The sequence below is a fragment of the Anas platyrhynchos genome, chromosome 12, assembly GCF_047663525.1.
Source record: "Anas platyrhynchos isolate ZD024472 breed Pekin duck chromosome 12, IASCAAS_PekinDuck_T2T, whole genome shotgun sequence".
Lineage (NCBI taxonomy): Eukaryota > Metazoa > Chordata > Aves > Anseriformes > Anatidae > Anas > Anas platyrhynchos.
Window position 1 is genome coordinate 23186914 of NC_092598.1, and position 144179 is coordinate 23331092.

Below are 144179 nucleotides of genomic sequence, written 5' to 3' on the forward strand. Positions count from 1 at the left end.
GTACTTCAGAACATTTCACAAGGGATAGTTTGTAAAATGAGAGAGAAAGAGAGAATAAAGTGTTTTGGCCAGGTTTAAAAAGTGCATCCATAGTCAAGTCTGATATGGGGGGGGGGGAGGGAAATCACATTCCATATACTTGCAGGAAAACATCTTATGTTTTAAGATTGCAATATTTGATATTTTGCAGTACTACAGTCAAGAAAGGTAATTTATAGGACAAACTAACCACAGAAAGAGAGTTGGCATAAAGTTTTCCAAAATTGTCAAGCAGTAAAGTTTTTACCATGTTATTAGAATGTAATTAAATATCCTAGGTAAAAGTTGTGAATCAGTTTTCTGAAATGCAAACTTAAAAAATAAGCAGCAACACTGCCTTCAAATAGGCAAGATAAAATAATGATAGTTTGTGGTATGCACACGAATACATGTACAAGCATGTTAATTACTTCTCTCTCTTAATTTGTTGGGTACAACAGACATTTGAATTAAATACACTCACTATCAGGGAAATAAAATCATTATCTTTGGTACTTACAGTCTTTAAAAACCAGGGCAGGGTCTCGATGAGGCAGAACTTGGGCAATTACAAGTTGCAGAGACTCCAAGGTTCTGTCCATCTCTGCTCTGCTTTTCCAGAAAGCAGCCACAAGCTGCCCTCATGCCTGAGTCAGGCAAGTCCTGTACCAACTCTGGATTCCTGAGGAATCTCCCCACATCTCCCAGTCAGGCATTGCCTCAAACCCCACGATCCTCCGCAGGGTCCACCTCCCCGGACTGCTTATCTTTGCTGTATGCTGAGCTAATTAGCTGCAAAGGCAGGCTGACAGGCGCATTCCTACTCCTTCCTTCTGTTAAACACACCCACCTACAGGCCAGGGAGAGAAGCTAATCACCAGAAAGAAGTTTGTTTCATCGGTTTATTGGCGATGTGCTGAGGCAAAGACCTCTGGTTCATACCAAATGAATAAAGAGACTCTCTTGCTCACCCAAACCCTCAAATTATGGAAAAGATTGCAAATATAAGGAAATACTTATGTAAAGCTATACTAAACGTGATAGCCTGAAAGCAGCATGCAGGCTCTTGTTTAAAAACAACAAATTCGATAAAAAGTATGGTGTTTTTTTTTTTTTCTTCCTGTAACTATGTAACTGGAGAAGAAGGATATTAATGGCAAATAGAAAATTAATCCAATTAGCAAAATTAAACTTGTGATATATTAGGTTAACCCAATTTGAATCTGGTTTCCTGAAAAGCAGTTTCCTTACTCCCTATACAATAAATGTATTAAAATACCAGTGAATTAAACTGTTTACATCTAAAAGGACCTGTGGGATATGCAGAGGTCTGAAGAGGCACTCCAATCAAGGCAAACACAGATGCAGTGGCAAAAGCTTGAAGCACGAATGTAAATACATTGCTGTCACACACATTTGTGTAAGAGTCATAAACTGTACAAAATAGTTGCTTTGCTCAGCTTACTTTTATTTCAATTCCAGTAAAGTCTTCTTTTTGATTTGGAAAAAATCCCAAAGTAAGGATGTGTGTTCTTTAATTACTGTACAGTCTTTCCCAAAGAAAAATTATTTTTTTCTTTTTTTCTTTTTAAAGATGCAGCAGTGGAAAACTGCTGGGCAACCTTTTATCTCCATCACTTGCAAGTTTCAGTACATACTGTTTCATTTATAGAGTGTGCATTGCACAAGGTGTATCTACTCTTTATCTTCATGTTTTGTTTACAAATTAATGAACTAACATTGTGTTTGTTTACTAAAACATTTAAAACCCATTTTGTTATTACCCGCACATTCCTTGCTAGGTGAATTCGCTAAGATAATCAATAATGCTATTGTCTTAACCTCTGCATTTTCCCAAGTTCACTCTAAGAGAACTCTAAACTTCATCCCATGTGTAAACTTTGTGGCGACCTTTGATGACTTCAGATATTTCAGGAATTCTGCTGCTTTGAAAAAAAAAAAAAAAAAAAAAAAAAAAAAAAAAAAAGGCTTAATAAAGATATATTAAGCTGTAACTCCCTCACTTACTCTACTCTCTGAAAAGTCTCGTCTGGCAGAGTAAATGAAAATGATAACTTACAGCCATCCATTAGAATACCTTTAAAAGAGTTAATGGATGCTTTAAAGGAACATTTTGAAAATAAACAGCATGGATTTCCATCATTCCATCCTTTCTATTCTCATGGAGCACAATCAAACGGGACAGGCTTTGTATATTTTTGGAACCCATTACCAAGACAGACTTCAGGTCATGCACCAGAAAGAACTCACCCACTGTGAAAAGCTCTAAATTAGAAGCCAAAAAGTGTGTGCACATCTTATGCAAAGAGCTTCAACTGAAATCTCATTAAGCAGTCACTGAAACAACCCCTTAACAGATAAGAGTGTAGAAACATAAAAATATGTTTTTTCCCTTTACATTTAAAATGGAAATAAAATTAAATTCAATTAGGCTGCTTTTCTGCCCGTGCTAAAAAGAGCTATTTGCATCAGGAAACAGCCCTACATACCTTGATAACAATCACATTTAAGATTTAATTGGACTTCCTTACTTCTGTCACCAGACCTTCCTGCAGCTTTGATGCTAAAAGAAACACTTATCTATTACATCTCTGCTCCGGCCTGCCATGCTTTTAAGAATGTATACCGCTGCTAGCTAAGACTAGTTTTTTTATTGTAAAAGCAAAAAGACAGAAGTTGAAAACTTTCAAAGCAGAGCATGCTGCAAGACAGGACAGAGGCTGTAATTCTCAATAGACTAAAAGCTGATTTTCAGTTAGGGTAAAGTAGAATATAGATAGTATCAGGTGTGAGTAAAAAATCAACCTCAAATCCAAACTTCCTCATTTCCCCAGCCAAGTAAAAGATTTAAAACGTTGCAAACTATGGGTTGATGACAAACTTTACCATGTCATACGTCTCTAGGAAGGCTCTTCACCTAAATCACAGATACATCAAGATACTTGTTTTTCTAGGTCTTCAGAGACCCAAAATAACATAAAAAAAAACATGGTAATATTTTTTAAAAAGAGAAGTTCAGAATGCTCACCACTTTATGTAAATTGTTAAATGAATTAGATTTATTGGTAACTGCACAGCCAAATTCAAAACCTGAGTGACTGCCAGATCTCTACAGCACTGATTTATTCCTTTTCTCTTATCTATAGATCTTTTCAAGATCTATACAAGATCCTGGAGTGAAAGGAAAAACAAGTAAGAATTGCTTGGTTCAAAGAATGTACATTATCATGTTGTTTGATGATCCTTGTACAGGTTCAAAAGAAATTTTAGAGTGTTAAAAGCTATCAGTTTTTATTTCCTTTTGATTTTTAATTAAATCAAACAAATATCTGTTTGTAACCTGAGGGCAGAATTTCACATTTAAATTTTATGTTGTAGGAACAAAGGAAAATTTTTAAAGAGGAATCCTCTGCACATCAGAAGATTCTTAATCTATACAAAAACAGTAAAATTGACCTAAAACAAGATACTGTTGGAAATACTGTACTTAAATGATCGTACCGAGTACTACTAATTTATTTTAAATCACAGTCGATATTTTTAACTAGGAACACAAAATAAAATCATGCAAACAAAACCAGAGGAACCAGCGTGATGTTTATTAGTTTCCAAAAATACACGGTATTGTTAAGAACTTTTTCCTCCACTGTATAAAAGGATGCTTGGTTATTAGGTAACTGTTTTAGCTGTATGTACTGTGAGTTTTCTCATGTTCAGTGGCAGCTATGATAAATTATCCCCAGAAACTAGCTGCATCCAAGCTTGACTTAATGTTGTGCATATTTTCTCGACGTTGTTTGGTATAAACGTTTGCCTCTCCTTTCTGTAGTCGTCGCCTCAGAGCAGACTTCTGCTGTTTTGTCAGCTGACATTTTATCTTCCTTTTCACCAGTTCCTACAAATAAATAAACAATTCAGTATCAGAAGTTTTTGAACATCATTTAGTACTAACATTACCATAATGATACTGTATTCTCAGTACTAACATGAACATGTGGTAGTGAACCTGTCGAGAAGACCACCATGCGCTGAGCAGCTGGTGATCCACACCAGGGTTAACTCGAGTTTGCCCAGGCCTGCCCTGTGCTGTGCTGCCCATACTGTGTGGCCCCAGAACCCCCTGTGGGGCTGCACAAATCCCTTGGCCTGGGGCAAACTCAGCCAGCTTCTTGGGACAGAGGAGCCTGCAGGCAGCTTCCGCCTGGTTCCAGTGATTACCACTGCTCTGTGGTCTTGCCTTTATCTAACAGAGCAGAAAGAAGTTATAATAAGAACTTCACCTCTTCTCAACAGCAGAAATTGAGCAAGCAGAGTTGTTTCTTTGTAAGAAAATCATGTAATTATCTCAACTGAGTGAAAGGGGAGAACCTCTGCTACAGACAAGGTCTACAGTATAGCTATGTGGTTTGGAGTCATTTGGAGTCAGGGTCAGGGCTCTAGCATTTGAAGGGGTGTACGATCACCTGTGCTATTTTTTTTTTCTTTTAGCGTTAGCTCTAATAAAAAGCATCTTAGGTGATATCTTGCAGAGTTTAGGTGCCTTTCATTCAGGAATCATAATGAACCAGTACTTTTCAGTGCAAAACATATGCCTTCAGCACAAATGATAATGTCCTGTGCTTGGAGATTTGACAAACATCTTGTAAGTAGAAAAAGGACCAAGAGAGTTTGCTCCAGCACAAGGAGAGATCTCCTTGTCCTTATCACAACCCATGAATATTTTTTACATCATCATGTTTTCTCCCCCTTTTTCCACCTGAGGACAGGGCTAAGAGAAGCATGGAGGAGCTGAGGTACCTGCTGGTGCAAAATTACCCCACAATCTAGTAACATTTCTTTTGCATTTACCCCAATTTCTCTTGCCTTGTTTTTTGTTTATGATACTGTCAGCACATTAAGTAGTAAGTTGGTAGTTAAGTCAGGAACCAGAAAGAATTCTTTTGGCACTGTTTAAAAACTGCTGTGACTAATACAACTAAATTATGCAAATACAAGGTAGTAAATAAATCCAGGTACCCAATGCTGATTTCAGTAAGAATGCTGTAGTAATTACATAGTATTCACCTGAATAGTAGTTTCCTAAGCTTTACCACATGCAGGTTGACTATCAAAAATGTGAATAAAAAGAGTAGTATAAGATCTGTCTTTCTTTCCTCGGAAGCTTAGCAGAACTCAGTATTTAAACAAGAGCATTTTGGAAATTAAATCTGTGAATGCTCTTTAAAAATATTCCAGAAGAAATTCCTGAGGAAAGCTGGTAAGAACTAGTTTAAACTGGGCCACTGATGTTTTTCTTCTGTCAGGAAGACAATTGTCATCCTCTGCTTTTTATAGGCAGAGCTCTGAAAGAAGGCTTCTCTACTTCTCCCACTTCAGTGGACAGATGACTTCCTTCACAGTTCATACAAGGCTCGCTAGAAGAAACTTTGCAATACAAATACCAGATATTTTCACTATGCAAAAATGTAAATTCACAAAATACTACTGCTCAACCACAGCATGCAAGTCTCACTAGTCTCTCCATCATCCTAAGCCTGACTGTAAGCAAAATGAATAAACAAATCCATCATTTATTATTTAAATTTTTGCATAGTTTGCATTATTTCCTATAATTAAATTGCAGCAGTCCCTACAAAGATTTGTACAAGCACAACAAGACATTTTATTTTGTCTGGAATAGCTTATTGTCTGTAACTCATAAGGCTTTCTTTTTGGCACAGTCACCCAGCTATGACTGCACCTACTGCTATTACTGCTATTGTTTATACATGCCCATATGAATTCCTTCTGTGTGTTTAATCTGGAAACCTGCTTATGTTTTAATGTGTTTCTTCATTGAGAAAGCTATATAAACAACAGAGAAGTGCTAGAAGCAGTAACAGGCATTGGCTCTAAGCAGCTCAGTGGGTCTTACTGCAGTGCCTTTTGTGTTTTTCGTTTTGCAATCACGTTCTGATGTTACAAATAGCTCATCATGCATATCCTTTCTTTAGTTCTAGTATTCAAAAGTTCAAATAAGATTTAACAATGGGCAGAAACATTTTACTTAGCGTAAGAGCATATAAATGGAAAGATTACACAAAGTAAATTGACACAGGATGTTTATGTGGCTGAATCTCTTGAAAGCTGCTTCTGCTTTTATCTTTCTTTTAGAACAGAATATTAGGTACTTAAATGCCATTTGAATATTTTAACAAGTTCGATGTGTCTGCCTACAGAAAAAACATGTGTTCGCTAAACAATCAGGAAGGTTTCTACAGTGAGTGACCACTGCTACCACCTACTGGTGTACAGAAATATAATTTCAAATAGGGATCTATAGGCGATTCCAAAAGAAATCCTACACATTTAGGTTAGCAAACTGAAAGGGAAAAAATATGTATCGCATGGATCAGAAGCCAGGCGATTCCTAGCATTTATCCTAGCATTTATCCTAGCTCTTCTTTACTTCATTTCATAATTCAAGGCTAATTCTTTTTCTCCTTAATAAGGCACAAGGCCATGTCCTACAGTAAGAACAGGGATGACTAACAAAAGTCTCTCTTTCCTTCACACGAAGTCCTGTAAAAGTCTTACACAACTTGCAAACATGCTGTTCCCTAACACATTTATTTATGCATAAAACTGGCCTTTCTTCCATTTAAAATTTAGACACACTCTTTAAAATGTGATAGAGGTAGCCATACTGGATAGTATACTGAGTAGGGATGAAGAAAGATGTAAAATTCTGCCACAAAGTATTGATTTATGTAATGCTGAAAGTCAAATTCATATTGCCAAAGACACCATGACTACAATGAATTCATATCTATGTTTCAGAAATGTGGTAAGAGATGTGTTAAAAAGACAGATGAAAAAAGGCCAAGTTAAATCTTTACTCACGCATGCAAATTTAAAATACAAAAACATTAATTATGGGCAACAGAATTGATTTCTAGCAACAGAAATGAAATTAAAGTTGCTAATGCCGGAGTAGAGCTTTTGTGAAAGAGCAAAGAACAACACATGAAGTACAGCACTGGATATAATTCACTTGTAAACATGTAGAAAGCATCAGACCTATTTTCTGTGAACATGGAACTACAAACCAAAGATGTACATAGTAGTAATCAATTAAAGACAGTTACTGCTAACTACGTATTTGTAAAAATATCTTCAACAGCTACGTCCTAAGATGGTATCAGAGTAAACTAGACAGTAGCAGTAATAATTACCGGTGGAATGGTTGAACAGCTCCCAACACTGCTGGCTGACGTACTTTTAGTTCTTGTTCTGTGCTCCGCAATATGAACCATACTGTCTTCATTTCTAAAATATGTAAATTAATGTTTTATTCCATTCAGTGAGCATCATGTTTCAGTCATTTTTTTGATATACAATCAAAAGTGCTAGCAGAACATTTGAGTACTACAGAAAGAACATTTACATTTGAAATATTAACACTAGTTCAAAAAACACATTTTATGACAGGAAGGATTATAGTGCAATAGCCACATACATACTACACAAAGTAGTGTAAGAAAAAGAAGCTTCAGAACACTAAAAAGATTAATTCAGATTCTGTACATTGCCTAGGCGTAGAATTTCATGAAAAAGGAAAAATTCAAAAAGAAAACAGGGTATATGAACTTTATATATGCATTCAGGTACATGGGGAGCTTGCAAACTAATAGTTTGAATTTTATATAAGAAGGGGTTAGCTTAAAGGTAAGAAGGAATTTCCAAGTGTGTCAGTAAAGGCATTAAAAGCCACATGGTATGACGTTCAGTAAAATATATTTGAATAATATATTCCAAAGAGCTTGTTCTTGCTAATTTCAGCCGAATGAGGGGCAGAGGCTGAAAAGAGCACTCTAATTATAAACTCACTTGTCAAAGCTACTTAGCAGCAGCAGCGTTTTAATATAAAAAAAAACTTTTACTCACATTATTACTAGAAATAAAGAAAAAAGAAGAAAATTTCACCACACCACTAGACAGTAAATATAAGTATTTACCTGTAAGGTCTCAATTCCTTATTTAAAGTTGACAAGTCAACCAGATCAGGGCATTCATCGTTGTCCTTATCACTGCTGCCCTCTGTCTGATTTTCAGCAGCATTGTCAGGTATTCTTTTGTGCTCAGAAAAACCAAGTGCACAACTCTCTGCATCTTCACTGGACTTCGAAAGCACAGACTGCCCTTCAACCTTTTCTAAGGCTGAACTCAACTCTGACATACTCAGTCCTTGTGAATTTTCACTACTTTCTGTGGCTTCAGCATCTTCACTGTGATAACAAGTCTTCAGAGGTTCTGCTTTCAGAAACCACTTCATATATGAAGTCTGCATTGTTTTCTTTATCTTGGCTGAGGAAGTTGGCGTTACTTTCAGCATCTTCTACAAATTCCCTCTCCTCTGTTGTATGATCATCCTCATCAGAGCACTCTGGGAAAAGCAGCTCATCATCTTCCTGCATTTCCTTTGTATAACCACTGGCAGCAATCTCTATGTCAAGAGAACTCTCTCTCCTGAAAGAAATAGAAGTGAGCTTTCTTTTAATATATCAAATCATTATGCTGTATTTTGGATTAAAAATACTATCCAGTTAGACTATAATTACCATGCTATTAACAAAAAGAGTATACTCCATTGGAACATAGGTAACATATTACAGTGCAGGGCTTTGGGTAGTTAGCAGAATGTAGCCTGACAGAACCAGACTTTCATACAAGATGATTCCATCTTCATAATCAGCACTTACTGAAAGCAAACAATTTGATTTTAACAAATATAATACTTAAATTATGCTTGTGCAAACAGAACGATGAAGGACATGTTGACACACACACAGACAATTCCCCTTTGAGAAAGGGCTCAGAGTGATATAAAACCCTTTTAACTGAATCAGCTTTGCTCTTAAAATATGTGAGAAAATTGTTTGCTTTTCAAAAGGGACAAGCTACAGTAGGAAAATTTTGAAGATAATATTTGAAGAGGCGGTCACCACATGTACTAGCATTTTGAAAATTAAATTTAAAATTAAAAACTAAGTTAATACTTGATCCCCCAGGACTGTTAAATATGTTTTTAAGAGTCAGAGAAACTAATTCTGCGTCACCGTAACATTTACGGCATTTGGATGTATCTCCTTCCCCTAGCTGCAAGAGGTAAGACAAAGGAGACAGCAGATTTTAAGACGTGCTTCAGTTTTTGGAAACCACTTTTAGTAACTGCCAGTGAAGAAAGTATGTATCCTTTTTACTGTAAGAATGACAAAAATATTTCAAATTGGCTCTTTTTCCCCCTGTTCACTTCTAAAATCATCTCTGAGGCATCCATTTTTCTCAGAAAACCAACGTAACTACCATAACATGGGGGAATTACGAGTCAGCTGGCATTTTTTACCTGATATCTTGGAATGATGGGAAGAGCTCACTCTCATAGTTGAAGCATTTCTTAAAAAACTCCTTAATGCAGTTAACATCCCTGTCAAAATACCTGTTTAAAAAATACAGAATTGTAAAAATGCAATAATCAAGGAAATTAAGTCTACTGGTATGACAAACTTTTACTCTACTTTCTTGCCTTTTATTTGAATATTAATAACCATCAGTGACTCGAAGTGAGAAAGTACACGTGTAGGTATACATACATAAATGCAGATTATTTCTATTCATTTCTTAATTGAAAGAAATAATATTAACTGAGAAGCAATTAATTACACATTTATCCTAAGGAGATTTCTACTCATTCATGAAACAAATTGCATTTGTAATGTATGGTGAAAACAGTAGAAAAAGAATTTGAAGCAGGCTTATGAAAACAAATCATGGTTGACTATTTGTTGTTATCAGCACTTAACTGGTTTATTTTGCATACATCATTTGTACGTACCATTCAGCATTTGGATGTGATGTTGATATCATCTGAGGGAAATCAATCATAGTGACATGATCATCATTATCCAGTATGAGATTAAATTCATCGAAATCCCCATGAATCAAACCATGATTGCCAAGTTTTACAATTAGATCCATTAATTCACTGTAGACAGCAGCAGGGTCTTCGATGTGGTGTACTTGGCATCTGGAAAGTTAAATAAAAAAGAAAATATCCTGAACCCTGAAGGAATTAATTTAAAAATATAGACAAGGCATATGAGTTACATCTGAGAGAACGACAGGGTCACAATTTGAGTCATAAGGGATCTCCAGAGGTTACTAGTCCAATACTCTGCTCATAGCTATGTCAATTCTGAGATTAGATGAGACTAATCAGAGCTCTACCAATGCGGGCTTGAAAGTTTCCAGGGATGGAAACATACTGTGCAATCTCCACCACACTGCCCTCATGGGGAGAAAGCTTCTCCTATCTCCAGGTTAAATCCCTCGTTTTAACTAAAGCCCTTTGTCTCTTGTACTCCTATCAAACACGATGGTTATGCTGCCTAATTTAAACAATGGATCAGCGAATTTTTATGTCTGGATTGTTTTAGGTAACTTAGGTCTTCTTGTATTCAAATGCCATTCAAATGTCTCACAAAAAAGTGTTTTCAAGACTAAGCTGGGGATAAGGCAAAGCCAAAAAAAACAAAAAAAAAAAGCTTAAAGCACTCCAGAATATACTCCAGCATAAACTCCAGAATAAAAGCAAAGTATATGTTTTGCCCCAAAAGTGCGCAGAATAGACATCACCTTATTTTTACAAGCAGAATAAATAGGCAGCTATCTTATTATACCAGGAGCTGTCAAGAAGCCGTCATTTACAGCTAATTTGTGATATATTTTGGCCTGAATGCAACACTGTAGTGTTATGAGAACATATCAGTTGCACATACAAACAAAACACAATGGAATTCAAGCAGCTCTGTAATAGGCTGCTGTTGAATATTTTCATATTAACAGCAAAATTAATTGGTGACATTTCTTATAGCCAGAGGTCTGTATCATAAAATATATCATTTGTTCTTTGAATTTGGAAGTCATCTAAACTGGTATCTTCTGAGATGCTGATCACCTGAAATAATTTCTCATCTAGTACAGCATCTCCTTCAGGAAATGCTTAGTTAAAATTGCAGAACTGGGATAGCATGGTAAGCCTCACCTGCAATGCCCACATGTAACTTTAAAGCTTTCTGTCTACAGGACAGATGTGGAACTATTTAACAAAGGCGGGGAAACGGGATAGAATAAAGTCTTCAAAGGCACTTCTTCAATGTAACTCTTCAACTGTATACTTTGGGATTAATTACACTGAACCTTTGTTACTGTACATTATACAGAGTATCAAATAGCTATTTTGCATTCTGCTATGGAAACAAAACAAGCCATTCATTCACATACAAAATTCAACATTTTTTCATGTTTCTGGATGTTGAAAAACTGAAGAAAAGTAATCTTCCTTGAGCAAAAAACAGCGTTCAATGCACACAAATACATAAAATAAAAAATAAAACAAACAAAAAACAAACACCCCCAAAAAAAATCAACACAGAAGTTCTACAATGGCAACTGTACAAGTTGTAATCCTACCTGAATCTTTACCACAACATGGATCATGAACTGGAGCTCAGAACGTGGAGGATACACAACTCAATACTGAATATTTGATATACTGAATATATCAATATTGAATATCATTGAATAGATAACATATAGAACATAAAATTTCTGTGTAGAAAATGGTTGTAGCACTAACCTCTGTATCACATTGCTCCTCTGATGTATTCCGTACTTAAAAAAAAAAAAAGTCTATTTCCACCAGTCTTTTTGGACAAAGAGAGTATGTTTTTAGTTTTCCTTCTCTCACCAATTTCTCCAAATATAATGAAGCAGAACCCTAGCTGTTCTGGGCCTGACTTTATTCATGCTTTATTCAGCATGATCAGAACTAACTCACACGATAAGGAAAAACGTCATCCCTGCTGTCTTACTGAACCTATCGTTGTTAGGGTTTCTGTAAAACAGACTTCAAGCTTCCAAACTTATTAAGGGTAGCCATCAAGGAGTTCCATAATAACTGCATGCCTGTTGTAGTCTACAGGTTTTGGAACAGGAAATCCTCTGTCATACAAAGCCTGGAAAGAGACAACATATTGAAAAAATAAAAGATAACCATTAAGAAAACATTACATACCTGACAAACTACAAATATAAGATAAGCAGTTAAGCACCATTGCGGAAGCAGCATCCTACACATTATTCAACTGCTAACTGTAAAAGTCAAATCATGTGCTTAAGGAGGAAGAGCAATCTGAACTTTCACTACTAACTATGCTTCTGTATTTTCCAGAGTTTAGTTATCCTGCAGGTGGCAGGAAAACACAACGGGATAGAAAAACAGCAGAATCGTATCTGGTCTGTTAGCTTAAGAAACCACCAGCAGATAATTGGGAATAGGGTGTTAGAAAAAGGTTCAACAGTTCTTGTAAATACAGTTTGGCCTGGTCAGGTAATCCACACTCAGTCTCAGTAAGGCAAAAGTTTCTTCTTAAATATTAATATCCAGTATTACACTACATTAAAGATTAACTAAAGGTAGGTCATAGTATTTTGTAGCTCTGTTAGCTTGCTCTAACCATATTTACCAAATCATTCACTTGATTCACAGAATGGCTCAGGTTGGAAGGAACCTTAAAGACCACCTGGTTCCACCCCTTCTGCCATGGGCAGGGACACCTCCACTAGACCAGGCTGCTGAAAGCCCCATCCATCCTGGCCTTGAACACCTCCAGGGATGGGGCATCCACAGCTTCTCTGGGCAGCCTATGCCAGTGCCTCACCATCTTGAGCACAGAATTTCCTCCTAGTATCTAATCTCAATCTACCATTATTTTAATTTAAAACTGTTGCTCCTTGTCCTATCACAACACTCCCTGAAAGAGTCCCTCCCCAGCTTACCAGTAGGCCCCCTTAAGTACTGCAGGCTGCTATTAGCATTCCCTTAAGCCTTCTCTTCTCCAAGCTAAATAACCCTGACTCTCAGCTTTTCTTCACAGGAGAGGTGCTTCACCCCTCTGATCACCTTTGTGGTCCTCCTCTGGGCCCACTCTAACAGCTCCACATACTTCTTGTGCTGGGGGCCCCAAACCTGGATGCAGCACTCCAAGTGGGGCCTCACAAGGGCAGAGCAGAGGGAGACATTCACCTCTCTCCACCTGCTGGCCACTCCTCTGTTGACGCAGCTCAGGAGGCTGCTGGCCTTCAGGTATGCAAACAAATACTTCTGGCTTATGTCAAGCTTTTCATCCACCAGAACATCCAAGTCCTTCTCTGCAGGGCTGCTCTCAGTGTGCTCTCCTCCCAGTTTGAAACTCATTGCTTACAGACCTAACAAATACTCTGTAATTATGTTTGTGGAAGTGATCCAAATTGACAAGACTAAAATACTAGTAGATACTTCACGAATTTTCCCTAGCATATAGTCTTTCCTAAGACAAGGTTAAGTGAAATGGCAATAGTTTATTCACTGCCTTTATTAAGACTCAGATGACTGGACAGCTTCACCTGAAATTTTATGGAAATTGCTTCAGTTCCATACGACTTCCATGGCAAAGTTTGATTTTGTCACTTGAAAGTATACAAAATGCATCAGCACTGTCATTCTCTGAAATGTATACTTTAAGTCCACTAAAAAAAAAACAAATAAAAAGCATACATCCTAACATATACTGCAAATATGAAGTGATAAGAAGATAATCTGAGAAGTACATTCCAGACTATTACATCGTTGTTAATATGGTGCAAACAACCACCTACCTTCATGTAGGCAAACTCTTTCATTGCTGCTAGCCGGGATAAATACAGCCATGACATTTTGTGCCTGTGCTTATGGTAGTCACGCTTATTTTTCAGGCTGCGAAAGGAAGTTCTTCCAAGCCTGTGCAATTTCATTGCAAACTGCTGCTCGTCTTCATTTGCAACAATATAAATATCTAGGAGAAAAAACAGCAGCACAGATCTGAGAAATAAATGGTATCTGACAGGTATATAATGCAACAGTGCAGTGAGAAATCGGTTACTTGACTTCTTGTAACTGCTATTTCTGGAATAGCAAAGTCTACTACACTTCTTTTAACAGAAAAGACAACCAAATTTGTATATTATGTATTACAAATCTGAACAAGAAGTCATTGGTGAAGAGATTATGCTGCTCCACTAGTAGAATATCATAGAATCATTACGGTTGGAAAAGACCTCCAAGATCATCTGGTTGAACCATCCATCTGATCTGAAACATATTTCAGACTAGGGGATAAGAAGTAACTTAATGGCACACTAGAAAAGACTTCTCTTGACTGGACAGAAAACTCAAGGTACCTCTTACTTTAAAACAGTGTTAGCAATTGGCTATGTTTCATTTTTACCATTTGTCCCCAATAATCCTCTTTTTTTTTTTTCGTCATTTTTTAATGACAAAAGACATGCTGTGCCAAATTACAATCAACATATGAGCATGAGAAACCAAGATAACACTCCAATAGTTTGGACTGTATATTACTTTTTTTTTTTTTTAGGTGGGATGAAACATTTGATGTTAACCTTTTTGACAGAAGGCTTCAAAATTCTTTGCAAGTCACAAGACAACTGTCACCTGTTTGCAAAATACCTTTTAAGGAACCATCCAAGAATTGTACAAAATGGTCAAAGTGGAACAACACTTGTGAAAAAAATCAGATGTAGTCAAGACTCACACAGAACTTGAAGTGACCATAAATTTTGGTGTTTGACAGATTAACTGATATGACTATCCAAAGGTAAATTCACCAAGTTTCCAACAAATTAACAAAAATACAGACCCATTTCTTCTAAAAAAAAAAATTATATACTGAAAACACTTTTTTAAATTACCTGATTCTTTGCCAACACCCATCTGGTTTCCAACAGAACTGATGACTTGCCGGGAAGACAGAGTTCTCAAGGCAAGGTAATCATATCCTGCATTAGTTAACCGATAGCCCTGGACAGCTAGGAAAAAATAAATTACACAACATTTCATTCCATATTATGCATGTGTTTCTTTTAAAAGAAGTTTCATTTTGGTCTCTCTTTTTTTTTTTTCCTGCTTATGGTACACAACACTCAAATAGTATTTTCACTGTTGGCTAGTATCAACCCAACTTGACAGTAAGTTTAAATTCGTGCAAGCCTTTTGAAAACTAACTGGATGAAAAGTAGACATTTTGTTAGCCCCTTGGTAACGCAGGCAGTGACAATGGTTCAAATTGGATAGGATTACTTTGAAAGATGATTACTTAGGAGACACGGCAAGGATTCAGGATTGTTTCAAAGACCTAAACCAAACCTTAATGGTCTGAAAAACGGAGACAAAAAGGAGATGAATTTCATGAAGACTCCCACATTGTGCTTGCAAAGCCAGATGCAAGTGCAAGACTAAAGGAAATCCAACGCTACTAACAGAATGGGACAGAATAAATACTACTTTAGTGATCGTTCCTGACCGGCTGAAGGTATAAGGCTTTTGCAGTCCGCTCCAGTTTGTCTGCTGTAAGACTGTAACACATTTGGGCTGATCCCTATGTGAACTTAAATACTACCTTAGCTAACAATTATTTATTTTATCCACGAATTTGGACGAACGAATCCATGAATTTCAGAAATCACCAACACCATTTGTTGCTGAAGGAGTTCACATTCCCTAGCTAGCCCCAAGGCGAGACGGGGCTCACAAACGCCCCGGATACCCGAATGACCAAGCTACCGCACTTCTGTGGCGCTGAAGAACCGGGAGGGCCGGGAGGAGGCTCCCAGCGCAGGCCCCACACTCACTTTTGGTCCGCTCGTAGGCCAGGAGCTTGTGCTTGGCCAGCTCCCGCAGCACCTTGTTGCAGCCGCCGTGCTTCAGGCTGGCGATGGGCGCAAACGGGCTGCCAGGCACGATCTCGTGGTTCTTCATGCCCATCTCCACCTGCCGGGGGGCGAGAGGGAACGGTCGGCGGCATCAGCGGGGAGGGGACGGGAGGGGAGGGGGGAGCTGCGCCTTCCCTTCCCTTCCCTTCCCTTCCCTTCCCTTCCCATCCCTTCCCTTCCCTTCCCTTCCCTTTTCCCTTCCCCTGTCCCCGTCCCGTCCCGTCTCACCGCGGTGAGCACCCTGAACTGCTGCCCGCTGAGGTACCGCAGCACGGCCACGTTCAGCTTCCCCATGGCGGCCGCGCCCGCACCCCCCTCACAAGGCTGGCCGGCCTCACGCGGACGCACCGCGCATGCGCACGCCCCCCTCTCCCCTACCTCGCCCTACCGGCGGAGCCTGTTTTGGGTCCTGGCAGCTACATAGAGACGCGTGTCCTCCGATGTATCTTCGCATACCGAGCCGGTAGCAAAGTCACTTACAACTCAAAATAGAGACAAAACAAGCCTCTACGAATCGAGACAGAATAAGCCTTAAGGTGATGGCTTAACCCCTCGCTCTACTCTAAAAGAGTTAATGGGGTTGCGTGTGTATCTGCCCAGACCGATCCAGTGGGAACACCACCCAGGGCACCAGACACCCAGAGCGCTGCCCCCGGCTGCAACTGCGCATGCGCGGCCACCGCCCATGGCCATGAGGGGGGGGGTGGGTGTGTGTGGGTGTGTGTGGGTGGGGGGGGGGGGAGGCTCCCAGTGCGCATGCGCCTGGCAGCCCCGCTCGGTGCGCACGCAGAGGGCAGTGGGGCGGGACGGGGCGGTTCCAGACCCGGGGGTTGCGGGTTCGAGTCCCGGGGCGGACACGTTTCTTCGCCGTGACACCCCGTTATTGCCATAACTAATACCGGGGCCCAAAGAGGCAGAAATACAGCTGCAGCCATCCCATCCGTGTGTGGTTAGGTAGCAATACCTGGGAACAAATCATGTCTAACCTGCGGTGTGATGTTGCTCACGGAGGCTGGTTTTCCATTATATGTTATCACGGTTACCTCTGTCTGCACCGGTTAACGCGAAAACGCCCAGCAATGTTTCTCAGGCGCTCAAATTTTGCTCGAATTTTGCAAATTTTAGCTGACAGAGCTGCAGCTCGCGAAACGCTGCCTCTGGGGGGCGGCAGTGTTTTAGAGATGAAACTGAAGTGTTTTTTGGTGGTGGTTCCTTCCCCCTCCGTCCTGCAAGATGGCATGGCAGAGAAATTATTTTCTGGTTTCTCATGTAGGTCCTCGTGTAGTCCTTCTTATAAGCTGCCTATATGGACTAGTCTATAAAGTATTTCTGCTAGAAACATGAGGAATATGTGACTGCAACGTGAGTATCCAAATGAGGTAACTCCATGCAAAAAAAGGGGATGTTAACTCCCTGTATAATCAGCTAATTAAGAGGCTGGCTGTTTCAATATATGCATAATATAGTGGACAGTAAGGCTATCCAGAATTTAATTCTTGGCTCTTAAGGCATCTGGAAAGTTGAATTTGTGAAATCAGATCTTAAATTTCAGCATGAACAGACGAACAGTTCAAACAAACAAAAAAGCAAAAAACAAAATGTGATCTTAAAGTCAGAAGTTTAACCATGAAACTTCTCTAGAAGTCTGTACTGATGTAACTGTTAATAAGCACTGTAAAAAATACTGTTATTTTTGACTGGTCAGTATACTTCTAAGGACCTGGCTGACATCATGAAGAATACACATAAGTACATTCAATTTTTTGTATTTTTAAGCATTATAGGTTTCACCTATTTTATATGCATGCATGTATATGTGTATGTACATGAATGATCATTGTGGTGTCAGAAAAAACTCAGCGTTTATAAAGTTTTTCTAATGAATAGCAGAATCCATGCCAAGTGTACAAATGCTGCACATTTGTTGCAGGAAGCACGGCCGAAAGCACGACAGACACACAGTAGAGTCAGATCATGCTCCATTTTATTGCCCGAATAGCCTAACTTTTATAGAGAACTTAACAGGGGTGGACAGTGTTTCACACAAGATTATTGGTCAAAAGCACTCAGACAAACAACTGCAAGAAAACAACCCCACCTGCAAGAAAACAACCCCCTTGTGATTAGCAGTCACATAGACCTTGTCCTTGAAGCCAGCTACTGGTAACAATATTTTTCTGAATCCCTCAATTGGGCGATGTGGGAACACTGTCATGGGAACTTCTCATAGTTGCCCTGGTAGCTTGGTTTGCTCAGCTACAGCAAGCCATGGGATTTTTGCTGTTTCAAGAAATCCCTCAACAATTCCCCCTTCTTCTTTTGAGCAAACCAAGCCCGACACAGCAGTTTTACAAGTGACTCTATAGCTGTACTTACAACACACAACAATGATTACCACCACCATAAACCAAATCCTTAATCCCCTTGTGACTAAACCCAGCAACCATCTACACCTTGTTTCAAACAAGTCAGTGAACCATTGATTGAAAGGATTGATACCATACTGAATCTTTCTCATATGCTCTTTCAGGAAAGTAATGGATTTGTGAATTGGCTCATTATGATCAGAAAGGTTTAAACAGTACATTCCCTTAAAGTCCTCACACCCATTCCTTTGAGCCAAAAGCAAGATGTCAATAGCAGCTTGATCCTGTAAAAGCAGATGTCGCAGACTATTTTGATCTGGTAACATCTCCTCAAGTATCTCTGTCGTGGCATAGGCTTGCCTCTCGGCCCAGCATTCCAATTTTTCTAAGTTGTTATGTGCGGCCGCAGATGCCACTCCAGGCACTGAAATTGCTAATGCCGCTCTAGCTGCAACCCCACACAATTCAACATTATCATTGCAATCCGATGCAAGCAATGCCCATTTATGTCTGGTGATCTCACGCAACTGTAACAAGCTAGGAGCAAATACAATGAGTTTATCTAAGTAACATGGACATCTGATAGCATTTGCAGGGATACCTTGCCAGGCCCCATCCCCACAAATCAGAAGCACATCAGGAGGTAAGGCCAAAGCTGTACAATTGTTCCAAACACTGTAGTTGTTACCCCTTGTCTCCATGCTACAAACCCCTAAACCCTGCTTAGCAGCGTCATTGTAATCACAGGTGTTATTTGTGTTTTTGTACCAGTATGGCCCTTTCCCGGTTCCTGTAGCAGGATTCACCTGATACCCACGGCTACGTTCACATTTGTAGCCACCTTTCAGGTTGATACAGATTTGACTACAGATACCAGGGTTTTGACATTCATCAATATCTCCACAGTTTCTCTTGTCTACAAACTCAAACCCAGCTGGACAGTCACATTCATGTATGTTGCATTCCTTCAGGGGCTCAGCACCCCAGTCCTTGCAGTCTCTCTGCTGGTTACACACTTTGTTGATATCTATGCATTCTCCACTTCTGCACTTGAATTTGCCAGGTCCTGAGCACTGAATAACATCGTTACAGTTTGCTTCATCAGTGCCATCCAGACAGTCTCTCACACCACTGCACTGCCTTCTTCCGTGGACACAGTTCCCATCTTCACATCTGAACTGGTCTGGCCTGCAGGTCTGAGAAGGGCAGTTAATTTCATCACTTCCATCCTTGCAATCAGGATCTCTGTTACAGTCTTTTTCACCATCACATTTCCAGGACACCAGGATACACTGGGTTGACTGAGGACCACAGCTGATTTCATTTACCTGGCATGTTCTCATATAACACAGATCAGCAATCTCATCAGACCCATTTTCACAGTCCGGATCCCCATCACACTGCCATCTGTTTGGCACACACTGACCACTGTTGCACACAAAGTCAGATTCAACACACATCTTCTTCACACAAGCACTCTCATCACTGCCGTCTGAGCAGTCTTCACATTTTGCTCTAGCACTGTCGGCAGCAGTGCACAGGCAGGTGAGGGCGAGCAGCAGGCAGAATGCCCCACAGCGCGGCAGTGCCTGCCGCCGCCCTGCACCTATGTCACTTATACTACTCCTATTACCCGTGCTAGTAGTGTCAGTGGCATCCTCCTGGTACCGTTTCTGTCTTTGCTGCCCCTTACTCTCCCCCTTTTCTTTTTGCCACTGACCATTCACCACAAATGGATGAGACACATGATTACTAGTTAGGAAAGAGAGTGTAACGTCTGCTATATGGCTGCAGGCAGTGCCAGCTGCAATCCTAGAAGCTGTTTGTGAACGAGCCTGCCGGTGGTCATTTGGCAGTGTAATCTGCGTCTCTGCACTCCTGCCCTGCAATAGAGCTAAATCGTCATTAATAGTCCGTAGAATGAGGCAACCCCACGGAATGTTATCCAGAAACATAGTTATAACACCGATCTGGGGACGAATAGTCTTTTTTGCATTGCAAGATAAACCTCTTATAAAAAGAATGCCAAAGAGAAGCAGCACAGCCGCCGCTGCCTCCATGGTTACGTCAGACAGGCTGCAGGGTCCTGATGTCCGCCCCTCTGCTCTGTGCCGACTCGCCACACGGTGAGAGTCGGCTGCCGTTGTCCACTGATGCCTCTGGTCTCCCGTAGCAACTCGATCTCGGATGTCCCGCATCACACCGTGATCACGTCAATTTCCCGCGGCCCTCCGCAATTCCACGTCCCGCCGCAACTCCGTTTCCCGCGGCCCTCCGCAACTCCACGTCCCGCCGCGACTCCGTTTCCCGCGGCCCTCCGCAACTCCACGTCCCGCCGCAACTCTGTTTCCCGCAGCCCTCCGCAACTCCACGTCCCGCCGCAACTCTATTTCCCGCGGCCCTCCGCAATTCCACGTCCCGCCGCAAAACCCCGTTTCCCACCGTTTTCCGCGTCTCTCAGCGGGAGTACCGCGTCTCACCGTGAGGCCTGTGTACCGTGTGTCCGGGCCGGTGTCCGGTCTGCTGAAGCGCCGGTCGGATGGGCGCTCCGAAGTCCCGACGGCGCGGCGAGATCGCGGCGCCGCTGGTCCCGGCGCCGCCGGTCCCGGCGCCGCTGGTCTCCTGGTCTACCTGCGTTCGGATGTGCCGGTGCTGCTGGTGTCCCGCTGCGCTGCGATGTTTGCCCCGGCGCCGCTGCGATGTCCGTGCTCGGCTGCGATGTCTGCTCCGGTGCTGCGATGTCCTGCTCCGGTGCGATGTCTGTTCAGGTCCTGTTCAGGTCTCAGCCTGTTCGGGCGCCATATGTTGCAGGAAGCACGGCCGAAAGCACGACAGACACACAGTAGAGTCAGATCATGCTCCATTTTATTGCCCGAATAGCCTAACTTTTATAGAGAACTTAACAGGGGTGGACAGTGTTTCACACAAGATTATTGGTCAAAAGCACTCAGACAAACAACTGCAAGAAAACAACCCCACCTGCAAGAAAACAACCCCCTTGTGATTAGCAGTCACATAGACCTTGTCCTTGAAGCCAGCTACTGGTAACAATATTTTTCTGAATCCCTCAATTGGGCGATGTGGGAACACTGTCATGGGAACTTCTCATAGTTGCCCTGGTAGCTTGGTTTGCTCAGCTACAGCAAGCCATGGGATTTTTGCTGTTTCAAGAAATCCCTCAACACACATTCTCTTCTGCAAGGAGTTTTATAAATCCCCAAAAGCTGTAGGTTAGTGTAAGGTTTGAACAGTGCAGTTCATATAGTGGGCTCTTTCATAGTAGTTTTAGGAAACTACTGTTCTCAAGATAGATATGAATGCTTAACAGTTTTATTGCTTCAGGTGTTCCGTTTCAAATGAAAATTAGTAATAAACCTAAAGGGAATAGATTGTGGGAGCGTTAAATTTTTATAGTTTAGGTAATTGCTAAGGTGTGTGAATTAGTAAAAAAAAAAAAAAAAAAAAAAAAAAAAAAGTAATTGCTGTATGTATAAAGAGCCCACAGTGGTGGCTCTATGTTACCTACATGTTTATATCTGGAATTTTAGATCAGCATTTGGCACTTGTCAAGTGTTTAGTCACTTCATGAGCCTTAGTTGGTGGTCAGACAGCTCCGTTTGCATTGGAGTTGAGGCTTGTCTGATACGTGTGAGGTCTAGCTGGGGTCTATTCCCCCATCGTAGCTGAAAACAGCCTCCAAAAGGCTGTAAAGCAGGGTAGTGGATATTTTTAGAGTGGATAACATGGGAACCTTTCAGCTTTAATTCAGTGATACAGAATATTTAACACTTAAGTCTTTCCTAAAATACTTACTAATTCAGCTTTTCAGATTCTTTTATTTGTTAAAAACTATAGGGCTTGCAAAGCACACCATTATTTTAATGCTCATGTTGAGCAGTATGTAAAGCTTAGTGCTTGTGCAGTACATTAGTGAGGTTTCTTTCCACACATGCAGGCTTCTCAGCTCTGCCTCATCGTGGTGGTACTGCTCTCAGTAGTAGGGATAAACATAAAGTCTGAAAGGTTGGCTCGTTTGCTAAGCTAGTTAAGTTTCTTATGTTTGGTGAGAGACTTCCAACAAGTTCTATACACGGTAGTGTGTTTTTTAGACATTAAACATTTAACATTAAAGGCAGGTAACAGCCCCTTCCTGCAGACTGAGTGGTGCTAACTTAAGGTGTGTGGCAGTCAGAGGTGGGTACAAGTTGATGCCATGTGGTAAAATTGTATACATGTATATGCCATTGGCAGTTCTTCTGACTGGTTACTAAGGTTCTGTAAGCCAAATTCTATAATCATCAATCATCTGTTGTTTGCATATGTCTTAAGGAGGGCAGTCATTTTTCTTTGTCATTGTGATAACTGCTTAGTTTTCAAAAAAGGAAGGAAAGACAGAGAGCTTTATTATTATTATTATTATTATTATTATTTGAATTTGAATTGCTGTCCAGCCAGAGACATGGGTGCAGAGGGAGTTTGTCTGTCAGATGCCATTTAGAGAGCTCTGGTACATAAATTAGAGTGGAGAGATCAGAATGAGCCTCGATACTACTTCATTTATTTGATCACAGTGTGGGGAGAATTGAGACTTTGAAGCCAGTTTCTATGTGTTCAGATGGAGAATAAAACCATGAGAAGAAAAAGAGTAGAGCTCTCTCCTGGGCATAGAAAACTGGCAGGCTGTGACAAAGCGAGAGCTCTCAAAACCTTCCTATCAAACCTCAAACTTGGACCTGTCATTTTCTGGATGGCCAGTTTCCTGCCAGCCCACCTATTAGGTCATTAGAGGTTGGAGGTATGTCCCTTCTAGGCCCTGGGTAGACTACCAGAGGGGCAGTGTCTAGCATCAAATGAACCTAGCTGCTCATTTTTGAAGTAGTAAGGACCTAGTGTCAGAAACTGGTTTTGTTATTTGAGCCAGGTTCTACTGACTGCATATGATTGACTCCAAGCCTGGACAGATATTTTCTCCACTTGAATACGTCTTTTACCAGAGCATAACAATCAATTAACAATCAATTAACAATCGACCTCATCGCAGTCTACAACTTCCTAGTAAGGGGGTGTCAAGAGGAAGGAGACCTTTTCTCCATTAACACCAGTGACAGGACCCGCGGGAACGGGGTTAAGCTGAGGCAGGGGAAGTTTAGGCTTGACATCAGGAGGGGGTTCTTCACAGAGAGGGTGGTTGCACACTGGAACAGGCTCCCCAGGGAAGTGGTCACTGCACCGAGCCTGATTGAATTTAAGAAGAGATTGGACTGTGCACTTAGTCACATGGTCTGAACTTTTGGGTAGACCTGTGCGGTGTCAAGAGTTGGACTTGATGATCCTTAAGGGTCCCTTCCAACTCAGGATATTCTATGATTCTATGATTCTATGAATTTACGCTGACATACTTCTCAATTTTTATGTTTTTCCACCTGTAGATTGCATCTCACTGTAGGTTGCATTTTAGTCTCCTAATTTATTCCCTGATTTTTATTTTTATTTTTGTACCACCTCATTAGTGAACGTAGAAGAAAATGCATACTAGCTGGGCTGCATCCGGAAGTGCAAACCAAAGTGCTATAGAGAGCATGAATGTAGGAAAAACACACTTTATTGTCTTAATGAAGAAAAATAAGCTTTAAACTGACTTTAAATATGTCATAAGACTTCATGGTATTAGAAAACATGCTAAAACAGGCTGAAAAAACTATTATGAATCTCTCGTTTTCCAATACATTCTTAGACCAAATCCTTTGAGATTCAGAGCTATTGTCCTCACTTTAATGTGACCTTCTTTAATGCAACCTTATAATACCTTGAATATACATCTCTATGAGCCTGTGATAATATTAAACAATCATAAAGTCAATTGTTTTATAACTATTACATTATGAATTCTTCGTGGTACACTGAAAATTTGTTCATTGATCTTTTGCTTAATTCTACAGATACTTTTCTTACTACAGCCTGCATACAGAATGTTCTTTAAATGAGCACAGAATGTGCTTCAGGTAATTTAAAGGCTTCCTGGCTATCTTAAAAATTATATTGATTTTCACCTTGAATATTCACCTGTCCTTTATTTTTAGAGATATACAGGGAATGTGGGAGGGGAAGTGCGCCTTTTCCCCTTTTTTTTTTGTCACTCAGCACAAGGACAGTTATTGCCCAGCAATAACAGTATGTTCCATTTAGAGTCCAAAGCACTAATATCATTACTTTTTCTCTAGCTTTGATGTAAAAAAGATCCTGATTGTGGTTACAGAATCATAATCCTTCAGTATTTATTTTGAGGAGCTGTGAAGCCAACTTTTAACTGCCTTTGTATTCTACAGCTTTTTGTTTACAGCCTTTCTTCCTCTCTTTTTTCAATCTTATTTTTAGAAAAAATAGAATAATGTTGCTGATAAGAGAAATGTAGCAGTCTTTCAGGCAAGTAAGAATAACCAGTAGTAAACAAAAGGTAGAAAATCAGAAAACTATTGGCTAAAAGCTGCTATCTTGAAATGAGACTTGTTTGTTTTCAATAAGTAATTTTCTTATTTCTCTTCAAGAATGAAAGATTCTCAGTGAAAGCTAGTAGTTAAAATTAATATCCACTTGATGTGAAAATGGAACAAACATCAGAAGGACCAAGCATTTTGCTTGGCTAAAGAAACTGCAGTTCTCAAGGTAGGATAATAATTCTAAGTGAAAAATTTTCGTTTTTAAATACTTTTAATATTTCACTTTTAGAATTTGCATTTGCTTTCAAAAAGCAAATGTGGTTGGATTAGAAGGGTGTAAACTTGTACGTTCTCGTTTATTTTTAAAAGTGTTAACTTATGATTTTTTTATTTTTATTTTTGAACAGAGGAGGAATTTATCTACATTGGGAATTTGTTAATAGATAATTGATGTATACAATGGATATGCATATACCATTTGGATTTTTTTTCTACTGTAGCTTCACGCAATTTTTGGCATTGTAATCTTTCAAGATGTCAATGCTTCTTTATACATTTCATGCGCTTATATGTAAAGTATGTTTAAATAAGCCACTGTTTTCAGTAGATCCTGCTTTTTCAGTGAAACTCGCGTTTTGAATATTGTGGTTGTCAGAATTCTGAAGCAGCAATGCAATAAAAGAAGTTGTATAAGATCTTTTATATACAGAAACCTAGATGTACACTTTGCATATATGTACAAGTGCTTTTATCTGGTTACAGTGTTTGCAGTCTAGTGCTAGTAATCTTTACTATGAAAGGACTTTCTATTTTTAATCCTTTAGATAATTTTTCTTTATAAAGAAATATAATTAAAAGTGACTTTATTGCGAACAGTTTTGAAGTGCTGAAATTACACATGCTGCCTATTTTTCAAAGCCTGTTACTGCTAATGAGTTTTTATCATTATTCTGCAAAGAATGGTGATGTTATGAATTGGTATGTTATATTGTCAACAAGCATTGTTTTTGAAGAAAAGGTTTGAAGATATTCAAAACTATCACTGTTGCAACAAATCTATTGCTTTCTTTTAAATAGTTGCGCCATCCATTACAGTCCTTGGAATTCTGACAGTAATTCAGGCAAACAGGAGGAACCAAAGACCAGATGATGCTTGTGTAGCAGGCATTTTTCTGTTCATTGCCAAGTGCACAGTTCACTGTTCGGTCACCTGTGTCGGCTGGTTTAGTGCCTTTAATGCAGTTCTCTGCATGCTCCCTATTCTATAAAGCTTACTTGGGAACTTCAGACATGGCCTGTCTTATTATTCCCTAAGGAAGGGTAAGGCCTTTACTGTCCAGCTGGAAGGATCACTAATTAGAGCCCTTGCTTTGGCACAGAGTGTGTCAAGCCTGCAAGCCTTCCTGCTGGGATCAATGGCATTCATGTTTGCTTTCATGAATGCACAATGGACAGGGATCTTGGCAAAGAACTGCCTATTTAGCTTGTGCTGAGAAGCTGAGTCTTCACAACATTTTAAAGTAATTGTAGAGGTAGAAAGGGAGCTATAAGAATACACCCTTATTATTCTGCTCAAAAAAAAAAAAAAAAAAGGAAGAAAAGTATTCTCTCTAATGAGAATCCAATCCGCAGTCAAAACCCAGCATATATTTTTGCCCACGTAATGCTCGTAAAGAAATTTAGAGTCATTACTCCTCTATGCTTGCAACTTTCTGAGAATTTAGGATACATTTATATTTTAACCATCTATAAAAATTTAAAACTTACCTTGCAGTAAATGCAAACTCTGTAAGCAATATGATTAATTCAGACTATGTGTGAGGTGTTGCCATTAATAAATAATGGTTATTGGCAGGGCAAATGCTTCATTTAATTCTTTCTTTTTTTCCTCTTTCCCTTTAGAGACAGGTATGTTTCTGCAAAGGGGGTAAGATTTTTAAAATGAGCTTGTTTTGGCATGTATTTTTCATGGAAATACAGACCTGGGTCTGTATTCTGGAGTGTCTCTTCAGGGGTCACCCAAATACACCATGAATATTATTTACCAGTAAAACAGCTTGACCGTGGCAACTGCCAGGTGCCCACCTAGCCTCCTCCAGCCTCCCACACCCTGTCCTTGACAGGGCAGGGTGGAAAAGCTCCTAACCTGTGATAAGAACATGGAAATCACCAATTACCATCATGGCCAAAAAACCCTTGACTAGGGGAAATTTATTATAGTTTATTGTCAAGTAAAAATAGAGAAGCGTGGTGAGAAACAAAACAAAAACAGCTGCCCCTCACCTGCTCCTTCTTCCCAGGCTCAACTTCACTCCCAACTCTTCCACCTCAGCACCCTGAGCCCTGAATGGTGTGAGAGGCTGGCAGTGGAGGTTGTGGTCTCTTCGTAACAGGTAGCCTCTGTCACTCCTTCCTCCTAACAAGTTCCCCTTTCTCCCTGGCTGCCATTCTTCAAGAACGCTCCAGTGGGGTGCAGTCCTCCAGCAGCAGACTGCTCAGGCATGGGCCCAACTTGGGCCACAGTTCTGCCAAAAAAACACCTGTGTGGGCTCTCCATGGGCAGCAGCATTTTTCAGAGCACAACCAACTGCTGCAGGGGCCTCCGTGGTCTGCAGGAGGACTGCTTCACTGTGGTCTTCTCCACAGTCTGGAGGGCAATCTCTGCCAAAACCTTGCCTCATAAACCCAACACAGTGTGGTAGATACTGGATGCCTTCACTTTATGTTCTTTTATCATTAGAAATAATGGATTTTTTAAAATAAACTTTAGAATAAAAATTTGAGCATGATGTTAATATAATAAAGGATGCTAGCCCCAGTAAATGAAATGTTATCTAATTGTATTTCACAGAATCACAGAATTTCTAGGTTGGAAGAGACCTCAAGATCATCGAGTCCAACCTCTAACCTAACACTAACAGTCCCCACTAAACCATATCCCTAAGCTCTACATCTAAACGTCTTTTGAAGACTTCCAGGGATGGTGACTCCACCACCTTCCTGGGCAGCCCGTTCCAGTGCCTAACAACCCTTTCAGTAAAGAAATTCTTCCTAACATCTAACCTAAAACTCCCCTGGCGTAACTTTAGCCCATTCCCCCTCGTCCTGTCACCAGGCACATGGGAGAACAGGCCAACCCCCACATTGCTACAGCCTCCTTTAATGTACTTATACAGAGCAATAAGGTCACCCCTGAGCCTCCTCTTCTCTAGGCTGAACAAGCCCAGCTCCTTCAGCCGCTCCTCATAGGACTTGCTCTCCAGGCCCCTCACCAGCTTCGTCGCCCTTCTTTGGACCCGCTCAAGCACCTCGATGTCCTTCTTGTAGCGAGGGGCCCAAAACTGAACACAGTACTCGAGGTGCGGCCTCACCAGAGCCGAGTACAGGGGGACGATCACCTCCCTAGCCCTGCTGGTCACAGTGTTTCTGATACAAGCCCGGATGCCGTTGGCCTTCTTGGCCACCTGAGCACACTGCTGGCTCATATTCAGCCGACTGTCCACCATCACTCCCAGGTCCTTCTCTGCCTGGCAGCTCTCCAACCATTCCTCTCCCAGCCTGTAGTTCTGCTTGGGGTTATTGCGCCCCAGGTGCAGGACCCGGCACTTGGCCTTGTTGAACTTCATACAGTTGACCTCAGCCCATCGGTGCAGCCTATCCAGATCCTCCTGCAGAGCCTTCCTACCCTCGAGCAGATCAACACACGCACCTAGCTTGGTGTCATCTGCAAACTTACTGAGGGTGCACTCAGTGCCGTCATCCAGATCATTGATGAAGATGTTAAAGAGGACCGGCCCCAGCACCGAGCCCTGGGGGACGCCACTAGTGACTGGCCTCCAACTGGACTTGGCTCCATTTACCACAACTCTTTGGGCCCGGCTATCCAGCCAGTTTCTAACCCAACGAAGCGTGCGCCAGTCCAAGCCAAGAGCAGCCAGTTTCTTGAGGAGAATGCTGTGGGAGACGGTGTCAAAAGCCTTGCTGAAGTCAAGGTAGACCACATCCACAGCCTTTCCCTCATCCACCCAGCGCGTCACTTTGTCGTAGAAGGAGATCAGGTTCGTCAAGCAGGATCTGCCTTCCATAAACCCATGCTGACTGGGCCTGATCGCCTGCTTGCCCTTCAAGTGCCGCATGATGACTCCCAAGAGGATCTGCTCCATGAGCTTCCCTGGTACTGAGGTCAAACTGACCGGCCTGTAGTTCCCCGGGTCTGCCCTCCGGCCCTTCTTGTAGATGGGCGTCACATTTGCTAGTCGCCAGTCAGCTGGGACCTCCCCGGATAGCCAGGACTGCTGATAAATGATGGATAGGGGCTTGGCCAGCTCCTCTGCCAGTTCTCTCAGTACCCTTGGGTGGATCCCATCCGGCCCCATCGATTTGTGGACATCCAAGTGCCGTAGCAGGTCACCAACCAGTTCTTCGTGGATGGTGAGGGCCACATCCTGCTCCCCGTCCCCTTCCACCAGTTCTGGGTACTGGGTATCCAGAGAGCAACCGGTTTTGCCGCTAAAGACTGAGGCAAAGAAGGCATTGAGCACCTCCGCCTTTTCCTCATCTCTTGTAACTAAGTTTCCCCCCGCATCCAGTAAAGGATGGAGATTCTCCCTAGTCCTCCTTTTGGTGTTGATGTATTTATAAAAGCGTTTTTTGTTATCTTTAACAGCAGTAGCCAGATTGAGCTCCAGATGAGCTTTGGCCTTCCTAATCTTGTCCCTGCACAGCCTCGCTACATCCTTATAGTCCTCCTTAGTGGCCTGCCCAATTTTCCAAAGATTATAAACCCTCTTTTTTTTCCTAAGCTCAAGCCACAATTCTCTGTTGAGCCAGGCTGGTCTTCTTCCCCGCTGGCTCATCTTTGGGCGCATGGGAATAGACCGCTCCTGCGCCATTAGGATTTGCCTCTTAAAGAGCGCCCAGCCTTTCTGGACCCCTCTGCCCTTCAGAACCGCCTCCCATGGGACTCCACCAACTAGTGTCAACTTTTTTTTGAGCAGCCCAAAGTCAGCCCTCCGAAAGTCCAATACAGTGGTTTTACTGGTTCCCTTCCTGGCCCCGCCAAGAATAGTGAACTCCACCATTTCATGGTCTCTCTGCCCAAGACTGTTCCCGACAATCACATCCTCCACCAGTCCTTCTCTGTTTGTGAAGAGAAGGTCTAGCAGGGCACCACCCCTGGTAGGTTCACTAATCAGCTGCGTCAGGAAGCTATCTTCCACTTTCTCCAGAAACCTCCTAGACTGCTTCCTCTGGGCTGTGTTGTGCTTCCAGGATATGTCAGGGAAGTTGAAGTCCCCCACGAGTACAAGCGCCGACGATTTCGCAACTTCTGTCAGCTGCCTGTAGAACTCCTCATCCGTCTCCTCATCCTGGTTCGGCGGTCTATAGCAGACCCCGACCAGGACACTAGTCTTGTTGTCCCTGCCGATCCTAACCCAAAGGGACTCGATCTTGTCATTCCTAGCCTCGAGTTCTACAACATCGAAAGACTCTCTAATACAGAGAGCCACACCGCCACCCCTTCTGTGCTGCCTGTCCCTTCTGAAGAGCCTATAGCCAGGCATCGCAGCACTCCAGTCATGAGACTGGTCCCACCACGTTTCCGTGATGGCAACCAAGTCGTAGCCTGCCCGCTGCACGATGGCTTCCAGCTCCTCCTGTTTGTTACCCATGCTGCGTGCATTGGTGTAGATGCACTTCAGCTGGGCCTTTACCTTATCCTCCGGCCTTGCCATTGCTCACCCTGGCACAGCCCCAACAGTCCTTGCTTCAGCCCCATCCCCCTTCTTACCTAGTTTAAAGCCCTATCAATGAGCCCCACCAGCTCCTGGCCCAGGATCCTTTTTCCCCTAAAGGATAGGGACCCGTCTACGGCCATCAGACCAGGTGCTGAGTAAACTGCCCCATGGTCGAAAAACCCAAGATTTCTGCGTAGGCACCAGCCCCGGAGCCACGTGTTTAACAGGTGGGCTTTCCTTGTCCTCTCCGTACCCCTCCCTGTCAACGTAGGGATGGACGAAAATACTACCTGCACTCCTGCTCCGTCCACTAACCGTCCCAGCCCCCTAAAGTCTCTTTTGACAGCCTTCAGGCTTCTGTCATCAATGTCATCACTGCCCGCCTGGACTATCAGGAGAGGATAATAATCAGAGGGGCGTACCAGGTTGGGGAGCTTCCTGGCAACGTCCCTGACCCTGGCCCCAGGGAGGCAGCAGACTTCCCTACGGGTAGGGTCAGGCCGACAAATAGGGCCCTCTGTCCCCCTAAGGATAGAGTCTCCCACGACAATCACCCTTCTTTCTTTCTTGGTGGAGGCAGTCCTGATGCGTGGAGTCGACCTCCTCGCCCTAGGCATCCTCCTGGGAACACTTTCTATCTCTTCCTCAGTTGCTAGTCTCTCAAGCTCCAGGGCCTCAAACCTGTTTTGTAAGGGCACCTGGGAAGGTGGGGCCGGAAGGGGAGGGCATCGCCTGCCATGTCGCGCAGGGACCTGTCTCCACTCCTCCTCAACTCCCAGATCCCCTCCCTCTGTCCGACGGCGACAGGGCAGGGAGTCCACCCCCATTTGGGGTGTCTCACCCCGGTACGTTTCCTTGAGGCCCTGCAGGGAGTTGCTCCAGAAGTCTATCTCTCGCTCACATTCCCTGATGGCCCTCAGCCTCTCCACCTCCTCCTTGAGCTCCGCCACCATGCGGATCAGGTCATCCACTTGCTCACATCTCACGCACGCAGTGTCTCTGCCTCCCGCCGACGGCAGCAGCAGGCTCTGACACTCCCTGCATCCGGTGACCTGAACCGCTGCATTCTTTAACGGGCAGTCGGTCTGGGTGTGTACCGACCTCCTGCAGAGCGCTCCGTGCCTTGTGGAGACCATTATCGCCTAGCTAAAGACCGTCGTTAAGAGGCGTTCGTGTGGGCGGGGGTTGCCCTTCCTGCTCGCCCTGCCTGCGCGACCTGTTTGATTTCACAGTGGAGAAGATTTTAAAAATGACTAATCTAAAGATTAAGAAGAACAAAAGGCAGGCTGCAGCAGGGAAAAGGTAAAGTTGCTTTTGTACTTTGCAAGATGTGATAAAGTATCAGCCTTTTAAGGCCAATAATAATTCAATTCTCTGATTAAAAAATGAAAGAGGTGAGAGGAAATATGTGAATGAAAGGATTATGGATAATGTTGAGTTCTGCTGTGCTTCTGTTTTTAAAAGGCAACCAAAGTGCAATATCTTGTTACATTTCATGTGTGCTGGAAATGAAACAATACATTCTGGGATAGCTCAAGTTTCATACGAGAGAGAGATTTTTAATTTTAATTTTTATTATTATTATATATTTTTTGAGATAAAGGGGCTACATGAAACATGGTCAGGTTGTCAGGACTTGCATTTTAAAACAGAAGTGCATCAAGATTCTGTTCTGGGTCTTCTATGTTTTCTCTGAACTGTGAAGCGATAGACTAAGCAGTTCTCTTAATGCAGTAAAATTTAGTTTTGCATTGCATTTTGTGGATGCAAATGTAGTACTTTAGCACTGGCAGGTAATTGGTGAAAGAGACAGCTGCTGTCTTTCTCCTAACTTTGCTCTCCAATTTAAAATGCACTAGGTGAGTGGGTGAGTCATTTTTTTTTAAATAATTACTAACTTTTGACTCTGTTTTTAAAACCTTAAATATTCTCTCCTGTCTTTGGTAAGATTGTGGTTTTATTGTTGATATTGCTGATCATAGGACACCTGTGCTATTGCTACTATATGTTTTTGCTCCACTGTGATGAAATTCTTGTTTGTACACGAAAGTAGCGTGTGAAGAGTTCCTCTTTCACTTGTGTGTGTGTTAGCTCCCTGTCAGATTTAACCCCCCCACCTTCCAAACCAGTAATTTGCCTTTCATGCCAAATGCTATGTGAAGTTACAGTGTTTGAGTGGTGATCACTCATGTGGGTAACATTGCCTGATTTTTCCTAATATGAGAAAATATCTGGATGCTATAATGTGCTGATTTTTAAAAGAGATACCAGAGAAGAGACCTTGTGCTCTGTATCTCTGTTGTGCTCTCATGCCATCTTTGGGTGTGCACCCCTTCCCCCGTGTGCCCTCTGTTACGCACTCTCTTCATTTTACCTCTGGCTCACTTACTGTCTCTCATTGTCTTGGCTCTTGCCTTTTCACTTGCTGTTCATCAGTCTTCTGTATGCTCCTTTGTGTTCAGTCATGGGCACGTGCTCTCTTGCTCTGTCTTTCTCACACGTGCTTCTTCATGCTTAGTCTTGTGTGCTTGCCCAAGTCTTTTTCTTACACAGTCACATTGTCCCTCTTCATCTCTCATACCGTCTTGTGCTCTGGCTCACTCTACTTTATTGCTTCTTCCAAATTTCTCATTCACTTATACACTACGTACATCAGGTACGGAGGCATACACTACATCAGTTGTTTATTCTAAATAGTGGATATGTTGAACCCTTCTTTGTAACATGTTGCATGTTTTATGGCTAATCTGATGATCCATCAGTGAATGACAAACTGCTCCATTAATTGGATCATTAATATTAATCCAATATTAATGCTTGGTTTTGTTTACTTCCACTACTTTATTAATATTATTCTCATTTTGTTTCAGAAACTCCAAGTGGAAAATAAAAAATCAAGTATTAGAGAATTTAAGGTCTTTGGGATTTGCTAAATTCAGTTAAGAACTGATTTCATTATTAATTCCAATGTCCAATAAAAATTGAATCTCACTGGGCAGGGTTTAAAATTCTGGCAAGGGTATTATCCATACAACAGCCTAGTCTGTCAGTGGCTAAGCATGTTGCAGTGGAAAAACTGAAGTCATAGCTTCAGGTAGTACTGTAGTCCAGCAGAAGGAATTTAAAAAAAAATAAAAATTAGGACTGTAGGCCTACTGCTAGCTAATATTTATCGACCCTAGCCTTGGTTAAATGATGCAAACACTAAGCAAATGTTTTCAGTAATATGGTCTATCAGAATTCATTGGAACTTAGAACTGAAACGTAATTAAAGTCAAATATAAATTATTGAGAGCAAATAGTTTCAGGTTAAGGAGTTGAACAAAGATAAGCTAGTAACTACTTTCCTCCATGAGAAGGGATGATGTATGAAGAAATTACATATTTCCATTAACTTTTTGTGTGTTGCCTGCAGTCTGCTTTGGAGAACATACCAGTTCCTCAACCTGAACTTATATATCAAATTCCAGGTGTCAAACCAACAAGTAGATGTGTCAAAATGTTTGATTCCTGGGTTCTCAGTTAGAGGTTCTGAACCCTCTACAAAGAAAAATGGGCAGAAATAAATGGGTCATCTTGAAGTTGGGGACTAATAATGATGGAGAAGAAAAAGAAATTTAAGTAAGCAGAAAATGTGACAAAAAGAAGTGGCTATCTCTGAGAGAAAAACAAAACAAAACAAACAAAAAAAAACAGGAATCTGTAGGTGCTGCTAAAAGACTTAATGTAGACCTTCACTCAGCTTGATGCAGAAAGTGGGCTTGTCCTACACATGGATGGAAGACTGGTGACACTGACTGTGTAGCTTTGTGTCAAGGAAGCTGCAGCATAGTCCTGACTGTACGTGATCGTCTCTAGCACAGAACACAATTATCAGATTCAGTTCAAAGAGAAATTCCAGACTTTGGTCAAACATACATTGAAGGTCAGCTTATGATTTTTTAATTATGTATTTTGTTTCCTAGAGATCATTATCATTATAGATGAAATGGCAAAAATTTTTATCAGTTTACTGAAAGCACAAGTAATACAGTTGTAGAGGCTAGTAATAACGTGAAAGAATGCAAAATTATTACACAAGTTTATATTTCAAAGAATCATTCCTGATTCTGTTTCTTATACAGGAATATCAAAGAATGGCATTCATTCAATTGAAATGAGAGTGCACTATAGCAGTTTCCAAATATTAAGATTGCTGGAGGGAACTCCTGTAACAAGAAGTATATATCTTCCAACATACTTAGGTATGCACAGCAGAAACCGATGCCATTTACAACAAAGTGTATTGGTTCTTTTCTTTGTAATCGTCTGTCACTTCTTGTCTGGTAGTAACATGCATTATTCATTGATAATAATTTATATTTGTTATAGTTTTTGAATTTTATAGAGGTTTTCCTCATTATTGAAACATTATGTACACAGATTTTGTTAAACTTGGAACTTAGAAAATGGAAAGAAGTGGTTTCAAGTAGAGTATTTGGAAGATCATAAGAATGTGGATGAAGAACTTCATGCTTCTTGTCATCTTAAATGAATTTTATTATTTAAGTTCCTCTTTGGCTGTATATAATTGCTTTATAAATATTAAAGTGTCTAATAATCACTAATATTGAAACTGTGAAGGTTTACGGATATCTTCAAGGCAAAAATGGCAGGGAGAGTAACATTTTTAGCTAGACCAATACAGTTAAAAAAAAAACAGGCAAGCTTTTGGATATGAAGCCATTTTCTGGCACCTACGCAAAAAGACACTTAAATAAGGCATGAAATAAATTCTCTTATGTTCCTGCAAGATTGAGAACTGTTGCAAAACTTTCATAACGAGTTATAATGTAGTTCAGAAACATCTGTCAGTGCTGTTGGTCTAAATTTCTTGATACTTTTAACATCCATTAATAACTTTTTTTCCATTTAATAACTTTTTTTTTTCTCTCTAGATTTATAGTTTAAAGAAAAAAAATAGCCTATCACACAGAAATATTTTCCTATTAAAACTTTATTAACAATATATCTTCTTATTAACAGTCTCTTATTTAAAGAAAAGCAAACAGACACTATATATATATATATGTTTATATATATATATATATATATATATATATATATATATATATATAAACAGTAATGACAAAAGAGCCTCACAACATTTACATCCATATCTTTGTTTTTTTCTTCTTCCTCTTCTTCTGAATGTTTGTGTAGAGTCTGCTTCCAAAGAAAAAATGTTGATGGCTTTATTTCCTCTTTCACATAAAAGGAATATTTAATGCAAGAGGCTATCACTGAAAATTACAGGTTCTGACCATCTCCTAAATTCCTGGTTTTATGCGTGTCTGAGTATTAAAAAGAGTAGCCACTGGGTGGCTGCTGTGGTTGAGAGAATAATGAAATTCTTTGTAATGGTTATAGCATGACATTCTCTTTCAGAGTAAAGAGTGCTGTAGTGGATGAAGATCTTCATTTTCTTCTGTTATGGATTGTCCTATCATATAAAAGAATGCGTTTTATGTGATATAAAAGTATCTTTAAAAATGTATTGGAACTCTGAGAACCCACTTGCAAGAATCTAAATGATTTTCACTTCATTCTTGAACACGGCTAAGTGCTTTAGTTGTTATTACTGAATATGATTTCATCCTGTAATTAAGTAATTCAGTGTGAGGCTAATAAAAGTTGTGTTTTGCAATTTGTGCATAAGAACAACAGAAAATATCATGAGAATCACCTTGACTAATTTTAAATTAATGAAATAACATTATCTTTAATGCTTTCCTGAAAGCAATTTGCAAATTATGTTAAAAAAACAAACAAACAAACAAAAACATAATGGGAAAGAGTAGTTTGGGGGTTAAATAGTAATTAGTAAGATTAGAATAGTAAGACGGAAATAAAGGATCAGTGCCTTAAAAGATGTCAGGGTAAAAACTTCCATTCTCTAGAAGGACATTCTTTCACTTAAAAAGAAAATTTTGGGTGTCTAGTATGGAGGGGGACGGTAAGCTGGTAACAATGTCACTACTAGCAAAGACTGGTACTTGGAACAAATGACAATTATTTGCTCTAACGAGTAATTGCCCAAGATTAGGAAAGGTGCTGGGGCTATATGGGTGAAATTATTTTAATCCCCTTAATAAATAAATAAATAAATAAAAGTTAAAAAAAGAAACAAAAATCACTTCAAGATTCATTTAGAATACCTGACTACAAGGTAACATTCAACGAAATCAAGCTCTTCATGATGGATAGATTCCACTGCAATAGTGTAATCTTCAAATTGAGAGTGGAAAAATAGTAAAAGAAAGTGTCAAAAATGAGACTTCGGAAGAAGTAATGAATTCTTTTAAACTAACTTAGTACTTAAGAAGAATTAAAAAAAGAAAATGGCAAATGTAGTAAAAATAGCAAAAGAGTAATAGGAGAAGTGGCAAGGGAAAAAGGAAGATATAAATACTGATAATAGGGATAACCAGATATGTAACTCCATTGAAGAATGGATTTGATTATTAATTAGTTGTGGTCAGCATGCCACTATAGAGGTGTTCGTGTGGAATGGGGGAAGTCTCATAGACATAGGAACATATGTCTAGACATAGGAACTTGATCTGCTTGAACCCCAGCTCTATAGGTTAACTAACGAAAGTAATTACAAAAATTAAGATGATGTTCAGAGAAAATAGAAAGGAAGCTAAGATGTGTGGTCAATAACATTGTTTCTTGAGTCAGTGAAGTCTGGAAGAGATACTAAGGAATTTCTGATGAGGTAGTTTTTGGAAACTGTAGATCTCTCTAACAGTATTAAAGGGAAAAAAGTAGATAGGAGTGTTCACTCTAGTCATATATGACATTTTAGCTTTCTAAATATGGATTATGGGGAAAAAAATGGTAGTAATAATCCAAGAGCCTAGGTACTGACATTCAACCAGTATCTTCATTGATTTCTTTGCCATGACAAATCTGATATTGAGGATTAAGAAAAAATTTAGGAAAAAACAAAAGAACTTTAGATCCTATGATTCTTCATTGATTTGCTTTAACTTAAATGGGTAAACAGGAAGAGATCTTTAATGCCCTTGGTTTTTAAAGGGCAAACTCAGAGAAATGAAATATTTACAAATACAACACTGAGGAGCCCAAATACTCAAAAGTGAGACATAAATTCAACATGAAAATTTGTTTTTGTTCCCAGAAATGTAAGTTGAAAGAGGGCCTGCAGCTGTCTGAAGAGTACTGACTTCCAAAAGGGTAGTAAGGAAAGAGGATGTGAGAATCCCAGAATCATAGAATGGTTTGGTTTGGAAGGTACCTTAAAGATAATTGAGTTCCAAGCCCCCTGACAAGGGCAGGGACACCTCCCTGGTGCCCAAGGACCAGGTTGCCCAAGGACCCATCCAGCCTGGCCTTGAATACTTCCAGGGGTGGGGAAGTGTTCCACATCTTCTCTGTGGGTAAGTGCATCCACAGCTTCTCTGGGCAACCTGTTGCTGTACCTCTCCACCCTCAGAGCAAATAATTTCTTCTTTATATCTAAACTAAGCCTCCCCTCTTTAGGTTACTCCTTGCCTGTAAAGCAATTCCGTGTTTCTCTTAGATAAACATTATTTTACCTAAAGTTACTTAGTAATGCACCAGGAATTTATTCAAAATAGTATATTGCTTTTTGTGTGTACTAATATTTCTAACTAATTTAAAATTTATGTACTTCCTTGCAGTAAACTTAGGTTTTGTCTTCTAATCTTTTCTAAATGAAACATATTTGGTAAGGTGTCACTCTCAGCTCTGTTTCCAAGCAAGTGTTGGAAATAGGTGGAGAATTCATTCAAAATTTTAGTAAACTGCACCAATTTTGTGATTCTGGAGATGAATGAGGTTAACATTATTTAAGAGAGAACATGGTGAAAGCAGTATTGGACCATTTGCATGGAATTGCTGAAGTGCCTAAATTCTCCATACAGATAAGAATGTTTGAAATTGAATGGTTTTCACACATGCCAAATAGTGTATGCATGACTTCCCTGCTTAAATGCTTTATGCTTCCTGAAATTTGGTGACTTGTTGCCTCTTCAGGTGTAGGTAGAATATGTGTTGTTCTAAGACATTAGAAAACAAGAAGAGAAATTATTTTTGTGCCCTTATTTCCTTTGTTGGGGAAAGGGGCATAGGCCAGTAAGATTCTGAACAACTGAAATGTTAAAGCTTGTGGGCGTTGCAAAAAAATGACTACATATATAAGTCTTTGCAACTGTTTGGAGCTGCTTTTATGAAAATGGTAATATACAATGAGAAGTAGTCCATGGAAACTAGTGCCTAGAACAAAAAGCCAATGTATTTTTTCTTTATTATATAATGTTCAATTATATGTGCCCGATAGCCATCCTGTGCAAAGAACATATCAAGAGCTTTAAACAAAATCTGATTATAGTTATATTCAAAGCTATTAGAATTGATTTCAGAAAAGCTCTCCATAACATTTACAGAGCCATTTGCAATTCTGGCTATAGCGGTGGGGGGGGGAGGGGACAAAGAGATTGTGGTCTCCTAGAGTACACAAACCTTTACAAAATCTTTTCTTACTCTTTGCTCCTATGAATCTCTGTGGTCAGTAATTCTGAGAAATTCCTTTGTTACCATTAAGATGGCCAATCCTTTCAGTTCTCTGAAGTACACTTGTCTAAAGCTAAACCCGTAAGTATAGACTATGTTAGAGGGAGGACTGCCATTTGTCTGGAAAATAGGAATTAAACCTGTGTTATCCTCATTGCGTTCTGTTAGGGTTTCTAGAAAAGATAGAAACTGCAAACAATTCAGCTTGATTTCCATATCTGTGTGGACATACAACAGGTCAGGTGCTTGGTAATTCCTTATTTTGTAGCTCAACCGTGCATACGAGAGAAACTGACTTCTTACCAAGAGACACAAATGCATGATGTATCTAACTTCAAAACTGCTCACTCAGAATTAATTTGCTGTTTGCTAAGAAATGTGCAGATGCATATGGAGTTCTTTGTCTTTCTTTTTTCCTTTCAGTGCCATGAGCACTAGGTTAATTGAGGTGCTGGGTACTATCATTTAAATGTTAAAATTGCATTGTGGTTATCTTCTTCAACAAAGATATGTGCCTTGATGTAATAAACTTGGCATGATATTTAATTGTTTGTAATAAGTGTGGTAAAATCACGGTCATTCATATTTTACAAAATCACAGAATCATCTAGGTTGGAAGAGGACTCCAGTATCACCTATTCCAACCTCTGACCTAACACTAACAAGTCCTCCACTAAACCATATCACTAAGCTCTACATCTAAACGTCATTTAAAGATTTGTTACAGAAAATGTCCAGTGCCGATCCATTAAAAAAAAAAAAGTAATAAAAAGGTGTGCTTGTATATATATGTATTTAATAGTGGAATTTTAATTTGCAAGTGTAATTATGCAAATACCCAAAATATATTTGAAGGCTTTAAACTTATGCTGGCTTCGTATTTTTATAGCAAACTTTAATCTGAAAATAGACACAGCTCACAGCCTGTTAATAAAAATATATCTTCATCAGTATTAATTTATCTTCAATCCATCCATGATTCTTTTTAATTTTATTGTCCACTTCCCATCCCACAGTTAGAAAGACATAGTCTAGAAATGAAAAATTGAAAACAAGTGGTCTGGAAATTAAAAGTTGTGCTTAGATTGATCATAGCAACTATTAAAGAAGTTTCCTATTATTGTTTTTAAGACGTTCATGAAAATTTTAACTTCCATGTTTAAGGTTTCCATGATTTGTCTACTGTAGCATGCAGTAGGCAAGCAAGCATATTGTCCTTATCATTCTGCTTTCTCCTGAATAGGCAGAAGGCACAGTACAAAAACATACCTGGTACAAAAGGCTTGACAAGCAGAGATAAAACAAGGCACTTACAAAGTTATAAGTTGAGAAAAGTGGTATTGCAGTAAACTGACTGCGCCACCTGATCCTCCTGTGCACATCGGATTACTTGCAAACTAGCTGGATGCAGACGTTCTGTGTCTGAAGAAACAGATTGTTCTACCATTTTCTGAATTTGTATTGACCATGTCTTTCATCTTCATTTTATGACGAGATTAGTTGACTGGACTTAAAAAGGTCTAGGAGCTAATGATTTACCTTGAAGGCTTTCCATCATAGCTGTTTTTTTCCTGGTGGCTACAGCCTGTTGCCTTTTTTTTTTTTTTTTTTTTTACTGCTCATAGTGAATTGAGCGTCCTGCCCTAGAAGTGAAGAATGGGAGATAGTTAGAGAAAGAATGAAGTGATAAACTGTTCCCTCCTTGTCACATTCATCCTGGTTTCCTAATAAGGGACTTTTTAAAATTGAGCCTTGCGCTACTGTGCATCAGGAAGAGATCTAAGCAACCAACAGGTGACATACATAGAAGTTTGCTGTGGTAAGTGGAAAGTTTAAATTCGTGATTTAAACTTTCTGGCTCAGCTCTGGCCAGCAGCTAGAACCTTTTGGAGCCGGCCGGAGCTAGCTCTGCTCTGACATGAGGCAGCTGCTGGGCTCTGCTCACCCCTGCAGCCAAACCTTTACCATGTGTACCCAGTACACAAAGCTTGGCTGGAATGCTACAGTACAGTTCCAACAATTCATAGAATCACAGAATGGTTTGGATTGGAAGGGCCCTTAAAACCACCTGGTTCCACCCCTTCTGCCATGGGCAGGGACACCTCCCACCAGACCAGGTTGCTCAAAGTCCCATCCAGCCTGGCCTTGGGCACTGCCAGGGATGGGGCACCCACAGCTCCTCTGGGCAGCCTGTGCCACTGCCTCACCACCCTCATAGTGGGTGAAATTTGTTTAATGCACTTCTTCACAGATTTAGTCTTAATTTCTGACTCTGGGATTAAAGCTACAGCTGCCTAGAGGAGCCTGCTAAAAATTGATCAAGGGAACTGTCATCATCTTTCTTTTTCTCTTATGAAGTATGTATTTCTGTATGGACACCATTGGCACACAGAGATGAGGTAGTGTGTGAAACACTCCGTAGCCAATAACTTAGGCTCAGGCGAGGATCTCAGTGAAGTAGTAATTTATTCGCGATTGCAATGGCGGGCACCCCACAAGCAGGAGAGAGCGCATCTACTAGTTCCAAAACACAGTTTATATACCTTTTGATGGCAGGACCCTCCCCTGTTTCCCCACTGAGTGGGTAATCCAGGTTCACAATCTATCTGATGCTTCACAAACAATGCATGGCCTTCAGTTGCCGGCCTGTTAAATTTCAAATTTCTTTTGACATTTTTACTGCTTGAAGTGGTAATGTTTCTTCACTTATCTGACTTGACACCGTGATTTTCACCTAATTGTCCTAAGGAGTCTGGTTGTCTGCATTTCACTAGGTCGCCTGCTAAACTTTCTTATCACTGTAAGCATATCTCAGTACCACATTCCCTCCTTCTAAACAATGTAACTCTGCAAAAACAACATTTCTATTCCCACAATTCCCCCCTTTTCTTTTTTTTATAAACTGTTGATTTTTGCAAAACCTTTCTCTAAGGTGTAATTTGATAGACTTCTTCTTCTTTGCTTTCTTTGCTTTCCATCTCCTCATTATCTCCTTATCTGAGTAAGGTGGTAGCTCCATGGTCATTTGTTTCAATAGTGCGGTTTCAGTTAACCACTGTACTAGTCCTCTTACACAGAGGATAATGCAGCAACCAATGGCTGTCAAAACTCCTACAACTACGATCAATGTTGCAAATATGCCTACCTTTTTTTTTTTCCAATTCACTGGCAAGGGTGGTAAGCCCTTGCAATGCTCTTGTTACTGAGCCATCTGGGACACTATTGTTGGGTATAAGAGTGCAACAATGGTTGCTCAGTATTACACACACAAACACACCTCCTTCCTCTGCGAGCATCATATCTAATGCTATCCTGTTTTCCCAAGCCATTTTGCTGATGGCATCTAGTTGTTCAGCGATTCCTCTCATCGCATCCTTGGTATAATTGATGAATCTCTGCTGATTATAATAGAAATAATTAATCCAATCCGCATTTTTATTGATTGTTACCCACCAGAACAGTGACTCAAACCCTGCAGCAATTTGATTTCTGGCTTTATGTTCATCTGGAACTCCTCTAGGAACACCAATAGAATCTATGTATACTCTATCATCAAATGATATTCCTAAGCCTCTTTTACTTCTTCTGGGTATTTGTGATGTTTCTCTTTCAAATGCCAGGGTGAAGGGTATAGCTAATTGAACAAGTGCACAAGTGCCTTCCCAATTAGATGGTAGGGTGGACCATAAGATCTTCCCTCCACCGTACCACCAGAGATCTGCCCTGGGGATCTCTAGTCTTGAGCAGTTTCCCATCAAGTCCTTGATAGCACAAGGCAAATTCTCCCAGATGCCAGGTAGCACTCACACCCTGCCGTGAGAGGCAAGCTGTATGGTTACCTATAGCTGTAGAGAATGCAGGGGGAACCGCGATATTGTTATCATGCAAGGAACAGCAAAGAGAGACTTAAAGGCCTCATTTCCCCAGGCAGTCTTTTCTTGGTACAATGCAATCATATATCGCATCCCTTGGGAGTCTTTGGTCCACCCCCATGGGAAGGGCATTATCTGGGCAATCAGTCATCCCGAGGCACAAGCATAGCAATAGCTACGGTTGAGACTCTGGACGGTATATTTGACCCATTCTATCCAGGCATTCACATCCCCATACCTTGTTTGAACTGCCACATTTCAGAGGGCTTCCTGTTTTCTCTCCTGTTTTCTCCTTGAGTTTCTCCCTTTCTCTGATGGCAGTAGAGGATTGTTTCCATACAGCTATTCTCAATCTGGCTGTTGGGTCTCTCCCAGTTATTTGTTCTCTCTGCTCAATTGTCGTTGGGCATTTAAATCTCCACAAGCTAACACCTCACAAACATCAAACGTGACAGAATGTGGTACATAACCCTCCGTCACAGTCACCCATATTTTGACGGGGTATCCCGTTTTTGCTATTATCTGGTCATGCCTTTTCCAAGTTGCCAATTGACCGAGGCCTTCTCTGAGGCCTAGAATCACTAAAAACAAAATTAGTAATCGATTTTTCCCTGTCATTATTTTTAAACCTTAGGTTTCCAAATAATTATCGATACAAAAAAAAAATAAGATGTACACTACTACTATAACAACCCCCCCTTGGGAGCACTGCAATTCGCTATAGGTCTGTTCTTTCTTTCAATCACAAGTCACAGTCTTTAGTTACCTGTGAAAATAAAGGTTAGTTTACAATTGTAAGCTCTTATCCTGCTCAGAGTCCACTATGAGATTTTTCTCTTCAATTTCAACTTCCAACAAGTCTTTTGTAGGAACAGCATCCCAGGTACTAGCGTCGACGGATGCCTTCACTCGAGTATAGTGAGTCCAACCTTTTTCCGCAGTTCTTACGGCTGTTTCAGTGGTTAGTAATTGTCCTTCCCATTCAGGCCGGAGTTGACTCTTTCCAGGTCCAAATCAGGACCCGGTTTCCTGGGTGATGGTGGTGAATGGGAAATTCCAAAGGTGGGGTTTGAGCCCACAACCCACAGGTCCTGAGAAATGACAAAGAACAGAACAACCCCAGAATACAGTTCTTAAGAAAACTCTCTTGTTTTGAATTGTGGTATCTCATCCCTTCTGCCCAGATAGGGCAATCTGAACAGCATCTCATATGGTAAAATTCCTGTATCCTTTCCTGGTGCTGTTTAAACCTGTAGGAGTAAGCATTTTACCCAAGGAAGCTGGGTTTCTAACACTAGTTTAGTTAATTGCTTCTTTAATGTCTGATTCATTCGCTCCACCTTCCCAGAAGAGGAGGGGTGCCAGGGGCTGTGAAAATCCCACTCAATCGCTAAGGCCTGCTTTAACCCTTGCAGTAAAGCTTTACACCCATCCAGTCACATGGTCAATTAGAACAAACAAGTAACTCAGTAAAGTCTACCTGTATACTTTGGAAAGGTCAAAGCCCTGGCTCCCGTCCCCCTCTAGATGGGTTACAGAAGACCTTTTTATTTACCTTTTGACATATGGTACATCCTCTACATATGTGCTTCCCTAAAGTGTATATTCCTACACAGACATACTTTCTTAGCACAACATCACACATTGCTTGCACTTCCCAATGACTCTTTTGATGTAAAACAGTTAATATTTGCCTCATTATCACTTTATTCAGCATTTCTCTCCCATTAGGGAGTATCCATTTTCCTTCAGACTTCATGGCTCCTGATTCCTTAGAAAAAATCTTTCTTTTAAAACTTTTTAGTTCTTTCTTAATTTTCAACAATTCCCTGAATCCTCTCTGCATTTATTCTTTGTTTTCCTTCAGACGTTAGATGCCTTAAATACCTGACTTCTCTTTCTCCATATTGTAATTTATTTATTTTTTTTTTTTTTTAATACTCCCAAGCCCTGCTTTCCCAGAAAGTTGAATAGCTTGTTAGTAGCTTTCTTCACAACTCTTTTCTCCTGTCCTGACAATAGAAAACGGTCCACATATTTGTTAACATTAATACCTCCTCGGGAGGTTGTAATTGCTCCAAAGTCTTTTTTTTTTTTTTTTTTTTTTTAAGAACTTACCCAAATAGATAGGTGGCCCTGTATAGCCCTGAGGTAAAATTGTCCACCTATATTGTTGCTTCCGCCCCCATTTCAGGGTCTTTCCAGTCAGAGGTGAATATCCATGTATGTTTACTCTCAGGGCCAGAGAGCACTCCATTAATAACACTGTTATTCCAGTCTAACAATTTACTATTTGAATGCCCAATTTAATCATCAAATCCCTTTTCAACAAGTTAGTCCCTGCCTTGGGTACATACAATAATTACCCAGTGATCATTTTATCCTCTGGTCTCAGCTTGGTATCCCCCAAAAGTGGCACTGTTATCCCAGTCCCTTCTGCCCCCATCGCTTTTTAGGGTTTCATTAGTTAATTTAATCCCTGATACTTTACAAGTCAGTAATGACCTAGCTGTTCCCCAGTGTATTGGTTTTGATGGCAAGGTTCGGGGGCTGTGAGTGGGGGGCGTGGGAAACTGCAGTGGCAGCCCCCGTGAGAAAAACCCAGAAGCCTCCCCGTGGCAGGTAAGGGACAATTTCATCCGGCCCCTAAGGGGCTCACTGCTGCCCAGAGCCAAGCCATGAGCAACACAGTCCGTGCCTCTGTGAGAGCACATCCACGAAAACAAACAAACAAAGAAACAAACAAAAGCCTGCTGCTCAACAGCAGTTGGGAGAGCGAGAAACCCCCCCCGCAGACACCAAAGTCAGTGCAGAAGGAGGGGGAGGAGGCGCTCCAGGCGCTGGAGCCGAAGCCCCCCTGCGGCCGCTGGAGAGGCCCCTGGTGGAGCAGGCTGTTCCCCCCCACCGTCCCCCTCCCCGATGTTTGGGAAACTGACCAAACACCACGGCAAATATACCAAAACTTCTAGACTGTTACTTAGATAATGCCTACATCACCTTTCCCTGCTCATTCAATTTCAAACAGCTCTGTTAAATGCTACATGCCACACCTTTAACACCTTCAGCAACCCTTTTAACACTTCCTTTATCTTTCTCCAGCCTGTACTTTTCTAATACCAGTACCAAAGGCTCAGTCAGGGTCCAACTTAATTCCATACCTTTTCCCTCCAAGATACTGAAACAACATATCAATATAGTATATTTCATGCCATTTTCCTTCTTTCTTCCTTCTTCCACTCCAGATATTCCTATTCGAAGTGGCCAGCCTGGCCACACTCAAAACATCTTATCAAAGCCTGTCTCTGCTAGGACTCAGGCCACAACACAGGCAGCCTTCTTTGCCTGCCATTCCTTCATCTCTCTTCCTCTCCTTTCCATCCTGGCCCTGACTCCCCCTGAAGATTTTCTTCCTCTTTCTCCAACCCTCTGCCTCACTACCCGCTGCACTGTCAATACCATTAGTTTCACTCTTTTTTTTTTTTTTTTCCTTCTTATCTCCCCTCCGGACACACACCTCCAGGGCCTCCCGCAGGAGGGTCCCCCAGTGACTGTTCACTACATCCCCCCACCTTCTGAAGCATTTTCTGTGTATTTTGCCAGGCTTTAATCACACAATGAACTTTCAAGAGCCCTTGGGATACTGGGTCCTCAGGTCTCATCCCCAAGTACTTTCTCATTCTGACCCCAAGTCTCTCATATGATTTCTGTGTTGCACACTATTATTATTCCAGCCAGGATTGGCAAGTGGGTATTTCTGCCCTGCCGGTATTACCCCTGGTCCTGGAGGATGAGCTCTTTCCCATTCTTGTATAGCAGCTCTCCTCCTGATCATTCCCGTTTCTTTCCCTGTAAACAACATACTTACAGACATAATTCCCTCCCCCAAGAGTATAAATCAGGTCGTAGGAACTGGTCTAATTGTTCAACTAGGCTGTTGGGGTCCTCGAATAAAGACTTCCTCTCCTTCTTAAAAGTCCTAACCTCTCTGCTGGTAAGGAGGGGGGGGTAGTTCACCTAAGAGGATACACAGTTATTGTTAGTACTGTTAGTAGTAGAAGGCAAAATTCTCAATATCTCTTCTACCTTGTTCTAATTCTTGCCAGAGCCTAGAGTACGATCCTTCTTTAGGGACAGTGTTAATTACAGTCCCTGTCTCCCTTCCCGGAGTGACTGCTGCTGCCACCAGTTCAATATTAAGATTATAGGGAGCATAACTTGGCTCCTTCTCTAAAAAAAAGGAATCTTCTTGTTTACACATAAATTTAAAGCCTGAATTTTCATCAGACCCGTATTTTGGCCAAAATACTGCTGTTTCCTTAATTGGTTCTTTTGTCCAGACTGATACACAATATTTAACCTTTTTAAAATTATTTTTCTTTTACAATCCCTCTAATTTTGGGATTATGTTTCCAATTTCTTATCATTCTTCAGGAAGAACTATTAGTAGGCACTCCCCCAGGGATATCTCCCTGTCCCCTGGAACTCATATTTTCCCATTTTTCCTAACCCTCGCCAGTATGTGCTACAGAAATTTCCCTTCTGCAGTGTACCACACACCAACGTACTGAAAAATGGGGGTGTACCGCCAAGCACTTCCCCGTGCCAGCATTACCGCACATCTATGAGTTTACCAGATTCCCTGGAACTCGTACTTCCCATCTTTCCTAACCCTCGCCAGTATGTGCTACAGAAATTTCCCTTCTGCAGTTTACCACACACTAACGTACTGAAAGATGGGGGTGTACCGCCAAGCACTTCCCCGTGCCAGCGTTACCGCACACCTGAGTTGACCAGATTCCCTGGTGTACTTCCAAGCACTTCCCCGTGCAAGGATTACCGTACACCAGATTCCCCTGGTGTAGTGCCAGCACTTCCCCGTGCAAGGGCTTACCATACACCAGATACCCGACCCCCAAGGCAATACTTAATATTTCTTACCTTGGTCTGTGCACAGAGTTACCGGATCGATTCTTAAAAACCCGGAGTGCCTACCTTCTTCCTTTCCCCACTACTTCACGGATCCTGCCTCTTTAACCAGTCTCGGGCCCTCTGTCAGCTTTCCGCAGAACCGCCACCGTCGATGCACAGGACCGCTGAAATCAGCGGGGCATGCCTTCCTGCTGCTGTGGCGGTGGGGCTCCCCAGTAGGTGACTGGATCCCGGACGAGCCCCCAAATTGTGAGAAACACTCCGTAGCCAATAACTTAGGCTCAGGCGAGGATCTCAGTGAAGTAGTAATTTATTCGCGATTGCAATGGCGGGCGCCCCACAAGCAGGAGAGAGCGCATCTACTAGTTCCAAAACACAGTTTATATACCTTTTGATGGCAGGACCCTCCCCTGTTTCCCCACTGAGTGGGTAATCCAGGTTCACAATCTATCTGATGCTTCACAAACAATGCATGGCCTTCAGTTGCCGGCCTGTTAAATTTCAAATTTCTTTTGACATTTTTACTGCTTGAAGTGGTAATGTTTCTTCACTTATCTGACTTGACACCGTGATTTTCACCTAATTGTCCTAAGGAGTCTGGTTGTCTGCATTTCACTAGGTCGCCTGCTAAACTTTCTCATCACTGTAAGCATATCTCAGTACCACATTCCCTCCTTCTAAACAATGTAACTCTGCAAAAACAACATTTCTATTCCCACAGTAGGAATGGAACACAGATGTGTTAAAACTTCAATTAAAAGCAAATTTCAAGCCTTAGGAGAGGTGATACTTTGGGATAGGGTGCATGTGTTTTTCTTTCTTTGTTTTTCATGAAAAGCAGATAAAAACACTCATATCCTTATGGACAGTACTTAATAAGTTTATCTTTTTATTTGACGTGAGGGTATGGAACTGGATTTAATTTTTTTTTTGACCCATACAAGTGACTGGAAATTTTGGTACAGTTGCCAGAGACAACATCTGATTTTTTCACTGGTCTCTATTGCAAATTATATTTCCATCAGAGTACTTTTCATGACGAATTGTTCATGAAAATGATTTCAGGAGGTAGAGCACCTGCTGAAGTCCTGCATTGCATATTAATGTAAAGGCGACAGGTCTTGCAATTCTTGTGTGATGTTCAACTCTGGCAACATGCAAACTGCTTTTTGTTAATGAATTGTGCTAAGTAATGCTTTACTCTTTTATGTATGTAATTATTAATATGTAAATTACCAATGCAGGTTGGCAGTTTGGCAGAGCAAGACCTTTTTATAGTTTGTCTTGTTTAGACTGAAGAAAATCAGAGGCAGTTATGGAAAAAAAAGGAAAATGGCCGAAATATATAGTTGCAATAGTTGTAAGCTGTGAGTAGGCATGAAACATTAGTTAAAATACATTAAATGTTTACTTAGTCAAATAGTGACTTCAGTCATGCAACAGAATGGTTCCCTGCTAGTTCAATAAATCTAATGAGGCAAAGCAGTACCTTTCCTGATGTTACTGGTTTACAGCCATTCAAAGGATACTACAGTGAGCAAATGGCTACTTCATTTCTTGATGCCAAGGACATTTAGCATAGCTAATGAGGGACCAAGACAAAAAAGGCTGTAAATTATTTTTGACGATTGAAGCTCCTGGATTAGTGAAAAACTAAGAGTTAAATCTCGGTGTCTGTTGCAGGAAATCTGTGCTTTTGGGTCTGTTCTTGTTTTAAATATTTATTGCCATATGAAATCAGGCTATGTCTAGCAAAAACATTGGAAGACTTGCAGAGAAGCAGGATCCAGAAAGATTAAAAATTTGGGCAAGTGCTTGGGTTATTGAAAGACCAAAGCAAATTTTGTCTGTAGACTTTCAGACTTTGGAAAGAGTTCAGTTACTTTTTGTTTGTGATTGCTATTTTCTGTCTCTTAATGAAATAAAATAGAAATCCATGTGTTCATATGAGATGTTAATTTGCATGTAATTATGAGAAATAATGATTCAGAACACTTCGAATCAAAAACAGTGATAGGATTCAAGTTTCCATAAAAATATCATCTTTAAGTGGTAGTTTTAATTCCAGGTTCTTTGCATTTCAATATGAAATATAAGACTTTACATCAGAGATTTTACATTACTTTACAAGCTATGTAATAAGTTGTAATAAAAACTTCCCATTTAAAAAAAAAAAAAGAAAGAAAAAAAAGAAAAAATAAAGATAACCAGCTGATGCATTGCCTGAGTACATATTTTCTCAGCCATTTGCCTCATTTTATGTACAGCTTAATATGTATTTTCTCTCTACTTTGTCTATAAATATATATTTTCATATCCGTAAGAATATACTCATGTTCTTAGTAAATGAAGGCATGCTTTCAATAAATTGAATGTCCAGCTGGCTGAAGATTTAAACAGAAAAAGGATACAAGAAGATATTTGGTAGATAAACATGTTCTTGTTTAGTCTTTTTTGATACTGATTGTTTAGAACTCTGAGTGCTTGCTTATGCTAGCTTTGGGCTGTTCTTCAAAAAGTCAATCAGCACAGTCTAGATGGTGGCTTTGATCTTTGTTTTTATATTTGTTTTAAGAGACTAAAAGACACGAAATTTGTGATTACATGGTTTGTGAGATCATCCCCCCCTCCACACATTATCCACAGATGGTTTAAGGGGACTAAAGAAAGGCTGCCCGCCTGAGGTTTTGACATCTTCATTATAGTCCCAGCAGGCTACTTTATAAACATCAGCATTTTTGCAGTTGTTCTTGCAGGTGCTTAAAGGAGATTGTGGCCTTTCACCTAGCATAATCAGCTTCCTTTTATTTCACATTTACTATTCCTTTGCATAGCCTTATTGTTTTTACACAGTGCTCTTAAAGGAAAACTTAACGAATTATTCCAACACCTGCTTGCCACAAGGCAAACACTGATCTTCATGTTAGTCCTATGAGAGCTTACCACAGCCTCCCTAAGGCACATTTATCATGCAACTAGACGTCATCAGTCTCTGAAGGAATGTGATAGTGACTTGCTTACTTTCACATCGTGTGTCATCTGCACTGTGCAAAATTTACATTTCTAAACTTTGTATTTTATAGTTCAGTAAATAATAAAACCAAATTTTACAGACTTTTGGCAGAATATTTCTTAGGTCCAAATCCTTACATTTTAAATCACCTAAATTATGCTTGCTGCATTTGTCTGTTGCTTTTATGCATATCATTTTCCCATGTTTCTAGTTATGCTTCTCTATGCTTTGGATAAGTGGATAAGTATGATAATCAAAGTTTGTTTATAATTTAAAATATTTATCAGCATGAAGAGTGATGCAATCCATTTTTTCCAGATGTGCCAACCTATGCAAAATAATTCTGTTGATCAGTGAGGATTCCTGATTATGTTCAGTGAAGGAAGATAAATGAGAAAATGCTGATTCTTGGATCACTTCTGATTCAGAGATAATAAAAGACTTTTGAAACTTTTTTGTCTGTATAGTGACTGATTCATAGGCAGCCCTGTAATAAAACAGCAAGACCTTACCATCTCATGGGTGTTTTTTTTTTAGCTGTATAGATGAAATATGCTTATGTGGTTTCAAATAAATAGGCAATTGTCTCCACTAGAACTTGCAATGACTTGAACCTCTCTGTAGAGTCTCAGTAGGGAAGACAGATTTTGAAATGTAAATAATCAAGCAGGAGATCGGGTTTGATTTCACAAGCCAGTATTGTGGTCTCTGTGTTTGTAAGTAGTGTATTTGTTAAATGGTAAAATTAAATGCTTGGTTAGTTTGTTTTGTTGTATTAGAGAGCATGAACAGAACAACTGAGGCAGGTTTTGCTCTGTTTCTGCGTATGAGACAATTATAGCAATTTGTAAGAAATGTCAAGCTTGAAAGTGTTTGCTTACTTGTTAATAGCAGGTGATGCTCGTAAGTTATGCATCCTAGAAAAGGTGGATAACACTGTTGCACACTGTATTGGGGGGGTGGGGTGAGAGAGCGGTTGTGGTGTTTGGCTGCCTAGCACAGTAGAACCACCACACACACACAGATTTAAGGTTGCATGATAAAGTGGGCTTCTTTATCTAGCTGTCTCTGAGCATACATATTTTAACACATAAACATGCTTTTCCATGAGAGTCATCAGGGGTTACAGGTGATTTCAAGGAACTCAGAAATGTGCTGTATGAGAATAACGCCAGAGGGATCATTCTGTTCAGAGAAAACTTAAGAGCAGGAGGTCTGGAATTTAATCCCTAACTAGAAAGTAGAAAATAAAACATTAGATACTGCAGACTGTAGGTCAACTTTTGTACAGCAAGAACAAGAAAGGTGGATGGCTTGAGAACTTCATTTTTAGCGACAGACTTGTCTAATCAAGAAGTCAACAAAGTGACAAAAATAGGAAAAATAGAACAAATGGAATGTACTTAAAATAACATGATTTTGAGAACAGCAACAACAAAAAAAACACAAAACAAAACACAAAAATGTGAAAGAAATTATTTAATTCCCAGTGCTAGAATAATATACAAGAATTAGATTTGTTTATTTATCTGCTTAATAACAAACTAACTAGAGAAAAAAACTAACTGAGAGAAGGAATGTTTAGCAAATTTGTTTCTCTGATGAATGAACAGGGCTATAGCCCTGGTAATGGAAGTGCTCAGCATTGCTTTTTTTCAAAGTTCAGCTTTGAATTTTAACTGAATTACTCTGGCCAAGCCCCCAGATAGTTGATCCCCAGTGTCTCAAAAGCTACAAATGAACATGATCAGAGATCTAGAAATCTTTATCTGCTAGGTACAAGTGAATGAATTGCAGCTGCTTAGTCCAAGAAGTTTAGAAAAACTCTGAATATTTAGAAACATAGATATTTGACCATAAAAAAGTCTGCTACACAGAGAAAGGTGTCCATTTCAGATTTGGGCAATGTATTTTAAGATATGTAACAGATATAAACTGAAAGAAAGAACTTCAGACAACACTTCAGGAGAAAAAAAATATATATATAAAAATAATGGAATCAGACAGGAATGGGCTACATGTGTCCATGAGTTTTTAGAGTTTTTCCTACCAGAATTCTAGAAATATCATTGTCAGGACTATCTAGAGATACAGCTTTTCCTGTCATAGTGCTGAGAAATGAAGCATGTGAAATGCTGAGGTCCCTTTTAGTGTAATGTGAATAAGTAAGTGGCCTAAACCAGAATGTTTTCTAACTAGAAAAACTTTTTTTTTTCCCTTGAAACAAAATTGTTTCCATCTTTGTGAAGCCATAGGAATAATAATAATAATAAACGAAAAAAAATCAAAAATTCAAAAAATTCAAAAGTTCAAATTGTAGTATACCAATATTGGATGTGTAATTCCCCAAACTCAGTCATATCATTTGAACCCAGGACAGTGTAGCAAACTAAGTGAGTTGATTCTTGTGAATTGTTTGTTCATTGTTTGATTTGTTGGTTATTTTTTAAAATGACTTCAAGCTTTGGAAGTCAAGATTAGAGTCTTGGTTAAGTTATGAAAACAGGTTTCAAAAGTGATTTGAGAGGAAGTGCAAGTGTGGTCATGACAAGTTGCAAATTTTATTTTTATTTTTATTTTTATTTTTATTTTTATTTTTATTTTTATTTTTATTTTTATTTTTATTTTTATTTTTTTTATTCATCTTGCTTTATTAAATGTTTCATTTTCTTGCTTGAATTCATGTCTGTGTGCAATAATATCACAACATAATTCAGTTGTAAATTTAAGTAGTTTCATGTTACTGCTGTCCTTGTATTTTATGTAACAACTCCCTCTTTGCTAAGAAGGTTGTTGAATTAAAAACATTAACAACAGAGAAATGACACACGTCCACATTGCAAAAAGTAAAGAATATCTGTAGAAATCCTGAACTTGAGTTGTTTGTCCTGTACCCATACCATGAGTGACAAAAGAAAATATGCCATTCAATATGCAGAATTCAAGAATGGCTGACCCTTTGTGTAAATAGGACCTCTTTATTCAGGCCTCCAGAAATGTAAATACACTTAACCATGAGCAGAAAATAGATTTGCTATTCTGAAGTTTGAAGTGGCCTTTAGCATATCCCTCACATTGTTGAATTTTAGTTATTAGCTATAAAATTTAAGCTTTGTAGCATGATTAACACAAAAGGTGCCATCTACTGCAAGGCATAAAACTAATTCCTAGTTGCTGCCATGATAGAATAAGGGATGATAGAATAAGGGATTGATCAGTGAGATTCTTGAAGACAAGTACTGTGGGAAGTATTATTTTTTCATGCATATACGTGTTTGTACATGCACACACACACAAATTTATCATGAAAGGATGCTTATATTTTCTGAAGCAAAGGATTGTTTGGAAGTATTTATTTTCTCTTAAAAAAAAAGCTCAATATGAATTTGAAATGGCTGTATAACTGGCATAATTCAGCAGTAGTCTCAGTTTTAAGAGAATATAATTCTTGCCTTTAAGAATATAATTACATTTTCAGTCAAAATAAAACTGAGTGCATGTGTAGAGTTTAGAAACAAACAATTTTGTTTTAAAATCTTTATTATGAAAGCTTTGTTAGCAGCTTCCTGGTTGAAATTGTAGCAATATTTTCAATTAAAACAGGATTCAAATCTTACTGTTTCATGCTTCAATGACATTTGACAGGAAATCCAAAGTTCCAACATGCTAGATCTTCAGAAGTGTAATGTATTTTCCAGTTAAATTTATTTTTAGTAAACTATTTTCTCTATTAGAAGAAAAAAAATTCTTCTGTAGAAGTTCACAGTGAACTCATTTGTGGATTTGTGGAGGTCTGGCATAAAATCTCATGCATATCCGTATTCATGTATTTCAGGTAATCACAAAACAAGCTATAACCACATTAATAAGCCAGTAGCCATTACTTTGCATGTGCAGAACCTTTTAGAAAGGTCTTTGGAGAAAGGTGTTGCTAAGGCCTTCCCTTCTGCCCACTGCCAGGACCACAGCTGCAGAGATGTCTCAGATGGTTTCCAGGAGGCTGGCCCTGGAACAGTGCTCTCCTGCTTTTGCAGGATGCTCTTTTCTAAGCCAATTTAAAATGTGGCTACAACCTTTTCTGCTGAGAGTTCGAGACATCATCCTCTTTTGCTTCTTAGTCTCTTATACCAGGTAGCCTATAATTCCCTGGAAATGGGAGTAATAACTCTCTTCATGGCAGACTAGCTGAGATTTACTCAGACCCTGCTGTTTGAACAGCTACTGAGGCCTCCCACAGTGTGAAAAGTGCATCTCTGCTTGCACAGTGTGTGACTGCCATTTGTGTTTCCATCCATGTTTTATCCTCTTCTTTCTTCACTTATGGCCTCTGTTGCTTTACAGACTTGGGAGAAGATGGCAAGAATAGTTAAAAGAAGGGAATTTCAGGCAAGGTAAGTTGTATTTATTAACTCAGAGGAATGCTGCGTTTCTTAAAAGAAGAGCATTAGTTACTGCTTTCACAAGGGATGGCCTAGCAATTGCACCAGCGTCCTATGCCAGGCAATAAGACCTTCAGAAAGGACAGTTTCTGAGACAAATTGGGAGGTGTAGGAAGACACTAGCTCAGTATTTGTAAATCGTTGTACTCAGACTAGTTGTTCACTGGGGAAAATACTGAGTAGAACCGAAAGACAAGGATTAGATTGCCTTCTGCTTCCAAGACTGCAAGTAATAATGTCATTAAATGGACTTGTGAGGAAAAGTTGATGTTAAGTTACATAACAAGGTTCAGGTAAAGCTTTCCACAAGAAGTTTATAGAAAAGAATATGCTAAGCAGATGCTGTTAGTATGAAGTATTAGTTGTGGTGGTGATGGGTGAAGATTCGTGAAGAATGACTGAGAGAAATGAAGCAGAAACAAAGCTTATTTTTATATTGATGACTACAAATATTTAATGATTGTTATTCCATTCCTTCCCCAAAATGTTTTCAAAAAACTAAAGCAAGCTATGGTTCTCAGTTTCTTCTAGATGATGATGATGATTTGATGAGGAGAGCCAAAACTTTTAAGATTTTGACTTTAAATCAAAGATCAAGAAACTTCCTGGAAATGAAGAAAAAGGAGGAGGAAAACTAAGAGATATTAAGAGACACAAAATGCAACAGGGAAAGATATATTGAATTTTCTGTGCAAGCATAAATTCCTCCTAATTAATGTAAATGTATTAGAAAACGCACTAAGCAACAGTATTTGTATAATAAATACTGCTATTCTTAAGCATTTTTGTTAATAACAGAAGTAAAACAAAATTCTGTGGTAACAGAGTAGAAGAAATGAAGCTACAGAAATAATAAATTTCCCTTTTAATTAGTTATACATGTATTGGTGTGGAGTAAAGAAGAGAGCATTGCAAGTTGGATTTTTTTTTCCCATAACTTTATCATTTCGGTTTATAACTGAAGGCATATGTCCTTTACGCACCGGCTTCCTCTTTTGTGTGTTCTGTGTTACTATGTTGCTGTTTTTAAAATGAAGGTATGTTTATCTGGAAATGCTTGAAAAGTAACAGTACCTTTGAATAAAATTGAGTAGTATATTCCAGGGGAATTTTCTTCAACAGTACAAAGAGACTGTTTCCAGCAAAAAAAGTTGAGAAATGAGATTGAACTATCATGTCAGTTGATGTCTGTGCAGAGTGAATCTGCTTATTCTGTGTAAATGACTGCAGAGGTAAGGTTTTCCAAGTTAGGACAGCATGATAGAATCAAACTCTTTTCAGCTGATGGGGTAATATAAAAACAAAAGCCTACCTCATTCAGATTAGTTTTAAAAGATAAAGCTTGAAGTGCACAATTGTAGAGCAGATTCTCACTGTCTAATTCAGTGGTGAAATCACAAGACTAGCATGTTGGGACTTCCCAATTATCTTTCCACATGCACCTTGTCATGGCCAGCCTAGGTGGCAGTTCCATGAGCAACTCTGCCTTTGGAGCCAGCTGGGGAAGTGTCCTGAGAAGGGACTGTGCAGATAAGATGCTTCATCTTCTGGCATGCTGTGGTACAGAGTTTCCTGTTACACATTCACCATACATGCTCAGTGCATACTGTTAACAAGATTTAGAGATTTCAGTACCTACAAAGTGCCTACACTTTATTTTATGTAATAAATTTATCTAGCAATAGCTCTGATTTGGTAAAGTGTTTATATTTAATTAGTATTAATTAATATAAACTAGATTATTTTTAAAATGTACATTATAATTGAAGTAGATGGGAAAGTATGTAACAGTGAAATCTTGTGACATTCTCTTGACAGAGCAGTGAACTTTTTCATGATTTGCTGAATCATCGTATTTTCAGTTCTGTCCTGACACAGCAATATTCTGAGGCTGATTATCATTACAGCTACTGCTGGTAAGCACAGACTTGGAACTTGTGGTTCTGTGGCATAGATGACTGCGGGAGTGATATGAAGGACCTGTTCCCTTTTTGTTGCTCATTTCTAGTAATTATGGCTCAAAAAAAATTCTGTTCTTTCCAACAGGAAAAAAGACAGATGTACCCTTCATTCCTTTTCATTCCTTTTCAGTGATATCTAAAAAGAAATTCAGTACTCTGCAGTAAAGTGACTGTGGACTGTTACTGTTTTGTCAAGTTCTAGTAATTCTTTGGCTTGACCCTTTCAAATATTCATAATAAGTGTTTTTGTTTGTTTGTTTGGTAGTTATTATTTTGCATATACATGTATGTTGATGTTTTATTTTTTAAATATCAGGAAAGCATATAAGTTTTTGGTCGTATTCCTGTTTCAGCTTTTTGCATTTTACAAGGTGAAGGTGAAATTTTAGTAAGGTAGAACACACTTTGATTTAGAAGATATCTAGGTTCTACAAAATGCATAGTGTCTGTTTATTGAAAGATGGAGTGTAAGCCTTCATTTTGCTTCCAGCTGTCTTATGATGAGACTGTCTTCAAAACAGTGATTTGCTGGCTGAGCTGACAGGAGACATAAACATGCATAATTATTAATGAATAATTAATAGAGATAAATGCACACATAATTATCTGTAATCTGTTCTTTGAACATGGATCCTGCTTATAACTGAAAATAACCACCCACCTTCCCTAGAGTGTCATAATCAGTTATTTATGGTGCTAGTAGAGAAGGACATACAGTGCCTTGGGTTATAGTAACACTTATAGCGGGTGGCTGTGATATAATATTTATTAGTACCTTGTGATTTTCACTGTGACAGAGAGGAAATTCAAATGGGTCTCTTAATACTTTCTGGATTACCCAATATTCCAGAGGTAGTGGGGATGGAGAGGTGTCATAAAATATGATTATTCCTATCCAGGTTACTCTACAAGCTGTATCATATAGCTCTGTTGTTAACATTTTATCAGCTACTGTGGCCTTAAAACTAAAAATTCACATCAAAGCACTGGTTGCATATACTATCTCCTGTGAATTTTTATTTAACTTTTTTTGTTGCTATTGGCTTGATGGCTTATGTTTATACCAAAGTGTTACTGCTATAGGTGTCAAACAGCACACTGCAGTTGGCCCTTTCTAACACAAGAGAGTATGCTGGCTTCTTCTTCAGAAGAAGCGTTTCCATGAAGCAAGTCAGTAAATGTCCAGATCAGAACTTTGCCCTCTTGCTAATTGTGCATACAGACTTATCCATCCAGACCAGTTTACGTAGCAATTTTCAAAGATTTCTGCTGGTTTCTTTTAGTTACAGATTTTATTTTCATTGTAGCTGATTATTCTAATCATAAAAACTTCCTATTGCTTTTTCTCCATACACATATTCAGTCTGAAACATAATGCTTTTTCCATATTAATGCATTAATTTCTATATTAATGCATAAATGTCTCGAACAGCTGAATATATAAATAAAAAAAAAACATTTTTTTTTTCTCCCTAAGAATGACTTTGGAAATGAAAAAGTGACTAATACTCAGATTCAAGATTGCCAGCTAAAGAAAGCTCAATTATCTCTACCTCTCTGACAGAAGCCATTTTAAACTGATCAGTGTGAATGCCGACATCCAAATGTACTCATTTAAAACATCTACTTGTTCATCCTAAAACTATATTTAAACTTTTTGTTTTGTGTATTATACTAGTAGTTCTAGTGATCTTACAGATTTTTGTTTGTTTGTTTATTTACTTTTTTGCTCCTCAGCTGTATGTGTATTAAATATCTGGAATTGTCAGACAAAATTTTCCGATTAAATTCAATGCAAAGACTAAGCAAGTAGGATCACAATTTAGTGTTTTTATCTCTAAAACAAAGAAACTTTCTCCTCTGTAAATATGTAAGTATAATGATTCATATGGGAATGACATCCATTATCTTAGTCAACATTTCATATACGACAGAAGAACAAAATTATTATCAAGGCTAATTGCTTTTTATTTAAAGAGATACACCTAAATATTTATATCAGTACTTACCTCCTGATTCTCTGCTGTTGTTTTATAAATGTATGTAGTTATGAAAACAACAAATAAAGCTGTTTTCTAGAATATATACAATCATAAGTGCGTAATTCCCAGTATACTATAAAGTCTTTTAATTTTGTTTTATTGTTGTCAAATACCACATATGTTTTGAAATCCAATAGTAGAAATGTCAAATTCTAAAGCAACTTTGCAAATTCATGGTTTCACTTTTGGTTTGTTTTACTGGGGTACCCTAATATTTCTTTTAACTAAATGAAGAATCTATTTATCAAAATACATACACTAGCTGAAGGATACCTTACATAAATACTAATGGCATCTGAGAGGGCTTTTTTTTTTTGCCTATGTTATTGTTGCTTTGTTTAAATTAGTCAGAGCTATTTAAATTATTTTGAACTGGTAGTAGCATAAAATAGGCCATAACTTGAACGAGTGTGTGCTATGGCAAAATCACAGCCTTTGAAGACTGTGACACATTTTTTCAGCATATACATCCATCTGGAAAACTGGGGTCAATCCTTTATGAATTATAAATGAAAGCAGCTTTAAGTTTGTACAAGATCTACAGCTGTACTGAACGGAAGTTAAATCACTCTCACTGATCTGAAGGAGCCTTGCAGATGGTTTATGCCATCCTGCTATAAACAAAATCTTGTTTTTCATCCAGGAGGAAAAAAGTCAAGCTGTTTTCTTTGTAAACAGATGGAATCAGTTCAGTAAGGTTGGAAGCAACCAACCGCTTAGTTCCACCTCTGCAACAGAAGATTGGAAAAGAAAAAAATTGTAATCTAGGCTTCTCAACAAATAGGCATGTACTTAAACTTTTTCTTTAAAACAAATCTGCTAAATTTAGGTGTAAATGTAAGGAGAAAATAGTTTCTAATGTGCAATATTCAAAATCTTCTGTGCCTGCCATAGCTGTCGATAATATGTCTTAGAACCTTTTAAGCTTATGTACAGGTCACACACAATTAATTATAACAGTGCAAAATGAATCCTGAGTAAAGGATATTAAACTTTTGAAATGTGCTTCTTTGAAACTGTACCTGAAGCAGGTGCTGCTTGTAAAGCTATGTGTAGTATCACAGGTGAATGATCAGTTGTGGGACTGAAATTTATCAATTTCAGCATTAGTTTGAGCAGCCAGGCCTTTTGTAAATTCTACTTTCCAATGTTTTGGGGTACTTTGTGCCGCTTAAAAATCAGAACCATCTGTCATTTAGTTCCTTTGTCTGTGATCTCTGTAAATTGTTAGTGGTTTCTTTCTTAATGATGAAGATGAAAACCAAAAAAATCCTCTTTCATATAGTCATGCAAATGCTTATTCTGGTCATAGACAGTGACAGGAGAAAGCCACAAAAACATCTACAAAGCCAACACCTACAAGCTATTGTCTGTTGCCTTAGTGCACAGTTGATCACTTATAGTAAACAGTTACTTTGATCTCTCCGACAAATAGAAGATTATCCAAAATTCCTGCCAAATTGGACTTATTTTTTTCTTCTCTACTTTATCTCACATCTCATAGAGTTGCAGACTATTTTAGTTTGGAAGTGACCTCTAGCAGTCATCTTGCCCAACCTGCTGTTCAAGCAGTGCCGGCCACAGCAGGCTGCCCAGGACCATGCCCAGTCAGCTTTTGAAGATCTCCAAGGAAGGAGACCCCACAACCTCTCAGGACAACCTGTGCCAGTGCTCTGTCACCTGTACAGCAGAGGGGGAATATTACTTTTGGCCTGCACCAGCCTTGTCCCTAAGTTTGACTGTTTTCCTCTGAAAATTAGTGTGTCATTCAAAAATATATAACTTGCTTCATTTACAGTGACAGTCAGTAGATAGAGAACACGTGATGCTGAACAGAAAGTAAAGAAGCAACAGCATGTAGGTGTTATGTCAGTGTCACAAGGGAGCAGATAATGCAGGAAACTGGGAGGACAGTGTACAAAGAATTTTCCATGCAGATTTTTTTCTGTATACCTGGGCAGCTGGTTTGAGGACCCTTCCAGAAAATTGGCTAGGTCCATGCAAAATGGAACCTCAAAACAGTAATCAATACACAGGTTGTTCATGTTTTCTAAAATGTGTATGAAGGTTTGAAAGCTTGCAGTAAAATAGCCATCTTGATGGGGTTATTTATGGTTTTAAGCACAGCTTCAGATGTAGCTGAGGGAAGGAGATAAGGTGGTGTGAATTTTATATCCACCCTGAAGCTGAGTGCAAACCTTTGCAGAGAAAATTTTGTAGAAAATAGAGGGAGAACAGCAGCATAAATTTTAAAGCCCTTTTAAAATCAACTGGATAATCCATTATGTTTGTATGGGTACTGAGCCAGGACATGGCCTTTCTGTTTCAGAATAATTGGCTCTATTTTTCCGTAGTGTTTTGAGAGATATATAAATACATTTTTGGAAGTGAATGCAGCTGAGGGGAACCTTCATCTTCTCTACTCAAACTATAGCAGGAACTTGGCAGCGCATGCTCCAGATGCTGTGCATCAGTATCACTTGTAACATCAAGGAATAAGTGAACCCTTGATGCCCATCACTTCTATTTTCTGACAGTGTCTGTTCTTTTTTTTTTTTTTTATGCATGTGTAGCACTTGATTTTATTTTGTTTTACAATTGTTATGGCTGCTCTGCCATGTACTGTAGCTGGCTAGTAATCAATCATATACATGTAATCTTCTGTTTTCTTTCCAGCAGCAGTTCAGCAGGTTTTTGTTGTTGTTGTTGTTTTGATTTATTTATTTTTTTTAACTATTTCCTTTCAACTACGTGTGCAGTTTCTGTTAGCAAAAATAAATCAAAGTAGGCCTCAACACTTCCAACTTCAAAGGCAAGAACTATATTTATTAGACTGGCTTTCTGATCTCTGTCTATGAACCCCTGGAAATGTGTTTGATATGCAAGCTAATAGGGTAGTGTTGGTTGCCGAGTTCAAAGCTCGTGTTTATGATTGTCAAGGGTTGGCTCATATATTTTGTCTTTCCAGCTGAAGGAAGAGTGTATATTTAGTTGTAGTTTGTACCACTGGAAGATCATCTGAGTTGCTTCTCGAACAGATCTGTTTTTATCTTGTCATTGGCTTCTCATTGTGCTGAGCTGAGACAAGTATCAACAGCCAGTGCTTATCAGTTGTGATCAGATAGAATAGACTGGCTTCAAAACGGAGTTTGTGGTAGTAAGAGGAAGAGTTGTGGGCGTGGTAGAGGCTAGAGATGGACATAATAGGAAAGAAGTGATGAAGATGGCTTTGTGAAATATAGTCATAACATTTTTGGTGAGCACAAGCTGAAAGACTCTTTTGTATCCAGTCTCACCTGCTATTCTGTGATTCAAGGATCATTGTTCCATTGAGATTACATGGACATTTTTGAGAACTGAAGATAGATGCTATGATACATCTGAGGCTAAGACCATTGATGACAGAATGATTCCATCTGAAGAAAATTCCTATTGCATCATTTTGAAATATTACATGATGCAGGGCAAAGTCAAGTGCTTTAGGCCAGTGTCATCTCCTTCCTTCTCTACCCATGGAAAAGAATAAATTAATTTTTGTTTGGGATACAGCAGATAAAATATCTTAAAATCCATGTTGTATCAAATTCTGTGCAGGAGTAGAGAAAAATGATGCATTTTGAAAATGAAGAGAGGAAATAATATCTATCCAAACATCATATGTTAGAATACAAAAGCACTGAGAACTGCCTTTATATACTGTTAGAAGTCTTCAACTCTTCAGAGTCTGTCCCTGTGGTCTTGCTGTAACACCAATTCAAGGCACAATACAGGAACTTCTATATTTCCATCACATCAATATGTGTGCTCCTACAGTCCATTTCTATAGTACCAAACCTGTAAGTGGAAAAAATTATGTCTTTGCTGGGAATGTTTGCTTGGACTTGTACAAAACAGAAATCAGAATTATATAATTTGGTCTCTGAAAGACATCTTGTTAACTGTCATATTCAAAGCCAGATCAGTTTAGATTGGCTTGTTAAGTGAATTGTCCAGTCAAGTTTTAATATCTCCAGGGATGGACATATCATGAATATATGTTTCCTCAGAGCGGTTGACTCTTTTTCCAGTTCTTGTTATCTGAGTTGAAAATGATGATTACCAAATATACATATAGCTAGTGGAAGCTGCTATTGTGACTGTCCCAAATTAAAATACTAATTTGTCACATTCCATAGCAGGGCTAGTAGTATAGAAGTATACAGTTGTATTAGCAGAGATTAAGACAGCTAGCAGGCAAGAATCCGTGAAGACTTCAAGTATTTTAACGTAGTTTCCACAATTTGGAAAGGGTTTTCAGTTATCTGAAAGGTTAGTGACTGCAGCATAAGTGCACTGATAATTTTCAATAAAATTTATTTATTTTTTCTGTATTCTGCCCCAAACCAAAGATTGCACTAGCCCCTTTAGAAGGTTAGCTGGGAAGTTCAGATGCAATCATTTGATCATGTTAAATACCATTATTTTGACCACCTTCTGCTGTCAGACTTTTGAGAAGAGGAAAAATTGAAACAGAATATGAGTTTATGACGTTTCATATTCTGCTGTTTAAGTCTAGCCTGGCAAATATCCACACAGTCCATATTGGACATTGAGAGTCAGCAAACAATCTACTTTGGTTGTGAAGGTGAGGCTGAATTCTTATGTGCTTCATCTTTTTTTATTCCTGTTATACAAAGGATGAACTTACACAAGAAATCAGTAGAAGAATCAATCAAGTCATTGGTTCTGTATCCAAAAGAATTCAACAAGTAAAAAGTCTGTAAAATGAAATCTTTGTCAAAGGCTGAGGGTGGAAAAACTTGTTAGATGCTCTAAAATGATATGGGGCTGCTTATTGTTGAATGTAACAAAACTGCACTCCAATCTGTTCTTCTGTACTCTGAAGATTTAGAACAGTAATTTATTTCTGTAGGATAAAATACCTCATAATCTGCATAGACCAATATGAAACCTGGTGCCATAGGCCTGTATCTTAGCCAAGTTTGCTCTTCTACAGTGGAGGTCTAGGGTAGATACTGTCCTCAATCTACTTGCATAGATTATCTATCAGAAAACAATCCAGGTCACTTCATTGCACACATTACATTTTGTTTTGTTTCGTTTTGCTTCTTAATAAAAGTAGTTGGTAACTAATTACTCATGAAATAGACAGGCAGGTAGATTAATTTTTGAAGTCAGAATGACTTCAGTGTGCTGAAGTGCACTAGAAAATCGAGGTACCAGCTTGTTTAAATGAAGCAAACACTGACAAATAGAAAAACCTTTTTAAGTATGGGTAGTGTTATAAGCTCCCTCTTAATTAATTTTTCAGAGAGCATTGCTTTAATAATAGAAAGGAATTTATTGAGTAAGCAACAGCAAGCAAAACAGCGCTGGGCGGCCGGGGAGTCTCGGCTCCGCCAACGGCGCGCACCTCACCCCCCCCAGGGTCCCTTTTTATATCTTGGTGATTTCAGGATTACGCAGCACGTCCGGGTATGTTCTGCGACTGCGCGCACTGTTGCTAGGGGGTCGTCTCTGTCCCTCTGGTGGTCGTGAAGATGAAGGCCGTAGTCTTCCTCGGCGTTGTGGTTCAACTTCTTTCTTTATTTGGTCATGTTGGCCCAGCGTGAGACAGGGAGGCAGGGTGTTGATACACTAGTTTAACAACTTATCAGGAGATGGTTACATGAACTTTGCAGCAGTGTTTTTTGAACAAAAGAGGCTACTGAGATGCAGAAGGAGAGAAGGGGAGAGGGTTCTCTTTTTTGTTACATTAAGCAAAGGAATTTTCATAGTGTCTAGCTAAGCATTATACAGCTCCTTACTTCAGCATGGAGTTTTCACAACTCCCATTCCTCAAACAGAACTCCTTGTTTTTACAAAAGACAATGAACAAACATTTATTGTGTATTACAATCCCTCCTTTTTCTTTTAGTTACTCATTTTGTTCATTGAAGCTCTGCAATGCCTGGCTACTAAGAACTAATGTTTCCTCGATTCCTTCATTGGTACTTATTGGCTCGTATCTGGCATGTATGAGCATTAAATGTGCCGCTTCTAAATGTCCCTTTACAATCGCAATCAATTTATTAAAAATACATGGTCCAAAAGTTAGTGCTATTATTAAGAACAACAAAGGTCCTGTTATTGTTGATAATAAAGTAGTAGGCCAAGGTGAATAATTAAACCAAGATTCGTACCAGCTCTATCGGGCTTCATTCTCCCGTTTCCTTTTTTTTTTCAACCCTTCCCTGGGTCTTGCCATTGTATCTCTTACCTCTCCAGTGTGATCAGCATACACACAGCATTCCTCTTTCGGGTCTGCACACAGCCCGTCCTGTTGTAAAAAAAAAAAACAAATCTAATCCCCTATGATTTTGTAACACTACCTCTGAAAGCAACCTGATAGATTTTCCAGGGCCGAGATGGATTGTTCAATTTGGGTCAGGTCCTCGTCCACAGCAATGCATAAGGAAGTAAATTCTTGATTTTGTTTAACCAATGAGGCTACCCTGGTCCCCACTCTAGCTCCTCCCAGGATTATTAGGGTGGCCAAAGTTAGAGCCATGAATGGTTCCCATCTTTCCAGATGATGACTTTCCACTGTGTCTGGGTGTACATATAATCCTCAGGGTGATATAGAATCCTTGGTATAATTATCACCTGTATACAGAAATCACGAGACACATTAAAGAGTTTTAGTGATAGACAAGGAGTTATGCCCACTCACAAACAAACCCACCTAGCGTTGTTGGCTGGGATTAACCACTTGGCTGATTGTTTTCCATTCTCCATGATATTACATAGGTGACACTTCCCACTAGGAACCGTGCACACACACCTACCACCTCCAGTGACTTGTGTTAGTGTTACCCTTATGTCTTTTCCCCAACTGCAATGTAGAGGGCTGTTCTCGTTTGTGCGGGAGGGCTCCCCAGGATTCCCGATAGCATCATAATATGAAGGCCTTATACTAAAGCATAATCAACAGTGTTTTGTTACATTTGGGTTTGTTTTGTTTAATAATTTGTAGCTGGCATTCATGACCCCCCCATATGTTATTCTCAGCTATGTTATCATTCTCGGCTTTACCTGAGCTCGTAGGGCTGCCGAGGGTTGGAAGTGTAGTATTTTCCGCAGGCTGGATTCCCTGGACATTTTCTGACAATACCTCATTTGGTCCTACTGCCTGGGGCCTATCAGCATCCTCCTTTTCATTAGTATGAGTCCTCCCCTATCTGTTCTGTGTTTGTAAAATCTGACACCTCACATTTTTCCTAGTACCCAGCTAGTATCATCCAAGTTTGTTATATTTATATATAGAACCTTGCAAATTTCTTTATTTCCATGGAAGGTTCCTGTATACCCTATACCATGCCCTCACCACCTGTAACGGGGACCTGCTTGTTGGTTACAACCTTGCGGCCCATATCCCACTTGTAAGAATTTATTCCGACCAGCCCCGAGTGTCCAGTCCATAGCAATGGTTTCACACCCCCAGTATGCACAATAATACATGTTCGGGTAATTACAGTACCCCTTTCCTGGGTTAGAACTTGGGCAGAAATAAAATCCTGATCGGTTAAAGCATGGCTGCACTGACACCAGGTCACATAATGTGATGCGGAAACTGGGAGCACCCGCTGTCGTTGTTTGCTGGATGACGAATTGATCCTTCCATCTGATCAAGCTCCATTTAAAAGGCTGATGGGGGATGCGCAGACCCATAGCTGACCAAAACGATGATACTGACTCCCATGTATCGTAGGAGGTGGTTGGAGCCCATCTAAATTGTCGTTCCCTTAGTCCCCCACCGTTTTCACTTCTCTGCCTCGCTTGTCAGTTCGGTTGCAGCGAACTACAAGGTATCGGTTCTTCTTGGCAGCAGCAGTGTTCTTCAGGGGAACCTACTAGGGAGCCTTTGAAACAGGGCCTCCTCCCCTTCCCACGATACACAGATAATATAAAATACTTATCGAGTCCGTCTTAGTGTCAGCTTCAAGTCGTCAGGGCCTGGAGCTGCCTCCCATTTACCTTCCCGGATTGGTCCTTTCACACGGCTGGCATGCGTCCATCCTTTCTCCGCAGTTCGAATAGCCGTTTCTGTGGTAAGCAAAACAACATAGGGGCCTTCCCCATCGTGGTGTTAAAGCAGTCTCTTTCCAAGTCTTAATTAGAATTGAGGGTGATCAAGTGGCAGTTCCAAGTCATAGGGCATACCATATAGCATTTCAAAAGGAGAAATTCCTACATCAGTTCTGGGCTGTGTCCATATGTTTAACAGTGCAAGGGGTAAGCATTTTACCCAAGAAGCCTTAGTTTCCAGCACAAGTTTTGTTAGTTGTTTCTTAATTTCACCATTCATTCACTCTTCCTTTCCAGAAGAGGAGGGGTGCCAGGGGCTGTGAAAATCCCACTCAATCTCTAAGGCCTGCTTTGATCCTTGCAGTAAAGCTTTACACCCATTCAGTCACGTGGTCAATTAGGACAAACAAGTAACTCAGTAAAGTCTACCTGTATACTTTGGAAAGGTCAAAGCCCTGGCTCCCGTCCCCCTCTAGATAGGTTACAGAAGGCCTTTTTATTTACCTTTTGACATATAGTAGTACATCCTCTACATGTGTGCTTCCCTAAAGTATATATTCCTACACAGACATGCTTTCTTAGAACAACATCACACATTGCTTGCACCTCCCAATGACTCTTCTGATGTAAAACAGTTAATATGTGCCTCATTATCACTTTATTCAGCATTTCTCTCCCATCAGGGAGTATCGATTTTCCTTAAAATGATCCACATATTTGTAACATTAATACCTCCTTGGGAGGTTGTAATTGCTCCAAAATCTTTTTTAGAATTTACCCAAATAGATAGGTGGCCCTGTATAGCTCTGAGGTAAAATTGTCCACCTATATTGTTGCTTCCGCACCCATTTCAGGGTCTTTCCAGTCAGAGGTGAATATACATGTATGTTTGCTCTCAGGGCCAGAGAGCACTCCATTAATAACACTGTTATTCTAGTCTAACAATTTACTAGTTGAATGCCCAATTTAATCATCAAATCCCTTCCCAACAAGTTAGTCTCTGCCTTGGATACATACAATAATTGCCCAGTGATCATTTTATCCCCTAGTCTCAGCTTGGTATCCCCCAAAAGTGGCACTGTTATCCCAGTCCCTTCTACCCCCATCACATTTAGGGTTTCATTAGTTAATTTAATCCCTGATACTTTACAAGTAACAGCAGTTGGGAGAGCAAGAACCCCCCCCGCAGACACCAAAGTCAGTGCAGAAGGAGGGGGAGGAGGCACTCCAGGCGCTGGAGCCAAAGCCCCCCTGCTGCCGCTGGAGAGGCCCCTGGTGGAGCAGGCTGTTCCCCCCTCCCCGATGCTTGGGAAACTGAACAAACACCACAGCAAATATGCAAATATACCAAAACTTCTAGACTGTTACTTAGATAATGCCTACATCACCTTTCCCTGCTCATTCAACTTCGAATACCTTTAACACTTTCAACAAACCTTTTAACACGTACTTTATCTTTCTCTAGCCTTTACTTTTCTAATGCCGACATCAAAGGCTCAGTCAGGGGCCAACTTAATTCCGTACCTTTTCCCTCCAAGATGCTGAAACAACATCAATATACAACATTTCATCCTGTTTTCCTTCTTTCCACAAAAACAACATTGACTGTAATATGGTGTTATAATTAATACTTCCATTTAGGAGCCACTCCGCTCCATCCTCTAGTTTATAAAGTGGCCACCACTGATTACAATATTTAATAAGGGTTCTTTTACTCTCTGTACCCTCTTACCCCACTATATCCCTTCAATGTGTTAGTATACATCCTAGGGGGCTTTTCCTCGGGATTTCTTTGCTTTGAACTTTTCCTATTGTAATCTGCAGTGGTTAATATTCCACCGTTTTCCTAGAAGCTCTTTACTAGTCAATCCCAATCCCTCCAAAATCCACAATATATAGATACACAAGTAAAATCAGACCACTGGAAATTAACTGCCTGTAGACAATTACACTGGGAACATTTAAACCTGATGAACCGATAATATGCCTGGGAAAATTTTGTTCCCTTAAACATACACCTCAATGGCAGTTCTTATATTTTCATATTTACATATTAACATATGTATAAAAGAACACTTTAACAAAAATGCCCGGGCTTTTATATATACAATATACAATGTACAGTTATTATTCCAGTTACAATCATTCCTCAGCAGCTGGAAACATTGTGTCAGTTGCCATTAAAGCTCGCTTACCCTCCTCCTGTCTCTTTCTTAAAATCTCGGACGTCCCCGGAGTTAATGGGGATGGCCACATATTCCTAGTCACTGGTCCCTGAACGCTAGAGTCAGAGTCGCTATCAGAGTCTCCCTGGGGTTGCGGATTAGGAAGCCCGGGAGTCGGAGGGGCTGCAGGTGGTGGTGGTGAAATATAGGGAGACAGTGGGGCTGGGATCTCTAATTCTCGGTTTTTCTTCTGCCTCCCATCCCCTCCTTTTTCTTTTAGAGGATATAAATCGGCTTGAGTTTCCAAGCTGATCCACAAATGTCCATATTCACTTTCTTCCAAACTAAAAGGTTCCTTTGAGTTTACATAAATATTTAGGGCCTGGCAAACCCAATCTTCAAAGGACCCAAATACAGGCCAGTAAAGGTGGTCTCCTCGAATCTGTTTACCACCCCAAACTTCAACACAATAATGTATCATTTTTACTTTATTGCTTCCCCGCCTAAAAGGGGAATCCTGCCAATTTTTAATCATTAATCCCAGGGTAACCTAACATCAGACGTTACCCTGCCCATGGGACCAGAAGGCTTACTCTTCTTCTGTCCCATCTTCTGGAGCGCCTTCACACACACACGCACAAATCGCTTCCCCCTTTTCGTGGCCCAGTCCCTCGCGGGATGTGGGAACCGCACTACCGAGGGGTCCGCACTCGCTTCGTCCGCAATTGGACGTCTCACAAGGCTACGCTCCAGGATACCCAACCCCAACCGAACGGATCACCGGCCTATACTTACTCACTCCTGAGTCTTCGTTCGGTCTTCGTGCACAAAGATTACTAGGGGTTACCGGCTTTATTTGCTTGCTGCCGAATTTAGGGTTCGTCGGTGAAGGATTTGAATGAAAGTAGTCCTAGCGAAGGCCGCTGAAATCAGCGGGGCGCCCCCTCCGAAGGTCTTTCAATCAGATTGCCTTCATCCGAGTCACGGCACCAAATTTGTTATAAGCTCCCTCTTAATTAATTTTTCAGAGAGCATTGCTTTAATAATAGAAAGGAATTTATTGAGTAAGCAACAGCAAGCAAAACAGCGCTGGGCGGCCGGGGAGTCTCGGCTCCGCCAACGGCGCGCACCTCACCCCCCCCAGGGTCCCTTTTTATATCTTGGTGATTTCAGGATTACGCAGCACGTCCGGGTATGTTCTGCGACTGCGCGCACTGTTGCTAGGGGGTCGTCTCTGTCCCTCTGGTGGTCGTGAAGATGAAGGCCGTAGTCTTCCTCGGCGTTGTGGTTCAACTTCTTTCTTTATTTGGTCATGTTGGCCCAGCGTGAGACAGGGAGGCAGGGTGTTGATACACTAGTTTAACAACTTATCAGGAGATGGTTACATGAACTTTGCAGCAGTGTTTTTTGAACAAAAGAGGCTACTGAGATGCAGAAGGAGAGAAGGGGAGAGGGTTCTCTTTTTTGTTACATTAAGCAAAGGAATTTTCATAGTGTCTAGCTAAGCATTATACAGCTCCTTACTTCAGCATGGAGTTTTCACAACTCCCATTCCTCAAACAGAACTCCTTGTTTTTACAAAAGACAATGAACAAACATTTATTGTGTATTACAGGTAGGACTAAGGGAAGATTCTTTCAAGAAACATGCTTAAAAATGATTGCAAAAACAAACAAACAACAACAAAAAAGCAAACAACAAAAAACCCATCCTGTTCACAATTTTATGTTTGACTTTTACACATCATTAAAAATTTTCCACTTGAAAGATGAGAAGTGTCAAATTAAACCATAACAGTCTGCAAGTACATAAATACTGAATCCGTATGTGCAGATACAACAAATACATTAAAAAATACACAACTTCAGAAACTTGTAAAATCTGTGGTTGTTTTTGTTTTTATGGCCCAGGCTTAGTTTGTACGGGAAAGGAGAAGCCATTTTTCTCTGTCCATTATTTACCTCCTAAAAGAAAGAGAAGAGATACATGGTTTGGGGGTACTGTAAATACGGTAAGAAATTACTACATTCTAAACAAATCAAACGGCTTCTGTGCAGAACTAACTCACTAATCTGACTAGTCCTGTGAGGTGCCTCAAAATAGCAAAGCTTTTTCAGCCTGTTTCATTTTCATGACAGATTTTGTGCTTCAAATACCTTCCTATACTTCACACTTCACAGATTTTGCAGAACTTTGCACCTTCTTCAGGCATTGAAGAAGCAGGTACAATTCGTTCCCTTTTAGATATTTCTTGGCTTTAACTAGCTATTGAAGACAGATTCTGTAAACAGTGTGGGCATGAAGAAGGAAAGGGCTTAAAGAAGGCAGGGCAGGGAGGAAGAGAGTAATGGTTCTGGAAATGCTTCCTTGTATGATGACAGCAGCTTCCTTTCTGTAACTGCCATATTAATCATAAGATTTAATTTAATAAAGCCTTGATAGTATATGTGGAAAAATAAGGATTACATCAGAACTTTTATTGCGGCACAAGAAGCAAGAACCTTAGCTTAGCTGGAAGGAGGGAGAGCAAAGTCTTGCTCTTCTTCTTTTGAAAGAAGAAAAAAAAAAGATTCTGGAGGTGAAAAGCCCTACTCTGTTTTAAGATAACACCTAAATTTGGAACTTTTCACATAGTATAATAGTGGTAGATTCAGATCCTGAACAGAGGAAGATTTAGGAACAGCTTAAAAACCAGCTTGTTAGAATGTTCTGATGCACACCACAGACTGCTTTTCTGACAGGGTTGCAGACTGTTACTTCACTACCAGCAGTTTTCTAAAGCTGCAAAAAAAATTTGGCTTTTGAATTGGCCAAATTCCATTTAATGTGAGTAACTCACACAGAAAATGGAATACCAGCCATTTTTATTCATTAATTAAATGAAAGACTTAATCAAAAAAATCTTACGTTATCTGCCTTGAAACATCGGAACTGTAGCAAGACGGTTAATACCAGTACTGGTGACAGTGTGATGTGTCACTGGTTCCTTTTTAGGGTAATTTTGACAAAATAAAGAAATCAGAATTATTAGAAGATTGGAAATTATTTTTTCTCTCCCTTCAGGGGGAATAAATTGAATCACTCTGCCAGCAGTTCTCATTTAATTTCTAAAAAGATTTGATGCCCTAAATTTTGTTGGTGAGCTGTGAATAATTTATGAACCTTATTTATCCTGTGCTTTCTCATGTAAATGGCCATCCGCCCACAGTTTCCTCTGAATTGGATTCTAACCAGATTATCCTTGTTCTTTCTAATTTATTGAGCTAGCATGTAATGTATTTATATAAAATTAGTAATTTAACTACTTCCTTGATGAAAAACATAGCTGCTGTAATTTAATTATGAGTTTTAATCAGGGGAAAAAAGAATGACCTTTCTAAATGCTAAGGAGCTAGTTTTATTCCTTAGTATCTTTGTAAGATTACAAATCAATTTGATTTAATTAAGCCATATGTTGGAAATATGTTGTTGATCACTAAGTATTTATTTTCTAAAACCTTAAAAGAGCATTTAATAAATTAATTTTCAAAACAAAAAGGTTGTTTTCTTTGAGTAAATTTTGTTGGAAAGCTTAGCATCTGTTTCACAGAAAAAAAAAAAAAAAGGTTGGCTTTTTCTTTTGAAACAGCTTCGTTGTTATTGTTGTTTAATATTTTTTAAAACCTCTGCAGGAGTGATATTTACTTTTTTAGCCATGTTAATGAGATAGCACAAAGCTTCTAGTCTTATGGAAATTTGTTGTAATATTCTAACAACCACCTTTTTATGGCACCCAGAAGTCTGTCACGTGAAGGTTGTTCTTTCATAGGATCTGAATTAATTTCAGGGTAAAGTGCTATCTTGTTTATTGCTCCTTTATTTATTCCTTCCCACCTCCTCCTAACTCTTACAGGACTATGCTTAGATTCAGAGTCACTGCAGCTAAAGTGAAATGGCAAGAAAGACTGTTCAAAGGGTTTTTTTGTTTGTTTGGTTTTGGTTTTTTTGTTTGTTTGTCTCTCTGTCTGTTTGTTTGTTTGTTCCCATATTCTCCTAGTGAATTTAGGAGCCAAACTCAACGCTTAAGAGTATTAGTTAAGGGGTTAAATTTTCCACCTGTCTTATCAACATAGAATGGTTTGTATTGGAAGGGACCTTAAAGATCATCATGTTTGATCCCCTACCATGGGCTGGGATACCCTCTGCTGGACTAGGTTGCTCAAAGCCCCATCCAACCTGGTCTTGGGCACTTCCAGGGGCATCCCATCCACAGCTTCTTAGAGCAACCTGTTCCAGTGCCTCACCACCATTAGAATAAATAATTTCTTCCTAGTACCTAATCTAAATGTACCTTTTTTTAAAATTTGAAACCATTACCCCGTGTCCCCTTCACTGTACTGCCTGATAAAGAGTCTCTTCCCAGCTTTACTGTAGGCCCCATTTAGGTAATGGAAGGCCACTGTAAGGTCCCCCCAGACCCTTCTCTTCTTTAGGCTCAACAACCCCAACTCCCTCAGCCTGTCTTCATAGGAGAGGTGCTTCCTGCTCAGGGCTGTTCCCAACACATTCTCAGAGAAGGACTAGTGTGTTTACAAAATAATGTATTTAATTTGTAAAGTTAGTAATAGCAATTAAAAATAATGATGCTAACAACTGATTGAGTAATACCAATTAAAAATTTCAGGAAAACTGAGGAAATGTCTCCCTTCCCTCTTTCTGTTTCCATTTTTGCAGGCCTCTTCCTCACTTTTTTGTTTGTTTGTTTGTTTGTCTGGCACAGGAACTCTGTTGCATTCTCAGAAATTTTAATATTAACACTTCAAAGGACTGTGCCTGCTGCAGAGCACTGGAGGTTCTTTTTTTTTCTTTGTTGCCATTGCTAGGCAACATGCTAATGACTAATCATGCTCTATTTTGTTAGTAACGAATGAACAAGACTCCCACAAATGTCAGAAATGAATAAACAAATTTCCTCTATATCATTTTTAATAGGAAGAGTTGTGGGTAGTTAGGGTCTGGCGGCCGGAAGATGTCGTGCTGTACGGAAAGGTGGAGCCCCTCCCTTGATGGACAGTAGCGTGTGGCCTGTGATGTAAGCAAGCGGAAGTGACGCTATGGGCCTCGGGTATATAAGCCCATGTGACTCGACAATAAACGCCATTTGCCATCCACCACATTGGTGTCTGTGAGCCGATGGACCGAGCGGCCTGGGGTTGGTCGCCGTGCCGTTCCTGAACCAGGTCGCCGCTGCCCCCTGAAGGCAACAAGTGGTGCCGAAACCCGGGAAAACTCCTGATTCGGGTGAACGGCGGCCGGAGCGGCGGGACCAGCCCGGCGGGGAGGAAGCTCCCGGACCAACAAGGAAGATGGAAACCCTTGTGAAGGTCGTATCAAAGTTGTGGAAGCTGTGGGGTGGCTCGGCTGAGGAAGCCAGGGGTGCCGGTGGGGAACCAGAGCCTGGGGAAATCTGGGAGAGACCACGGCCATGTGTGCCCCAGTACGGTGCTGAACTAGAAGACGAAGAATCGGGTGAAGAAGCCTCCGGCGGGAACGGGGATGAAGCGTTAGGTTTTACTAACACGTGGAAATGCGAAAAAGAGAACGGTTGCGGGGACGACCGGGGAGGAGGTAGAAGCGTGAGAGAGGGGCAGAGAGCCGATCGGAACGGCCATCCGAGAAAACGCTCCTGTGGCGCAAACGCCTCGCTGAGCAGGCGGCGGGGCGAGCCACGAGGCAGGGAGCGGCCCGCCCGCAGGGGTGGGGGGCAGGGCCGGAACTCGATGGGAGGGGACCGGGACTCGGAGGTGAGCAGTCAGTCAAGCTCTGACTCCGGATCACATACCGATTCAAATTCGGAGGAGGAAATGGGGACAGATAGCAAAAATATCCCCATCCGAAATAAAGCTGCACCGCGAGGCAGAGAAATTCCTCTCATGGATTGGAGGAAAATTAAGATTGCGTGCGCTGTCTGGGCTTTATCGGCCATGCTAGCGTTCCCGGTCTGGGTGACAGACAGGGGGCAGAGGGTTCACTCACCAACAAACCCTAAAGATGTGCAAGCGATAGTTAAAGCCATTGTGGATAAAGGGCTTCATTCTGCAATGGTCTCCACCCTCATAGATGGTGTTTTCAGGGGAGACGACATGCTCCCGTTTGATATAAAACAAACTTGTAGACTGATCTTTGACGGGGGTGGGATGATCATTTTTAAACGAGAATGGGGGGACAACTGTAAGAGACAACTGGCCCAAGTAACTGGGACGGATCACACACTGTATGGCTCTAGCCTGCAGCGGCGAATGGGTACGGACCCAACAGTGATCACCCCCCAGGCGCAAGTCCAGGGCCTGAGGGCCCACGAAGGTATGGCAACTCGTGCGGCCAGAGAAGCTCCAAACAGCCGACGCCCCAACTTCAGAACAAAACTAATGAAAACTGAGTTTCTGTTCACAGGAATGGATCATCAGGCACCCCTGTAATCTGTATACCCCGGCGATATGAGAAGACAATAAGTCAGCAAGCGTCCTGTTTAAGCCTGAGAGTTCCACACTGGCAGAATCCAGACACCAGCGAAGCAGCCTCTGTGGGTGGGGGGCTGCAATGTGTTTGTGTGATCTTATCTTTGGACCTTGTATACTAAATATGCTTGTGTTGTTTGTTAAAAGTTGGTTAGAGAAAGTTAATATTATGTTGGTAGAACACCAACAACTACTTTAAGAGTGTATTTACTCAGGGTTACCAGTTACCTCCTAGTTTTCTCCTGGTTATTGTGCCTTATGTTTTTCAGTTAAGTTATGATGTCTACATCTTAAGATGGTTATATTTTAGCTAATTTGGTTGTGCATAGGGAGGGGGGAGATGTGGGTAGTTAGGGTCTGGCGGCCGGAAGATGTCGTGCTGTACGGAAAGGTGGAGCCCCTCCCTTGATGGACAGTAGCGTGTGGCCTGTGATGTAAGCAAGCGGAAGTGACGCTATGGGCCTCGGGTATATAAGCCCATGTGACTCGACAATAAACGCCATTTGCCATCCACCACATTGGTGTCTGTGAGCCGATGGACCGAGCGGCCTGGGGTTGGTCGCCGTGCCGTTCCTGAACCAGGTCGCCGCTGCCCCCTGAAGGCAACAAAGAGTTGATGAGAATGGGTCAAAAACCTTGCTGAAAAAGAATACAAAGGGGAAGAGCTATTCATACAGGCAGGCAACTGGACAGCTGACATCTTCTTACTCATGCCTATGAAATTTGTAGATTATGTACTTCTAGTAAGGCATGGATGTCAATTGCTGGTAGGCACAGAAAACTCTACTAGCTTAGTAGAGTTGTAGTTAGAGTCCAACTAATATTCAGCTCATTGTGGTTTGCATTTTTTTAAAAATGTGTGTATGTGAAAGAAAGAAAGAAAGTGAACCCTCAAAATGAACCCTACATGAGGAAAAGATGCACGTAGTTAGGGAATTTAGAACAGAGCAAATGCAGAAGCATTAATAAATGCAGTTTGTTGTGAAGAAAAAATAAGAGCCTGGAGAATCATCAATACTACAAAGCATCTCTATAAGATAGCCTCTATTATTTCCACTCCTCAGAAGCAGTCTGGTTAGATGATCTGTCACAAACTGATAGGTGTTTATGTTTGGCTTTGGAATCACATTCCTGACCATTGTGCCTAGCAGCCTTCCCTCTTCCCATTCCCATACTTAGAGAGGCATCATTGTTCTTATTTTATGTGTGGTGTAAGTCTACAAGGTTTGGAGGAAAAAGAAAGGGTGAAATAAGCACTTCCACAGTATATGGAATATATCCCACTTCTTTGCTTTGGGATACATCTCTGCTGAAGATTCCTGGTATTTTGTCTTTTGTGTTCTGGGAATCAGCAAATTTGTTGCTCTAATTTGATGGCCCTCACCTTTTCTGTTCAGGTTTATGTGCTGGCAGCCTGAGCAAAGAAAAAATCAGGCTTCACCCCTGGATGGCTTCAGGCAAAGTACTGCTAACCTGTGGACATCAAAACAATTTTTTCTACAGTGTCCAACAAGCCTTGGTTCAGATGAGGCAGGATCTAAAAGCTAAAGCTGTTGCTTCTTAAATTTATTCCTTATGCCAAAAGATCACTCCTCTTCTGCCTACATCCTTGGCTCCTTGAACATACTACAATATTCTTTTTTTTTTTTTTTTCTTTGCTATTCATTATTGTTCCTTGTGTAGCTTTCTGTCTGAGAAAGTCCTCAGTAGATTGTTGTATGGCTTAGTGTGTCTGCCACTACATTTTACTGTTTCTCAAATGGTTTAGCAGATCTAGGGGGAATGGTGTATGAAATAAAATAACCAATGAAATAAACACTTCATTTGAAGTGCTTGTTAAATCATATACTGCACTACTTTGGCACTAATCCGAAGATATTTGAAGCACCACTATAGCTAGGCAGACACTGCTCGAGTTTTTTACTAAACAGATTTTTATATTTTGTTGCTTACTTTGCAGCAGTCATGAAATATTGTGCTTGTACTCAAGCTTTGTGTTGGTGCTGTGGCTTGTAATAAAATAAAACCAGAAACGTGTGACAAAAGCATGTGTGCTGAGGATTGAATTTTCATTTCTTAAAGGATTTCAGGGCACTAACGTTTGGCTTTGTGCTTATTAAGAACAAAAGAAACAAAAATTTAAGGGGAAGAATACTGGAGGAGATAAAGTATTTTTGACAGACTACGTTTAATCAAATTGGAAGCAAATGTACTTTTTCAGTATAATGTTATTCCATCCTTCATGTAATATATTATTAAAACAGGAAAAATGTCTAATCATAATCTATGTGAAGATTAAAACTCTATTAATGGATCAATACCCGTATCTTGTTCTCAAATAGCTGTCTTTGCCTTTACTTCTATTAAAACTTTGGATGCATACTGTATAAGCTGTCCTTGGAGAACTCTATTTTAAAAGGTGCTTGCAAATGGCACATGTCCGGTGCTTCAGAAAATAGCAAAAATTAGAAGATATGCCTCAACTCTCAAGGAATGTGTTGGAGATAGCAACTGGCAAGCTGATTTTTAAAAGGTGGATGTAGGGGTGGGAGGCGGAGAGTAGTTTTTGTGTACAATATGCAACTGTAGCTAAACTTTGCCTGGATTAATTTTTCTTTTTCTGTTTGTTTTTTTTTTTTTTTTTTTCTTTTCTTTAGCCTTGGAGAAATGAAATTTCACTGAAGCTGACCTTTTATGGAAATAATATAAACTTGGTATATTTTCTTTACCAAGGAACGCCTGAGATAAAAAATGTGCAACCTGTTTGATATGGCTCTTGGTTCTTTAAAGATATATGGGACACAAAAGGCTTTTATTTATTTTGGTGGTTCATTCTCTGAAAGTTGTTTCTGACTACTTAAATCAGTCTACTGAAAGGGAGTGTTTTGCAGTGAAGCTATCTGAGGTCATCTTGCAATATCGGTTAATTTACTAGTTTCACCATGTGAAACTTCTGTCTTCTGGACCAGACATACTGCAACATGCATTTGTGTTCCAAATGACAAGTTGTATGCCATGAGATGTCATGTTCTTAAATCTGGCATGGTCCTTTAACACAAGCAAAAAAGATCATTGCAATATGCTTCACAGACTTAAAGCTTAATGGTAAAGTGCTCTGCAATGCATTTTATTATAATAGCATAGTCAAAGTCAAACAGAAGATAAGTGCTAGACGATGAGGAGGCTGTGAGGAATATTATCTGGGAAACCGCCGTTGTGCTTAAGGAAGGCCACCAAAAACAGTGTTTTGTTTGTGACTTTCATCAGCTCGATAGGAGTTTGAAAATTTATTAGCTAACGAAACTTAGTGATAGAAGGATGCTCCTTGTTTCAATCAAATTATCTGGCTGGAATCTACAGTCCTCTTACGAAACTCAGGTCTTATCCTGAGTGTTTGTTATATTTACAATTTCCTTTCAAGTTGGTAGCCAGGACTGCCAAAATCCAAGAAATCTTTCTGCTTCTTAGTTAAAGTTATTTTGTATGTTAAGATATACTATCTTAGCTGATAGTATTTCTCAACAGCTATTGTCTAGCCATCTCAAACTGAAAGCTAAGGCATAGAACAGTGATGTCAGTGTTCTGTAGTTGATATCAGACAGAGGTCATCATTGTTGTACCCTTAATCAGTGTGAATTACAGACCAAATCCAGGCTACTGTCTGTTGGCTTGCTGCCCTTTCCTTTGTGGAATATTGCAAATGACTGTTGGATAGCACTGGATATCCCTCTCTCTGGCTGCGACCTAGATGGCCCATGGGTCTGAACTATTGCTGCTACTCGATTAAGAGGAAGAAGGCGTAGGATGTACTGGGATTTTGAGGCGGTTCCAGGACAGTGAATCAGTCCTTATGGATAAGGGACTGAATTGCTCTTGTTCAACCCCTAAGCTGCAGATTTCACTTCAATATTTCAATTTTTCTTATTTGTATAAATAATTGCTTTAAAAAACAAACACATCAAAAAATAGATCTTTGGCACGTTTGTTGCACAAAAGGACGTAGTCGTGCAGTACTTTGTGCTTTCTTTCAATCTTAAAATAGAAATACTTATTTTTAGACACTCCTGTAGTAGCATTTCCTAGTAGATTCTCTTCCACTTGCCTGTCATTCTGCAAGCTCCCCTCTGTTAAAACATTTTTTTTTTCCCCGTCTCTCTCTTTGTTATAGAATGCAACTGATAAGGAAGCTTCTGGTTTCCCTATTTGCTTTAGTGCTGAAACTGCATCTCAGAGAGTCTGTCAGGAGTTTACCAGCTTGGATATTATACTAAAACAGTATCTTCATTTAAAATGAATGATAAACCTGACACAGATGTTTACAGGATCCTTCTTCAATATGTTATCCACAGCTGGGAAAAAAAATGGAAAGACTAGGGAATGTGCAGAGACCAACAGGAAAAGCTTGGGCTGATGACAGCTTCTCAGGGCAGCACAGGGCAGAAGAATGAAGGATTGATGACTTGTTAAGAAGATGAATTTGGTAATAATTCAATGGTGGGAAAGAGTGTAAGGTGCACTGGAGCCAAGCCAGCTGCTTGCAGCTGACTTCAGCTGGCTCTTAGCCCAGAGCAGAGCAAAGGAGTGCTTGTCACTGTTAGCTTATATATGGTAAATAGAGTTCTACAGGTGTGACAAAAGAGATTCATAGTCAATCTGCTCATGCACAGAAGACTTTAAAAAGTAGCATTTTTTAGATAAAATATTTTCAGATTGAAGACTTCATAAAGAAATTTCCAAAGACTTATTTTCTCAGAATAGCTAGCACCTCAAGAGCTTGGATTTATGAAACCATGTGCTTAACTAGATACACCTTGGTCACTGAGCACACTGAAAAAGTTTCTTATTTCCCTGCAAGAAAGGAATAAAAGTTGATCACGTTTTAAAGACTCACGCAGTTTAGAATTTCTCATCACATGGCCAGGTAGATTTTTCAGATTTTTCTGGAAGCTTCTTTGTTGTAGCTGCATTCTCCTAAACAATTTGCTGCACAACAGTATATTTGGAGGAACTGCCTAATTATGTCTGAATTTCTAAACAATTGCTAAGCATCAGACTACTCCTTGCAACATGGTCAACTACTTAAAAACCCTAATGCTACTGGTCTCTCAAATGGACTCAGTGATTGTGCATGGAAAGGTGTTAAAAGTAAAGCTACAAAACCACCATGAAGGTAGACTGAATTTCCTTTTAGTGTTGATGCTGAAATTTGGGCTTTCTCTAGTTCATGTGGTAGTCTCATGCCCTTAGTTTCTTATTTTGCATGAGCCCAGGGAGATCTCCATCTGCACTTGTTAAGTGCAGCTTGCAGTGTTGCATGTTATTTCCACCGTTCCCGTTGCATTTCAGTGCAGTTGGAAATGCTTCAGCCATAAAGGGGAATGTGCTGCTCAGCCAAGCTGCTGGTAGGTGGCAATGTGCTGCCCAGAAAAGCATCTCCTGTGCAGAAAGCTAAGCAGCATTATCATCTGTCTGCCAATATTCTCCTCCTCACCTGCTATTCCACCTGATGATTTATTCCACCCCAAACCTGAGGGATGTAAACACACAAGGACAAAAAATAAGAATAAGGAAGACTGCAAGTTTGTAGCAAAACAATAACTTCAATTACAAAAACAATGAAAAAATGTCATTTTCCTTCAGATTTTTACTATAAGTACTCCTCTTCTATGAAATAATAAACATGTTGGTCAAAACAACAGTGAGAAAGCAGAGTAATAGAATTAGGTTTGCAAGGAAGTGACACACTTTTATCCTGTGCTTTTCTATTCTTTGTTTAAATCAAATATCAGCAAGAACCTGCTTATAAAAAACAAATGATGTTGTTATCATCTGGAGGAAGAATGGACTTTATGAGTTTGGGCTTCAGTACTGAGCACTTGATACCACTTAGGGGAACATAGAATTTCCCTTTCCTTTAATCAGAAATTCACCTATGATTGCCCATGGTCTGATAATGGGACAACGCCATAAAGGTTATACAGCACTTCAATTCTCCCCAGGATCCTTGTGTGGTCAGTGGAGACAGAGGGCTGTCTAAAAACTAAACTAGAGCAGAAACTGTTTTCAGATACAATGCCAAAGGAGGATCTGCCCCCTCTCCTCTCATCTGTCATGGATGTACCCAGCCTCACCTCCTCTTTCAATACCATTTGATTAAAAATGGGAAGTATTCTCCTGTTGTTTTTCTCCCTATATATATAAATTATGCACTGTCTTAAAGTTGTATCTATTAAGTTTAGTTATTTAGGTGTACTGAAGTTTTTAACTCTTGTGTTTTCATTTCTTTTAAAAAATTTAATGAGAAGTAATTTAATTGATAAGTGCTGCTGTATCACTGATGCACTGCTATGACACAAAGAGATTTGTTCAAATTAAGCTTAATGAGTTGGCATATTGAAAACTATTTATATATTTATTTAAAAGCTTCCTACAGTGTAACTCTGCAATTTATTGAGGAATCAATATTTTATTAATTTCAATACAGACCATCTTTTTGGTATGCTAGGGCACGTATAACATTTTTTTTTTTTTTTTAAGACCATAGTTGAAATTTTTGTAGTTTTGTTCAAAGAGTGATTACATTTGAAGTTTACAGAGTAACACCTGGCACTACAACTGTTCTCATATCCATAAGGTTAGGTAAGGTTATTCTCCATTTGGCTGACTGAGATTAAGAGGACAGACTTATTTAAAAAAGTTCTTTAGTCATTGTTTACTAAGGCAGATGCTGACCATATGTACCAGAAAGCAGTTAGACTGCAATCAACCTTTCAGAAACCAGGGTGTGGTTTTCACTAAAAGAATGAGAATTTTGCTTTTCAAGAGAACTAAGCTGGAGATGTAACAGGACAGAGCTCCTTTTTATTGTTAGGGTTGTTTTTGCTTTGTTGTTTGCTTTTAGTATTATTTGTGCTTTCCCTGGATAGTTTTCAGTGAACATGCTTCTTGACAATAAGCTACTTCACAGTCCAAGGAAGTATAAAAATATAGTCAAGTGAAATAGAAATCCATTCATTTCTACTAGTGGGCAGCATTAGAACTCACCTTTGTTAGTGTAATTCTGTTCATCTTTACTGCATGACTAAGGCCTGTCTTCTTTCGTAACCCCAGTTGTCAGCTGAGAATCAAGAAAATCATATTACTTTCCCTGAAATTCTCCAGAATCCTTGACAAAGAAAAGATTCTACAGTTTTAATGTTGCATTTGCTTTTCTCAATGTAATGCCACTTTATATTGGGTGTCAGAGAAGGGAATCTACACGTGTGTATCTGCTTTCACTTGTGATATGGCATGATGTAAGCTTATCAATACTGAATTAGCTTAAATACTGTTGTTTTAGAAGAAGAAAAAAAAAAGACCATTCTAGTAATTTTATTTGTTTATTAAATGCTACTCTTGCATAAAATGATGTAATGGATCTCAATAGAAAGTTTTTCTAAAATGGGTCAAATGGCAAAATTTTTTGTCATGTGATCTCAATCATTAGAGCTAGTTAACACTGTGGTCTCTAATAAAAAGAGAGAGATTACATTCGAAAGTGCCTCAACACTTGAATTTTTTCTTTTTATTATTAAAACAAACAAACAAAAAAACACCATTACCAAAGACTTTGGCAACAATAATGATTAAATATTTGCTTCCTTCTTTGCTGTATCAAGACTCTGTGGTCACATATTACTGTTGTTGTATTTATGGAAGAAGAGCGATGAGATATCTACATAGAAAACATACTGGGCAAGTTACTGAAGCAGATCATTGCAGCTTACTTTGGGTATCAGATAAACTTGTGAACAGGCCAGTGTGGACTTACAGATTGTGAAACTAAGAACTACATGGGAATGTCCACATAGAGACTACAGAGTAGGTATCAAACCCAAACCACAAGCAAACTACTCTAGAAAAAATGCCAAGTCTCCATACAGAGAAATGAAATTGGGCCTATATATCACCCTACCACTCAGACATTGGTTCACTCCCTGGAGATGTAGCATAAATGTAGTCTTATTGCATGATTTCTGTTGGGTACTTTAATGGTACTGGGATTTATTAGATGTTGGGGTAGTTAATGTCGGACCCAACAGATTGCTTTGTGGTTGGATTATCATCAACTGTCTCTGACTGGCTTCCAAAGTATCCTAACCACTGTCTCCCTTTCTTTAGAGCTGTGTCATGTCTCTAAGTATTCTAAGCAGAGGGTTAACTCTGGCAATGTTCTATTTCATTGTGGTAATAATGAAATTTAAGCCCAGGTATTCTGTTTGATTTAATTTAATTTCTATGACATACATACGGGTTTCATGAGGTGACTGGATATAGCTAGTATACATATGCAAAATGGTAACACAAGATTTTAAGAATGAAGACTAAGCAAACACTATTTTAAAAAATGTATTTCGAATGGGACAAACTCTATTAAAAAAAAAAAAAAAGTATTCAGAATGGATTTTGCAGCTCCAGAGATACAGCATGTACAGTTGAAGAACAGCTATCCTTCTGTCATACAGCCCCTGAAAGCACCACAATGCTGTCCTCATGTTTCTATTCAGACATGAGAATACAGGAATACTCTTCTGGAGGAACATCTCCATAGATAAAGTAACAGTTCATTGTGCTCAGGAATATGCAGCATTGTCCATGAAAAACTTAATGGGCACAATCAGCTTCTATAGTGTTTTCCAAGACCTGTTCATTTGGCTCTGAAAACTAGTTCAAAAGGATGAAGCTCAGGATATTCTGCTTCGGATTAATTTCTTGCATACATAAGCAGCTGGAATCTTAAAAATAGTTTTCATAATCTTCAGTGGATTTCTGGCTACACCAGCCAAATTCTACAAACTAACATTAAGTATGTGTAGAAAATAGGCTCATTTCATATGGAATAAATGGAATTTTAAGTCTTCACAATTATTACACTGATAAAAATTATGAAAGTGGCAGACTTTTCCTCACTTGGAGTAGTTGTTCTCTTTTTGACCAGCTTTTCTCTGTTTTACTTAAAAATTTCAGTTCTTCAAACTAGCCTTCTCTCTGTTCCCAAGCTACTCTTGCTCTATCTTCTGTTTTTGTAACTTAGTTTGAAACAATAGCTTCTTCTCTACTTAGTCATAACAGAATATTGCTGATGCATCATTATGGATGCATGTCGTGTACCATTTGAACCTTAAAGAAGGTGTAGTTGGTGCACAGTGGCATGTCCTTCTGTGGGAAAGAACAAGTTCAGGGGAACGTTTGTCGAGTTCCAGTTCTTGCTTACACCTAGATACTTAATGTAATTGGACTTTTCGTTATTGGCCAACACAGAACATCCACCTGTTTTTATGAACCAACAACAAATATGCCTTGTTTTTGTATTGGTGTTTGTTTTCACAGCTCTTCTAGATGCTTTTGTTATCTCTGATGTCTGGGCTTGTGCATCTACTACTGCTTAGCAAGTAAGTGCAGATATTGTACTTTATCTTGAGAAGCTGGGAACATCTAAGAATTTAGGGCTTTGTATCAAAGCCTCTGTCAGAAACACTCTTTTTCTCCTCTTCTTAGTCTGATCTCTTAGTAATAAGTATTGAAGACAAGAAGAACTACTGTGAGCCTAAGAGAAATTACTTTGTGTGCCATGAGGGAAAAAATTAAAGTCAGGGCATGTAATCTGCTCTGCTTTTAAAAATGACTAAGGGAGATGAGTGCTTCTTGACTTGAAATGAGCAGTCATGACACCTGGAAGGTAACAGAGATGTTAGGAATTCTGCTGACAACTTGGATAAATGTGCCAGAAGCATTTTTTTATTTTTTTTTTAACTCAGAATGAATACTAATGATGGATGAATGGGAGAAGTGGGGACACAGTTCCTCTGGCTACTGTCAGCCTGTGCTTCAGTGAAACGTACAATAAGGCAGCACTTGAACTGGTGACAAGATAATTAAATCTGTCAACTGCTTGTGATTGAGTTTATCAACAGGTCATTCACCTTTAGTTTCACCTCTCAGAAATGTTGGTGCATGATGTCACTTAGTTTGGTATATCCCCAGGATTTCAGCAAAAAGACATGCCCAAGTGACTGTTTTTCTTACCTTTCTGTTTCTTCAAATTCTTCCATGTCAGTGTGAGTAGAATAGATGTGATTGGAGGGACTCTGAGGTCAACAGGTTGAATCTGAGAAGAAAGAAAAATGATGAAGGAAAGAAGGAAAAATGACTTTAAGTGTAATATTTGAAACAATAATGCAGTTTCATTATGTTCTTTTTCAAGACCAGTTCCTTTCAGTTTGGGACCACAGGATGCGCTTCTGGGAAGTATGTTAACAACTTAAAAAGCTGTCAGCATAGTTGTCAGCAGAATTTGCACACTGATTAAGTAAGCAGATTTTTCTACCATGATGGTAGGGGTGCTGTAGTTATAAGTATTCCTTCCATTCCTCAGAAGCACACATTCTGACTTCTATATAATCAGACTAACTGATTTTTTGATACCTGCCTAAGGAAAAAGACCCAAGCAGAAAACCAACCACAAAAACAGTTCTCTTTTGAGAACTTGTAAAAAGTGATTTTGTTCTATATAAGTGTTATATTCATTCCTACCAAAAGGTCCATTGCCATGATCTAATATTTTTCCTTGTTTATTCTCATAACAGGGAAATTAAATTATTGTATAAATCAAAATGAACCAATGCTGAAACTCATACACAAACATAAGTTACCTCAGTGCAGGGAAAACTGTTGTTCTCTCGTACTGGAAGAAATTTAGTACTGTAGAAATGACTGTAAAATTATTTTGCCAAGACTTGATGAAATGTTCTTTTTCCTAGCTCGATCAACTTGTCACTTGCAGCAGAGCTTGGTAAACCATTCTCTACAGATCTGGAAAAAAAAGGGAAAAAAAAGAACAAATGTTGCATACCTTCAAACACAGCTAATTCTTCCATTAATGAAATCATCAATGAAAAAAAGATAATAATTGAAAGGACTCCCAGAGAGTCTTTTCAGGGCTTTCTGTCCTTTCATGAAAGTTCCTTATCCTCTTCAAAAATCTCTGAAAAATGGAAAAAATGGGGGTTGTTTTTTCATTGCCTTTTGTTTGTATTTTTTTGTTGTTGTTGTTGGTTTGGTTTCATTTTTGTTTGTTTGTTTTTATTTTTGTTATCTTTAAATTTGTTTTTAGTTGTAGAATGCATGGAATTTTATTGCATTCAGGCTGCTTTGGCTGAAGAGGAAATAAAGAATGGTTGTCAGTTAATGAAGTAAATGAGGTCTAAGAATTTTAACAGGATTTATTTATTGCTAAACTATTTCTTGGACTCTGCAATTTCTGAGCCAACTACCTTAGATAAAAGCAAAAACCAAAAAGGTTGGATACCCATAAAACACTGACTGAGGTTAAATACCATAAACTCATAAAGATATTTTAATCTTCTCATAACTCCTTACCTTTTACTGCTGGTGATATCATCCAGATTTTTTAGTTCCACATGGAAGTTCTCTACTAGTCAGTATATTCACATTTTAGGGAACTGGAGAAAAGCCACAATACTTCGTTGAAAATGTGCTACCACTCATGGAACACACTGCAGACCAAAACCTCATGATGGCTGAAGGTCTCTATCATGTGTGCGACTGTTCTGATTTTTGTCTGTACTTCATGATGTACTGGGTGGTTTGTTTTAAACCAAGCACTCATTCTAGATAGCTCTATGAAATCAAGTACATTTAGGAAGTATATTAAAACAAAGAACATGTCTTGAAGCACACTACATGATTGTTAGAATAGAGGAACTCAGTGAGAATCATTCATCACAAGAGTCATCAGGCCATCATTACAAACTGTGATTCAAAGGCTTTCGTGAGAGAGAGATTAAGACTACACGTTAATAAAAGTGATATCAAAATCACAGGAGACAATGATTTATTTTCCTCCTTCTAATATATATACATTCTATTCTCTGAGATCCTACAGACAGTAGGCAAGAGGACTAATTAAAAAATATTTTTAGAAAGTATAATGCTTTAAGATGTCAAAGAAACATTTAGCCCTCAGAAGAGAAACTGCTGTCACCTTAAAAAAATAAAAGATTACTCTTTCTAAGTGCATCTACAATACTTTACAATAAATACTTTACAGTATTTCATCCTGGTCTCGTCGTATTGTCTATTTAAGTTGCCCAAGAGTTTCTGCAATAAAATCCTATTTGTGACAGTTAGGAGCTTTTATCTTTTTTAGACTAAAGTTTTTCATGCTGTAGATCTGACTTGGAGATCTGAAGTATTTCAGCGAAAATAGTAAAGGATTTAAAAAAAGTTCTAAAGAAAAAAAAAATGTACTCCTGCAATATAAACTTACAGTAAGACTAGGAGTCAGATACAAGGTCAGCAGGAAACCAAGTGCACCCATGACACTGGGATAATATTAAGAATTGAATTGAAATGTGATGACATTCAAAGAGGAGTTTCGGAAAAGGGGACTGGAACTTTTACTGGAAACCTGAATCAGAACTGTGAGGGGTTTTCTCATTTTTGTCTTACTCCATTGCCTAGAGACACTAAAGATTTTAAACTGTCCTATACAATATAGCACATGGTTAATTCAAATTCATCTGTATATCAGGTAACACAGTAATGTAGTCCAATAAAGAACCAGAAATCACTTCTTTAACTGATTACCCAACTGTGCTGGGTGTGAACTGGGGCTGTGGTCTGATAAAAAGGAGGCAAGAGCATCATACTGTTAGTTGTTGCATCTCAACTGTAAGAAAGTGTCTTACAACAGGAAAGCTTCAGATTCATAAATTTCTTCTGCTTAGGTTCTGAGCTAGTGTGAGTGATGCAGAACAACTTAAGTCAAATCAGATGAGTTTTAAGCCACTAATTGTGACAAGTTCTTTGTCATGTGTGGCTCGTCTCAAGAAAGAGATTAGTTAATGTTGAAAAACAATATAGAATAATATTTTAAATTTCCATTTATTTCCATTTCATTTTTCTAATTAGATTCTTGTCTCTAATTAGATTCTAATTGTATTATTCCCAGAGCCTGGAACAGAACTTTTATTTCTCTCAAAATTACATGTTTTCACCAATGAAGGCACAAAATCACTGGGCAAAGTGTCTCATTTTTATCTCACAAAATCACTGAATGGCTGAGGTTGGAAGGGACCTCTAGAAGTGATCTGGTCTAAACCCCTGCTCAAGATGGTTGCTTAGGACCACATCCAGAAGGCTTTTGAAGGTCTCCAAGGAAAGAGACCCCCCAACCTCTGTGGAGAACCTATGCCAGTGCTTTATCACCCTCACAGTAGAGAAGTGCTTCCTGATGCTCAGAGAGAACCCCTTGTGTTCCTGTGTTCCCGTTTGTGCCCATTACCTCTTTTTCTGGTGATGTGCCCATCACCTCTTTTTGTTTTTCATCACTTCTTTTTTTTTATTTCTTAAATCTGTTCTCACAGAAATGCAAATGACATCGCTTATTGTCTTGGCTCTGGCCAGCGGTCGACCCCTTATCTAACATGGGGCAGCTTCAGGATTCTTCTCACAGAAGCCACCCCTATGCCCCCCACTACAAAAGCCTTGCCACTACACATACCTGGGACAGTTGATTTAAACCTGTAGAGCGACAGTGACAGCAAAAACCCAGTTAAGGAGCTGAAAATTGAAGCAGTAAATAAAAGGAACCAAGGTACACATAAATTTGTCTTTTTTTTTTTTTTTTTTTTCCATTTTTTTAACATATACAGAAAATATTAAAAATCTGGGTAGGCAAACATTCTGCCCTTGCATTAAGAAGCTTAAAAAAGCATGAGTTGTTCTGCTAGCTATCATTCTGCAGCACCAATAGACTATAATTCAATTTATTGGACAAATGATGTATTTGAATTTGGAATTTCCACGTATTATAAATCCTGTTAGGATCTGCTATGTAACTATCAATGGATAGACTTGTGACACTATAAGAATGACTTGTAGAGTACCATGCTAAGACTTAATCCATCATTCTTTCTTCTGAATGTGTTCCACTGCAGCTTCCCCAGCCTGTTTACTATCTGCCTCTCATTTCCTCTTCTTTCTCACATAAGTGCTGAAGTCTTGGCTGAGCAAGAGAAAATTTCCAAATTCTCTGTCTATTCCTGTTGTCTTTATTCATTATAAGGAAAAACATGAGGAAAGACAGGATTTAGAGTGTAGGAAAAAAATAATGGAGAATTTGGTTCTGCATGAAGACCTCATGACTGCAGTCTAATGCTGCCACATAAAGGTGCTGGGAATCAGGTCCTACCTGACCTAGTGGTTGTATGTCTGACAGGGTCATTCCTGGAAGGTTAATGTTCTCTGCAGCTCTACAGTTCTGTCACTGAAATTTTGACTATATGAGGAAATGGAAAGGAATTTTTGTTCATTAGAGTATGGATCGTCTTTGCACCCTGATATTTGGTTTCTGTCTTACTGTACAGAAGAATAGACAATAAAGTAGTCAGAAAAGGTAGAAACTGTCCCACTAAATCAACTCTGCATAGAGGACAGTTTTTTTTTTTCAGAGAATTTTACTCCTGTACTTCTGCAGAAACTAATCTAATTTCATTGCTGTGCAGGAGGGCATATGGTTTATCCTTAGACACAAAATCAATTAATTTTGACAGTTACTTTCACATTTATAAGCCATTTAACTAAGATTTTTTAGTGGTTTGTGTTTACAAAATCAGTAAATTTCCTAAATACAACAGAACATGTTTCTATAAAACTGTCCTGACTCTTTCCTGTCTTCTGCAAACAAGTAGTATGGCCATAACCAGAATTACAGTATTCATAATTACAATTCGATGTGAATTCCCCCAATATTACTTGCTCCCCTCCGAATCTAGTTTAAAGCCCTGCTAGTGAATCCAGCCAGCATGCTACCCGAACTGCTCTTGCCTCATGTGGTCAGGTGTGCCCCTCCTGTGTCAGAATGCTCCGTCTCTCAAAAGCATGCCAAGATCATAGAACCTGAAACCTTGATTGTGGCATGAGCTATGCAGCCAATCATTCACCTGATCCGTACACTGCCTCCTCCTCTGATCCCAGTCTCCAGCTGGAAGGATTGATGAGAACACTGCTTGTGTTCCTGATCTCTTCAGCATCATTCCAAAGGACATAAAGTCCCTTTTGATGTTTCCGAGTCTCTTTGTCATGGCCTCAGCTGTAACCACCTGGCTTGACCAGTCTCGGTAGCCTCCTTGTGATGTCAAGAATACGGGCCACAGGCAGGCAGCAAACCTCTCTTGAGAGAGTCTGTGCTTAATGTGTATATGGCACAAATTACAATGAGCTTGTATGTGTTTTTAAAATTTTCTATTTATTCCATATATACATGTATATATATATATAAGATTTTCCTAAGTCTACTTTATTCTTTCTGCTTCGTGAGATAAGTTATTTATTGAAACTGGGTGATAAATAAATTGGTGCACATGCTCTGGTAGAGCATTTGGAGAATCTCAGCAAACTTTCTAGAGCCAGTGCACTATTCATTGAGTAACCATTGGTAACCATAGAGCTCCTACTTACAGCTTGCTTGACTATCAAAAAGGATTGAAGGACAAAACAATCCTCTTTTAAAGCATCCACTTTTTTTACTGAGGGCCCTTTCACTATGTTGGAAACAATTTTGTATGTCTGCCACATTCAATACGCAGCAAGTACTGTGCCAGCTGGTCTGGAATCAACATGTTGAAAATATTCATAGGGAGCACACCACATGCTCAGGAAGATGGAAAACAGAATCTGACAAAGCAGCTGATGCCTGTTGGTGATGCTGAACTAACAGGCTACCATGCAGTGAGACTTTTCAGATTCAAAAAACAGTACATTTCCTTCTTGCTTTTGACTGTGTTCCCTTACTGGCATGTGGCTTGTAATCCTTAAGAGGCATTCTCTACTTCACCTACTTCCCTGTTAACATGATACATTTCCATTTGTTTTATGTTCTGCATGGTCACCAGCAAATTCAGTCCTTCCCATCCCCTGCTGGCTTCTACAGCATTCTGTAGTTGTCTCTACATCTTAAATTATTGTCTTTACATCTTAAATTATTTAAAAAACAATTAAATATTATTGTAAAGTGCTCAAGTACTCTTTCCAGTAACATCTGATGATTTCTCTGTAGCATACATCAAGAGCTGTTAGCTGATCCACAGGTGACAATGTGAGCTCTTCATTGACTTGGTGAGTATTCACTAGCAGTCAGAGAGATTACAGTATTAGTTCACTGAGCCAAATGGACAGCTTTTAGACTCCAGATTTTATAGTTCACAAAGCCTATATTTCCCCTTGCTTTCCCTAATTTTACACCAGTGTGACTCTGTTGACTCAGTGAGACAGTTCTTTGTTTGCCATTAGGCACAGAAGGAGACAGGAAAGTTCTGCTCTTCCTTGCCCGGTACTGTCTATGCTGGCTTTTGTTTTGTGAAAACTTGTCAGCAATAAATGGTTATGCAGACAGTATGTATATGAGATAAAAACAAACTAAACAAACAAGCAACAACAACAACAAATATATGGACAAATCATTAATATTTTAATCTGCCAAATAACAGATGTACTTTTGTTCAGAGGTTTTCATGTGTCACTGTCTTATCCTATCCTAAACCATCCCCTGTAGAAAAGATTTTGTTTGTTTGTTTTGATTTTTTTTCTGATGCTGTCACCATCTAATTAACATAATGTGTTGTGAGTGAGATAAACAATGTGTTGTGAGTTAAACTCTATGACATTCCAGCTGGATTTAAATCAGAACTGTTTGCTCTTTTCAGAAAGATCTCATCAGGCTGACAGTCTAGCAATTTCACTGCTGTCCTTTACATCATGAGACTCCTCTCACCATCTTAATGCCTCACAAGGACAGACACTGCTGCCAGCAAAAACTTTATTGGAAGAGGCTCTGCAGAGATGATGCATTAACTCTAAAGTGCCAAAAAATTAATTGTGGGGCCAAGCTGAATGTGTCACTGCCTTTAATGTCACTTTATCAGCAAATTGGAAAGGATTATTATTCAGATTAATGTGAAGACTATTCAATACAACAGATGCACAATTGCAGAGGAGTGCCAACTTCTTTCCTTGATTGTTCTTTGCTTTTGACGTTTTGAAGTTTGAAAGAGTGAGACTTCAGCTCACTGAAGGCTCATTTAAATCAGCAAAGTTTTTCCACTGAAAAGTGTAAGGGAGTACAAAGCTTCATGAATCTGGGTTAAAGTTGTGATAATCATTCTAGTTGTGATAATCATTCTAATAGGTTCAAGTACTAGGAAAAATAGGGAGAGGTTAAAATTTTTCTCCTTTTGACAAGTGAGAAGTGTAACTAACTTACCCACACACTCTCACAGATCGAACATAGATCTGAAACTTGCAGCTTTTTGTGTTTTCAGAGACTGACTTCTTGAGATTATTCTCTTATAAAATGAGTACTAATAGAGTATGGAAGAGGAAGAAGCAGAAAAAATGAAAAATTATTTATATTTTCATTTTTAAAGTCTTTAATATAAAAAGATTCCAAAAATACAGTTCAGAGAAAGATCAAGTTTATTTTATGCAAGTTAGTGCATGTTGTAAGACAGATAAAAGATCCTGCAAGCCAAACCTGGGGAGTAAAAGCAGAAAGGGACTGACCTGAATTACTTGAACCTTGTTGATGCAGTGCACAGCTACACTAGCCATATAGCTGTGCACTTTAATATATTTAATTTTAATAATCTTTAATTTAATTTAATTTTAATTAATTTAATTTAATTTTAATAATCTTTTAATAATCTTTAATATCTTTAATATCTTTAATATCTTTATTTTAATATCTTTAATAAAGATATTAAAGAAGATGGGCCCCAGCCCCCAGTGGAAAAACACCACTGGTGACCAGTAGTCAACTGGGTGTCACTCCATTCACCACCACTCACTGGGCTTGGCCATCTAGCCAGTGTTTAACCCAGCAAAGAGTGTATCTGTCCAACCGATGGGCTGCCAGCTTCTCCAGGAAAATACTATGGGAGACCATGTCAAAGGCCTTGCTGAAGTCTAGGCAAACTACATCAACACCTCATCCACCACATGGGTCACCTGGTCGTAGAAGAAGACAAGGTTGGTCAGGCAGGACTTACCTTTCATGAACCCACGTTAACTGGGCCTGATCCCCTGGTTGTCTAGCATATACTGTGTGATTACATTCAAGATCACTGGTTTCATCACCTTTCCTGGCACCAAGGTCCGACTGACAGGTCTGTGGTTCCCTGGGTGTTCCTTACGACCTTTCTTATGTATGGGCATCACATTAGCAAGTCTCCAGTCATCTCAGTCATCATGGTCCACCTCTCAGGTTGACCTTGACTGCTGATAGATGATGGAAAGTGGCCCAACAATCACACCCACTAAATCCCTCAGCAAGCTCGGGTGGATCCCTTCTGGCCCCATGGACTTGTGACGGTCCAGGTGGAGCAGCAGGTCTCTGTTCCCACCTGAACTGTGGGGGGTTTCTTCTATTCCTCATCCCAGACTTCCAGGTTGGGAGGCTGAGTATGCCAAGGATAAGTGGTCTGGCTAGTAAAGACATCTGTCTGTAAAGACAGATGCAAAGAAGGCATTAAGAACCTCAGCCTTTTCCTTATCTTCAGTTCCCCCCTGCATCCAGTAAATAATGAAGATTCTCCTTGTTCCTCCTCTTGCTGTAATTGTATTTGTAAAAACATTTTTTGTTATCCTTAACCATAGTGGCCAGGTTGAGCTCGTGCTGGGCTTTGACCTTCCTGTTTTTTTTCTCTGTATATGTTGGCAACTTCCCTGTACTCTCCCCATGTTGCCTGCCCCTTCTTCCACTGGACATAAACTCTCTTTTTCTCACCGACACTCAGCAAAAGTTCCCTGTTCAGTCATGCTGTTCTTCTTCCCTGCCAGTCCACCTTATGAGTCCTTCTCTGTTTGTGAACAGCAGGTCTAGCAGGGCACCCCCTCTGGCCGGCTGACTAACCAGCTGAGTTGGGAAGCTGTCTTCATGCACTTTAGAAATCCCCTAGCCTGCTTCCTTTGAGCTGTATAGTATTGCTAGCATTTTTCCAGGAATTTAAAGTCCTCTATGAACAAGTGCTGTTGATTGAGTGACTTCTGCCAGCTGCTTATAGAAGACCACATCCACCTCTTCATCCTGGTTTGGCTGTCTACAACAGACGCCCACCAGGATGTCTGCCTTGTGGGCCAATTCCCTGATCCTCAGGTATCTGTTCAGGGTTTTGTTGTGAGTTTCTGTGAACAGAAAATAGGTAGTGTTTTATTGTTTCTCTTCAGTAATGTAAGAAGTTTAGAGAGATTTGTTTTAGACCATTTTAGTACTGCTTCGCTCTCTCCTCTCCCTACTTCTTTTTTTTTTTTTTTTTTTTTTTTACAGTAAAGCTATCGATAAAACTGGGCTGGTAAATTTAGGCTTTGAGAGTGAATATGTACAGTTTTAAATTGGAAGATGAATTTTTAATTCTTTTGTTATTTGATTTATTGTCACAGTCAGTAATGTAGAGACAGACAGAGAGTGTCTTTTTAAATGTGATCTAGGATAATAAGGTAACTTCTCAAATTTAATAAATACAAATTCCTGTAAATAAATATGAACAAAAGGACCTACTTACTCAGGTAGAATTTAAAATGATCACACTGGGGGGCCTTTGTTTATTTATTTATTTATTTATTTATTTATTTATTTATTGTGCTGTGTGTAATTCCATAGTGTATGCAATTACTCAGGTGCTCCATCCATTTGTTTTGTAGAAGCACCTGTTATTTGTCTAGAAAGTAGCTGACATACAACATTTTAAATGAAAATGGCAAATGGAAAATGAACAGACAGCAAGCTGTTTGCAGCAGCTGCTTGTTTGTTGTCTATACAAATTGAATTTGGCAAGTTCTATTCATCTCTTTATAAAATTGTATTTGTAGTTGTCCTAAGAGATTACAAAGATTTTCATTTGCTGTTCATATAATTATAGTAATGCCTCAAGCTATCTTTATAATAGTAATAATAATAATAATAATAAATAACAGAAAAAACAAACAAACAAACAAAAAAACGTAAAAGCTGAGTTTAAGGATCCCAATAACTTTTATCTTTTCCGAGACAGTGTGACAGTTGCTCATTCTCTACTGTTCACATGCAGTTCTTTGACTTTGTACTGTCTATGAATTTTTCTTGCCAATGATCATGATGCACGTATTTGAGTAGTGTAGACCATAAAATTAAAGAACTAATGACAAGTAGAGTAGCTTATGAAAGACTTCTCAGAAGCTGTTTTATACCTAATTGCCACAGAGGCATAATAAGTTTTAGATATTAGGAGCAAGTCCTGCTGTAATCAAGAAATATATCACATGCCATATGACTTGAATAACCATGAAGTTATTAATTCCTCCAGCTCAAGGTTTTCTTTAAATTACTAAACTAATTATGTTGAGGATGGTTATGAGTAAACAAAGAATATTATTTTTCTTTCCCCACCATTTCCGTGTGTGAGCTATTTACAGTTGGAGAATTTTTGTAATAGCCATTTGTATAAAACCTATTATAATGGACCCCTATTCTTACCTGAAACATTGGAAGTAGAGGAGATAATTAATAATGGTTATCTGAAACCAGATAAGATTGGCTTGGGGCCTGTTTCAGAAGTGCAAGGGTACTATGTTTTAAAAATATAAACTACTTATACATGACACAAACTGCTCTATAATAACGCCACTCCTAAAAGGAACAGTTTTTGCCCTGTTTCAGTCATAAATTTCTTCTGTTTCATCTATTCCTTGCCCAGTCCAAAATCCCTGCTTGGAGTCTTCACTCCTCGTTACCTCTTCATACCTCTTTCTCGGGATAACTTTGTGTGCATTCAGTGTTTTGAAAACTAGCATTATTTAACCCAGGTTCTTAAACATACATGACAAATATTTGAGACAGATAGGTACATACTGTGAAACAGCCTATTGAAAGCAAGAAATGAATAACACACTTATAACTGCAGGCTTATAGTTGCAAAATTGTTTAGTGTATAGTCATCACTGACTATACTGCTTTGTGTTTGGTACATTCAAAAACACATCATTTTACTAAATTTTTGAAGGCCAACTGCAGCCAATCACCAAGTAGCATTCGTCTGAGTAGAGATATCAGCGAATGTGAATCTCTGGATTGTATTCAACCTTTGATTACATACGAAATATGCAAACAGTAACTGGTCTTGATTTTCCTTTTAAAGCCCAGTGACATCGCAGAGTGTCTTTGAATTGAGCACCAAGTACACACAATACATCTGCTATTTGTATTAATGGCAGCTAATTGTTTTCCATAAAGGTATAGTAATTTTTCAAATTTTCCATCTTTGGTTGATTAGCTTTTTTTTTTTTTTCCATAAAAAATGTAAAAAGTTGCCTGTCACATGTCACACACGTCACATCAAGAGATCTTTATCCTTCTTGTCATCCAGGCACTGAGCCACTGAATCTTTAAATCTAAAAGAATTTATATTTGTTGTGCCTCTCTATTAGATAAGCTGATTCTGTTTGTGATCTGTCCTGCAATACAGTGATATAAGGTATTACTACTACGTAAGTGTTGTTTTGTATACTGCTCAATGGCAAACATCAAAATGCACTTCCATGCTCTTGGTTAGTGTCACATAAGTGTTACTAGCAGTATGCAAAACTAAAATAGAGACTTTCTATAAGAGTGTCAAATAATAGGGGTCTGCAAAATTATGATGCCTGATACATCAATATTAAACAAGATATAAAGATATAAAACAAGATACTCATTATTGCCTAAGCACATCCACATTAGCAGTCTGGCTTGCTTGGTGGTCCTCTGAATTTGCCATATGAGTAAGAGCTGTTCCACTTCTGGGACTAGAACTTCATGCTACAGAAACTCATAAGTGGCCTTATAAAATCTTAACTATCAAGCTTATATGATATTACTGGCCAATGTTGGCAGAGAAACACCTTGTAGCAATACAATACTAAAGCCATCAGTTTCAAAGGTGCAATGTCTTATAATAAACGAATATGCTACGAAGCATACACCAGTCCAAGCTATGAGCAGCCAGTTTCTTGAGGAGAATGCTGTGGGGAACTGTGTCAAAAGCCTTGCTGAAGTCAAGGTAGACCACATCCACAGCCTTTCCTTCATCCACCCAGCATGTCACTTGATCAGGTTCATCAAGCAGGACCTGCCTTCCATAAACCCATGCTGACTGGGCCAGATCACCTGGTTGCCCTACAAGCGCTGCGTGATGACACTCTGATAATCTGCTCCATGAGCTTCCCTGGCACTGAGGTCAAACTGACAGGCCTATAGTTCCCCAGGTCTGCCCTCCTGCCTTTCTTGTAGATGGGCGTCATGTTTGCTAGCTGCCAGTCAACTGGGACCTCCCCTGATAGCCAGGACTGCCGATAAATGATGGAAGGTGGCTTGGCCAGCTCCTCTGCCAGTTCTCTCAGTACCTTCGGATGGATCCCATCTGGCCCCGTCAACTTGCGTACATCTAAGTGCTGTAGCAGGTCGCCAACCATTTCCTGCTGGATTATGAGGGCCACATTCTGTTCCCCATGCCTTTCCACCAGCTCAAGGTACCGGGTATCCAGAGAACAACTGTTCTTGCCGCTAAAGACTGAGGTGAAGAAGGCATTAAGCACCTTAGCCTTTTCCTCATCTCTCCTCACTAAGTTTCCCCCCGCATCCAGTAAAGGATTAAGATTCTCCTTAGTCCTCCTTACACATCCTTACACAGTCCCTACACATCCTTACAACATCCTTATAATACTTCTGAGTGGCCTGCCCTCTTTTCCAAAGCTCAAAAACTCTCTTTTTTTTTTTCCTAAGCTCTAGCCACAACTCTGTTCAGCCAGGCCAGTCTTCTTCCACACTGGCTCATCTTTGGGCACATGGGGACAGACCGCTCCTGAGCCATTAAGATTTCTTTCTTGAGGAGTGCCCAGACTTCCTGGACTCCTCTGCCCCTCAGAACTGCCTTGCAAGGGACTCTACCAACCAGTGTCCCAAACAGCTCAAAGTCAGCCCTCTGGAAGTCCAAGACAGCGGTTTTACTGGTCCCCCACCTTACTTCGCCAAGAACAGAAAACTCCACCATTTCATGGTCACTCTGCCCAGGATAGCTCCCGACCACCACATGTCCCACCAGTCCTTCTCTGTTTGTGAACAGCATGTCCAGCGGGGCACCTCCCCTGGTAGATTCACTAACCATTAATGTGGCTCTGTGAGCTCAAGTTCTAGCTTTTGCAGATATGACTTTGAACAGATTTTAAACACCAAATTGATCAAGAGGATTAACTGACTTACATTCTCAAGATTTTTCAAAGTGTGGAGCAAGTGAATATTTCTACATAAACAGCTAGTGTAGGCAAGTATGGAATGGAGACTGATGTTTGCTTCAACTCATCAGACATGGAACAAATAGAGTGAAAAAATACATGAATATAAATATCAATATGGTAATACTTATTATGGAAGGAAGTTAAAAATGCAAAACATCTCAGTTTTGAATATTTAACTCTTAGAAGAAGGTGTCACTTTATGCTAGAGAATCACTGATTCCATCTAAATGCAAAGGCATTTTGTAGGGAGTTCTTGGCTTTAGTATCACTTCAGGTTTTCCAGAAACTTCAGTTCAATTTGAAGAAAGAATAAACTAATTTCACTGGAGAATTCACAGGACTTTTGTCAAGCAAGTGAAAGCCATTTTAAGTAGGGGCTAAAGTAGGAGTTTAAGAATAAAAGTGAAAGGAGGGATGTTAACACCAAATATTTATGCTCTGGAAACTGATCTGAACTTTCTTTTCTTCTTGTACTTTTATTATGGAATTACCATAGACAGCACATGAGCAGCATCACACCAGTTATTTTACCTGCCCTTTGTTTGGTCTTGTCCATTGAGAAACAATGGGTTAGAGGAAGTGAAAGAAATTAGCCCTTTGAAGACTTACTACAACTGTAGAGGAAAGCCCTGAAATTATGGAACAGAAATGGGTTCTTCCTAATGCTAGTAGGGAATGTGAATAATTTAAGGGCTTATAGAAAACTAAGGATGCAAAATGTTGTTCTGTTCTCTCTTCTAAGGGCCTCAGGATTCATCTTGGACAGAAGGCTGCAGATATCCAAAGGGATGGCACAAAACACACATATTTCTTACTTGCAGGCAAATAGGAAGGATTCTTCTTTGGAGAAGCAATCACTTCATCTCTTTTGGAGACACATTTGTGGCTGGATGACTTTATATCTATCCCAGTGGGAGCCATTGTGTCTACAACAAAGTCTGGCTTCCATTCTCCCATCCAGATGAGGAAATCACAGTGATATAATTTATTCTTTTTTTTTTTTTTTTAAGCAGATTTTTTTTCTACAAGGCCAGCCTCTTTCCTTATGTACAAAGTTTTTTCAATTTCATGAGCCTCATTTAGCTCAATGTCTCACCCAAAACTGTTTATAGAGGATAACATCATAGTAAAACAAGAAAGGTCTCTTGAGGGAACAGATGCAGTCATGCTGGGCTGTGTAATTACTTTGGGAGTGTATATAACTGCATTGTAATTGTTCCATTGCACCGTCAGGAAAATATGTGCCTTAGTGCAATAAGATCACAGAATCACAGAATCTCTAGGTTGGAAGAGACCTCTAGATCATCGAGTCCAACCTCTAACCTAACACTAACAGTCCCCACTAAACCATATCCCTAAGCTCTACATCTAAACGTCTTTTAAAGACTTCCAGGGATGGTGACTCCACCACCTCCCTGGGCAGCCTGTTCCAGTGCCTAACAACCCTTTCAGTAAAGAAATTCTTCCTAACATCCAACCTAAAACTCCCCTGGCGCCAAAGATAGCCAAATACAAACATGGCACCACATTATTTCCTCCATTGTGAAATCCATGTGTTTCACGTTCTTCATTTTGGCTCCAGAGACTTCCTGTGTTAGTAGTGGAATCAGTAAAAAATATGTTTTGAGTAAAATTTAATCATTTATGATTTCAAACATAATTTTCTTGGTCATCCAATACCTTGCAGAGTTAAATCCTGTTTTGTTTTCTGTGGCAGGATTCTGTCTGATGGGCAATGGCAGCACAGTTTTGTGTGAAATCATGCAAAACATAGTCTGAAAAAGAAACATGAGCTTACTTATACTTACAAACCCCTTTTATACACATGCACTCAGACTATTGCAGTTGTTGATTCATTAAAATTACAAAGGCTGACCAAGACTGCTCTGTAATAATGTGAATGCTATGTTTGGTACTTAAAAAGGGAACATTAACATCATCTTCCAGAAATAGATTTAAATAACAATATATTTAATCTGTGTTTTTAATAAGGCTTTTATACTTTTGTAATCACTGCACTATGGAGTTTATTTAAGTCTGTTTATAAAATAGTCCATCCTGGCTGGTGTAACAGTAAGTTGAATATCAGCAGAAATTCAGCTGACTCATACAACTCTCAGACAGTTTAGGCAAATACTAATTTCCTACCTAGATGATGATGATGATTATTATTATTATTAATTACATTAATACTGTGGCCTTTTTCCCCAGTGTTGGTGCACATATTTCTGGTAATTTAAATTGCTGCTATGTTAATAGCATAATCATCTCCAGTAAGTAGACTCTATCTATAGCAGAATGAAGGAAGTTCTTATGAACTTGTGCCCTCTTTGGAGATGTCTCAGATGAAAAATGAAAATTATGGAGAAAATCAGATGTGGAAGAGTTGCATTGTCTGAAATCTCTCTTGCATCTTGATAAGGAGTGAAAGTAACAGATGTTTTAAACAGATAGTAGTAATGCATATACAACTACCTGAAAGGAATCTATGGGGATCTAGGGGGTCGGCCTTTTCTCACAGGTGATAGGACTAGAGAGAATGACCTCAAGTTTTGCCAGGGGAGGTTTAAATTGAAAATTATGAGACATTTCTCCTCAGAAAGAGTAGTCAGGCTTTGGAACAGTTTGCCCAGGGAAGTGGTGGAGTCACCGTCCCTGGGGGTGTTTAAGGAAAGGTTGGATGTGTTGCTTATGGACATGGTTTAGTGGGTGACGTTGGTAGATGGTTGGACCAGATGATTCTGAAGGCCCAACCTTAATGATTCTATATTTGGAAGACATTTCCCTGGACTGCCTTTTAAATCTTCATGGCAACATTAAGATCACTGGCCCAAACTCAACCATAATACCTGTGCTAGTAAGTTCTGCAATATTAAATAATTAATTACTAATAAATACTTACTCAGTAAGATCTTACTCAGTTCAAATCAAACATAAATAACTTCAGATGACTCCTAAACTCTCCAGACAGCTCTGGTGTTGCTGTAGAATGGAATATGATTTTTCCTTACAACCCACCAGTTATTTCCATGTCTTTTCTGGACCTTGGGATCTCTTTTGGGAGCTACATTACGCAGGGAAATATAATAAGGCTGAGATCACCACTGCCTCAACGTAATGCAAAGTTTAAGGCCTTTATGACAGCCAGTTTGGAAATGAATGCAGCCCCATCTTCTCAGCATTTTAAGACAGATGACTACCCAACACTGAACTGTCTCACGTTTTCAAACTGAGACAGCTTTGTAGAAATAATAGAAAAATTTCATTACAATTGGCCTAGCATGGAATTTATCCTTCAAAAGTTTGGTGGAATATCCTCGTAGACTTCAAAACTAGTACATCATCATTTGAACACTCCTTCATTTCTCCACAAGGACCCAACTGTTAGTCCTGGTAGCTATAGATAATTAGTCATATTAGCTCATCAAATTAGCCGATCAGTCACTTGAAGTCTGTTGACGACACCTGTTCTGAGCTCTACTGTGTTGTTCAGCAAATGACTTGCGGAAATCAGACTCTGTCTACAACCTTGGGATGGTTATAAAGCAGGTAAATTTATTCTCCAAAACCCTATGAGGTGTCATCTTGAGCTACCTTATGTAGTATCTTGGTCTTTTCCAAATACATATATAGAGAGAGAGATCAGTCTCAATTCGTCCTGTCTCATTTGCATACATACAGCAACTAATCTTTATTAAAGTGCATACTTCCCCTTGGAAGGCAACTAAAAGGTCTAGTGCTTAAACATTCTTTTTGATTTGTTCTAGTTGCTTGCCCCAAACTATAAGATGTTGTTGCAAAGATTGGTTTCCTCCTTGCATTAGATCTTCTCCTTCGTATGGCATTTGGTAAGGCCTTCCATACAATATCTCAACAGAGACTTATCTTTACCAATACATATTGGTCTCTTGACAGATTTTACCAATCTGTTGTTTTATCAAAAGGTTCATGTTTTTTCCCGTGGCCACTTGCCTGCGGCCTATATGGAGTGTGTTGTTGCCAGTCAATCCCCAGCACTTTGCTGACTTGTTGGGTCAGTTCTGCAGTGAAATGTGGTCCCCTGTCAGTAGACCTTACTGAGGGTACACCAAATCTCAGTATAATTTCATTCAACAATACTTTGGACACTTCTCTGGCTTTGTTAGTTCTATGTGGGAATGCTCCTGGCCATCTGGAAAAGGTGTCTGTTAGCACCAATAGGCATCTAAAGCCTCCTTTTCTTGAGAGTTTGAAAAAATCAATTTGCCCCTGTTTCCCAGGAACATTTCCCTTCCCTATTGTTCCTGTTTGGGGTTTGATTCCTGTCTGAGGTTTACTTTTAGGCCTTTCTAACAATGGTATACAAATTAGGCCCTATCCATTTTCTACTTAAAACCTGTTATAATATTTCAGCTCCCCAGCATGCTTTCTTATATTCTCCAATTACTGTCCAATATCCTACAGTATCACAACTCTCCCATCAGTTCTTTGTGTTAAACCTGTAGCTAACACTTTCCGTTTACACCTTCAATTAATTGCTTATCGATCTCAGAATCTTCTACTTCATTTTCAAAGACTTTTGTTAATGCCTGGCTTTCTGTTCCTGGTACTAGTGGAGGGGAGGCTGGGGGAAAGAGGGAGCGATGGAAAGGAGGGGTAAGGCATCACAACTTTACACGGCCCTTCAATGTTGAAACCCAGCATGAACAAATTACATATGAAAATCTCTATCAGACCAGAAGATTCTGTACCTCTGTGTGGCTGTCTGGCCATACTGCATCATCAGTATGTACTTAGTTTTGAATAAGAATATAAGCATCTGTGAATTCGCTTTCAAGTGAATTCAACTGCTCAGAAACCCTGGGATATTTGCAGTAGGCTGTTTTAAAACCCAAACAAAGCTCATTGAATGTGCATTCATAACACTGGAAAATATGGATATGAGAAATTATGTGATGTTTTGGGGATTCAGTGGCTGTTAGGCAAGTACATTTGTTTTTGTAGAAGGTTCCTGGTAAGTGTGGGAATTTCTAAGATGACCTTTTGCGAGAGCGTGACTCAGTTTACAGAATGCCTTTCTACTGCCTTTATTGCATAATCATTGTTTTTTGCAGGTACAAAAAAAAGGGGGGGGGGGGGGAGGAGGGGGTCAGATTCAATAGGAGCCTACAAATCCATTTACCTTTCCATGCACAAAAGCATAATACAAAAGCATGGATTGTTAAATCGCGTTCCCGTGTTTATGAACACTTGTCATTGTCTCTAGCTCTTAATACAGTTTGCAGAATGAACACACTACAACACTATTAGTAGGAATTCACCCATACGTAGACAAAAAGGAAGATGTTTCCTTTGGAAGTGTGTTTTTAATATATTGGAAAGAAAACTTGGCTTTGCTTTCATCCTGGAAGCATCATTCACTGCAGCAAGATTTCTTTACTGGACTGTGACCTTCTTCAGTCCTGTCTTTAGAGAAAATGCTTTGACCTTTTCTATGCATAAATTCCTTGAAAACCTTACATAGTAAAAAGCAATATGCTAAAAGCATAATTAGCTGTTGCTTCCTATCATTAAAGACAGAATCAGCAGAAGGGTAGTGTAGTCAATACCCTTTTGACATGTCATTATTTTGGTTCCCCTGAAACTTATTTAGTTTATAATAGTTTATTGTCTGTTCACCACTCTCACAGTGGTGACCTTTGATTAGGAATAAAGTTCTGTAGGAATGCAGATAGAATAATTTTATTGATTTTACATTTGGCAGAGTCTACGATTGGTAAAAGTTTTTTTCTATAACAGGGTTATAGAAAACAAGGGTTTTTCTATAACCTTCTTCATTCTCTGGCTTTCTACCCTTTGTCTTAGTCAAATCCCAGCTTCTGGGTCACTGTTCCAATAAAAAGAAGTAAAGAAAACATTTGAATTGAAGCTGAGGGCATTTGGGCACCAGCTTTTTGGTGGTAATTAAACATGAGAGAACATGGCTCTTTCTGTCTCTTCCTCATCTGCCACCTACTTTGCAAGACCATATGGGAGAGCGGATTTTATTCTTAGTCCAGAAGTGCTCCTCTGGTGTTCATAGAAGATTGTGTAGGAACAGAAGCCAGTCTTTTCCCACACATGTGTTTTCAGAAGGGAAGCATGTTTTCTCATGTGATAGGTGATCTGATAGATATACATGTAACATGTGCGAGACCTTTTGTCTGCAAATAAAGAACATTGTACATTTATTCACTTTTTATTTATTCACTATTATATTTGGAGAGCTTGGGGTGACTCGGGGAAAAGGTGCCAATTTGTAACTGCCAAGGTAGAAGAACAGAATACCAGATGAGCAGTACCTCTGCATCAATACCATATATATATAAATGACTTCAGAAATTTCCCAGATAGAAAGTCATTCTAGTTCCACAAAAACTGAGCTTTTTAACATTTTTACTTGCTTTAGAAACACCCAACAAACTGTAGCTTTTGTGTGTATGTGTATTCAACTCATAGCTGACAACACAATAGTTTGTTTGTTTGTTTGTTTGTTTTTTAAAAAAAGGAAATTCCCTATGCTGTAAGTCTATCCTTGAACTGGGACTTTATCGTGTACTTGTTGAATATTAAAAGTATTTTCTTTAAAACCCAACATGATTTGGGGGGGAGGTGGGAAGTGTTAACTTAAACAGACTTAATTTTCATATGCTTATGTTGATAACAGATGCAACAGTGGTGGTTCAGTATCTCCATGGTTATTCAAGAGCACAGACAAGCATACTTAAAGAAGCATCTTATAACTACATGGGAGATATATAAAAGGAAAACCTTCAAATCATGTTTTGTTTGCTAAAGGTCCCTTACTTAAACTTTGAAAGTAGAACCGCCTCTCTGCAGCAAGTTTGTTTATCTTAAACTTTAGATTTTATTATACTTGGATATACCAAAACAGAAAGAATGTGTTTTGTTGTTGTTGTTATTGTTGTTTGCTGTTGTTGCTGTTTTACCTGCTACTTCTGTTGACTTTTTTTTTTCCTCACATGTCCTCTGATAGCTCCACCTTATTATTTCACCCTAATAATCCTGAAAATATGTTTTTGAGTGTTATCTTGAGTGGCAAGGGCTGCTTGATGCTTTCTTGTGAAATAAATGCTCATCAGCATCCAGATGCCTTAGCCATAGGCAATCGCCCCATAATAGAATTAAGCAGATGCCCATAAGTAGAGAAAAACTTAATGTGAATAAGAAGATTGAATATAATGCTAGTATGCAATAACAGCAAAAAATTAATCGATGCTGGTATTTCTAAGAAAATATATTGGGAGGTGGGGGTGGGAGAGAGAGAGAAAGTGCAAACAGTTTATATGTATATATAGAGAGATAGATTTAATAAGGTGTTTGTTCCTTGCTTTCCAAGATACTTTCTCTAGATTTTTCTTTTTTTATTTTTTTTTTCTATTATTTTTTCCTAATGTCCACAACCATGTCCTATTTTAGCAGTAAAGCTTTAAACCAATTCCTAATTTCCTGTGCTTTGGAAAAAGATAAATAGAATTATTTTAGGCAAAAAATAAAATTCCAACTTGTGGTTCCAATTTTTAATCACCAGAAAGTCTAACCAATTTATCTATTTATTTATCTATTTGAATTATGGTGATTTAGTTTGAGCAGTTACTTTAATTAAATAGTGCTTTGAGCAATAGAAACTCTAATTTGCCATCACCGAGATTATTGTTAGTTTGGAACATGGGGTATCATTTAAAACCATTTAGTTGTTATAATTCAGTCTGAACTGTAACTATGGTTCTGCAAAACTTCTCTGGGGGTAAAGAGTTAGTTTTATTTGCATGTTCATGTTCAGAAGAAAAGAATGCAGTCATGTAAAAAATGTGTACTGTGTGCAAATGAAGAGGCGAAGCAAAAAACCAAAGACTCCATCTGTAAAGTTTCCCTGACCAAATTAACTGAAAAAAAATATGTGCCTGTCAGATGATAAACAGTTAAATATTTTTGAAATTATTCATTGACTCCTTTTTTTTTTTTTTTTTTTTTTTTTGGCATTTTTTGCATGTACATATTTTGAAATTTGAAATTTGCCAAGAAAATGATTTTTTATTCCCCTTTCTCTGAATTTATTGTATAATTTTGGCCTCAAAGTTAATTTATTTCATGACTACATTTATGAAGGTTATTTAGGTATAGGAAAATGTGATGCTTAGGAAGCTAATAATTTAGCAAATTAGTAATTTGATCAGATGAGATAGCCAGCATGTTTCTCACATATTGCAAAGAGCAGGTCATTATGTGGTATCATTGGGAAGATCATTAGCACTAAAACCATCTGGACAATGTTTAGCTGCATTAAAAATGGCAGACAAGGTCATGGGACATTCAAAGAGAGAGAAAAATCTTTGTAAGCCTCAGTTTTAAGATACAGAACTGATGCCATCTGAATTGATCCATATTGTACAATTTTGACTAAGTAGAGGATTCAGTGGAAGACAATAAATTGTGAAGAAAGATGCTCTAATGTGCAAGTCAGTATTCTTTTTAATCAAGAATGGAATAACTTATCTCCAACTTAGATACCATGAATAGTGATGGCGTTCAAAAAGAGCAGAAAGACCCCTAAACAAGTTCCATGCTAGAGGCCAGAGGCAGGTGCATCTGTGCCACATATCTCTCCTGTAAGATGAGAGCAGGGTGAACCATACTGTTAGCTGCAACTGCCTATGGGGGGTCTGAGCAAAGGCAGGGCAGGCAGTTTTACGGTATAGCTAAGGGGCTAAGTATTGGTTGCTTTCTAGTAGCCTTATTAAAATCTCTTTATGGAATTGATCTTATTCTGGATATGTGCATAAGGCATGGGACAGCTGTTAATGACATCTCAGAGAAAGGCCAGAAGCTTCATGGAGCTGCTAACAGAGAAGGTCTGAGGACTTTAATACAGGCAAACCTTCCTGAAATATTGATTTTCTGCAGTGCATAGACTGACTTCAGATGTGGGCTGAAGCACAGAACTGCAAATGGTCTGAACAATTGCTGCTTGAGCATTTGGCAGACGAGCAACATCTGGTATTAAGAAGGGTTGGGACTATGGTAACTCAAGATTATATTCCAGATGTACAGTTTAAAGCAACTGCAATCAAAGTGAACATTAGTGTTGTTCTCACAAGAATGGAAAGAGGGTGGGGAAGAAGGTCAAGATTACAGGGTCAACACAGAAACTGAAGAGATCAATATTCTTCCCTTACAGGAGGAGATCTAGACTCTTGGTGTAAGTTTGATTAAGAACAGCAAGAATCAATAATTTAAGGTAGATCTTAGCAAGAAGAAAGGAGCAATATAAATAAAAATTTATCAGACTTTTACTATCTTTTTCACACACAAAGGATTGCTTTGTGTCTGAAGAATTTCCAAATCAAAGAAACTACAGTACACCTACTAGTCCACAAAGATGTTCATGCGAGAGAGGGGCCAGCTATGGCACCCTCACTAACATTAAAATCCTTAGTCTACAAAATGGAGGGCACAGTAGCTTACTATCACTGTTCCAGGTGACAATGGCCTGTTCCAAATTCAGGATGTCCAGGAAAGCTCTCTCTGATCTTACTTGACTAGTAGTTTCCTATCAAAGGAATCAACTATGGCAAATACCGTAAGTGGTGGTTATCTGTGCCATATTCTCTACCTTCAAACTCAACAGGTCAGGACCGATAGAACATTATAAGGCAATCTTTAGCTCCGCAGGTCTTCTTAGTGATTCCGCCAATAAGACACATTTGTTTCATGATGGAATGAATCTGACTCATCTGCTTACAAGTCCTGGATTTCTTCAAATTCATTTTATTTTATACAGTGTTTACTCACCTGAAACATTCCATATCCTACCATATTAATTTATAATCATGAATAGTCAGTAAGTAGGTTATGCAAGAAAATTATTGACTGGGTTTTCTGGTCTGCGGAGTGGCCTTAAACTATCAGAAAACTGTTCAGAGGAAGTACCATCAACAAAGGGGAAATATTTAAAGGCAGAAGGCTCTTCCTTTGAAGACCACAGGGAATTTGTGCTCGACCAACCTCATTGCCTTCTATGATGACATCACCAGCTGGGTAGATGGGGGGAGAGCAGTGGATGTCATCTACATTGACTTTAGCAAGGCTTTTGATACTGTCTCCCATGACATCCTGATAGCAAAGCTGAGAAAGTGTGGGATAGATGAGTGGACAGTAAGGTGGGCTGAGAACTGGCTGACTGGCCGAGCTCAGAGGGTGGTGATCAGTGGCACAGAGTCTGGCTGGAGACCTGTGACTAGCAGTGTTCCCCAGGGGTCAGTGCTTGGTCCGGTCTTGTTCAACATCTTTATCGATGACCTTGATGAGGGAATAGTGTCTGCCCTCAGAAAGTATGCTGCTGACACAAAGCTAGGAGGAATGGCTGACATGCCAGAAGGCTGTGCTGCCATTCAGTGAGACCTGGACCAGCTGGAGAGATGGGCAGGAAGAAACCAAATGAGGTTTAATAAGAACAAGTGTAGAGTCCTGCACCTGAGAAGGAACAACTGCATATATCAGTACAGGCTGGGGGATGACCTGTTGGAGAGGAGCTCTGAGGAGAAGGACCTGGGGGTCCTGGTGGATGACAGGTTGACCATGAGCCAGCAGTGTGCCCTTGTGGCCAAGAGGGCCAGTAGGATCCTGGCGTGCATTAAAAGGAGCGTGGCCAGCAGGTCAAGGGAGGTGATCCTCCCCCTCTTCTCTGCCCTGGTCAGACCTCACCTGGAGTACTGTGTCCAGTTCTGGGTTCCCCGGTACAAAAAAGACGGGGATCTCCTGGAAAGAGTCCAGTGGAGGGCCACAAAGATAGTACGGGGCCTGGAGCATCTTCCCTATGAAGAAAGGCTGACAGACCTGGGTTTGCTTGGCCTGGAGAAAAGATGGCTGAGAGGGGATCTCATCAACGTAAATAAATACCTGACGTGTGGGAGACAGAGGGATTTGGCCAACCTCTTTTCAGTGGTTTGTGAGGACGGGACAAGGGGTAATGGCCACAAGATGAAGCGCAGGAAGTTCTGCACCAACACGCAAAAGAACTTCTTCACGGTGAGGGTGACAGAGCACTGGAACAGGCTGCCCAGGGAGATTGTGGAGTCTCCTTCTCTGGAGATATTCAAGGCCCATCTGGACGCCTACCTGGGCAGCCTGCTCTGAGGAACCTGCTTTGGCAGGGGGGTTGGACTCAATGATCTTTAGAGGTCCCTTCCAACTCCTTCAATTCTGTGATTCTTTGATATCTAGAAATATGTATGTTGTAGTGCTCCATATTGCTTCTGCTGGAGGGCATCTAGATGGTGAACTTGTATCACAAGATGGTGCTTGTATCACAATGCAACTGCAATTTGTTTCTGTACAATCAATTTAATTTTCAGTCTTTGTTATTTTATGGCCTGCTAATAAGCTCAACAAAGACTGTTCAAACACCATGTGATCTAAAGTGTAAAGCAAAATGTTTTCTAATCTACACAGGTGGCTAGTTTTTCTACCCTCTCACATCTGTGCTGTGGTAGCCGTGTGACTTTGTTCTGAAGAAGAAGGTTGTCTGTATGGAAAAGCATAAAGACTGTATCATCTGAAAAGAGTTCTTGCATTAGTAGATACCAAATGGGATAATTATTTTTCAAAATTAGTATTTACTTTTAATATTGTCTACTGCTTCTATGAATAATGCCTGCTTCATAAAGTTTGCAAGTGTGAATCCAACAGTAAACTCTGGGAAATTTTGTATTGAGTAAGTTCACTTTTTTTTTTTTTTTTTTTTTTTTTTTAAGAGCTCAGAATTAGAGGAGGTTATGTGATGTAATGAATTAGCACATTTTTTATTTTTCTTTCTTAGGAAATAAGCCTTAGGTTCATGGTTCACCCCCCACACATAAATACTCTTATTTAGGCTGAACTCATAAGCTGGTAAGTGTTTATGAGCTTGACACATTAACACAAATAACCCTTGTTTTGCAAAGCTTTCTCTTAAATATATGAGGGAGGTGAGGAGAGCAAATCAACACCAGTTTATAGTCACACACAAATAATAATAATAATAATAGACTATGAGATTAATACAAGCTGTCTTGCAGATATAAAATGTCTTGTCTCAGCAGATATAAAATGAAATAAATTTACGATCCCTATATGTAACATCTTTAGAGTTCACATAGAAAAAAAAAAGGAAGCTTGTTAGAATCTTCACACTTTCCAGAGTTTCTACCTTAGTTTCTACCTTAACATCCTATGAGTGCCAAATATTTGAAGCTCACCAGTGATCTCATGTTTCACCACTTTGGCAGCATGTATGTAAGGCACTGGACAGAATTGTGAGTAGATACCTGAGGTCTACTTGTTTAAGCCCCACAGGGTGTCTTGTTGTGGGGCTTCAACTCATGGTTTCAATTTTCATTTAAACTATAAACAGTTAACAATGAGTAAATTTAGGAAGCTGTTGGCTATTGACTAATACGGCTACTAGCTGAAAACTGTGTGTGGCCTCCATATACACCTGTGTGGCATCCACACACTGACATTGCTGAACTGTCTAGCTATCTGAACATATACCAACCCTACTTCAGTGGTACCTCAAGTAAGGAATTACCTGGCAAGGGAGGTGAAAGATAAAGTTCATCATTAAAAAAAATAATAATAAAAAAAATTATAATGACTACCACAACAACAAAAATTCTGAAAGATATTGAAAACTTCTCCCCAAATCAACATTAAAAGACTAGGGCCAGGGAACAACAACAACAAATGTCCCTCTGAATGCCTTCATATATCAGTTATCTACATGTAGATGTATAACATCTGCATTCTTGTGTTGTTAAGTGTTGCAGCCAAGCAAGGACTCCTTCTTAGGCCTTATCTGTCTCTATTTTGAGTGAGCTCATCTCATAAAAGAAAGAATCCTGTCAGAAAGCAGTGAAAGCTAGCTGCTCCCTAAAGCCAGGTAAGTCAGGAGATAGGTGCTGGTAACTGCGTCAGTAACATCAATACCCTCAGACACAGCAAGCAATAAGCCAGATCCAGTGGTACACAAGGAATCCAGTCAAGAGTGAAAGGAGACAGAGCCAAAGGTGAGACTACAGGCAATCTATAGAATACATCAAAGTGTACCATCCAAGAAGAAAAGCTGCCTGAAGCATGGGTCCAAAGACTGTCCAGGTTGAGACAGAACTGTAGACAGGCACACCTACAATATAATTCAGACAAGGACAGAAAGCCCAGGCCTGAACTTAAGTCTATGGAAGTGTGGGTATGGTCCTGAGGAGAGGCTGGTCAGGGACATAAAAACCTTTTGGTGCCCTCAAAGCCCTGACAGATCCTTCCTGTTGTAAAAACAAATCCAACTAATAAATAACATAAGTGCTAATTAATCTGAACTTAAAAAGTCTTTATATTGTGTCTAAATATTTAATGATTTCATTTCATACCTTAGAGCATTTCTATTAGTCCTAGCTCCCGACGAAAAATCATGCCTCCCAGATAGCATAGATTTGCAATGTTAGTGCTGTTTTTCATCCCATTTTTCTCTGAGAGCTCTAAATGCTTAGATTTTTTTTTTTTTTTTGGGGGGGGGGGTTGGGGCTGTTTTATTTTTTTTTTTGTCTCTCAGTATTCTCATTATTTTGTCTTTCAATATTCTCATTATTTTGCTTACTATCCAATTAATATCTTGTACTAAATCTTCTATCAGAGCTATGTGATGCCTTAAACTCTCTTCGCAACTTTTGCCATTTTCCTTAAAATAATTGCAAATGGACAATTGGTGAAAAAATATACCTTGTTATTCACAGAAATTGTAGAGTAGCATTTGGTGTCTTTTTTAATGGCAAAAGCTTTGAAATTTAACTGTTAAATTTAATACAGTTAACATTTTGACTTTTCTACCAGTGAAAAGCAATTCTTAATAAATTTCCAGGTTTAGCTTAGAGAAGTACCATGAATTTTTAGTGTTCACCTGATACTTTTGGTAGTTAAATACATTATAGATATCAGGACTGTGTAGTTGAATAGTACACAACAGGACATTCACATATCACTATGTCTTTCCCTCAAGTTAAATCTTGACAGCCAAACTTATCCATGTTAAAAGGGGTATGATTTTCAGAGTAGTTAGCACTATGAACTTCTTATTCATACATGTGAAATTCCCAGGTTCTGAATATGGTGTTAGGGACCTTGTGTTGAAAAAGTTAGTTTGCCCAAATGCCTGAAACTTCTTGTGACTTTGTATAGTTGCTTGTGTCCAATGTATAGCATAACTTCAAGGAATTTCCACTTGTTCTACCAGTATAACTTCATTGGTTGTCTTAACTTCACTTAACTGTATTTGAGATTGCTGCGGTTTAACCTGGCAAGCAGCTGAGTGCACCACACAGCTGCTTGTTCACTACCCCCTTGCCTCTGACCCCATTGGGATGGGAGAGGGAATAAATAAATGAAAAAAAAAAAAAAAAAAAGTAAAAAAACTTGTGGGTTGAGATAAAGTCAGTTTAATAAGACAGAAAAGGAAGGGAAACAATAACAACAACAACAGAATATAAGAAAAGCAAGTGATGCACAATGCAAGTGCTCACTACTTGCTGGTCATGCTCAGCCAGACCCCAAACAACAGCCCTCCACTGCACTTGAGACAACTCCCCCATTTTTATTGTTCAACATGACACCACAGGGTATGGAACATCCCTTTCGCCAGTCTTGTCTGGCTGTCCTGGTTCTGTTCCCTCTCAGCTCCTGGTGCACTCCTCACTGGCAGGGCAGCACCAGAAGCTGAAAAGTCCTTGGCTCTGTGTAAGCACTGCTCTGCAGTAACTAAATCATTGGTATGTTATGACCAGTATTTTCAACCTAAATCCAAAGCACAGCTACCATATGAGCTACTAGAAAGAAAATTATCCCAAATGTAACCAGGACACAGACAAAATGATTGCTTACTCAATTAAAAAGAAGCAAATTGAGAAAGGAACTGGAAAATTTATTTGTCATATTAAATATATGCATTGCCATTGTAAGGGCTAGTACGTAAGCTATAAATACAGCCTGACATCTGTGAGTTTTCATATGCAAGACCATTTTTTTACCCAAGATAACAAAAAAAAAATTACCTACAGGAGGGCTATAATCAAGAATAGAAGAGATGCAAACTCCAAGAGAGCTTGCTGAGCTAAAAGATTGAATCTATTTGAAATCTAATACATTTGCTGAGACACATTAGGTACTTCTTTGCATTTTATAATGCTTGCAATAATTGCTTAATTAACAGGCTATCAGTCTGCTTATTCCTGGTAGTTTGTATGTGTTTATATGCACATGGTGGAAGTTTTGCACAATTTAATTGTTGATTTTAAAGTATTTGAATTATTCTTGCTGTATTAGTACCTATACGTTATTTAATATTTTATTTTTAATGTGTTGTTTGTTTTTTTTTAATGGTTTTTTGTTGATAATTTTTTATTTAATCTGATAATGTCTAGGCAATGAAACTTGTAGAGATCTGAGAAGAAATTTGTGTGACTGTATCTTATGTATTTTTTCTGTTGTGTTAAGAAGTCTTAGTTCATATACCTAATTCTAGTGACTCTGGATCATGAGGAATTTTTTCTTGGTATCCAACAGGGTTTAGGACATTTCTTTAAGAGATCCCCTATGTCTTACATGCTGTCTTGTATTTAGAATCATAGAATCATAGAATATCCTGAGTTGGAAGGGACCCTTAAGGATCATCAAGTCCAACTCTTGACACCGCATAGGTCTACCCAAAAGTTCAGACCATGTGACTAAGTGCACAGTCCAATCTCTTCTTAAATTCAGACAGGCTCGGTGCAGTGACCACTTCCCTGGGGAGCCTGTTCCAGTGTGCAACCACCCTCTCTGTGAAGAACCCCCTCCTGATGTCAAGCCTAAACTTCCCCTGCCTCAGCTTAACCCCGTTCCCGCGGGTCCTGTCACTGGTGTTAATGGAGAAAAGGTCTCCTGCCTCTCGACACCCCCTTACGAGGAAGTTGTAGACTGTGATGAGGTCTCCCCTCAGCCTCCTCTTCTCCAGGCTGAACAGGCCCAGCACCCTCAGACGTTCCTCGTACGTCTTCACAGTGTTTCAGTAATAAATCACCACACAGACCCACAAATTACTTTACAAAGATCAGCAGATGGGCTGAGCGTATCTCTATAAAACTGCCCAGCAGACCTTCGCAAAAATAACTAAATGATCTTGCAAGCTGTTTAATTCATAAAATCTGTACTATGATGTGTATGCACCAACAAGGTATGATTAGCTTCACTGAAACATATGTTTAACTATTCCTACTTTTTGTGCTTGGCATAGAAATCTAAGTAGCTTCTTCTTAACAGCTTTTAATTAAGTAAGTAATTAAGATTTTTTTCTCATGTCATCTGCAAAGACAGGACTCTGAATAACACAAACATTTCTGTGTAACTATCCCTTGATCTTTGTGAACATTTTTACAAACAAGAGGAGAATTGATACACAGAACTCATGTGACACAAAGTTCACTTTTTATCATGCTTTTCTGCATGCAGTTTTTTATATCTTTTCTCTTGCTTTCCTTCCATTCATACTCCCTTACCACTCTTCAAATTTTATAGCCAGCTTTGATTCCAATTAAATTTACAAATGTAGGGAATTATTTGGATCATGAAGGGAAGAGAGAGAGGGGTTGTTAGTGTTTACATTACTCTGTACCCTGGCTGAAAATTCTGAAATTCTCTATAACTTCTTCTGTAGTTTATTCTACATAAGGCATACAAAAGGTAAGAGGACCAATATGTGAAAAAGTCCAGAGAGGACCAATTGCACTCACTGCAGCTCTCAGTATAGCAAGCATAGCAAAAGGTACTTACACATCTGGTATCTCACTCTATTTCATGAAAGTAACATGGTGCAGGTTGTATTTAATTCTGTATTCTTGTTTCCTTTCCTTTCTCGTTAGATTTACATTATAGTTAGATTTGCAACTCTGTACGTCTACACTGTTAGATCAAGCTCATTTAGTGATAATAGAGCAGAATGGCAAATTAGATTTGCACAACATTCAGGAAGGAAAAAATGACCCAGAGAAAGCACAAAGCAATATACGCCATGGCAAAACAATCAGCCAAAAATTATTTTAGAGTTTAAACACCAAGCTTCTTTTAGATTGTCTACATGGGATATAAAGAAGAGAAAGAAAACAAGAAATCCCTGCATTTTTCTGTCCTGTGGATTGAAGGCCTATCATGTTCTTTTTCTCCCCATCTCTTGGAATTTAAAATGAGGGTGCAAAATTTATGGGTTGCTTATATAGAAATTCACTCCATGTCCCCTACTTAAAAAAAATCCTGTTTGAATCTTCATTTTGTCTGCATTCATTGTTGAGAGTAATTTGCTTTGGCCTTTTATTGTAAAGTGGTATTGACAGAGTGCTCCCTTTATCACATTCATTCCTGCTTTACTATGGAGGCTGTGTCTGGAAGCTGTTTTTCAGGCACCCTGTTATGAGATATTGCTAGCAAAATCAAAGCCATTAGAGGTAAAATTATTTTCTTTCAGCCATTATCCACATTCAGGGAGGTGACATTCTTTGTCTTAGAAAGCTGCCAGGCTTTTATAGTATGAATACCTCATTTTTAAAACTCATTTTCTGATCTTTGTTTATGAATTTGAGTTATTTTAACCATATATTTAAAAGCTGCTTTAAGTACTTTTTGAGAAGGAAATACAACTTATGAATGGGTGTCCCATTTCATTATGAAAATTTACTACACCACAAAAACAAAAACAACAAAAAAAAACATATTAGAGTTTAATTTATGATGCTCTGTCAACTTCATTATTAGTGTCCCGTTTCTCTGATATTGCACTGAAAGGAGTAACAGAGGGAAATGTTTGTGAGATTTTGCAATATTTTTAACTATTATATGTAGGTGATTAGTATATAAAAAGCTGTTATTTTTTCCTCTTTCTACTTTTAATTTGAATTTGTCAGTGTTACCCAAAATTCCCTTTAGTTTTGTTATCGGTACACTGCATTTCTGATGTTAGTGATCCAGAAGAAAGTACAGTCAAAATGCAATGTGTACTTCATGAGAAAAATTAAAGGTATGAAGAATAAAAATATTAATGACTCAGCATGCAGAATCTCATTTTAAAGCATGGATCTGAGATGCTTCACTGATAACTAGGCCTGAGATGCTTCACTGATAACTAGGCCAGTGTGCCATTTACAAATAAACAATATTTCACTTTTTTATTAGAGCTTTCAAAACCATGTCTCATGTATTTCTCTCACTTTGGTAGCATTTTGCATAATATCAGTATCTTTCTAAGACTCTTCACCACTACAAAAATTGGATGATATTGATCTTTCCATGCGTCAATGTGATCTGTGTTTACTCTCTGAATATCTTTAACCTGCTGACTATAGGAAGTTTTTAATGTCTGCATTAAAAGGACTGTGGCCATCAGGTCAAAGGAGGTGATCCTCCCCCTCTACTCTTCCCTGGTCAGGCCTCACCTGGAGTACTGTCTCCAGGTCTGGGTTCCCCACTACAGAAAAGACAGGGATCTCCTGGAAAGAGTCCAGTGGAGGGCAACAAAAGTCTAGATATAAGGAAAACAAAATCAAAACATTCCTTCTCTGGTACCCATAAGAAAGTAACAGACCATGTAAGTAAGTAATGGACCATGCTGCTCAGACAAAATGTCCAGAAATCCCAGATCAAACTTGCTCCAACTGTAGCAAGAGCCCAAAGTCATCAATAAAAAGTCTTGTAGAAGATTTCCAGCAGAGGTAAATGACTATCTCTATAACTCTGCAGTACTGGCTGAAGTTGTCATTCTCTCAGCTCAGAGAAAAAGATTCAGAAAAAAATATGGCATGGAATATTCTGAATCTAGTAGGAGGGATAGTTTTTATGCACTTTAAAGAAAGAGAGTGAGATAATGCAATGCAATGCTTTGTGATGTGTCTTTAAAGGTGGAGAGAAACTGACTTAGCGTGAGTCTCATCATGGCAACCCTCATTTGTGTCCTGGCATTCATTTTCTACATCCATTTTGTATGGTAGGTAACGGAATAGAAAAGTGCACTGCTGCTTATAAAAAGGTACCAACATATATATATTTTTTCAGTGTTCAATAAAGACACATTACTTCTCTTTGCCCCTGTTATCCATAGCAAACTGATTTGTCAGTTTCTGAAACTCTTTTGAGACTTGGAAACTAACATGCAATGAAATATCCTTGAAAGATATTTGATCATGGTTGAACTGCTTGTGGTAAACGTTTGGCTGTAAAGGACTTTTTGATATTAAGCTCTTCTCAGTGTTCTGTGGAAAGTCGGTTAATTGGGTTCACATGAAAAAGATATGATAATGGAGAGGCTGCAGGGGTGGTTTCTGTGAGCAGAGCCCAGCAGCTGGCCCATGTCACAGCAGAGCCAGCTGAAAATGGCTCCAAAAAGGAGCTGCTGCTGGCCTGAGCCAAGGTAGGGAGTGCTGCTGGGTGGGCTTCGGGGGAGCAGATTTAAGGAAGGGGGGAGAATACTGCTGTGCAACAGCAGCTGGGAGAGAGGATTGTGAAAGCGTGAGAGAAGCAGCCCTGCAGCCCCCCAGGTGAGCGCCGCAGGAGGGCAGGAGGTGCTGCAGGCAGGCAGCAGCAGTTCCCCTGCGGGCTGTGCAGGGAGAGGCCCCTGGTGGAGCAGGCTGTCTCCCTGCAGCCCATGGGTCCCCCATGGAGCAGATCTCCACGCTGCAGCCCCCCCATGGGTGGAGGAGCCCCCGGTGGAGCAGGTGGCTGTGGCCTGGAGGAGGCTGCGGCCCATGGAGAGCCCCCGCAGGAGCAGGCCCCGGGCCGGAGCTGCAGCCCGTGGAGAGGAGCCCACGTGGAGCAGGGGCAGAGAGGGACCGAGAAGGAGTGGTGGAGATGAAGTGCTACAGACTGACCACAACCCCCAGTCCAGTCCCCCTGTTCCCCTGCGCTGCACGGGGGGAGGAGCTGGAAGAGCTCAGATGGGGGGAAGGAAGGTGTTTTTGGTTTCTTTCCTTTGGTTCTCACTTGTCTAGCCTGGTAGTAGTAGTAGTTAGGCAGGAAATCTTACTGTCTCCCTATGCTGAGTCTGCTTTGCCCATCACGATCCTTGTTGAGCGATCTCCCTGTCCTTGTCTCAACCCCTGAACCCTTTGCATCGTATTTTCTCTCCCTTTCTCTTTGAGGAGGGGGAGGGAGAGAGTGGCCGTGATGGAGCTCGGCTGCCCACCCACCGAAAAGCACTGCAGCTGCAAGGTACTGGAAAAGTTTTCAGAAGCAACAAGGTGTTTAACAAGGAAATGTATAGTTTCCTTTTTCAGGCTTCCTAAATAATTGGGCTTATTTCATATTCCCAACTCGGAGGAGGAGAATTGTTGATTTCACCTTCTTTTTTCTTCCTTGGAAATCAAAGGTGAACACTCTAAAAGGAAGGGGAACGTATCAGAAGCAAGCTTTTTTTGGCTTGTAATCCTTTCTTAAGGAAAAGATTTCTCACACACCTTCCCCAGATGTAGGGGGGCAGAGAATAATTTTGGAACTACTCCAATTAAAGTCAGCTTGGGGAGAGTGGGACTTCTCTACTTGTTTCTGAGACATTCGCATTAGCAAGAGAGAGTGTTGTGTTGCCGCTGCCAGGGGCCTACGGTGATGACTTCAGAAACAGAATTGAATGACGTCACTGTGACACCTTGGTAACAGCTGCCTCTGAGCAAGTTTAGCGAGGAGGGACAGAGAAGTGTGCTGGATGAAACCACGTGAGGACTTGTGGATCCCACGTTGAGGTGCATCGAGAGGGCCCACCCTTCTGTAAGTGTTTGGATGCTTCATTTTCGATTTCTGTAGTTTGTGTAAAGTCCTTTCACAAGCATGAAGTTTGGTACTTTGGCTCAGGGATGTAGCTGCACAGAGTGACAGGTGCAACATGTGGCTGAGGGCCTCTGCACGTTCTCTCTTTCCCACACACGATCAAGAAAGAAGGGTAGACAAATAAGAGTGTGCTGTGGTCCTGCCATAGACCTCAAGTACTACAGCATAAACAAGAGACTTAAAAGTAGCCCATCACATGAAACTTCAGGACAGCAATGCACTTCATCAGCTGGTCTGGCCTGTTGAGTGGAGTGTCTCAGGATGGAGTGTATGAAGATGCACTCCATCTACTTATCTGCTTTCAGATTAGCACTTGCAGTGAGCAAGCTGCCTGGCCTTAACATTTTTCATTCCATTTTTCACCCGACTTTTGCTGGTTCTTCTTGGTCTAGAAAAAAAAAAAAAAAAAAAAAAAAAAAAAGTGAACTCAGATCAAAATAGAAGGATTTCCTTTTCATTAATTCCATGTTCTTAACTTGACAGGTTTGGTTATTGACGTAGAAGGGACATATCTGGCCTGACTGCAACACCCATGCTCGCAGTGTGGGACAGTTCTCATAAAGGTGATTCCGTGTAGTTTCTGGAAACGAAGACATCAGATGGCAAAGGTAATCTCCCAGATTTTTTTATTTTTCTTATTTTTTTTTGTGCTAATGCAGGAAAGGCAAGTAAGAGTAAAAGTAAGAGTCCAGATAGTGCAAGAAGCAGCAGCTGTGAAGGAAACTTCCTTCTGGCTGATATGGCTCCATATCTAGTTGTGGAGGTCATAGTGCAGGTGGAAGCATGTTCTTGTCCAAATACTTAGCTCTCTGTTTTCACAACAGGTCGAGCAGCAGAATGTCTTTGAAACAACTGTGCCTATGACCACGTTCATGCATCGTGCTAGACAAGGTAAAAGCTCTGGACAAGCAAAGGGGAGGGCTGGATGGGCATGCAATACGATCACTTCAATCTTCTCTCTCTAAGAAACCTTACTGAGAAAACAAAACAGAACAGAACAAATGAAACAAAACTCTCCAGACAGCTCTGGTGTTGCTGTAGGATGGAATACAATTGTTTTCCTTACAACCCCCCAGTTATTTCCATGTCTGTTCTGGACCTTGGGATCTCTTTTGGGAGCTACATTACGCAGAGAACTACAATAAGGCTGAGATCACCGCTGCCTCAATGTAATGCAAAGGTGAAGGCCTTTCTGACAGCCAGTTTGGAAATGAATGCAGCCCCATCTTGTCAGCATCAGAGCAGAGCCAGCTCCAGATGGCTCCAAAAAGGAGCTGCTGCTGGCCAGAGCCGAGGCAGGGAGTGCTGCTGGGTGGGCTTCGGGGGAGCAGATTTAAGGAAGGGGGGAGAATACTGCTGTGCAACAGCAGCTGGGAGAGAGGATTGTGAAAGCGTGAGAGAAGCAGCCCTGCAGCCCCCCAGGTGAGCGACGCAGGAGGGCAGGAGGTGCTGCAGGCAGGCAGCAGCAGTTCCCCTGCGGGCTGTGCAGGGAGAGGCCCCTGGTGGAGCAGGCTGTCTCCCTGCAGCCCATGGGTCCCCCATGGAGCAGATCTCCACGCTGCAGCCCCCCCATGGGTGGAGGAGCCCCCGGTGGAGCAGGTGGCTGTGGCCTGGAGGAGGCTGCGGCCCATGGAGAGCCCCCGCAGGAGCAGGCCCCGGGCCGGAGCTGCAGCCCGTGGAGAGGAGCCCACGTGGAGCAGGGGCAGAGAGGGACCGAGAAGGAGTGGTGGAGATGAAGTGCTACAGACTGACCACAACCCCCAGTCCAGTCCCCCTGTTCCCCTGCGCTGCACGGGGGGAGGAGCTGGAAGAGCTCAGATGGGGGGAAGGAAGGTGTTTTTGGTTTCTTTCCTTTGGTTCTCACTTGTCTAGCCTGGTAGTAGTAGTAGTTAGGCAGGAAATCTTACTGTCTCCCTATGCTGCGTCTGCTTTGCCCATCACGATCCTTGTTGAGCGATCTCCCTGTCCTTGTCTCAACCCCTGAACCCTTTGCATCGTATTTTCTCTCCCTTTCTCTTTGAGGAGGGGGAGGGAGAGAGTGGCCGTGATGGAGCTCGGCTGCCCACCCACCGAAAAGCACTGCAGCTGCAAAGTACTGGACAAGTTTTCAGAGCAACAAGGTGTTTAACAAGGAAATGTATAGTTTCCTTTTTCAGGCTTCCTAAATAATTGGGCTTATTTCATATTCCCAACTCGGAGGAGGAGAATTGTTGATTTCACCTTCTTTTTTCTTCCTTGGAAATCAAAGGTGAACAGCTCTAAAAGGAAGGGGAACGTATCAGAAGCAAGCTTTTTTTGGCTTGTAATCCTTTCTTAAGGAAAAGATTTCTCACACACCTTCCCCAGATGTAGGGGGGCAGAGAATAATTTTGGAACTACTCCAATTAAAGTCAGCTTGGGGAGAGTGGGACTTCTCTACTTGTTTCTGAGACATTCGCATTAGCAAGAGAGAGTGTTGTGTTGCCGCTGCCAGGGGCCTACGGTGATGACTTCAGAAACAGAATTGAATGATGTCACTGTGACACCTTGGTAACAGCTGCCTCTGAGCAAGTTTAGCGAGGAGGGACAGAGAAGTGTGCTGGATGAAACCACGTGAGGACTTGTGGATCCCACGTTGAGGTGCATCGAGAGGGCCCACCCTTCTGTAAGTGTTTGGATGCTTCATTTTCGATTTCTGTAGTTTGTGTAAAGTCCTTTCACAAGCATGAAGTTTGGTACTTTGGCTCAGGGATGTAGCTGCACAGAGTGACAGGTGCAACATGTGGCTGAGGGCCTCTGCACGTTCTCTCTTTCCCACACACGATCAAGAAAGAAGGGTAGACAAATAAGAGTGTGCTGTGGTCCTGCCATAGACCTCAAGTACTACAGCATAAACAAGAGACTTAAAAGTAGCCCATCACATGAAACTTCAGGACAGCAATGCACTTCATCAGCTGGTCTGGCCTGTTGAGTGGAGTGTCTCAGGATGGAGTGTATGAAGATGCACTCCATCTACTTATCTGCTTTCAGATTAGCACTTGCAGTGAGCAAGCTGCCTGGCCTTAACATTTTTCATTCCATTTTTCACCCGACTTTTGCTGGTTCTTCTTGGTCTAGAAAAAAAAAAAAAAAAAAAAAAAAAAAAAGTGAACTCAGATCAAAATAGAAGGATTTCCTTTTCATTAATTCCATGTTCTTAACTTGACAGGTTTGGTTATTGACGTAGAAGGGACATATCTGGCCTGACTGCAACACCCATGCTCGCAGTGTGGGACAGTTCTCATAAAGGTGATTCCGTGTAGTTTCTGGAAACGAAGACATCAGATGGCAAAGGTAATCTCCCAGATTTTTTTATTTTTCTTATTTTTTTTTGTGCTAATGCAGGAAAGGCAAGTAAGAGTAAAAGTAAGAGTCCAGATAGTGCAAGAAGCAGCAGCTGTGAAGGAAACTTCCTTCTGGCTGATATGGCTCCATATCTAGTTGTGGAGGTCATAGTGCAGGTGGAAGCATGTTCTTGTCCAAATACTTAGCTCTCTGTTTTCACAACAGGTCGAGCAGCAGAATGTCTTTGAAACAACTGTGCCTATGACCACGTTCATGCATCGTGCTAGACAAGGTAAAAGCTCTGGACAAGCAAAGGGGAGGGCTGGATGGGCATGCAATACGATCACTTCAATCTTCTCTCTCTAAGAAACCTTACTGAGAAAACAAAACAGAACAGAACAAATGAAACAAAACTCTCCAGACAGCTCTGGTGTTGCTGTAGGATGGAATACAATTGTTTTCCTTACAACCCCCCAGTTATTTCCATGTCTGTTCTGGACCTTGGGATCTCTTTTGGGAGCTACATTACGCAGAGAACTACAATAAGGCTGAGATCACCGCTGCCTCAATGTAATGCAAAGGTGAAGGCCTTTCTGACAGCCAGTTTGGAAATGAATGCAGCCCCATCTTGTCAGCATCAGAGCAGAGCCAGCTCCAGATGGCTCCAAAAAGGAGCTGCTGCTGGCCAGAGCCGAGGCAGGGAGTGCTGCTGGGTGGGCTTCGGGGGAGCAGATTTAAGGAAGGGGGGAGAATACTGCTGTGCAACAGCAGCTGGGAGAGAGGATTGTGAAAGCGTGAGAGAAGCAGCCCTGCAGCCCCCCAGGTGAGCGCCGCAGGAGGGCAGGAGGTGCTGCAGGCAGGCAGCAGCAGTTCCCCTGCGGGCTGTGCAGGGAGAGGCCCCTGGTGGAGCAGGCTGTCTCCCTGCAGCCCATGGGTCCCCCATGGAGCAGATCTCCACGCTGCAGCCCCCCCATGGGTGGAGGAGCCCCCGGTGGAGCAGGTGGCTGTGGCCTGGAGGAGGCTGCGGCCCATGGAGAGCCCCCGCAGGAGCAGGCCCCGGGCCGGAGCTGCAGCCCGTGGAGAGGAGCCCACGTGGAGCAGGGGCAGAGAGGGACCGAGAAGGAGTGGTGGAGATGAAGTGCTACAGACTGACCACAACCCCCAGTCCAGTCCCCCTGTTCCCCTGCGCTGCACGGGGGGAGGAGCTGGAAGAGCTCAGATGGGGGGAAGGAAGGTGTTTTTGGTTTCTTTCCTTTGGTTCTCACTTGTCTAGCCTGGTAGTAGTAGTAGTTAGGCAGGAAATCTTACTGTCTCCCTATGCTGCGTCTGCTTTGCCCATCACGATCCTTGTTGAGCGATCTCCCTGTCCTTGTCTCAACCCCTGAACCCTTTGCATCGTATTTTCTCTCCCTTTCTCTTTGAGGAGGGGGAGGGAGAGAGTGGCCGTGATGGAGCTCGGCTGCCCACCCACCGAAAAGCACTGCAGCTGCAAAGTACTGGACAAGTTTTCAGAGCAACAAGGTGTTTAACAAGGAAATGTATAGTTTCCTTTTTCAGGCTTCCTAAATAATTGGGCTTATTTCATATTCCCAACTCGGAGGAGGAGAATTGTTGATTTCACCTTCTTTTTTCTTCCTTGGAAATCAAAGGTGAACAGCTCTAAAAGGAAGGGGAACGTATCAGAAGCAAGCTTTTTTTGGCTTGTAATCCTTTCTTAAGGAAAAGATTTCTCACACACCTTCCCCAGATGTAGGGGGGCAGAGAATAATTTTGGAACTACTCCAATTAAAGTCAGCTTGGGGAGAGTGGGACTTCTCTACTTGTTTCTGAGACATTCGCATTAGCAAGAGAGAGTGTTGTGTTGCCGCTGCCAGGGGCCTACGGTGATGACTTCAGAAACAGAATTGAATGATGTCACTGTGACACCTTGGTAACAGCTGCCTCTGAGCAAGTTTAGCGAGGAGGGACAGAGAAGTGTGCTGGATGAAACCACGTGAGGACTTGTGGATCCCACGTTGAGGTGCATCGAGAGGGCCCACCCTTCTGTAAGTGTTTGGATGCTTCATTTTCGATTTCTGTAGTTTGTGTAAAGTCCTTTCACAAGCATGAAGTTTGGTACTTTGGCTCAGGGATGTAGCTGCACAGAGTGACAGGTGCAACATGTGGCTGAGGGCCTCTGCACGTTCTCTCTTTCCCACACACGATCAAGAAAGAAGGGTAGACAAATAAGAGTGTGCTGTGGTCCTGCCATAGACCTCAAGTACTACAGCATAAACAAGAGACTTAAAAGTAGCCCATCACATGAAACTTCAGGACAGCAATGCACTTCATCAGCTGGTCTGGCCTGTTGAGTGGAGTGTCTCAGGATGGAGTGTATGAAGATGCACTCCATCTACTTATCTGCTTTCAGATTAGCACTTGCAGTGAGCAAGCTGCCTGGCCTTAACATTTTTCATTCCATTTTTCACCCGACTTTTGCTGGTTCTTCTTGGTCTAGAAAAAAAAAAAAAAAAAAAAAAAAAAAAAAAGTGAACTCAGATCAAAATAGAAGGATTTCCTTTTCATTAATTCCATGTTCTTAACTTGACAGGTTTGGTTATTGACGTAGAAGGGACATATCTGGCCTGACTGCAACACCCATGCTCGCAGTGTGGGACAGTTCTCATAAAGGTGATTCCGTGTAGTTTCTGGAAACGAAGACATCAGATGGCAAAGGTAATCTCCCAGATTTTTTTATTTTTCTTATTTTTTTTTGTGCTAATGCAGGAAAGGCAAGTAAGAGTAAAAGTAAGAGTCCAGATAGTGCAAGAAGCAGCAGCTGTGAAGGAAACTTCCTTCTGGCTGATATGGCTCCATATCTAGTTGTGGAGGTCATAGTGCAGGTGGAAGCATGTTCTTGTCCAAATACTTAGCTCTCTGTTTTCACAACAGGTCGAGCAGCAGAATGTCTTTGAAACAACTGTGCCTATGACCACGTTCATGCATCGTGCTAGACAAGGTAAAAGCTCTGGACAAGCAAAGGGGAGGGCTGGATGGGCATGCAATACGATCACTTCAATCTTCTCTCTCTAAGAAACCTTACTGAGAAAACAAAACAGAACAGAACAAATGAAACAAAACTCTCCAGACAGCTCTGGTGTTGCTGTAGGATGGAATACAATTGTTTTCCTTACAACCCCCCAGTTATTTCCATGTCTGTTCTGGACCTTGGGATCTCTTTTGGGAGCTACATTACGCAGAGAACTACAATAAGGCTGAGATCACCGCTGCCTCAATGTAATGCAAAGGTGAAGGCCTTTCTGACAGCCAGTTTGGAAATGAATGCAGCCCCATCTTGTCAGCATCAGAGCAGAGCCAGCTCCAGATGGCTCCAAAAAGGAGCTGCTGCTGGCCAGAGCCGAGGCAGGGAGTGCTGCTGGGTGGGCTTCGGGGGAGCAGATTTAAGGAAGGGGGGAGAATACTGCTGTGCAACAGCAGCTGGGAGAGAGGATTGTGAAAGCGTGAGAGAAGCAGCCCTGCAGCCCCCCAGGTGAGCGCCGCAGGAGGGCAGGAGGTGCTGCAGGCAGGCAGCAGCAGTTCCCCTGCGGGCTGTGCAGGGAGAGGCCCCTGGTGGAGCAGGCTGTCTCCCTGCAGCCCATGGGTCCCCCATGGAGCAGATCTCCACGCTGCAGCCCCCCCATGGGTGGAGGAGCCCCCGGTGGAGCAGGTGGCTGTGGCCTGGAGGAGGCTGCGGCCCATGGAGAGCCCCCGCAGGAGCAGGCCCCGGGCCGGAGCTGCAGCCCGTGGAGAGGAGCCCACGTGGAGCAGGGGCAGAGAGGGACCGAGAAGGAGTGGTGGAGATGAAGTGCTACAGACTGACCACAACCCCCAGTCCAGTCCCCCTGTTCCCCTGCGCTGCACGGGGGGAGGAGCTGGAAGAGCTCAGATGGGGGGAAGGAAGGTGTTTTTGGTTTCTTTCCTTTGGTTCTCACTTGTCTAGCCTGGTAGTAGTAGTAGTTAGGCAGGAAATCTTACTGTCTCCCTATGCTGCGTCTGCTTTGCCCATCACGATCCTTGTTGAGCGATCTCCCTGTCCTTGTCTCAACCCCTGAACCCTTTGCATCGTATTTTCTCTCCCTTTCTCTTTGAGGAGGGGGAGGGAGAGAGTGGCCGTGATGGAGCTCGGCTGCCCACCCACCGAAAAGCACTGCAGCTGCAAAGTACTGGACAAGTTTTCAGAGCAACAAGGTGTTTAACAAGGAAATGTATAGTTTCCTTTTTCAGGCTTCCTAAATAATTGGGCTTATTTCATATTCCCAACTCGGAGGAGGAGAATTGTTGATTTCACCTTCTTTTTTCTTCCTTGGAAATCAAAGGTGAACAGCTCTAAAAGGAAGGGGAACGTATCAGAAGCAAGCTTTTTTTGGCTTGTAATCCTTTCTTAAGGAAAAGATTTCTCACACACCTTCCCCAGATGTAGGGGGGCAGAGAATAATTTTGGAACTACTCCAATTAAAGTCAGCTTGGGGAGAGTGGGACTTCTCTACTTGTTTCTGAGACATTCGCATTAGCAAGAGAGAGTGTTGTGTTGCCGCTGCCAGGGGCCTACGGTGATGACTTCAGAAACAGAATTGAATGATGTCACTGTGACACCTTGGTAACAGCTGCCTCTGAGCAAGTTTAGCGAGGAGGGACAGAGAAGTGTGCTGGATGAAACCACGTGAGGACTTGTGGATCCCACGTTGAGGTGCATCGAGAGGGCCCACCCTTCTGTAAGTGTTTGGATGCTTCATTTTCGATTTCTGTAGTTTGTGTAAAGTCCTTTCACAAGCATGAAGTTTGGTACTTTGGCTCAGGGATGTAGCTGCACAGAGTGACAGGTGCAACATGTGGCTGAGGGCCTCTGCACGTTCTCTCTTTCCCACACACGATCAAGAAAGAAGGGTAGACAAATAAGAGTGTGCTGTGGTCCTGCCATAGACCTCAAGTACTACAGCATAAACAAGAGACTTAAAAGTAGCCCATCACATGAAACTTCAGGACAGCAATGCACTTCATCAGCTGGTCTGGCCTGTTGAGTGGAGTGTCTCAGGATGGAGTGTATGAAGATGCACTCCATCTACTTATCTGCTTTCAGATTAGCACTTGCAGTGAGCAAGCTGCCTGGCCTTAACATTTTTCATTCCATTTTTCACCCGACTTTTGCTGGTTCTTCTTGGTCTAGAAAAAAAAAAAAAAAAAAAAAAAAAAAAGTGAACTCAGATCAAAATAGAAGGATTTCCTTTTCATTAATTCCATGTTCTTAACTTGACAGGTTTGGTTATTGACGTAGAAGGGACATATCTGGCCTGACTGCAACACCCATGCTCGCAGTGTGGGACAGTTCTCATAAAGGTGATTCCGTGTAGTTTCTGGAAACGAAGACATCAGATGGCAAAGGTAATCTCCCAGATTTTTTTATTTTTCTTATTTTTTTTTGTGCTAATGCAGGAAAGGCAAGTAAGAGTAAAAGTAAGAGTCCAGATAGTGCAAGAAGCAGCAGCTGTGAAGGAAACTTCCTTCTGGCTGATATGGCTCCATATCTAGTTGTGGAGGTCATAGTGCAGGTGGAAGCATGTTCTTGTCCAAATACTTAGCTCTCTGTTTTCACAACAGGTCGAGCAGCAGAATGTCTTTGAAACAACTGTGCCTATGACCACGTTCATGCATCGTGCTAGACAAGGTAAAAGCTCTGGACAAGCAAAGGGGAGGGCTGGATGGGCATGCAATACGATCACTTCAATCTTCTCTCTCTAAGAAACCTTACTGAGAAAACAAAACAGAACAGAACAAATGAAACAAAACTCTCCAGACAGCTCTGGTGTTGCTGTAGGATGGAATACAATTGTTTTCCTTACAACCCCCCAGTTATTTCCATGTCTGTTCTGGACCTTGGGATCTCTTTTGGGAGCTACATTACGCAGAGAACTACAATAAGGCTGAGATCACCGCTGCCTCAATGTAATGCAAAGGTGAAGGCCTTTCTGACAGCCAGTTTGGAAATGAATGCAGCCCCATCTTGTCAGCATCAGAGCAGAGCCAGCTCCAGATGGCTCCAAAAAGGAGCTGCTGCTGGCCAGAGCCGAGGCAGGGAGTGCTGCTGGGTGGGCTTCGGGGGAGCAGATTTAAGGAAGGGGGGAGAATACTGCTGTGCAACAGCAGCTGGGAGAGAGGATTGTGAAAGCGTGAGAGAAGCAGCCCTGCAGCCCCCCAGGTGAGCGCCGCAGGAGGGCAGGAGGTGCTGCAGGCAGGCAGCAGCAGTTCCCCTGCGGGCTGTGCAGGGAGAGGCCCCTGGTGGAGCAGGCTGTCTCCCTGCAGCCCATGGGTCCCCCATGGAGCAGATCTCCACGCTGCAGCCCCCCCATGGGTGGAGGAGCCCCCGGTGGAGCAGGTGGCTGTGGCCTGGAGGAGGCTGCGGCCCATGGAGAGCCCCCGCAGGAGCAGGCCCCGGGCCGGAGCTGCAGCCCGTGGAGAGGAGCCCACGTGGAGCAGGGGCAGAGAGGGACCGAGAAGGAGTGGTGGAGATGAAGTGCTACAGACTGACCACAACCCCCAGTCCAGTCCCCCTGTTCCCCTGCGCTGCACGGGGGGAGGAGCTGGAAGAGCTCAGATGGGGGGAAGGAAGGTGTTTTTGGTTTCTTTCCTTTGGTTCTCACTTGTCTAGCCTGGTAGTAGTAGTAGTTAGGCAGGAAATCTTACTGTCTCCCTATGCTGCGTCTGCTTTGCCCATCACGATCCTTGTTGAGCGATCTCCCTGTCCTTGTCTCAACCCCTGAACCCTTTGCATCGTATTTTCTCTCCCTTTCTCTTTGAGGAGGGGGAGGGAGAGAGTGGCCGTGATGGAGCTCGGCTGCCCACCCACCGAAAAGCACTGCAGCTGCAAAGTACTGGACAAGTTTTCAGAGCAACAAGGTGTTTAACAAGGAAATGTATAGTTTCCTTTTTCAGGCTTCCTAAATAATTGGGCTTATTTCATATTCCCAACTTGGAGGAGGAGAATTGTTGATTTCACCTTCTTTTTTCTTCCTTGGAAATCAAAGGTGAACAGCTCTAAAAGGAAGGGGAACGTATCAGAAGCAAGCTTTTTTTGGCTTGTAATCCTTTCTTAAGGAAAAGATTTCTCACACACCTTCCCCAGATGTAGGGGGGCAGAGAATAATTTTGGAACTACTCCAATTAAAGTCAGCTTGGGGAGAGTGGGACTTCTCTACTTGTTTCTGAGACATTCGCATTAGCAAGAGAGAGTGTTGTGTTGCCGCTGCCAGGGGCCTACGGTGATGACTTCAGAAACAGAATTGAATGATGTCACTGTGACACCTTGGTAACAGCTGCCTCTGAGCAAGTTTAGCGAGGAGGGACAGAGAAGTGTGCTGGATGAAACCACGTGAGGACTTGTGGATCCCACGTTGAGGTGCATCGAGAGGGCCCACCCTTCTGTAAGTGTTTGGATGCTTCATTTTCGATTTCTGTAGTTTGTGTAAAGTCCTTTCACAAGCATGAAGTTTGGTACTTTGGCTCAGGGATGTAGCTGCACAGAGTGACAGGTGCAACATGTGGCTGAGGGCCTCTGCACGTTCTCTCTTTCCCACACACGATCAAGAAAGAAGGGTAGACAAATAAGAGTGTGCTGTGGTCCTGCCATAGACCTCAAGTACTACAGCATAAACAAGAGACTTAAAAGTAGCCCATCACATGAAACTTCAGGACAGCAATGCACTTCATCAGCTGGTCTGGCCTGTTGAGTGGAGTGTCTCAGGATGGAGTGTATGAAGATGCACTCCATCTACTTATCTGCTTTCAGATTAGCACTTGCAGTGAGCAAGCTGCCTGGCCTTAACATTTTTCATTCCATTTTTCACCCGACTTTTGCTGGTTCTTCTTGGTCTAGAAAAAAAAAAAAAAAAAAAAAAAAAAAAAGTGAACTCAGATCAAAATAGAAGGATTTCCTTTTCATTAATTCCATGTTCTTAACTTGACAGGTTTGGTTATTGACGTAGAAGGGACATATCTGGCCTGACTGCAACACCCATGCTCGCAGTGTGGGACAGTTCTCATAAAGGTGATTCCGTGTAGTTTCTGGAAACGAAGACATCAGATGGCAAAGGTAATCTCCCAGATTTTTTTATTTTTCTTATTTTTTTTTGTGCTAATGCAGGAAAGGCAAGTAAGAGTAAAAGTAAGAGTCCAGATAGTGCAAGAAGCAGCAGCTGTGAAGGAAACTTCCTTCTGGCTGATATGGCTCCATATCTAGTTGTGGAGGTCATAGTGCAGGTGGAAGCATGTTCTTGTCCAAATACTTAGCTCTCTGTTTTCACAACAGGTCGAGCAGCAGAATGTCTTTGAAACAACTGTGCCTATGACCACGTTCATGCATCGTGCTAGACAAGGTAAAAGCTCTGGACAAGCAAAGGGGAGGGCTGGATGGGCATGCAATACGATCACTTCAATCTTCTCTCTCTAAGAAACCTTACTGAGAAAACAAAACAGAACAGAACAAATGAAACAAAACTCTCCAGACAGCTCTGGTGTTGCTGTAGGATGGAATACAATTGTTTTCCTTACAACCCCCCAGTTATTTCCATGTCTGTTCTGGACCTTGGGATCTCTTTTGGGAGCTACATTACGCAGAGAACTACAATAAGGCTGAGATCACCGCTGCCTCAATGTAATGCAAAGGTGAAGGCCTTTCTGACAGCCAGTTTGGAAATGAATGCAGCCCCATCTTGTCAGCATCAGAGCAGAGCCAGCTCCAGATGGCTCCAAAAAGGAGCTGCTGCTGGCCAGAGCCGAGGCAGGGAGTGCTGCTGGGTGGGCTTCGGGGGAGCAGATTTAAGGAAGGGGGGAGAATACTGCTGTGCAACAGCAGCTGGGAGAGAGGATTGTGAAAGCGTGAGAGAAGCAGCCCTGCAGCCCCCCAGGTGAGCGCCGCAGGAGGGCAGGAGGTGCTGCAGGCAGGCAGCAGCAGTTCCCCTGCGGGCTGTGCAGGGAGAGGCCCCTGGTGGAGCAGGCTGTCTCCCTGCAGCCCATGGGTCCCCCATGGAGCAGATCTCCACGCTGCAGCCCCCCCATGGGTGGAGGAGCCCCCGGTGGAGCAGGTGGCTGTGGCCTGGAGGAGGCTGCGGCCCATGGAGAGCCCCCGCAGGAGCAGGCCCCGGGCCGGAGCTGCAGCCCGTGGAGAGGAGCCCACGTGGAGCAGGGGCAGAGAGGGACCGAGAAGGAGTGGTGGAGATGAAGTGCTACAGACTGACCACAACCCCCAGTCCAGTCCCCCTGTTCCCCTGCGCTGCACGGGGGGAGGAGCTGGAAGAGCTCAGATGGGGGGAAGGAAGGTGTTTTTGGTTTCTTTCCTTTGGTTCTCACTTGTCTAGCCTGGTAGTAGTAGTAGTTAGGCAGGAAATCTTACTGTCTCCCTATGCTGCGTCTGCTTTGCCCATCACGATCCTTGTTGAGCGATCTCCCTGTCCTTGTCTCAACCCCTGAACCCTTTGCATCGTATTTTCTCTCCCTTTCTCTTTGAGGAGGGGGAGGGAGAGAGTGGCCGTGATGGAGCTCGGCTGCCCACCCACCGAAAAGCACTGCAGCTGCAAAGTACTGGACAAGTTTTCAGAGCAACAAGGTGTTTAACAAGGAAATGTATAGTTTCCTTTTTCAGGCTTCCTAAATAATTGGGCTTATTTCATATTCCCAACTCGGAGGAGGAGAATTGTTGATTTCACCTTCTTTTTTCTTCCTTGGAAATCAAAGGTGAACAGCTCTAAAAGGAAGGGGAACGTATCAGAAGCAAGCTTTTTTTGGCTTGTAATCCTTTCTTAAGGAAAAGATTTCTCACACACCTTCCCCAGATGTAGGGGGGCAGAGAATAATTTTGGAACTACTCCAATTAAAGTCAGCTTGGGGAGAGTGGGACTTCTCTACTTGTTTCTGAGACATTCGCATTAGCAAGAGAGAGTGTTGTGTTGCCGCTGCCAGGGGCCTACGGTGATGACTTCAGAAACAGAATTGAATGACGTCACTGTGACACCTTGGTAACAGCTGCCTCTGAGCAAGTTTAGCGAGGAGGGACAGAGAAGTGTGCTGGATGAAACCACGTGAGGACTTGTGGATCCCACGTTGAGGTGCATCGAGAGGGCCCACCCTTCTGTAAGTGTTTGGATGCTTCATTTTCGATTTCTGTAGTTTGTGTAAAGTCCTTTCACAAGCATGAAGTTTGGTACTTTGGCTCAGGGATGTAGCTGCACAGAGTGACAGGTGCAACATGTGGCTGAGGGCCTCTGCACGTTCTCTCTTTCCCACACACGATCAAGAAAGAAGGGTAGACAAATAAGAGTGTGCTGTGGTCCTGCCATAGACCTCAAGTACTACAGCATAAACAAGAGACTTAAAAGTAGCCCATCACATGAAACTTCAGGACAGCAATGCACTTCATCAGCTGGTCTGGCCTGTTGAGTGGAGTGTCTCAGGATGGAGTGTATGAAGATGCACTCCATCTACTTATCTGCTTTCAGATTAGCACTTGCAGTGAGCAAGCTGCCTGGCCTTAACATTTTTCATTCCATTTTTCACCCGACTTTTGCTGGTTCTTCTTGGTCTAGAAAAAAAAAAAAAAAAAAAAAAAAAAAAAGTGAACTCAGATCAAAATAGAAGGATTTCCTTTTCATTAATTCCATGTTCTTAACTTGACAGGTTTGGTTATTGACGTAGAAGGGACATATCTGGCCTGACTGCAACACCCATGCTCGCAGTGTGGGACAGTTCTCATAAAGGTGATTCCGTGTAGTTTCTGGAAACGAAGACATCAGATGGCAAAGGTAATCTCCCAGATTTTTTTATTTTTCTTATTTTTTTTTGTGCTAATGCAGGAAAGGCAAGTAAGAGTAAAAGTAAGAGTCCAGATAGTGCAAGAAGCAGCAGCTGTGAAGGAAACTTCCTTCTGGCTGATATGGCTCCATATCTAGTTGTGGAGGTCATAGTGCAGGTGGAAGCATGTTCTTGTCCAAATACTTAGCTCTCTGTTTTCACAACAGGTCGAGCAGCAGAATGTCTTTGAAACAACTGTGCCTATGACCACGTTCATGCATCGTGCTAGACAAGGTAAAAGCTCTGGACAAGCAAAGGGGAGGGCTGGATGGGCATGCAATACGATCACTTCAATCTTCTCTCTCTAAGAAACCTTACTGAGAAAACAAAACAGAACAGAACAAATGAAACAAAACTCTCCAGACAGCTCTGGTGTTGCTGTAGGATGGAATACAATTGTTTTCCTTACAACCCCCCAGTTATTTCCATGTCTGTTCTGGACCTTGGGATCTCTTTTGGGAGCTACATTACGCAGAGAACTACAATAAGGCTGAGATCACCGCTGCCTCAATGTAATGCAAAGGTGAAGGCCTTTCTGACAGCCAGTTTGGAAATGAATGCAGCCCCATCTTGTCAGCATCAGAGCAGAGCCAGCTCCAGATGGCTCCAAAAAGGAGCTGCTGCTGGCCAGAGCCGAGGCAGGGAGTGCTGCTGGGTGGGCTTCGGGGGAGCAGATTTAAGGAAGGGGGGAGAATACTGCTGTGCAACAGCAGCTGGGAGAGAGGATTGTGAAAGCGTGAGAGAAGCAGCCCTGCAGCCCCCCAGGTGAGCGCCGCAGGAGGGCAGGAGGTGCTGCAGGCAGGCAGCAGCAGTTCCCCTGCGGGCTGTGCAGGGAGAGGCCCCTGGTGGAGCAGGCTGTCCCCCTGCAGCCCATGGGTCCCCCATGGAGCAGATCTCCACGCTGCAGCCCCCCCATGGGTGGAGGAGCCCCCGGTGGAGCAGGTGGCTGTGGCCTGGAGGAGGCTGCGGCCCATGGAGAGCCCCCGCAGGAGCAGGCCCCGGGCCGGAGCTGCAGCCCGTGGAGAGGAGCCCACGTGGAGCAGGGGCAGAGAGGGACCGAGAAGGAGTGGTGGAGATGAAGTGCTACAGACTGACCACAACCCCCAGTCCAGTCCCCCTGTTCCCCTGCGCTGCACGGGGGGAGGAGCTGGAAGAGCTCAGATGGGGGGAAGGAAGGTGTTTTTGGTTTCTTTCCTTTGGTTCTCACTTGTCTAGCCTGGTAGTAGTAGTAGTTAGGCAGGAAATCTTACTGTCTCCCTATGCTGCGTCTGCTTTGCCCATCACGATCCTTGTTGAGCGATCTCCCTGTCCTTGTCTCAACCCCTGAACCCTTTGCATCGTATTTTCTCTCCCTTTCTCTTTGAGGAGGGGGAGGGAGAGAGTGGCCGTGATGGAGCTCGGCTGCCCACCCACCGAAAAGCACTGCAGCTGCAAAGTACTGGACAAGTTTTCAGAGCAACAAGGTGTTTAACAAGGAAATGTATAGTTTCCTTTTTCAGGCTTCCTAAATAATTGGGCTTATTTCATATTCCCAACTCGGAGGAGGAGAATTGTTGATTTCACCTTCTTTTTTCTTCCTTGGAAATCAAAGGTGAACAGCTCTAAAAGGAAGGGGAACGTATCAGAAGCAAGCTTTTTTTGGCTTGTAATCCTTTCTTAAGGAAAAGATTTCTCACACACCTTCCCCAGATGTAGGGGGGCAGAGAATAATTTTGGAACTACTCCAATTAAAGTCAGCTTGGGGAGAGTGGGACTTCTCTACTTGTTTCTGAGACATTCGCATTAGCAAGAGAGAGTGTTGTGTTGCCGCTGCCAGGGGCCTACGGTGATGACTTCAGAAACAGAATTGAATGATGTCACTGTGACACCTTGGTAACAGCTGCCTCTGAGCAAGTTTAGCGAGGAGGGACAGAGAAGTGTGCTGGATGAAACCACGTGAGGACTTGTGGATCCCACGTTGAGGTGCATCGAGAGGGCCCACCCTTCTGTAAGTGTTTGGATGCTTCATTTTCGATTTCTGTAGTTTGTGTAAAGTCCTTTCACAAGCATGAAGTTTGGTACTTTGGCTCAGGGATGTAGCTGCACAGAGTGACAGGTGCAACATGTGGCTGAGGGCCTCTGCACGTTCTCTCTTTCCCACACACGATCAAGAAAGAAGGGTAGACAAATAAGAGTGTGCTGTGGTCCTGCCATAGACCTCAAGTACTACAGCATAAACAAGAGACTTAAAAGTAGCCCATCACATGAAACTTCAGGACAGCAATGCACTTCATCAGCTGGTCTGGCCTGTTGAGTGGAGTGTCTCAGGATGGAGTGTATGAAGATGCACTCCATCTACTTATCTGCTTTCAGATTAGCACTTGCAGTGAGCAAGCTGCCTGGCCTTAACATTTTTCATTCCATTTTTCACCCGACTTTTGCTGGTTCTTCTTGGTCTAGAAAAAAAAAAAAAAAAAAAAAAAAAAAAAAAGTGAACTCAGATCAAAATAGAAGGATTTCCTTTTCATTAATTCCATGTTCTTAACTTGACAGGTTTGGTTATTGACGTAGAAGGGACATATCTGGCCTGACTGCAACACCCATGCTCGCAGTGTGGGACAGTTCTCATAAAGGTGATTCCGTGTAGTTTCTGGAAACGAAGACATCAGATGGCAAAGGTAATCTCCCAGATTTTTTTATTTTTCTTATTTTTTTTTGTGCTAATGCAGGAAAGGCAAGTAAGAGTAAAAGTAAGAGTCCAGATAGTGCAAGAAGCAGCAGCTGTGAAGGAAACTTCCTTCTGGCTGATATGGCTCCATATCTAGTTGTGGAGGTCATAGTGCAGGTGGAAGCATGTTCTTGTCCAAATACTTAGCTCTCTGTTTTCACAACAGGTCGAGCAGCAGAATGTCTTTGAAACAACTGTGCCTATGACCACGTTCATGCATCGTGCTAGACAAGGTAAAAGCTCTGGACAAGCAAAGGGGAGGGCTGGATGGGCATGCAATACGATCACTTCAATCTTCTCTCTCTAAGAAACCTTACTGAGAAAACAAAACAGAACAGAACAAATGAAACAAAACTCTCCAGACAGCTCTGGTGTTGCTGTAGGATGGAATACAATTGTTTTCCTTACAACCCCCCAGTTATTTCCATGTCTGTTCTGGACCTTGGGATCTCTTTTGGGAGCTACATTACGCAGAGAACTACAATAAGGCTGAGATCACCGCTGCCTCAATGTAATGCAAAGGTGAAGGCCTTTCTGACAGCCAGTTTGGAAATGAATGCAGCCCCATCTTGTCAGCATCAGAGCAGAGCCAGCTCCAGATGGCTCCAAAAAGGAGCTGCTGCTGGCCAGAGCCGAGGCAGGGAGTGCTGCTGGGTGGGCTTCGGGGGAGCAGATTTAAGGAAGGGGGGAGAATACTGCTGTGCAACAGCAGCTGGGAGAGAGGATTGTGAAAGCGTGAGAGAAGCAGCCCTGCAGCCCCCCAGGTGAGCGCCGCAGGAGGGCAGGAGGTGCTGCAGGCAGGCAGCAGCAGTTCCCCTGCGGGCTGTGCAGGGAGAGGCCCCTGGTGGAGCAGGCTGTCTCCCTGCAGCCCATGGGTCCCCCATGGAGCAGATCTCCACGCTGCAGCCCCCCCATGGGTGGAGGAGCCCCCGGTGGAGCAGGTGGCTGTGGCCTGGAGGAGGCTGCGGCCCATGGAGAGCCCCCGCAGGAGCAGGCCCCGGGCCGGAGCTGCAGCCCGTGGAGAGGAGCCCACGTGGAGCAGGGGCAGAGAGGGACCGAGAAGGAGTGGTGGAGATGAAGTGCTACAGACTGACCACAACCCCCAGTCCAGTCCCCCTGTTCCCCTGCGCTGCACGGGGGGAGGAGCTGGAAGAGCTCAGATGGGGGGAAGGAAGGTGTTTTTGGTTTCTTTCCTTTGGTTCTCACTTGTCTAGCCTGGTAGTAGTAGTAGTTAGGCAGGAAATCTTACTGTCTCCCTATGCTGCGTCTGCTTTGCCCATCACGATCCTTGTTGAGCGATCTCCCTGTCCTTGTCTCAACCCCTGAACCCTTTGCATCGTATTTTCTCTCCCTTTCTCTTTGAGGAGGGGGAGGGAGAGAGTGGCCGTGATGGAGCTCGGCTGCCCACCCACCGAAAAGCACTGCAGCTGCAAAGTACTGGACAAGTTTTCAGAGCAACAAGGTGTTTAACAAGGAAATGTATAGTTTCCTTTTTCAGGCTTCCTAAATAATTGGGCTTATTTCATATTCCCAACTCGGAGGAGGAGAATTGTTGATTTCACCTTCTTTTTTCTTCCTTGGAAATCAAAGGTGAACAGCTCTAAAAGGAAGGGGAACGTATCAGAAGCAAGCTTTTTTTGGCTTGTAATCCTTTCTTAAGGAAAAGATTTCTCACACACCTTCCCCAGATGTAGGGGGGCAGAGAATAATTTTGGAACTACTCCAATTAAAGTCAGCTTGGGGAGAGTGGGACTTCTCTACTTGTTTCTGAGACATTCGCATTAGCAAGAGAGAGTGTTGTGTTGCCGCTGCCAGGGGCCTACGGTGATGACTTCAGAAACAGAATTGAATGATGTCACTGTGACACCTTGGTAACAGCTGCCTCTGAGCAAGTTTAGCGAGGAGGGACAGAGAAGTGTGCTGGATGAAACCACGTGAGGACTTGTGGATCCCACGTTGAGGTGCATCGAGAGGGCCCACCCTTCTGTAAGTGTTTGGATGCTTCATTTTCGATTTCTGTAGTTTGTGTAAAGTCCTTTCACAAGCATGAAGTTTGGTACTTTGGCTCAGGGATGTAGCTGCACAGAGTGACAGGTGCAACATGTGGCTGAGGGCCTCTGCACGTTCTCTCTTTCCCACACACGATCAAGAAAGAAGGGTAGACAAATAAGAGTGTGCTGTGGTCCTGCCATAGACCTCAAGTACTACAGCATAAACAAGAGACTTAAAAGTAGCCCATCACATGAAACTTCAGGACAGCAATGCACTTCATCAGCTGGTCTGGCCTGTTGAGTGGAGTGTCTCAGGATGGAGTGTATGAAGATGCACTCCATCTACTTATCTGCTTTCAGATTAGCACTTGCAGTGAGCAAGCTGCCTGGCCTTAACATTTTTCATTCCATTTTTCACCCGACTTTTGCTGGTTCTTCTTGGTCTAGAAAAAAAAAAAAAAAAAAAAAAAAAAAAAGTGAACTCAGATCAAAATAGAAGGATTTCCTTTTCATTAATTCCATGTTCTTAACTTGACAGGTTTGGTTATTGACGTAGAAGGGACATATCTGGCCTGACTGCAACACCCATGCTCGCAGTGTGGGACAGTTCTCATAAAGGTGATTCCGTGTAGTTTCTGGAAACGAAGACATCAGATGGCAAAGGTAATCTCCCAGATTTTTTTATTTTTCTTATTTTTTTTTGTGCTAATGCAGGAAAGGCAAGTAAGAGTAAAAGTAAGAGTCCAGATAGTGCAAGAAGCAGCAGCTGTGAAGGAAACTTCCTTCTGGCTGATATGGCTCCATATCTAGTTGTGGAGGTCATAGTGCAGGTGGAAGCATGTTCTTGTCCAAATACTTAGCTCTCTGTTTTCACAACAGGTCGAGCAGCAGAATGTCTTTGAAACAACTGTGCCTATGACCACGTTCATGCATCGTGCTAGACAAGGTAAAAGCTCTGGACAAGCAAAGGGGAGGGCTGGATGGGCATGCAATACGATCACTTCAATCTTCTCTCTCTAAGAAACCTTACTGAGAAAACAAAACAGAACAGAACAAATGAAACAAAACTCTCCAGACAGCTCTGGTGTTGCTGTAGGATGGAATACAATTGTTTTCCTTACAACCCCCCAGTTATTTCCATGTCTGTTCTGGACCTTGGGATCTCTTTTGGGAGCTACATTACGCAGAGAACTACAATAAGGCTGAGATCACCGCTGCCTCAATGTAATGCAAAGGTGAAGGCCTTTCTGACAGCCAGTTTGGAAATGAATGCAGCCCCATCTTGTCAGCATCAGAGCAGAGCCAGCTCCAGATGGCTCCAAAAAGGAGCTGCTGCTGGCCAGAGCCGAGGCAGGGAGTGCTGCTGGGTGGGCTTCGGGGGAGCAGATTTAAGGAAGGGGGGAGAATACTGCTGTGCAACAGCAGCTGGGAGAGAGGATTGTGAAAGCGTGAGAGAAGCAGCCCTGCAGCCCCCCAGGTGAGCACCGCAGGAGGGCAGGAGGTGCTGCAGGCAGGCAGCAGCAGTTCCCCTGCGGGCTGTGCAGGGAGAGGCCCCTGGTGGAGCAGGCTGTCTCCCTGCAGCCCATGGGTCCCCCATGGAGCAGATCTCCACGCTGCAGCCCCCCCATGGGTGGAGGAGCCCCCGGTGGAGCAGGTGGCTGTGGCCTGGAGGAGGCTGCGGCCCATGGAGAGCCCCCGCAGGAGCAGGCCCCGGGCCGGAGCTGCAGCCCGTGGAGAGGAGCCCACGTGGAGCAGGGGCAGAGAGGGACCGAGAAGGAGTGGTGGAGATGAAGTGCTACAGACTGACCACAACCCCCAGTCCAGTCCCCCTGTTCCCCTGCGCTGCACGGGGGGAGGAGCTGGAAGAGCTCAGATGGGGGGAAGGAAGGTGTTTTTGGTTTCTTTCCTTTGGTTCTCACTTGTCTAGCCTGGTAGTAGTAGTAGTTAGGCAGGAAATCTTACTGTCTCCCTATGCTGCGTCTGCTTTGCCCATCACGATCCTTGTTGAGCGATCTCCCTGTCCTTGTCTCAACCCCTGAACCCTTTGCATCGTATTTTCTCTCCCTTTCTCTTTGAGGAGGGGGAGGGAGAGAGTGGCCGTGATGGAGCTCGGCTGCCCACCCACCGAAAAGCACTGCAGCTGCAAAGTACTGGACAAGTTTTCAGAGCAACAAGGTGTTTAACAAGGAAATGTATAGTTTCCTTTTTCAGGCTTCCTAAATAATTGGGCTTATTTCATATTCCCAACTCGGAGGAGGAGAATTGTTGATTTCACCTTCTTTTTTCTTCCTTGGAAATCAAAGGTGAACAGCTCTAAAAGGAAGGGGAACGTATCAGAAGCAAGCTTTTTTTGGCTTGTAATCCTTTCTTAAGGAAAAGATTTCTCACACACCTTCCCCAGATGTAGGGGGGCAGAGAATAATTTTGGAACTACTCCAATTAAAGTCAGCTTGGGGAGAGTGGGACTTCTCTACTTGTTTCTGAGACATTCGCATTAGCAAGAGAGAGTGTTGTGTTGCCGCTGCCAGGGGCCTACGGTGATGACTTCAGAAACAGAATTGAATGATGTCACTGTGACACCTTGGTAACAGCTGCCTCTGAGCAAGTTTAGCGAGGAGGGACAGAGAAGTGTGCTGGATGAAACCACGTGAGGACTTGTGGATCCCACGTTGAGGTGCATCGAGAGGGCCCACCCTTCTGTAAGTGTTTGGATGCTTCATTTTCGATTTCTGTAGTTTGTGTAAAGTCCTTTCACAAGCATGAAGTTTGGTACTTTGGCTCAGGGATGTAGCTGCACAGAGTGACAGGTGCAACATGTGGCTGAGGGCCTCTGCACGTTCTCTCTTTCCCACACACGATCAAGAAAGAAGGGTAGACAAATAAGAGTGTGCTGTGGTCCTGCCATAGACCTCAAGTACTACAGCATAAACAAGAGACTTAAAAGTAGCCCATCACATGAAACTTCAGGACAGCAATGCACTTCATCAGCTGGTCTGGCCTGTTGAGTGGAGTGTCTCAGGATGGAGTGTATGAAGATGCACTCCATCTACTTATCTGCTTTCAGATTAGCACTTGCAGTGAGCAAGCTGCCTGGCCTTAACATTTTTCATTCCATTTTTCACCCGACTTTTGCTGGTTCTTCTTGGTCTAGAAAAAAAAAAAAAAAAAAAAAAAAAAAAAAGTGAACTCAGATCAAAATAGAAGGATTTCCTTTTCATTAATTCCATGTTCTTAACTTGACAGGTTTGGTTATTGACGTAGAAGGGACATATCTGGCCTGACTGCAACACCCATGCTCGCAGTGTGGGACAGTTCTCATAAAGGTGATTCCGTGTAGTTTCTGGAAACGAAGACATCAGATGGCAAAGGTAATCTCCCAGATTTTTTTATTTTTCTTATTTTTTTTTGTGCTAATGCAGGAAAGGCAAGTAAGAGTAAAAGTAAGAGTCCAGATAGTGCAAGAAGCAGCAGCTGTGAAGGAAACTTCCTTCTGGCTGATATGGCTCCATATCTAGTTGTGGAGGTCATAGTGCAGGTGGAAGCATGTTCTTGTCCAAATACTTAGCTCTCTGTTTTCACAACAGGTCGAGCAGCAGAATGTCTTTGAAACAACTGTGCCTATGACCACGTTCATGCATCGTGCTAGACAAGGTAAAAGCTCTGGACAAGCAAAGGGGAGGGCTGGATGGGCATGCAATACGATCACTTCAATCTTCTCTCTCTAAGAAACCTTACTGAGAAAACAAAACAGAACAGAACAAATGAAACAAAACTCTCCAGACAGCTCTGGTGTTGCTGTAGGATGGAATACAATTGTTTTCCTTACAACCCCCCAGTTATTTCCATGTCTGTTCTGGACCTTGGGATCTCTTTTGGGAGCTACATTACGCAGAGAACTACAATAAGGCTGAGATCACCGCTGCCTCAATGTAATGCAAAGGTGAAGGCCTTTCTGACAGCCAGTTTGGAAATGAATGCAGCCCCATCTTGTCAGCATCAGAGCAGAGCCAGCTCCAGATGGCTCCAAAAAGGAGCTGCTGCTGGCCAGAGCCGAGGCAGGGAGTGCTGCTGGGTGGGCTTCGGGGGAGCAGATTTAAGGAAGGGGGGAGAATACTGCTGTGCAACAGCAGCTGGGAGAGAGGATTGTGAAAGCGTGAGAGAAGCAGCCCTGCAGCCCCCCAGGTGAGCGCCGCAGGAGGGCAGGAGGTGCTGCAGGCAGGCAGCAGCAGTTCCCCTGCGGGCTGTGCAGGGAGAGGCCCCTGGTGGAGCAGGCTGTCTCCCTGCAGCCCATGGGTCCCCCATGGAGCAGATCTCCACGCTGCAGCCCCCCCATGGGTGGAGGAGCCCCCGGTGGAGCAGGTGGCTGTGGCCTGGAGGAGGCTGCGGCCCATGGAGAGCCCCCGCAGGAGCAGGCCCCGGGCCGGAGCTGCAGCCCGTGGAGAGGAGCCCACGTGGAGCAGGGGCAGAGAGGGACCGAGAAGGAGTGGTGGAGATGAAGTGCTACAGACTGACCACAACCCCCAGTCCAGTCCCCCTGTTCCCCTGCGCTGCACGGGGGGAGGAGCTGGAAGAGCTCAGATGGGGGGAAGGAAGGTGTTTTTGGTTTCTTTCCTTTGGTTCTCACTTGTCTAGCCTGGTAGTAGTAGTAGTTAGGCAGGAAATCTTACTGTCTCCCTATGCTGCGTCTGCTTTGCCCATCACGATCCTTGTTGAGCGATCTCCCTGTCCTTGTCTCAACCCCTGAACCCTTTGCATCGTATTTTCTCTCCCTTTCTCTTTGAGGAGGGGGAGGGAGAGAGTGGCCGTGATGGAGCTCGGCTGCCCACCCACCGAAAAGCACTGCAGCTGCAAAGTACTGGACAAGTTTTCAGAGCAACAAGGTGTTTAACAAGGAAATGTATAGTTTCCTTTTTCAGGCTTCCTAAATAATTGGGCTTATTTCATATTCCCAACTCGGAGGAGGAGAATTGTTGATTTCACCTTCTTTTTTCTTCCTTGGAAATCAAAGGTGAACAGCTCT

The 144179-nt window shown here is 41.1% G+C and overlaps 1 protein-coding gene and 2 long non-coding RNA genes across 7 annotated transcripts; 1 reads left to right on the forward strand and 2 right to left on the reverse strand.

Moving 5' to 3' along the window:
* Positions 1 to 3616: 3616 nt before the first annotated feature.
* On the reverse strand, positions 3617 to 16252 carry LOC140003480 (serine/threonine-protein kinase RIO2-like). 3 transcript variants are annotated; one of them, XM_072043807.1, is made up of 10 exons: positions 16117 to 16252; positions 15808 to 15946; positions 14869 to 14985; positions 13777 to 13952; positions 11717 to 12095; positions 9914 to 10105; positions 9425 to 9517; positions 8037 to 8547; positions 7254 to 7347; positions 3617 to 3934 (listed from the first exon to the last, which is right to left on the reverse strand). In XM_072043807.1, the coding sequence occupies exons 1-5, from the start codon at positions 16180 to 16182 to the stop codon at positions 12006 to 12008; spliced, it is 588 nt and encodes a 195-aa protein (XP_071899908.1). In that variant the 5' UTR covers positions 16183 to 16252; the 3' UTR covers positions 3617 to 3934; positions 7254 to 7347; positions 8037 to 8547; positions 9425 to 9517; positions 9914 to 10105; positions 11717 to 12005. The 3 variants fall into 3 exon arrangements, with proteins under 3 accessions (XP_071899908.1, XP_071899910.1, XP_071899909.1); XM_072043809.1 differs by lacking the exon at positions 11717 to 12095; XM_072043808.1 differs by lacking the exon at positions 7254 to 7347.
* Positions 16253 to 16702: 450 nt separating this feature from the next.
* LOC140003471 (uncharacterized) lies at positions 16703 to 59329 on the forward strand. Of its 3 annotated transcripts, none has more exons than XR_011812222.1 (7): positions 16703 to 17250; positions 24194 to 24256; positions 24800 to 24917; positions 31662 to 31731; positions 55186 to 55235; positions 57102 to 57199; positions 58722 to 59329. It is a non-coding gene; the product is annotated as an uncharacterized lncRNA (long non-coding RNA). The 3 variants fall into 3 exon arrangements; XR_011812221.1 differs by lacking the exons at positions 57102 to 57199; positions 58722 to 59329 and adding an exon at positions 55805 to 56155 and having other exon boundaries at positions 16705 to 16842; positions 17162 to 17250; XR_011812220.1 differs by lacking the exons at positions 57102 to 57199; positions 58722 to 59329 and adding an exon at positions 55805 to 56155.
* Positions 59330 to 64607: 5278 nt separating this feature from the next.
* On the reverse strand, positions 64608 to 67081 carry LOC140003472 (uncharacterized). Its single transcript, XR_011812223.1, has 2 exons — positions 65546 to 67081; positions 64608 to 64869 (listed from the first exon to the last, which is right to left on the reverse strand). It is a non-coding gene; the product is annotated as an uncharacterized lncRNA (long non-coding RNA).
* Between the last annotated feature and the right edge of the window lie 77098 nt (positions 67082 to 144179).

Coding starts and splice junctions, on each gene's coding strand:
- LOC140003480 (XM_072043808.1), bottom strand. CDS start 16,182: ATGGGGAAGCTGAACGTGGCCGTGCTGCGGTACCTCAGCGGGCAGCAG. Junction 15,947..16,116: donor AGTTCAGGGTGCTCACCGCG/GTGAGACGGGAC, acceptor GCCCCCCGGCAG/GTGGAGATGGGCATGAAGAA. Junction 14,986..15,807: donor GGCCTACGAGCGGACCAAAA/GTGAGTGTGGGG, acceptor ATTTTTTCCTAG/CTGTCCAGGGCTATCGGTTA.